The 132,937-nt window shown below is 39.4% G+C and overlaps 2 protein-coding genes across 3 annotated transcripts; both read left to right on the forward strand.

Annotated features, from left to right (window-relative positions):
• The first annotated feature begins 29,221 nt into the window (after positions 1–29,221).
• Positions 29,222–114,716, forward strand: LOC115432219 (Down syndrome cell adhesion molecule-like protein 1 homolog). Its single transcript, XM_030153096.1, is given in 35 exon segments — positions 29,222–29,365; positions 71,294–71,440; positions 73,058–73,336; positions 74,454–74,729; positions 75,300–75,599; positions 80,053–80,195; positions 80,851–80,980; positions 83,288–83,566; positions 84,637–84,765; positions 84,960–85,139; positions 86,508–86,645; positions 86,648–86,712; positions 89,257–89,353; positions 89,472–89,600; positions 89,969–90,136; positions 90,366–90,436; positions 90,595–90,835; positions 93,661–93,807; positions 93,901–94,029; positions 94,032–94,055; positions 95,955–96,094; positions 99,502–99,655; positions 100,962–101,079; positions 103,023–103,186; positions 103,373–103,471; positions 105,989–106,177; positions 106,481–106,609; positions 106,775–106,933; positions 107,053–107,208; positions 107,390–107,420; positions 107,558–107,676; positions 107,843–107,995; positions 108,985–109,179; positions 109,296–109,604; positions 109,900–114,716. Coding segments are annotated over 35 exon segments (5,883 nt in total). The 5' UTR covers positions 29,222–29,262; the 3' UTR covers positions 110,493–114,716.
• An 8,485-nt stretch (positions 114,717–123,201) lies between these two features.
• Positions 123,202–131,686, forward strand: gvin1l2 (GTPase, very large interferon inducible 1-like 2). Of its 2 annotated transcripts, XM_030153098.1 has the most exons (5): positions 123,202–123,386; positions 124,718–124,799; positions 125,261–125,363; positions 126,550–131,269; positions 131,381–131,686. In XM_030153098.1, the coding sequence occupies exons 3-5, from the start codon at positions 125,321–125,323 to the stop codon at positions 131,520–131,522; spliced, it is 4,905 nt and encodes a 1,634-aa protein (XP_030008958.1). In that variant the 5' UTR covers positions 123,202–123,386; positions 124,718–124,799; positions 125,261–125,320; the 3' UTR covers positions 131,523–131,686. The 2 variants fall into 2 exon arrangements, with proteins under 2 accessions (XP_030008958.1, XP_030008957.1); XM_030153097.1 differs by lacking the exon at positions 124,718–124,799.
• The last annotated feature ends 1,251 nt before the right edge of the window (positions 131,687–132,937 follow it).

Below are 132,937 nucleotides of genomic sequence, written 5' to 3' on the forward strand. Positions count from 1 at the left end.
AGTAGAAAAAAAATTCTTAAAATAAGCATTTGATTCAGGTGTTAGTTTGTTAGTTAATTTATCATGGGTTATGTTAAACTGTGTCATCATTTTTGTCATGTTTTAAGCCTGTAAATATTAATAAATGGTTAAAAAAGTTAGTTGCTGTCATTTCTTAAGTTTAATTTTTGCAGTGCATGCTTGAAGTCAGAGCAACATAAAGTCTGTTTCTTTCAGATGCTTTTTGTGTGACTTGAATCTAAAAACTTGACTTTGTTAACAATATTTATTTTGATGAGACTTTCAGGGAGAGATGTAATATATCTTATTTTAACATTTATTGACCTCATTTTAATATGTCCTGCCTATTTGAGACAAAATAGATAAGGTTGTTCTTGATTTAAGATTACAGTGTAAAGCTGAACACTTAAAATAAGAAATTAACTCTTAAAACAAGATAAATTAACTAACACTTCTTAATCTAAGTATTTTTTTATTTTTATTTTTTTTTATCTTGGTAAGAACCAAATAATTTGCAGTGTAGCCATGTGTATGAGTAACATTTGCAAAGCCAGGGCTATGCTAGCTGTCTGGTTTGCCGTCATAATTGTTTAAAATAATATACGTATATCATGCTGTACTACCGTAGAAAATCAGCCCTTCGTTTTTATTACAGATAATCACAGTGTATATTCACAGGTCAGACAGCACCAGACTAAACAAACAAAGATCTACACATTACACGCCCTTCAAATCTCTGCACTGGTTTCTCTTTATCAAAGGGATAGACATTAAAATCCCATTACTAGTTTATAAAGCCCCAAAAGGTCTCAGTTGAAACACATCTCTGATCTACTTGTACATTTGGAGGCGAGCAGACCTCTCAGATTTATCTGGGCAGGTTTTGTCCACATTCCAGGATCAAAGCCAAGTGCAGTGAAGCAGCTTTTAGTTTCTATGCTCCTCACATGTGGAACTAGCCTCCTGGGTGTGTTAGTATAGGCCTTTAACAACTCTTAAATCAGGGATAAAACATACTTTACTTGATCCATAATATCGTTTTAAACTGTACCCGCTGATTTATTTGCAATTGTTTTAAACAGTTATTTACATGTTTCATTGTGCTTTTGTTTTAATTACTTGTAAAATACGATTCTATACTTAATATTTAGGTTTAATGTTTTCCGATACACTGTGGATTGCCCAGCATCTGATTTTTGCTCTATAATGAATTTGCTGTTAGCCTTGAAATGAACATCATATCTACCCTGGGTTGTACAGTGTCTTATATGTGCAACAATCACACAGCACAATGAATCATATGGCTTCTCACATTTCTGCATCCTTATAAAACAAATCATGTTCTCTACGTGTAATCTACAAGTGGCAAATGCTGCTGTTAAGAATGTGATAGTCCTCTATGTTATGTTATGGACAAACATGCTGAAAATCAGTCCATGTGTAACTGTAGTTTTGTCAAAAACCAAGTGAGAAACCAAGCCATAATATTGGGGCATGATAATGTATTATGTTTCAGTCTATGTAGTTTATTTTAGTTTTTCGGAACAGTTGTGGTTATAATCTATTTCCAAACCATCCCTAACTACCCACAAAATAGCACACAGGCTGTGTTAACAACACTTGGGAAATGGACCAGTGCTCGCTATGACCTATTTTCATTACACTCACATTTAGACTAGTCTAGTCATTACAGACAAATCTGAAAAAAAAATACATAGGCAAGAGGAATAGACTTAAATCAGTGCACTGTCCAAAATTGAGTATAACCATTTTGGTTAAAGTCAAATTTGTAAAATAAATTGTTAAAATACTATATATCATTTATGTTTTTTATTTCCTGTGCTTCTACAGGTGCAGAGATTGACCTTGATGCAGACTTTGTATATGGTAAGTGATGGCTGAGAACTAACGCCCATTGAAAAATAGAAAAAGGACAAAAATTCGGCACTCACTTGGTTGGAAAAATTGTAAAAAGAAGCCTTTATTTCATGATGGCCTGTAGATTAATTCTTTGGGCTGGAGCTAAAAACAAACCAACGTGTGTCCAGCATGTCACTTCAGGGTGAATTTTTTATTTTTTGTCTTTTTGGATTCTTTGAGCCCTTAAAGCATATTGAAATGATAAACTTGCCAGTGGTCAGAAAAAACAGGGACATGACTGTTCTGACGAGCAAAAAGAGATGCTGGACTACTGAAGACAAGGGGTGAAAAAGTGTGAAGAAAAGTAAAAGGAAAATAATGGAAAATTGTTCAAACCAGTCAGGATATTAATAAAGCAGGAATAGTCCTTAATGCTGTGTATCCACTGTTGTGTGTTCTGTATTTTTAGACTACTACACACTACGGGTTGGAGGTCTAGTATTTGCTGGGGTCATTGTTTTTCTCTCCTTCATCCTGTTGGCAGGTAAGTCAGCCAATACATCTTGTGTGTTTTGTGTGTTGGTAGTGGACAGGCTTGCAAGCAAACGTGGGGGAAAACAAAAACAGGAACAAAAAGAAGTAATACAAACAGAAAGCATTGTATAAGAGGGCTTAACACCCATGACTATCATTCCATAGTGTTATAAGAACATGTTTATTGAAAGAATAGACAACAGGTTCAACTATTAAGTCACTAATAACTCAATTCCATTTTCTTGTAAAGGAAACCAGCTCGCCAACTGTGGTAAATCCAAGGTAAGAACACTAGTGGCATACATTTGCAGTTAAATATGGCTTTATACTGACATCTGCTGGTCCTATGGAGACAATGCCAATGATGCAAAAATAAACAGACTGAAGTCATAGCTGTAATCTCTGTTTATTAAATATTAAATGTAACTTGTGAATTACTTTAAAAAATCAGATACATTAGAACTTTCATAAATTCTTTTTTTTTTTTTTTTTTTTTACAGCCAAGAACGTGGAGGAGGACTAAAATGAGCTGAACCAGTGCAGAAAGGAGTGGTACATTCACCACATTGCTTTGGAATGTAAAGTGTGTAAGAAATATAAGGCTTTGTATTAATAAAGTTGTGGAACCATATTGTGTGTGTGCTTATTTAATACCACTTTGCATTTAAAACATAGTTTAACTGAGGTTCAAAGTATTCATACACCTCAGCTACATGTTTGTTCAGTCAGTCCAACCCCTATATTGTGATGATGTGACATTTCAAAATAATAGAATGATTGGACTAAATAAAATCATCTTTACATTCTTAGTGTCAATTTGGTACTCTTTATCATTATTTTTGGGCATATTTGTTGTAATTTCAGTTAGAGCTGGTGATATGGCCAAAAAATGTAATCTTGAATTTTTCAGTGTCATGGACGATATTAGGGTTTAATTGACTGTTTTTTGTAATAAAAATGGAAATAAACCATGATGTTATAATACTCAAGATGCACATTCACAGATAAGATAAGGTTGCATTTTGAATTTTGTTTAACAAGAAGCATCTCCAGAGAAATAATCTACATTTTGCAATTTTCAGGATTTCAGAAAGCAAAACCTTGATTAATCAAATTAATGCAAAACATTGTCCAGCCCTAATTTCAGTCACATATTTGGGGTAGCATGGCACTCTGCTGGATTTTTGGCCCATTCTTCCTGGAAGGACACATGTAACTGAGACTGAGTCAAAGATTTACTTTGTTGGCCTTAAGCCATGTTGTTACCCTTTTGGAGGTATGTTTAGGATCACTGTCCTACACTCAAGATCTCTTTGTGTCAAAGCTTTAGCTTCCTGGCTGCTGTTTCAGTAGAAGTTTCAAATTATCTACAGAACTCTCCTTTCTACAGAAGTTTCTACTGTTTGAGAAATTCTAACGTAAGTCATGGTTTATCTTGTTCTAAGGTCACGGTTTACTGCTATCTGCCACTTCACCTTGTATTCTGTCCTCCTACTGGATCTGCAGACAAGATGTTCACAGACATACTTTGCCCTAAACTATCTGCTTACGTCTCTTTCTTTAGGAATGTGCATATGTGTGACAGCTGCTATGTTGTTCTTCAGGTTTGGGTGTATTTACACTATGCAACCAGTAACAGTGACACATTGTCTTCATCTGCTATTTGTACTATGTAACTTGTACAATGGCAAACCCAAACTGGAAACTAGCTTCTTCAATCTTTTTTACTGAGCTCGTTCTATAATATATTCCTATGAAATGCATCCCAGAGTCTTCTAAGTATTCCTAGGCCTTCACTGCCTTTCTACTCTTGCTCACACAGAAAACTTCACTCACCTGAATCCAATAGTTCAGATCCTTCCATTGGATATTCCTGAAATGATTCAGATGTTTCAGCTGCAACTAGTTGTTAACCATAACTGATGCATTGAGTAGCTTCTCATTTCAGGAAAAAAAAAAACATCATGTAAGAGGGTCAATATTTAGCTGAGGGACTTTTGAGTTACTTTTACAGGGTAACATAGTTGACAGGTATAGTTGACATTCTTGCTGTTTTCAGGCCTAAAATCAACATAACCATAACACCACATGGGATTTTTACAGAAAGATTCTTCTAAATATCACATATACAATTGAGTAACATTCAAATTGAAAGTTATTTTAAACATATTATAGTAACACTGTTGACATAAGAGTGTGATAAACGCACACTTGACTCACACACTTTATGTTAAATAACTAAGAAAGAAGAGAAAGAACATATCTTAGAGTCTTGCCAGTGTTTTCTTCAGGAGGAAATGACATCATGTGGAGCAGGTCATGTGATTTTGAATTAACACTTCCTTCAGAGGTGTTTTTGTAATGGGTAACTTAGTTGAAAGTGATTTCTCAGACAAAGATACAATTTGTTATTTTCCATACAGTGTAAAATGTGATATATATTGCCAAAAAAGAGATATCTGTCATGACTATCTCAGCTTATTAAAAAGAACACAATTAAAACAATTTTTGAATAAGCTAATGTTTTATTGTTTAGCTAATTAGAAGGTGGTTGTTATTAAATTTGTACGGTTATTTAGTTGACATTTTGGTATAGCTAGTCATTTATTAATTATTTATTAATAATTTTTCAAGAAGTGATTGTTTCCATAATTAAATAATTATGGAATTTTTAAAGGCATGATCATAATGAACATAAATAACTTTTTTTTTTGTTTGTTTGTTTTTTTTTTTTTTTTTTTTTTTACTTTTAATAAAGATGTATGCAAGATACTTCCCATGGACTTCAAAAGTTACTCAATTATATATTGACCCAAGAGAACATAAATATTGGACAATGCCAGGACTCATCTGGCTCAAATTGTGAAAGAGTGGTTCAGGGAGTATGGGACCTCATTTCTACAGATGGATTGGATACCACAGAGTCCAGGCTTGAACCCCAGAAGGCTTTACACAGTGGTCTGACTCATCAAAACAAGATCATGGTAAAAAATGTTAATGCAACTCTAGATGAAAATAAATGCTGGGACATTGTATAAGTATGTGTGGCATAACTGATGCCAAAGCTCATGTGTCCTGCAATCAAAGCTAAAAGCAGTCCAACAAAATATTACCTAAAGGACTTTCTTTGGCCAGGCTGTGTATTTTGTGAGGCTCACTGACCCACACTGGAGTAAAGTAACTGATTACATGCCTCCCCCTTCTTCCTCCACACACAACATTGATTTTTGTCTATTATTGACTCGTGACCAAAGAAAATTCCTTCAAAAGATAATATCTGGGTCACAGCGCTCATTTGCAACCTTTGAAAATTACATTTATGGAACTTACACTAACAATTTTAAAGTAGTGCTTTTGTTGGATAATGTGGAACAGAGGTGGTGTAGCTACTTCAGAGAGATGTTTTTTGCAACTTTCTTACCTTTGATGGAACACAGTGATCTGCTCTTTATCAATGCACCTGAAAAACACAGGAGAGAATTTGGATATTATCTATTATTATCCTGTATGTTTTATTGCTGGCTGTGGAAATCATGTTCACCACTTTACTCTGTGTGTTGTTCTGTCTTGAAGGACTAGGAAAAAAAAGATAAATATACAGTATGTGTAAATATGTGACATGTAATTTTACTTTTTTGCCTTCATCTCGTCAGCCACATCAGTTTCACCTGTTGCTCACAGGTGTTTCAAATCAGCTGGTCAGATATAAGCAGCTCTGGTTCAGTTGCTCATTCCCAGGTTGTTCCTGTTTCATGCCTGACTTTCTAGTATTTGTCTTTGGTCTGGTTTCCTGGTTTGGACTTGCCTGCTCCTGACAACATCTCCTCATCTCTGTCCTGGTAAACCCACCAGTCTTCTGTCCCTGATTCAGAAGTCTGCCTGATTGCTCCTTTTTTTTTCTGCCTTTGTTTGTGTGTGGTCTTTACCACTCTTGGCTTCTGAGAACCAGCTCTGAATCATCTGCTGCTGTCTAAGTCTCCTGTTATTTTGTCATCCCCTCAAGGCCTCTATCCAGCCTGCCCTGTATGTTCCAGATACTGCGTTTCCTCCAACTGCTCAACTGAAGCTTCAAACCAGCCTGCCCTGTGGCCTAGCAGCAGTGATCGAATAAAGACTATTGGAACTGTTACTCATCTGTGTGTCTGCACTTGGGTCCACTCTACACAACCTGGTACAGGTCTGCCCTGCTGGAGATCAAATTTGGCTGCATGTGGCCCCTGAACTAAAAGAGTTTGACACCCATGTAATAAATTTGTAAACCCCCCACTTGGAAGAACCTGAAAGTTGATGTATTCTAATGTGCAGACAGTGTTTTGAAGTAGAACTGGTCGCTCTAACACACGTGCCAAACATGTGGCCTGGGGGCCGAATCCGGCCCGTGGAATGAATTTGTGAAATGCAAAAATTACACTGAAGATATTAACAATCAGTGATGTCAAATCATTTTAATTCAGGTTCCACATACAGACACATACAGTTCAATTAGATTTCAAGTGCATCAGAACCAGTAAAATATTATAATAACTTATAAATAATGACAACCCCAAATTTTCTTTGTTTTTGGTGTAAAAAAAAAGGAAAATTACATGAAAATGTTTACATTACCAAACTATACTTTTATAAAAAATGTGAATAACCTGAACAAATATGAACAAACGGAAATGTCTTAAGAAAAGTAAACACAGTTTTACCAATATTCTGCCTGTTACTAAATGTTTAATGCGATTGTAAAGCACATGTGTAAATGATAAACTGATAAACCGAGGCAGAATATTGTTAAAATTGCACTTGTTTTTCTTAAGACAATTCAAGTTGTTCATGTTATTCAGATTTTTGAGGAAACATTTGTAGATGTAAACCTGATCATAATATATTTCTTTTGTCACTGTTCTTTTACTGGTCCGGCCCACTTGAGATCAAATTGGGCTGAATGTGGCCCCTGAACTAAAATGAGTTGACACCCCTGCTCTAACATTCCTTTTGATTAAAATTCATTCTTAGAATTTCACTTTTTTTTTTTTTTTTTTTTTTTTTTTTTTACCAAAGACGGTCTATAAACTAAAGCCAAACAGCATTTTTGACTACGTTTCTCAAACTTGGTTCAGTTTCACTTTCATTTTATTTGTAGGTCAGTGATGTCTTACAGCAGGGGTCACCTGGTCCTTGAGATCTACTATCCTGCATATTTTAGATGTTTCCCTCTTCCAGCACACCTGACTGTTATCAGGCTTCTGCAGAGCTTGATGATAGGATTATCATTTGAATCAGGTGTGTTGGAAGAGGGATGCGTCTAAAACATGCAGAATAGTAGCTCTTGCAGAGGAGGGTTGGTGACCCCTGTCTCAGTCATCTTACCTTGTGCTTCATTGGACTGCAGTAACATAAATGACCACGAGGTGGCGGTATAAGACCATCATCACATCAGGAAGAAGTTGGCTCGTCACCATTTGACAACTTCCCTCAACCAGCGAAGAGGACAAACCTGCTGATTGAAGAAGAATCAAATGACCCCAGTACTGAAGGAAAGAACAAGTAGGTTATTAAGATCACACTGTGAGAGGTAGAGCAGCTGTAAAAAGAGTCATTGTAGGTAACTGGAGATCAAATAAAAACCTGGATGGGAGAACTGTAAATCCACAGTGCAGGAAGAGAGCAATAAAAACCGGATTTAGCTTTAAACTCAGATGTAATGGGCTGTAAAATGTGGATAAATACTGTGTGGTTTTGGCGCAACTCAGATGAGTAGTCTTCTTGGGTGTTTGCTGCAGACACAGGCCTGTACCATGCATCACTAAGTTACTTTCAGTCCTCATCAGTAGGCAGCTCGTCCTGTTTTGCGTTACATCAGAGCCAACCAAAGCCGAGCAGAGGCATCATAGACTACTGTATTTTCACCGTTGCAGCAGAATGACAAAGCGCATTAATCATACCGGCAGAAAACTGCGCCTGATTAATTATCCCTGAATAAATAAGTCGTTACAGGGAGAGACAGGAGCTGTCAACTGGCGGAGTCCCAAGGACCCCTGCTCTCTGCTTTCTCTTCCATTCAGCCTCCAGAATTTGTGGGAAGAAAAATTAAGTCCAAAGCTGTAAAAGTTAGCACAGTCTAGAGCTAAAGAGTGAAGCAGGCGGTTTGAGCGGTTGGATCCCCCAGGGCTCAGATCAGCCACTTTCCATAAGGGCTTCAGTTGAGGTAAGCATGAGAAGCCATTTCTATCACAGTTCACTAGAGCTGATAACATCAGCACCAGGAGGAGGTTGAGAAAGTCACACACACACACACACTGGACAGGTGTGAGAGGACTGAGTTGTTCCTGTTCCCATAAGCCTTTAGGATGGAAGGACACTGATAACTGCTGAAACAAACAACTTCACAGTGGCTGAATGAGTTTACCTTTGGTGAATCCTGTTGACACAACATTTTTAAGGGCAAGTTTGGGACAAGGGGCCACATGACTAAGAAACAACAGCAGTCAGTGTGTTGTAACTGAAAAGATTTAGTCGATTAATCAATGAAAAGCAATGAAGTTTGATGGTTAATTGACATATTTTTTTATTATAAGCTATTTTCATTTTGGATTCAGTGTACTTGGTGTGTTATGTTAATACTTAGAGTGGTGGAGAAAAAAAAGTTGTTGGACACTCCATGCATTTGTGATATATTGCATTAAGACTCACTCTTAAGTCAGTGAACTCTGTCAAGTATTGTTCCATTTTCCAAACACACATGCTCCCTTCTGCACATGCTCTGTTCTGTTATGGTCAAAACTGGATGTTAAAGCAAAATAATGGCCCTTGAAACACATCCAGGGCATGACATGTTGGAACTTTCAAGAATTTAATTTTGGTATTGTTTTAAAAACCAAACCAAACAAAAAAAGCATTGGTGTTTGTGTCTGTCTGATGCAGTCACACCTTTTGAAACTCAAAAAAAAAAAAAAAGTTTTTTCTGCTATTTCATAATATTTGAGATTGTGTACAATTTTAAGGGTGTCCAAAAACTTTTGGCCCCTACTATACATTAAATGTCTGTGGATGTAGGATGTAAAACAATCACTTTACCAACAAAGCTGATAGTTTACTGTAATATGCAGAACATGTAGTCTTAAAAGCAGTAGGACATGCATGTGCTTATCTTTAAAGCAGTGGTTTCCAACCTTTTTTGGCTCGTGACCCCATTTTAACATCACAAATTTCTGGTGACCCCAGACATTCAAACGGATTTTTTTTTTTTTTTGCTAAAATTAACTTATTTTTGATCATGTAATAGTTTGCTATACTATGTTGCAAATTAATGTTAATTTTAGACGACACTTAGTCTATATAATGATATTATTATGGACAGAGGCAGAAAAGCCAGGTGTAGATTACTGCACAAAGTGAAAATTTTATTTCCTTGGTCAGGATATGTACAGTCAGTCCAGCTTGGATTTACAAGGCTGACAATTAATACTGAACAAACAAGAACTCAAACTATGAATTATGAAAGAGCTGCAGCATCTTAAACCGACCACAATGAACATTTGAAAGATAAACAGTACCACAGTGCTTCAGTTTCAGCTTCAGAGTTTGTCATGTCTTTTATTAACTGCGATTGTCTCTGTCAACTCACCATATATTTTATTAGTAAGGTTTTTTTTTTTTTTTTTAATTTTTATCAATTATTACAAATTTTAGGCGACCCCATTTGAATTGCAGGCAACCCCACATGGGGTCCCGATCCCAAGGTTGAAAAACACTGCTTTAAGGTGAACATTTTCCCCTTCGTCATCATCTGTAGTCTTTTTGTTGTTAGTAGTATTTTTGCATGTGTGGAACAGGATAACCTAGAAAAGGGAGAAAATCATACAACCAGGGTCAAGAGTGAAAGACTGCCATCAGGTTACAGTGTCCTCTCATCATGCTTTCTGTTTCTCTGCTTTCTTTCCTGTTTTTTTCATCAGTTTGTTAACTTCATGTAAGGTAACAGACCAGAACAATGTTGTTATTAATCCCTTATTTACACTCAGGTTTGCAGTCACAGGAGTTACAGGTGTGCATAAACTGAGAATGTTTTTCTAAAGAAGCAGTTTGAGTTCATGTCCTTAATCAAAAGTTACCTCTGAAGTCACTAATCTGAGTAACTAAATATATATGCTGTAGGAGAAGGAAGCTCTGCACCAATGGCATAGACTTTGTCCATTACTGATCTACAGGTATGAACTAAGGCCTTGTCATGGTAGAGTCAAACTTAAGCATAGTCTTAATATGAAACACCTTCTTCTACACTCATACATTATGGTCTTTACCTAATGATAACATCTTTAATTGTGACCACTGGGTGTCACTAGACATCTCTGATCATTATCTCTGTACAATTCACAACCATGTTCCTCTGTCTATATTCAAATCCAGATAAACATAATTCTGTTACCGAGCTCCCAAAATTTCCCTCTTCTTGTTATTCTTCAGAGACAGCGTTGAAGGCAGAAAGTGTGTTTGTGTGTCACCCACTATTAAGGAAGAGGATCTGGTCTCTAGGTTGGTCCCACAGAGGACGCCTCCAGCGGCAGCCATCTTGGAAGTGGTGGTATTGCCCTGGCATGGTATGTTTTTGTCTGCGGGCATTCTGTCTGCCTCAGATTCGCATCATTCCCCATCTCTCTTCTTTTCTGTTTTAGTCTCATCGTCTTTCTCCTCATCTCCCTCACCTCCCTCTTCCCAGCCATGCAAATGGGCTCATTTACAAATGTGAAAAAAACAAATGAGGGGAAAAAAGAGAAATGGAAAGATGAACCTCCAGTCGAAGAAGGTGCCTCCCTACATGCACCTACTCCGCCCCTCACCCCATCCTCTCGTTATCCTCCCCAGCTCATTTGAATAAATTAACACCCTGGATGTCTCTGGTGCACGTGTATGTGCACTCATGAAAACACACACATACACATATGTAAGCATGTACGCACATAAACAAACATACCCCTCGCAACCCCCCTGACTGTAGGGTAGAAGAGCAGCCAGAAATGTACGTCCTGTGCTTTGCTAAACACATGCGCACATATCCTCTGATGTGACGATACACTCTCACACATCTGCCACAACAATCACGCATGCTTGGTTAAAGGCAAACACACATTGGTTTCTGCTTTCCTGTTAATGTACTGCAGCACAGTGGTATGTGATTCGTTTTAGCCTAATGCAGAGGCTCGTACACAGCGTCAGGCAAAACCGCTCTACGAAGAGAGATGAGGTTCTGTAGATTAGCACGTTTAGGACGGACACTTAACACAAACTGTAGCTGTGCTCTTGTAAAGATTCCTAAAGTCAATTGTGAGTGCACTGCTGCTTTTTGAAGGATAATAACTCCCCCTTTTGACTCATCATAGTTTCATTTGCTTCAAACGCACGAACCATCATCATCTCCAAACCCCAAGTCCACCTCCATTACCTGTATCCCTACAATTCACTCCCCTTTCTTTTCAGTTTCTGTGACCTTGAGCAGAGATAAGCTATAGTACCATGTGCCCTCCCCACTCCTAATTCTGACCTTGCTTGGGTTTGGGTGAGTAAGCTGCAGGCTGTGCATTAATACTGGATACATTAGCTCTAATATGATCCTAGCATGTAGTCAGGGCCTGAGGGGAACTCTGATTGTCTGAGCATTAACATTAACATCCACATTAACTTATCCGCCTCATCACTCTCTCTGTCTGCTCCTCACCCCTCCCTCCACTCTCTCCGTTTCTCAGCTTCCCTGCTCAAGCGTTTTCTTCCACAGTCAACAAACTCTTCCTCTCACTCGCCTCCTCCTCCTCCTCCTTCACTTTCTATCATCTTCCCTATCTCCAGGCAACGATGGAGCAGAGTGATGGGGAGAGTGATGGAGATGAGTCACATGGTGCTATGGTTTTTAGTGGTGTGGTGGCAGCCTGTCCTGGGTCCTGTCCTCGGTGACAGTCACTGGAGCTGTCTGGGAGCTGCTTGCCTTTTCTCTGGCCTGGCTGGCCCAGCTCAGCCTGTCAGCCCCCATGATGATCACTGGCTGACATACAGTACAACCTGCTTGGTGCTGTCAGGCCAACTCACATCAGCCCCTTAACCAGCTCACTGCGCTGTCTTTTGAAGTCCTGACAGAGACTTTATGGTTACTGTAAAGGGGTTGCTGGGTGGAGCCTGTGTGTATGAAGAACTTGGATTGAATGTCAAGGTGTTGTCCTGTTACATGGCCAGTTTGTCACCTGCAGAGGAGAGGGAGTGTTAAAATTCAGAATGCATAATGTTGAGACAGATCGCCATCCCCTGGAGCTGTCTGATTTCTAACAAGAGTGCCCATCTCACTCACAATGCACTGCAGACTGCACTTCTAAACTTGTTTTAGAATTCCAGAACTGGTGACCATGAGTTGTGGCTAGAAAGTGAAAACCTACATGTGTCCTTGTCGTAGTGTTGTGTGTCTGTACGTTTTGTGGAGTGAGAGAGACGCAGTGAGGGTGCGTGGGTGTGTGTGTTTCCACCTGTTACATAATAGAGAATGGAGGCAGAGTGTGCTGCCATGCCTGCCACACTACAGCGGCTCTTCAGTGGGAGTGAGAGATGCCATAGCTTGCCTCAGGTCTATTCCACAACCAGAAATACTTTTGGTTACTACTCCACATTATACTAGTGAGAGGGACAGAGACAGACTAATAACTGAAGTTACAAGGGGGTTTGTGTCAAGTATAAAGTATGGCAGATAGTGTGACTGAGTGGACACAAGTAGAGTTCTTATGCCTCTGACAGTCATTGTCTGGTATTAAAGTTGCTGAGTTTACTGTGTAGATAATGGGTTGAATTGCAGGGAAAGGAGATTGAATGCGACATTTTGAAGTTTTTCAGTGTTGAAGTCTCACAGGCCACATCAGGTGTTGAGCTGGAGTGTAAATACATGTAAATAAGATCGCAGAATTTGCAAGTGCTTTGGAAAAATCCCATCCCCTGCTTCTCTGTTGGAGTTTCTTTTTAACCCATAGTTGGCTTAGAAATTTGAATGCACTATGTAAGGCTATATGTAGTTTTACATAGTCTGGACAGATAAATACGAGTCGATTCAGAAATTGTTGCACATCTGAGTTTCCTTCTCAAAGAAAAACGATTTGAGCGCTACGAGTGTTGATAGTGACTCTCAGGTGCAGCGCAGAGCAGAGCGCAGAGCACCCTTCACTGAAACCGAGGCTAAAGCTGCTCTGCGCGCCGTCTCCTCCTCCTCCACCTCACCTGGAACTCACACCGCAAAATTACCATGGTAATCTCTAATAAGGCAATGGCTCATTCTGTTGGTATGGACAATTTTGCTTTCACTTTCTGTTCGCTCCACTGCCAAGAAAATGACAACTGATTTATGGAAATGCTTCAGGGTGATTTGCATGTGAAATACGCGCATGCATGTTCTTCCAGCGGCTGTTTTGAGAACTTCCTTGCGTAAAAACAAGATTTACATGACATGTGACAGGACATGTTTAACTTGACCACCGGGACTCCCGTCAGTATCCCGGAGAATGCGTCTATCCAGTGCGCGTAATACAGAGGTGCCATCTATCCCTGTTGGTATCCGTTAGTGCGTATTGCTCACCTCTCCATCACGGCGCATCATTAGGATACCGGGGGTGGGGCGACAGCAGCCTGTCCCGGTAAGGGGAGGAGAGAACAGGGAGCAGAGGCGGTACTTTCTCCGCTGCTCGTTTCTCGGCGCTGGAGATTGTGGGACCAGGGCTGGAGAGACCGCCGGGGAGCATCACAGATCCAGTCCAGCACGGAGCCTCGCCTGGCCGACCCCTGCGCCGTGCACTCTCTTGGGGACTGCACAACATTCCTGTGAAATATAACTGCTTTTAATGGCATGTGGCTTGTAACTTTACTTCTGCTGTATTCTTTGCAAGAAGGTAGGTAGACATGTCTGTCTGTCCTGAAGTGATGCTTATCTGCATGTTGCCTCCTATCTGCTGAACTGCTGAAGTTGGTTGTCTGTTTATTAGCTCATCAGATTGATCAATGTTGGACTGAACAGATGTGATTCACTTCAACAGGGATACATGCATAGATTTTAAGATGTGTAAATATAACTCTAAAATATCTTTAGAACAAGATATCTAACTTTTCTCTGGTGTCGTAAGAGGCTGATTTTCTGATGTGCTTTCATTTTGCTCCTGAATGGATTTTCAGATTCCTGTTGCGTTTCCAGTGTCCTAATAATAACTAGCTGATAATGTGATTAAAAATGATCCCAAACGCCTGTGATCATGAAATCAATATGCATTTAATCTGACCGACTACTGAAAGAACCACCAAGATTGTTTAAAGTGCACACTGGGTTCGTTAAGATGGAAAAGACAGCAGCATTTGCATTTTGCATGATGAATATGTGGAGGTTGTCCGTGAATATGGAGGCTGTTGAATAGGAGGAGAGGCTGATAAGGATCTGCAGGGCGCGCGCACGGATAGACTGGCGACCTCGAGCACTGACGCTGGCCACAGCTGTAGGGTGGTTTACGCGCAGAAAAGTTCAAAGTGGCAGAAAACTCTAATGCGTTTGTTGACTTTACTGTCCTGTGACTGTCCCAAAAGAAATCAAATGGTGTTTGTGGGTCTGTGAGTGAGAAAGAGGCAGGATGGGGGTCATTCCCTAGAGGATGAAAGGTCCCTTTTTTTTTTTTTTTTTTTTATTTTATTTTATCAGTTATTGTATTTTTTGGAATGAACACTAAAATAGTGCATAAATGCCTGAATGTGTACATGTTCGCTGAGGTGTGTGTGTGTGTGTGTGTTTTGTGTGGCAACAAGGGTCAATACATTTTATGAGAGGACGTGTGAACCTGATGCTGGGGTTATTGATCGCTGGCCTTTAATTTGTAGATAATGTGCCCCAGGTTGGATATTTAAAAGATGAGGCCATATATTACACTTTATTTTCTTTATGAAAGCGTTAAGGGTGGTCAGTGTGTGCATACCCAGTTGTTATCTACCTGGTCTAATTATTCATCCACCATTTTCTGTGGCACCAGATTCTACTGATTGGCTTCGCTCTAAATACTGCGGATGGAGAGAGGGATTCATTTTGCTCTGTAAATATAAATGTCTGCTCATCTGATATATAATGAAGTCCTATACTTCATATTAAGGAAATCGTGCTACAAATAAGAGGCATTTTTTTTTTTTTAATTTTCACACATTTTCATCCGTTCCCTTAACGCCACAGCTCAGAACACCAAATATCTATTATCAACCTATAAGATAAGAAATTGGAAATTTTCTTCACAGTTTTATTCAAAGTGAGCAGAAGGTGTGGACGCCCTGGTCGTGTCTGACTGCTTGGCAGTGCCCTCTGCAAACTGCAGCTGCGGCGACTGTTTTTGTTGTATGTAATTGGATTACAGGGGTCTATTTCGATCATACACACTGTACATTGCCCTGTCCCGTGACTGAACGAGATGTACTGTGTGTTGTGTGTGTGTGTTTGTGTGGTGTGTGGTGTGTGTGTGTGTGGTGTGTTGTGTTGTGTGGTGCGTGCTTGTCGGTGGTGTGTGTGTGTGGGTGAGGGGAGGAGGGTTGGGGGCTGCAACAAGCCACTGGAGCGGAAAGAGTGCTTGAGATGGGAGAGATGTAGATAACGCAGTGGAAAACAAAACTTCCATTTTCCGTTGTTTTTCAACGCCATGTTCCGCTCACTTGGCACGAATCAACTGTGTTTTATCGTGTCATGTGGCTGTTGTGTATTTCAGTCAAGTATAATTTTAAATAAACTTTATTTTAAGAGGGAAAGGTAGGTCTATTATCATACATGCATATGCATTAGTACTGCGTATTTCCTGGCTCGGCCGCGCCTCCTAGAATGGCACACAATTCAGGGCTTATCATTTTTTTGCATCAGTATGGACATGTTTTAGGTCCACACACTGTATTTTAGAGCAAATATTCTAAGTTCTTATCTCCTTTTCTGACATAAATTCATCATTCATTTCAGTCATTACTGACCGTTTGTTGCTTTGGCTGTACAGCCGCACACCTGCAACCATGAGTGCGGAAAGGAGGGGAGAGGAGAGAGATGGGATAGATAGAGAGAGTTGTGGAGGGGGGAAGAAAACACTCATTCCTTCTTTGTCATGATTTGGGAGGGTGCTTGTCATGTTTGTGGAAATAAAAATTGTGACATACCTCATCTAAGGACTGTAGGAAAATCCTGTAGGCCTATAAGGCCAAGCAGCCCCGGAGAATCAGAAAAGGTTTTAATAACTATAACAATTAATAATTTTAAATCCACTGAAAAGGGACACTCGTTTTAATGTGGAATTTGAGGAGATGGCAATCCGTATTTTACAGATTTCTGAGAAGACGCCACGGAGTGATGGAGATGGAGTGGGAGCTCTTCCTATAATTATTTCATCAATTAATGTGATTACGGTTTTGATCCAGTTCGGTCGACAGCCTCCAGCAACACATACTCGACACCTGTGTATTAACACAGTAAGTGGTTGATCCTACATAGATGACAGAAACTTGTATTTGTGTCTACATGTGATTGTTTTTAGTTGGGGGTGTGATGCACTAATAAATGCCTTTTAGGCATATTTCATTCATGCACATTCCTGCTGTGTGTGCAGGGCGGGCTGTCTCCTGTATGTCTATGAGCTGTCTATAAAAATAACATGAAATGTTCGTACTCATTTATTTTCTTGATGCTGTATTAACAGTATTTCATATCTTTATATTACATTTGAGTATGTGAAAGGACAGCTACTGTAAGATTATCTGTGGGGTGTAGTTATGTCTTGTGTTTTACTAATTTCTTTACGAGGGGCTTCGTACGTTCTCTAGACCGGCCTGAGCTGCTGATTTGCGGCGTAGCAGACGGACTGTGTGTAAATTTGGAATCAAAAAAAAAAAAAAAAAGCAAAAGCGACTGAAGGAGAAAGTGCTCGGAGGGGGAGCCCAGTAATTGCGGTATGAGTCAGACATGGTGGCTAAGCTACACCCGAACGGTGCACTCAGAGGTGTTGCGTCTGAATTGGACAACTGAGGCTTTCTAGTGTCTGATATCAAAACATCTCCGTAGTTTTTATCTCTCTCTCTGTCTCTCTCTCTCTTTCTCTTGAAACGGTGTGGGAGTATTTGTGGGAGATGTACTCTGAGGCCTAGTTCAAGATCATTGTCTATTTGATGGGAGGTTAAAGTGATTTACGCAGATGAATGAATGAATGAATGGGTGTGCTGGATTGGGAATCAGAGGGTTTGCATCGACAGTATCACATGACTAACAGTTGTTTCTACCAGTGACGCATGTGTGTAATAACTTAGGACCATCTGTAAAAGTCCCACATGAAAACATAAAGGCCACTCTATGTCTTTTCCCCCCCTCTGCTGTGAGTTCTGTCTTGCTTGCACAACCTGTCAGTTCTTGAAGAGAGTCAGCTCCACAGTATAATAGCTACATGTCACTCTCAGGTTAACTCGCCTCACTCGTTGGGCTCCAGCAAGCAAAGCCTGTTTTCATTGTCAAGTGTTGGCGCTCTGCATTTGGCAGTTGAATAGCGCAGCACAAACACGTCCATCTGAAAGAAGTCATACGAGCTCCCATTCAGTCTGAACAAACGGACACGTCGGTTTGTGCTCCGGCATTATCTTGAAGAGGCATTAGCAGATACCAGAGTTGAACATTTTCCCTTTCAAAGCAGGAAATGCTTTGTGATTAATTTGGAGAGGGTGCACAAATATACCTGTCGAGACGAATCAAGTCAATACCAGTGTCTTTAAAAACAGTCCCAGAGTCCCCTTTAGCTCAAATATCTGTGTGTTTATTATTTCACACCTGTAGGTCCTACAGTCCGGAACATCCACATCATTTACTGCGCTGAGCCACACACTCACTCAACAGGTTTTACGCACAACATTAGTGTCCGGCAGCCTGTTGTCCTCTCCATTACGCACGGAGACAGAGAGGACGAGCGACGGACGTGACCAAATTCAGCGTTGCAAACAAAAGAATCACACTTGAGTATCTCATATCCAAATCTCTCTTTCACTTCTCTTTTTCTCTCCCCTGTTCTGCTTACTATATCAAACAATTTATGGCCTGTCTCTGAGGGAACGTAGGAAAAAAAAAAAAACAAAACATCTCTACAAATCTGACACTCACTTCAACAACGGAAATCATCCTTTTGAAGTGGGAGATGTGAATTTTCAAATGCTGAAATGACTGCATAATATTTTACTGACACTGCATAAAGTGTGTATAGGGGCTGTTTACACCCTTTCCCTCTTGTGTGTGTGTGTCAATAGTATATTCATATTCCTAATATCATGTCATTCAGTTTTTTTAAACAGTGTTGTGCCCAGTGAGATGACACCAGAAATTATTTCATCACTGACAAAATAGGACACACATTGTCATGCAACCCCATTGCATATCTCAATCTGGAGTCATTGTATAGTAAATGAACAGCAGCCTCATCACAGCTTTTGCCTTTTATATCCTGTCTGTTTTTGTAGCATCACTGCAAAGACTGTATTGCCACTTACTTTCAGTGCTTCCAGCTGTTATTTGTTGTGAATGTGTTTTGTGTGCTGTTATCTGCAGTGCTACATGGTTCACCACATAGAAAATCTACTTGCTATTATGAACGTATATGTGCAATCTGAAATGTATTTATGTGACTTTGTGTGTGTCTTGAAGGAGAGATCGGTGAGAGTGAGAGCGAAGGAGAGGGATTTATAGCCCTGTTTTTCTATGCACGTGACGGTATGAAGTGTGTGTGTGTGTGTCTGAATGAATGTAGATGAGACAGAAAAAAAAGCTGGCATTATGCATAGCCGTTCACCATAGGCAATATCCTTGCTTCTCCAGCATACATATTCATACTCCATTTTCATATCCACTGCAAAAACAGGAAAAAAGTGCAAGTGTATTTGAATGTACAGCAAAGAAAGTTTGACTCAAAGAGGAAAACAGAAAAGGAAACAGACGAAATAAGAAGAGTGAAGGTTGAAGGGTGGGGGTGAAGAAATATAAAGAAAAGATTGTGAAGGTTCCATCTAGCAGGAATGCTTTTTGTTGGTATTTCACTCAAAATCACTTTGACCTTCTTCATTGTAATCAGTGCATCCAGGCTTGAAAAGGAATCAAAATACAGTTCATGAATGGATGAGTGCTGCTCATTTGCGTCTTCTTTCTTTTCTGGGGAGAGGCTGGGAATGTGAGCCCAAGGCTATTGAAAGGACTTCCGTTAACCATCTGAGGTCAGATGTTGCCCAAATAAAGGAGAAAATCTAGGTTATTGTCTTTCGTCATGCTTTGCAGAAAGTGTTACAGTGGCTTAAGATATTTGACCGTTTCCTTCTATACATTATGGTAATTTACTGATTCTAGTTGATTTTCTGTTCAAGAGTTTTTTTTTCCTTCCCTCTGGCAACTTAATGTAGCCTACCATGTTTTAAGAACAAACAGATTGCTGTCATATTTCCATACATCAAATATGTGATACCCTGAGGTCGTCAAGTTCAAAGACGAAATACTGTATATTATGCTAATATCTAACAACAAATATCACAATGTATGATATCAAAATGGTCACTAGTTGTAGCCATTTTTTTTTTTTTTTAACTTCTGAAGCTATTATTTTCCTGTTTGTCAAACTCTGGACAATAGTACACATGGTTGGAGGCTGTAATGTGTGCAGTATAGAACAGGGCTTGCTTTGGTGTTTGTACACATGTGTGTTGCGTGCATGAGTGTGTGTATACACAAACTCAGTGACCTGGATTCATACCATAGAACCAAATGATTAGCCACTGCATCATAAACCAGAGGGAACCCTGACTAAAACTTGTTGTTTCTGAGCTGTTTGGATGCCCTTTTTAGTTTGAAGGTTTGAGTATATATGAAGTAAATATCCAGGTTTAAACATCTAATGAAAGGAATAAGAAATCTGACTGTTCTCAAGATATTTAACATGATGGCAAAGCAACAAGGACATTTCTGCTAAAGATGACTGGTACTGTATATTCCTTTAACTGTACCTGCTTGTCTTCTTAAAATAGTGAAATTCTTTATGCTGTAATTTTGTTTAAAACTTTTCAAATTATTCACATTGAAGAAGAGAAAAAAATGTCGTGTATAAACTCAGTTACCATTTATTCTATTCTAAGGTGGCAAATGTAAGGAGATTGAGAACCTTTTCTGATAAAGTAACAGGAACAAGAGTGAGCTCAGATTTTATACTATGATGCCTAACCTTTCAATGCATTAGGGCATTTATGGCTTGAACAAGTGTTTCTTGTCATGAGGTATTGATGGTTAAAAATAACATTTCTCATCAGAGATAAGCAGGTCATCATCAGTGGTGTCATGTGATATTAGCCATCCTTTTTATTGGCTTTGTGCTGTTTTGTGTTCTTCACTCAGCAGTACAATATGGTGCTCTCCATGGTGCTGAAAGTGCAGATCAGTCAGTCTAGCAGCCTGTGAGAGTGATTGACATGGATTCGAATGATAGGATGGATTGAACTTGACCTGAATTCAGATTTTTGAACACAGAGGATCTGCTCCAATTTTAGCTGGTAGGCAGGAGAACAATGACTCTTTACCTCCTCAGCATCTCGTTGGCGCCATGCTCATAAACACTTGCATTTACAGTCTCATGCTCTGCACATGCACCAGAGCTGCAGTCAAAGGTTTTTCTTGAACACCTCAGCCTTTGCTGTTGGCTGAGTTTGACATCAAGAGCTGAAGCTGTCATTTAACATTAACCTTTCTATCCCTTTGACCTTACTACACACAGACAACACACATACGCAGTCAGTTGCATCCAACACACCTTTGCACCTGAGCACCTTACCCCAACCAGCCACCCGTGTCTTGTCTACAATATTGCACTCCTGCTTGGCTCCCTGATCATTCCTTCTGCTCTACACCCACACAGGCAGGAGAACCAGGGAAGTCGGACATCGGCCTCCCACAGCAATGTGATTTACGGAGTGGATAGACTGTGTGTTAAATGTGGAAGGAGATTATGTGGGTTTAACTCTCTGCGTCTGGCATAACAGATTCCAATCACATAACATTACCTGTCTCTAGTGTGGCAGGAAAAGAGAAAGCAGATTTATGTGTGAGAGAATTGTATCTCGCAGGGTTGAAAGAGAGACAGCTGATAAAAAAACAAAAAGAAAAGGATGCGTTATTTACAGAGATAAATACAGACAGGGCCATGAAGGTGCAGACATCAGGCATTGGTAACTAGAGTTATCTCACCTTATGTCAGTTTGGCTTTTATCTGTAATCCCTGCGTTTCACTTTTGGACCTTTTGTCATGTCATTCATCCTATTCATTAATTTTATTTATGTCATTGTATCATTGCATGTTACTATTTATACTGGACAGAAGCGATATGACAATCTTTAACCATTCATCCATGTCCTTTCTACGTATCGGGAGCTTAGAAAGACAGACACTCGGCTTCTTTTTTTCTTTATAGCTGGCAACTGCTAAAGACATTCATTGATATAGAGGATCTGTAGAATTAGAGCTTAAATGACATTTGATAGTGTCTTTATATCTCCATTGATTTGTCTTAGTCTGTACCCCCATTTTCCCCCCAACACAGTGAGAATTAAAGAGATAGAGCTAATCCAGGCATTGTTGACACAATCCAGGAAAAGGGATAATTAAGTATCATTGTCTGAGAAGAAATTTCTCTGGCTCGGGGCACAGTGTCTTCCCTTGGCCTCAGCCAAGCTGAGCCAGCACTTCTTTACACTCCTCTAACCCCACACCCTTCTTAACCCCAGCAAACACACACAGAAGCGCACAGATCTGAAGACACCTCAATGGCTGCCCCACTCTAAAGTGGAAGAGATGTGGTGGTCCACCTCCCCAAAGACATTTTATCTGACAGCAGCACTTCATCTGAAACCACAGCATTGTTTTATAGCTATCATCTGCAGTGCTAAGTCTAGTTCCTCAACTTCTGAGGCTGGAGATAGAAGCCCTCTTTGATGACAGTTAGCTATCATGTCCATGATTTGCTTTTTTGCATGACTGAGGATATCAACAGAAATTATAAAGGTGGTGGGGGGTGGAGTCATGTGACCCATTCTCCCTCCTACTGAGGCATATTTCCAAAGGGCTCCCTGGGCACATATATTAGATTAGAGATATTAGGATATGCATATGGGATGAGATAGATGGCTGCAGTTTGGCACACAGGGAGAAAGTTGTTTGGGTGGAGGTGACCTGGATGCCAGTACATCCAGTTGTTGTGGGTGTGGAAGTTTTCGTTAGATCAGATAGTCATTTTCTCAAACTCATGTAAGGTATTGTACTATTGTAAAATCATCTTATACATTACACTATTGTATCCATAACAAAAACAATGCATTTTGATTGTTTATGTCTTTACACCTGTCTGATCTGAGAGCATCACCTATATGCCAGTCATATGTCAGCTAAATTCTCTTTCCCTTTCACTTTTACCAACAGTCAACAGTGAGGATGTTTGTCTCTACGCGGCTGTACTTTGTGAACGCCTCCCTGCAGCGGTGTGACCTTCTCCAGCTCGGTGGGGGTGTCCCTGCCCTGCCTGCGGGCGGCGCCCCCCATAGCCGTCCTGCGCTGGTACCTGGCCGCCAGAACGACATTTACGCGTGCCCCATATCCGCCACGTGCATGCCAACGGCACCCTCCAGCTCTACCCCTTCTCTCCCTCTGCCTATAACAGCATTATCCATGACAATGAGTACTTCTGCACTGCTGAGAACCAGGCAGGCAAGATTCGAAGCCCCAGCATTCACATCAAAGCAGTGAGAGTGACATAACAGAACTTCTGATTTTCCCCACCCAGTACATTTACAGTTAACTTTAAGGTCTCTGCCTTTTCTCGTAAGGGAAAGTGAATCCAAAGTCCAAGTCGGAGACATGACCTGTGAAGTATTCATTGAAAGTATTAGGATACACTTCATAACTTGTCAGTACCGAAAACACATATTTGAAAATATTAAGTGCTGAAAATAAGGAGATATGGATTTGTCAAAGATAAACATAGCACCACCGTATCACTATGTGCAGGCAGAGGTCTTTATTTTTTTTAAACATTCCAACATTTTGTTCCAACTGCACACACTGTATAAATCACATTTTGCACCATTTTACCAGAATTTAGATGAACTGTTTGCTAGATGGCTGTTACCTTTAGTTTAATTGGTGTCAAATTGATGGTGACTGTACAATTAGTTTGTTTATTTTTTGCAAGTCATGTTATCATTGTTGCAGGTTCTCATATTGTGTAAGACCTCTGTGCACAGATTATTTCTGCTCCTACACTGTTGTTTTACCTCTTCATGTTCAAGTATTATCTGAATACCTATGATACATTGGAAAAAGTCAAATGTGTCTAGCAGCATTAGCTGCCTTTAACCTAGAATTTTAAATATTGTCTCCCAAAGGGTGATCAAATTGGCATCCTCTACTGACAACATGTGAGGCTGAAGTGTCTCACAGTGCCACGTCTTGACTCAGTGTGTTTGAAATCTTAGAGGACAGACACACATCTACACACACAGTTCAGGTGACCTGTCCGTAGTTTCTGCCAAGGTCAAGCTGGAAGGTGGCGATAAACACACCAACGGAAAGGTGTTATTGTGCTTTTACACACAAAACACCATACATGTGTATACAACAGAAATGCACACATGTGTGTTCAAATACATATGCACACCCACATAGACACACAGCCGTAGATACACACACACATACTTCTATGCACACCAGCCTGGGCACAGCTCATGCCAGCAAGCCTCCTGTCTCCCAGTCTCTCCATCTGTCCATGGACTGGAAAGTCCCCTAACTACACACTCACACAAACACACAAATACACACATGCACACACACACACGGATGCACACACACTCAGCCATTTTCGTCAAGCTGGCTCTTGGTGTTTAGTTGCCAGCTCTTTGTCAGGGTGTTTGGCAGGAAAGATTTTGGAGAGTCAGCTACAGACAATGGAAAGATGTGAACAGAATGATGAAAAAAGTAGATTTTCAGGTCATGGTAATCGCCAGGCAGACATTTTGACTGTGCTGATCAGTTTGGTGTAAGAAACAGTCAGCAATTCCCTTCTCCACTCATGTATGAACAAAATAATTCTCCAAAATGCTGCCTGTCTCTTCCTTACCACCATACACACACATATAAACACACCCATATGGCCTGTGTGGTCCCCAGAGGAGGATAGTCCCTGCAGCGTGAGAGTGACCTTCTAGCCAGCCTCAGTGCTGGGATGACCTTCTCTCCCAAATAATTACAACAATTAATCAATTAAATGCTGAGGCAACCACAACTCCACAGCTCCATAACCAGGGCTCACGTGCATGTGTGTGCACCTCATTACCTCCAGAGTCCTATACAACACACACACATACTCACTTACCAGCTCACACACACATGCACAACCCTGTAGTTGCCATGGGCGACAAAGGCGTGAGCGCTAGGGTGTGGCACGCCCTGTCTCAGGTGGCGCAGGAGAATGATGACAGCTGACAGCACGCAGTGTGACACCCCCCAAAAATAAGCCCCACCCCCACCCCCCTGCCATCCGTCTTTTTCTCTCTCTCCCTTTTCTTCACATCTTCACATCTCTCTCGATTCCTCCCCCTCTTTCTCACCCTTTCCCATGCATGCTGATTATGGTCCAGTAATAGCACCAGCACCTGTCTGGATAGCTCTACATTTATGAAAATCACTATGTGGGCTGCTTGTTTCCTGTATATTTTTATTTGGCTCTTGTATTCCTACTAATGAAGTATCTACTAAACTTATCACTTTCTAATGCTCACATTATGTATATTTTTTTAATGGAAAAATTGACATGAAACCCTTATCAGAACAATGTTTTTAGGAAAGGTATACAGGGAAAAAAAATCATGTACACTGTAGTGATTTTTGCACTTTAAAGCTACAACAGGTGCATTTTCATTTTATCTTGCATTATGCTCCAGTGTCTGTGTGACATATTTACTTAATAGCATAAAAATTTCAGGAGGCCACTAGTTTCCATCCATACACATACAGTAAACCTTTAGCTAACACATGAAATCTGCTTAAATTGTGTGTTTCTTCAAACATGTTTTTAGAATTTCATATAAACAGTTTACACATGTCCAGACTAAACATTTGCAGTGCATTTCCTTTTCCTTTTGATTTGATGATTATCTGAAATAAGTACATGCAAATGAGTGGTTGCACTATGAAAAAATACTGCACATTCACAAATGAGACCTCACCTTGCATGCTTTGCTAATACAGTCATCATTAATGTAAAGTATTCACAAGTTAAATAGGCTTACACTGTGGCTGTCATTGTCCTTACACCATATTCTTCACTGCAGTTCCAAGTTATATTGGCACTGATGTCAGATGGATTCTTTTCCATTTATTCATGTTTCTGTAGTAAAGCAGATGAAACAAATGTTTTTCAATTCTCATAACTAATTAAAAGACCTGCAGACAGATGTGTGACTTGAATAATAACAATGATAACACACATTAAGTCCCTCTTTGTGCTGAAGACTCAAGGTTCATGTTTGGTGCACTCAATACCCTCTTACATCTACTTAATACAATTGACTGGAGGACACCTGTTCAATAAGCTCACCTCTTTTCCTTTTGTGCAAACCTAAATAAACAAACCTATGCCATCCTGGGCCAAGACAACAGGTGTTTTGATCCCTTTCTTCAATCTGCCCTCCTCATCTTTTGGCTGACTATTCTTTACTAATACAGAAAGTAGGGCCCTGGTCCCACCTGAGAAGGATAGCATTAGTGTCCTTGCATTGCTGTCCATTCAAAAATACAACCTACATCCATTCATTTACCCAGCATTTTAATATTTTTTCCCTGTCTCTATCTTTTTCCTTCTCTGTGTTTTTGCAGCTCGCTTTATGAATAAGTAAATGCAGTATTTGGTTTCCCCGTCGTTAATTATTGAAGCGACAGTGATACAGGACTTGCCTCCCAGTGCGCCCAGTGCACCAGACCCATGTTTTAGCTCGTTCCTAGGCAACCAGGCTGCATATAGTCAGGCATCAGTAACATCCTAATGATTCTGCTGCGCATGCGATGAGGGGGAGTGCAATTTGCACACAAATCAGTTGGGCTACCATTTGCATCCTGTCACAAAGCTTAAGAGAATGAATATATAATTTTTTTTTTCCTCCGTGTCTTTTATATCTTGGAATAGAAACGTGTGCCAAATGACAATGCTATAACAACACTTACTACTTACTGGAGGTGGCTACATACATGTTAAACATTTATACAAGGACAGGTTGATATCTAGGGCTTATTTGACTGATTTTAATGGGGACAAGAGAGATTTTTCCAACTCTGTATTCAACCTAAGTAAGATTACACAGTCTAGTGGGGTCAGATCACATGGAGCACAAATTTGAGGTGACCTTGACTGGAACTGAACCTCTGCTGAATTGATATGTTGTGACTGTCATCATTGCACCAAACATTTACAAGCTGTCAAACAGGTTTTAAACACTCTATGAGAGGATCAGTGGGCACTGGGGATTTTCCTAGGTATTGACAAGAGGCAGTGGGGTCAGTCAGAGAGTAAATAAATGATTGAAAGAATTGGCTTGGCCACAACAGCCGAGGCTACTCAATCGATTCAGACTATTGATCTGCAGGTAGATGGCATCAATGAGAGGCAGTGGCTGTTTAAATGAAAAATTAAAATGAAGACTTGAGTGGAATTATTTGTCCTTTAGCTTTGATTTACTTACAAATGAGGCTTCACCTCTCATTAGTGGCATGTGTGTCAGGTGACCATAGTGAGAAGTGTGCTCTCCAGAGGATATCGTAATGATACTGTTAATTTTGCCGCAGTTCAAAGTTGTATAGTGTCCAATGGGCTGCTTTTTTCAAGGCCCAAATGCCAATTCATCTGTGTTTAGTGTGGTTACAAATGTGATGCAAGGTTAAATAGTCTCTTTTCTACTCTAGAAGAAAGGAAAGACCCAAGGTTCAGTGATTATATAGAAAAAATAAGTGGAGCAGTGTAAAAGCAATGGACAGAATCAGACAAAGACTTCAGAGATGAAATCTCTGACTTTAAGGTGAAAGACTCCCCACCATTGGACAAGGACATTGGCTTTGGTTCCACTGGGTTCCAGTGACAGTGGCGGCTGGCATAAAGCATTATTAATGACCAAGGAAACTGGCCTTCAGGCTAGGCGTTAATTATATCACTGAAGAGCTGGGGGAGAGAGTGAACACAAGGGAGGGTGGGGCCATTCCCTGTATTGTGTGTGTATGTGTGTTTTTTACATTGTTAAGCAATTACTGTCCCCATTTCTAAAGGAAACCTGGTTGAATAGCATTGATAGATTGTGTTGTGTAATGCCAGAAACTCTCCACAGCATCAGTGCTTCATCTATCTGTTTTCCTTATGTTACCCATGTTACATAGTATCGCTTTTGTCAATGTCAAAGTTACAAGAGAAAAATTTGGCAGTGCCCTGCTGTGAGATCAAGACAGAGGATAAGCTCACACCGTTCAGCCCAGTTCAGATCAGAAAGCACAGCTCAGTTTTCATTCAGTCAAGCCTGCATGCCCTTGAACTACCTGTCTCTCCTCCTCACCAAAATAATCCATTAATTTAATTTCACTTTACTTAATGTTATTCAATGAAAATTTATGCTGTTGAATCAGCTTTTCACATTCCTCACTAATCTAAATGTGACAGAGTTAACTGGAGAGATAATTTGGTTAGCTACAGGCTACTGTTTCCATCATTAAGCCTGTCTTAATCACCACCATCCTTTCTGTACACTGGCACAGATTCACAGTCTAGTGCTCTGCATGCCATGTGCAGGGGGTGTGTTTTTGATGCCTGGCGCCTGCTTGTGACAGTTTCATCGGCCATGAGCAGCCTTCCACTCCTCGCCGTCTCATAGCATCTGCAGTGTTGTTCTTTAAAAGGCCAATGGCCACTCACTGTGTATCTCCTTCAGCACAGCTCCAAGTCAACCCTCCTTACCATCACAGTGACTTAAATTTTAATGCTAAAGAGAGAAACCCTGGCCTGCCTGATACTGTTGAACAGATCACCAGATATATTTGTCCTCTAGACCTGACCCTGCTTCTTCTACGGGTTAAACATCCCAGAATGATGTTAACTGTGAGGAGTCAGCATATGTAGTGATGGCCTCTATTTTAAATGCTGGAACAAACAATCACTCAAATCACTCAAATTTCAACATGCAAAATTAGGGTGAAAATAATGGTTGTGATAAATTATAGGTTAATTAAAGGTTCAATATGTTATGTTTAGTTATATCTAATGGTGAAGTTCCAGATTTCAGCCAGTTGAAGCCTCTCTTGCCCTCACCTACAGTGCCAAGGGGACAAAGAAAGGCCCTGCAGGGCTTTTTTTTGTCCACTCTTTAGTTAAAGGGTTCAAACATAGCTAGTAATAGTAATGCATCTTAATGCTAGATGCAAAAGAAGTCCATCCAGTCCTGCTGCAGAAAGATAGCAACATGGTGGATTCTGTCGATCTAAAGCCTCATTCTAAAGAGCTTCTTATTTTCTTGTGGAATGAAAACATAATAATAAATATTATAATCTATTTCTGCAATTGAATCTTCCAAATCTTCCTTGCAATCTTGCATGCTGGACCTTCAATAAAAAATGAATGAATTTGGAATCATAACTGTTTTAGATTCAGCCTTGTCACCTTGTCATTGGTCAGAGCTGAGGATTAGGGCTTGTTAATGCATAGGCTAACTTAATTTTTCTTTCTAACTCTTCAGTGTTCAGGGAGCCCTACACAGTCCGTGTGGCCGACCAGCGCTCCATGCGAGGTAATGTTGCTGTGTTCAAGTGCCTCATCCCCTCAGCTGTCCAGGAGTACGTCAGTGTCGTGTCCTGGGAGAAAGACACAGTCTCAATTGTCCCAGGTAGGAAATGAAAGTTGCTCATGATATATGCTGTAACAAAAACAAAGTCAGTTCCTGTGTAACTTTACATTTTGTACTTTGGCCTCCCTTGTTGAAATACTCTGTTGATGCATATCCCATTGCAATGTCCATGCGAATTATATTTGGCTGAGTGCATGGCAGCTGTGTTTGATTAGTGGTAGATAATAATAGAAAGCAAATGATCTAATGTCATCCCACTGTGTCAATGGACTCATGAACAGATGCAGTCAGTGATGAGAAATCTCCTCTGGGTTTTTCTGGAAATGTGCAGAATAGAAATATGTTTCAGTGTATGAAGAATGTGAATTATTTCAACTCGATTTATTGTAATGAAGATTTTCCTTTTGTTTGGCATGTGTGCTGTTGTTGTCAGTGCTTAATCGAAGCTAATCACATTATTGGTGTCACTGCCATGTCCTTTTTTGTTTGGGAGAGAAGATGGAAGGAGGCTTAAAAAATTGCGTAATGTTTCAAAAATAAGTCTGATGAAATGGCCTTTGTTTGCCACATCCCTGGCTCTTCACTCACTAGCTGACACCGTTGTAGTTAATAGCAGTGTTACAGGGATAAATCAGGCATTAGTAGACATGTGCTGTGTGTGTGCGTGCGAGCATGTGTGTGTGTGTGTGTGTGAGAGAGAGAGAGGCAGAGGGATGGTGGTGGTGTGTGTGTGTGTGTGTGTGTGTGTGTGTGTGTGTGTGTGTGTGTGTGTGTGTGTGTGTGTGGGCTGTAGGATCTAATTTGATGAGTGATAGATTTGTTTAGCTGCTCGTCACAGTCACCCAAAAGAGAGCAGCCACACCTCTAGGGCTCGGCTGTGTCTGGAGCTCTTCTGTCTGCTGTATCGCAGGATTTCATCTGATCCTCTATTCAAATCGTTCGATGTTTAATGGAGGAATAATAGTATTAGCTTGAAAGTGAGCCTCCTACATGCTGCTTTATGTCCGTGTATTGGTGTTTATGCACTCTGTGTGTGTTCAGGCTTGTGCGGCACAGTGTTAACATTTGCTCCGTGGAGCAATGGCAAATTGCAGGGTGTCAGATGAGACTGTTTAGGTCAGATGATACGTACTGCTCCCTCTGCCCCTTACCTCGCACTCTGATACCAAGCACCATTTTCATCTCTGTCAATAGTGTGTGTGAGAGCGTGTGTAGAGGTGTGTGTATGTGTTTGTGTGCCTCTTTGTATGGCTCTGTCCTTCACATGGGAGCACTCATTGATCCAGCACAGCTGTAGTGTATGTGTGTGTGTCCGTGTGTGTGTGTGGCCTGAGGGGGGTTTCCAGTCTGGATCGATAAAGCTTGCTGTTGGATTCCCCTCTCTCTTGTCACGGATCCCTCAGTGTGAGAGTGGTGAGACCAGGCCAGTCTGTTTGACTGATGGCTCTGTGTGTGTGTGTGTGTGTGTGTGTGTGTGTGTGTGTGTGTAATGTGTGTGTGTGTTTATAAAAGCCACTGTATCATGACTGTGTGGTAAGAGCTCAGTGGGAGTATGTTATTGATTAACTGATGGACATATTCATTAAAACATGCACATATGAACAAGTACGTGTGCATCAGCTCGCACGCAGGCACACACGCTCACACGTACACACAGAAACATATATATTCATGGGATCTGCTTTATTAGGCTCATGACTCATTTATCAAGTTATCCATATAGTTGAATCTAGTGAGATGCAGTGTAATGTGTTGATATTTTTGGATTAAAAGGATTTTCTATTTACTATCTGCAGTCTGATGCCTAAATAAGTTTATACAGATCAGTTTTATGTGATTTCCAAATGGTGAAGAATTTGAAAAAATACAAAGGGTGATATATATTTTTTTTATTATTAATCTACAATAATCTAGTGCGAAATATACAGTTCCTCTTTGGAGTCGTAAAGAACATTAGGCTACATTTGGACTTGCATTTGAAAAGGCTTGAGAGCTTTTTTGTTTTCCATCTTTTTCTCTGTCTCCTTGTCTCTCCAGGCTGATGAATAGCTCTTATTAGTAACACAGTGCTCCTCTTCTTCTTTCCGTCCATCTTTGGCTCTAAGCCTCCTCTCATCTCTTTCGCTCCCTGGTACGGGCTGGTGGCCTCTGTCAGCATCGCAGCCCCACACACACACACACACACACACTCAAACGTGCACATACTGTGCATATGTGTGCTCCTCCCACCCCACTGCACTCCACCACACACCTCATCCATCCATCTATCCATCCACTCCATCTATCAGCTCCTGGCGGCATGTACAGCTTTCTCTCTTTCCATAGCACTTGAGATGCTCTAGTGGTTTGCCATTTATTAGGAACAGTTTATGCCAAGGTATTGGCTTGACAGGATGACACATGTCACACAGACGGCCATGTTGGTCAATAAAGCTGAGTTTGAATGGGCTTTGATGAAGAGGCAGGAGGGTGTTTGCTGACAGCTGGCCTCACTGTGAGACGACCCTGCCTGGGTGTCGTGTCACTATTTGACAGCCAAATCTGTTTGCATTGAGCCCCGTTCATGGAGGGAGGTTGGGGTGGGGGGATACACACATAGATAGACAGGCAGACAGTCAAACAGAGGGGGGGGCTTTGTGTGTTGACTGGCTATCTTGGTTTTTACTCCCTTGTCATATCTCCCCTTCTCCTGCTATCTCTCTGTCTAGCCATGTCTCTTCCTCTAATTGATGGTTTGCTGGTGTTGCCGTCGGTTAGAAAATTAGCATTTGTTTGCTTGTCAGTTAGGGAACTGAAAGAGGGTGCTCTGTTGACAGATGTGTATGAAGAGACTTCTTCTCCCTGTGTATGTGTGTGTCACTTAGTTAGTATCCATCTCCTCCTCCAGTTGGAGCTTAAAACAGTGTGAGTTTTATCTGGTCACCATGGTAACGGGTGCGAACCGGCGGGCGGAATGAGGAAGGTGTGAGGAAGCATTGCTGCCTGATTTTTATTAGTGCATCACCATGGCTCATCTCTGCCACACACATGTGCACACAAATTCACACACACACACACACACACACACACACACACACACACACACACACACACACACACACAAAACAACACAGATGCTTACGTGGGATACATAGCCACATATTTATGTTCACTTTAACAACAGAAAGTGCAGATATGTCAGGGGAATAAATCACATCTTCATATTTGGTGGTTTAAAGTTAAATAAAATCTTTAAACATCTGTTATGGCATTTCTCCAGCCCTCCAAACCTTTTTCAACACCTTGTTTTCCTTCTCCCCTGACTGCAGTTTTATTATTGAGTTGTAAATTTTGTGGCACCTTGTCTCGAATTGAATGACGATTCTGTGTTTGATTTGTAGTTGACTTTGAGTGTGTGTGGCAGACATTAGTACTACACCGATAAATCAAGCATGTATCACTTTGGGTGTTATCTTATTGTTGTTGTATTGAAATTTACAGTAAGTGTGTCAACTGATAAGTCAGAGAAGTTACAGTAACAAATATTGGATGACACATTCTTAATTCTTTAACAAAAACAGAATTATTTGCACGACTATATTAGTTTATAAATATTGGTTGTTCACTGATAATGTTCTTCTTATAATACTGCTGTTCCCAAACTGTTAAAATAACAATATAGTATTGTGTCTCCAAGTACCATACAATACATTCTGTTTATTTGTCTTTTAGAGCTTATTAGTATAGTCACCTTGGAGTCTAGAGAGAACATGGTGAAATGAAAAAGAAAATTAGTGGACTAAGGACAACTTTAGGTTTTATTATGTCTGTCTGTCTGTCTGACTGTTTGGCTGTCAGCAGTTTCACACAAAATCAGCTCTACTGATTTCCTTGAAACTTAGTGAACAGGTAGGGCAGGTTTAGGGTTTAATGTTTAAAGGACAAAGCCATAAAAGTTTGGGAGGATCCTTGACTTTTTTGTTGGACTTTTTTAACACTGAGATGGGCAGGTTGGTTGTATTATCGACCTGTGGGGCCTTGGCTGAGGTATGCTCTTAGATTGCCCTTATAACCAAGGTGCTATGTATTTATATTTCATTTTTAGTATTATTTTGTGAAGTCAATTATGTCTAAAACAATTGTATACAGTGTTATTATGAGATGCAAACTTGTTAAAAGTGTTATTTGGATGTGTTTTATAATAGGCTTACCCTTTTGCTGTAATGCAGATGGTGGCATATGTAGGCAGATAGATTGTTTTATTGATATACTATTGAAGGTATTGACCGATTTGTCGGAAAGGGAGTGAGATGAGGTTGTGGTAAAGTGTGATGTCTGTGTTTTTGCATTCATTGATTGAGGTTGTTTAATCCCATTTCTCTTTCACACACAGTGCTTCTCTCTCTCCCTGTGTGTGTGAAGTGTAGCATCACCACAGCTGCTGCTGCTCCTGCCCCAGTCTCCATTTTGTGGCCACTCTGCAGAGGCCCAACACTCTCTCTACCCTCTGTATACCCACTCTTCTTATTTTATCCTGTCCTCTCTGGAAGCACTTATTAAAAGATGGTGAAGTGACAAAGCGTCGTCTTTTGCTTCCACTCCATCAAACCTGAAACAACAGATAGGCACAAAAACGGCAGAATAGGCAGAAAAAGAAAGACAAAGTGGCACAAAAGTATGACATGCTGAATTATGCAGATGGCAAAGTGGGTATAGGATGGAGGGATGATGGAATGAGCTGGGTAGGTATATGAGGATGAAAGGATGGGCAGATGGACAAACAGAAAGGTGTGTGTCGTGTTTTCTTGCTGTCCCCAGCACCAAGGGAGGAAGAGGAGGCCAGGGACTCTAATGCTGCTGTGTCCTCCCATTAAAGATGCATCTCACAAGTGCTTTATGCCCCCCCCCCCCGCTTTATCATCCATCTCTGTTTCTCCTTTAGATTTGTTTTTTCATTTATCCCCAGTTAGTGTCTGACCATTAACCATCACACACATCCTGCGTGTTTATGTACACGCTTTAGGATGGTAGCAGTTTGTGCCTCGTGTGGGGCCGAGGGGAAGAGGGTGTGCAGGGGCTGTGAAGGGGAAATGGGTGGTGTTTACTTATTGATGTGTGTTTATGGGCTGTGGTCTGTGTGTGTGTGTGTGTGTGTGTGTGTTTTTTGTGTGAACCTGGCAGTGATGCGTGTTAGGTTGGGTTATTTATTCAGCACTCGTGTTTGGATGTTTTACAGAGAAAACAGGTGCAGAGCGACTCTGAACGCGCTCTGTTTGAGTGGACTGGGTGTGTGTGTTAGTGAGATAGACAGACAGAGAGAGACTGAGACACAGGGGCATTCACTGCTGTCCCCTGCACCCAAGGGCTGCACTGATAGGGCTGCAGTGTGTGTATGCAGATGACATGATAGATAGATAGATAGATAGATAGATAGATAGATAGATAGATAGATAGATAGATAGATAGATAGATAGATAGATAGATAGATAGATAGATAGATAGATAGATAGATAGATAGATAGCTGCATATGAACACAGTAGAACATGGGTGTTCTGTGTAGAGATTGAAATGGCGGGAGAGATGGAGGGAGATTGAAGGAGGGAGGGAGGTAGGAAGTGAGAGAGAGCGGTGCACGAGGAGAATTTCAATGGCTCTCCAATCATGCAGGCAGTCTCGTTAGCCCAGGGAACATTTGCATAGCGCTTCGGCGAATTCATTTGGCCTTACTCAGAGAAGATGGCTCCCTTTCCTCTCTGCTAGTTAGTTATTCATTAACCGCACACAGCTAAGGTGTGTGAGAGTGCACGCATGTGAATTTGTTGTGAATTTGTTTGCGTGTTGCGACCCACCAGCAGACACGCTTTTATTTTTATGCTGTGTAGTCCTTGTTGTTTTTGCATGAGACCATTGTTTGTTGTGTTTGCAGTGCGGCAAAACGTCTGCTTCTTTTCTGACTCAATGGATACGTGCCTTCTTGTATCCCCCTGCATATATACTTACAATAGTAGTGAAAGCACATGCCAGCAGACGGAATTGCTGTCAGATATTTTGGCAAATGTAGAACCAACGTCACAGCGTTACTCATCACCCACCATGATCTTCTCGCCAACACCCTTTTCCTCAAACAGTGATGCTGCACCTCAACTTTGTGTGTCACTGCTGCATTCCTCCTCCAATAGCTTAAAGAGCTAATTAGGGAAAATACATGATGGGGGTTCACACAATCAGATCTATACTTGAGGCAATCACTAATGGAGATCATGACTTGCCTAAAAAAAGCATGTTACTAGTAGGGTTGGGTGCATGACTGTGTGTGTGTGTATGTGTGTGTGTGTGTGTGGGGGTGAGGGGTAGTGGTGATATGAAGGAAGCACAGCCAGTAAGTGAAGATGACACACATAATGAAGAATATAGTGGATGTGTTTTTCTAATTATCCCACTGACACCTCATTGAAATCTAATGTAGTTTGACTATACATAGCATCCACGGTGGAGAAATGTGTGTGCACGGACGTACGTATATACATATGTGCTCATAGCATGGATTTTTCTATGCATTTGCAAGATGGTATGTTTGAATGAAAGTTTTGCAGTATTTGTCTGTATGGACAAGGGGGGGTATTGATCTGTTGGTCACTTTAATGAAATGTAGACAATGCAGGATGAATATAATTTTTGTTGGCAATCTATCTAATAGTATAAGTAAGTCAATTTAACCACATCTATTTTATTGTATTTGTTCATCTTGCTTTGTTTCTGTGGTTGATTTGCAAACTGGAATGGGAAAACATTATAGCTGAAACAAAGTTATGAACAAACTTTATTAACTTGACTTTTTTTCTTTACCTAGAAATAGCTAGTAACACACTGAACACACTGTAATTTTTTTTTGGTCATGTATAGCCAGTGACTCAAATTATCAGATGAATCACCATCAGTGTGGCATTATTTTGGGTTATGTTTTCAGCAGCATCTGAGGAAGGAGGGAGTGTTTAGTTGATTAACTGATTAGTTGCTGAACAGAAGATCAAATGATGGAAAAAGGTGATTTGGAAAACATTTAAGCATTCCCAGTGCCAAAATGTGTCAGTGTTATGAATTTTTTGGTCTTAAATTTCAATGAATTGCATATTTTTGCAGTTTACACTGTTGTTTTGGTAAGACAGATGTTTGTTGTCACCTCTTGGGCCTCGATGGTATTTTTTATTGTTTTATAATGATTTATAGACTGATTGAGACATCCCTACTTGCATCTCAGTGTTGACATATTGGTGGATGTCAGTACATATAGATATCTGTAAATATAATTGCGAAATACTCTTAACATCTCCTAAACTTTGTTAACTGACAAAGAGTATATTGAAGTATTTTAGGATAAAATGGTGAAGGATATGGTGAATTTAAACACTCTTATCACATGATAGGTGAACTTGAAAGGCACATATTTACTTCCTTTTTCACAGTTTTTGTATTAATGAACATGTAGGCTGATAAGACAAGAGAGACAGAGTATGTATGTATGTATGTATGCATATGCAGCTATACTTGTGCATATGTTTGGGCTTTAGTAGTGTAGTGTTTTTATAGTGAGGTGGGGGCAGGGCAATATGAGAAATATCCTGTTCCAACACATCCCCTCTGGAGCTGACTTAATGACCCGTGATCTGAAGATGTACATGCTGGGGAAGGAGAGAGTGATAAGGAAGAGAAGGGTGCAGGGGATACAGGAGGAGGAGGAGGAGGATGAAGTAGGAACAAATGGAAGAAAACAGCACCAATAAAAGCAGAAGGAGAGATGCAAATGTGTTCTTCAGTGACATTAGTCTTGTTCTGCGTCCTCACCTAAGTACAGTCATATCCTCTAGTTAGAGGAGCGCCTCCTCTCTTCTACGTCTCTGCAGCCTTTACTCGGTTTTCCTCATTCATGTCTTTCTGCAGCCTCATTGATCAAAGCTAATCAAAGAAAGGAGAGAGGAGACAGCTAACAGAGCTCTGACACGTGACTTACAATGGACATGGAGGTAGAGACAGAGATAGAGAACCTCCAAGTGAAAGGAGGGGACAGGGAACGATATGGACCAAATACCTGTGAAATATATCAGTTGTTTCCCCTTTTTTCATTGGTCTCACTCCTTTTATCTTCTTCATTTTCAACTGTATTTCAACTCTCATTTTTTTATATTTTGTTTTAGAGATGACTGTTTAATCTGTATCGTTAGAGCAGGAGAGCTTCAATAATTGCCAATGGCTAATATGAGGTTTATCATGTGGAATTGCTGACTTTTACAAAAATAATAGCTAAAAAAATAAAAGTTCCCACTTTTATTTTTACAGTTTTATGTTCAGCTCCAGATTGTATGTATGTATCTATTAAGATATGTTTTAACGTAATTAGCGGCATTGTACCCGTGGTGCCATTACAAATGCCCTCCTGTGCTGCAACATCGATCGGACGGGAATGGACACGGGGACGGACACCGGACACAGAACGTGCATTATATAGTAGGATTTGACTTTCCACTCACCAGTCTTCTAGTTTGTAATAAAGTCAAATCATTTCCAATGTTGTCCAATCTGACTATATTTTTCAGGTGAGAATATGTTTTTTCACTCCTCCAACTGTTAGTATATCAGCCATTTGAAAACCCACTCTGCATTGAAATCTACATTATGTTTTTATGGTTATAAAAAATGTTTTCCTCCACCTAACCACTGTTATATCTGTTAATTTTAAGCGTGTCTGGGATTGAATGCAGTTCTGTGTGTGTGTGTGTGTGTGTGTATGTGTGTCTGAGTGTGCCTCACTTGCCTCCCCTATGAGCGATGGTATCTCTATGCTTTATTAATAGCTAATCAATGGGCTCTCTGGGATGTATGGGATACCCTGAGGACTCCCACAAGACATTTGCTGAGGTATCAGTGCACACATGGACATTTCTCCACACATGCGTCAATAGTTCATATAGGAGTCAGTGGGGTATAACACATGTAAGGACCATTTTGCCAACAGTATTTTTGCCAACGGAATTTTCATTAAGGATATTTAAACAGATTCACTTTAGCTTTAACCACTGCAACAAAACAAAGCTACTGGGATTTTCATTTTGCAACACTTAAAGGTTGGTCTTTAACTCCATATTTGGCTTGTTTGCATCATAAATGAACTCTGTTTTGCACATTCTCCTTTGCGTCTCCCTCCTAGGGCTCTCTTACTGCTTGACTTGACATTTATTCCTCTCAAGCACTTATCTGGCCCACCTGACCGCCTCTTGTTTTGCATCATTATTTTCCTTCCCTTTCTGCTATTTTCAGCGTGCCTGCCCTCTTCCTATTCTTCCCTCACCTACTTATTTTATTCGCTCTGCTCTTACTTTCTGTACCTCAGCTCTTGGTATTTGAAAGTGCAGTCTGTTTTTTTTTTTTTTTTTTTTTGCTGTGAGTGTGTCTGTTTTGTTCATGTGCATAGCCATTGTTTTACAATGCCCAGGGCAATGCAAGTTTTCTGTTCCTCTCACTCTGTCTCACTAGAGAAATTGTTTGAAAACAGCAATGTGAGTTTCAAACATGTCTTGGGAGGAATCCTCTATGTTTTTTCTTTTTACCTTTGTCCTCTCCATCTTTTTTCAACCCTCACTGAGCTAATGATTCACTCCCTACTGGTTCTTTGGGCTTTACTACTCTGGCATGTTGTATGGATTGCACTCCGTGTCACATGTACAGTACAATACAATTGTTTACTGCTCTGTCAGGATTTCAGAAATGTAATGAAACTATAAGCCATAAGGAGATAATGCATTTTGTTTTAATTGGTTGTATTTTATTTTAAGTGCTAACTTATCTCTTTAATATTTTCTGACTGCAAATGTGAGTATAGCCTGAATGCTTTTGTTCCAAATAAAAATATAGTACTGTGCAAAAGTCATAGGCCAGCATTAGGTTTGTTGTTTAGTACAGTTCTACTGACCACACATATGGATTTCTCAGTCTCTGTATTGAGATTCAGTGTGGATATATGTGAAGTACACACAGCATTAAAACTAAAGTTTCAAGGAAAAAAATAACTTCCATAAACCAAAGTAGTAGTATTTAGTGTGACCTCCCTTTGCACTTAGCATATCTTTAACTGTTTTATTCAGACAAAATGAGATATATTGCATTCATTTTCTGATGTTTTATACATGGTGTCATCCCTCATATCGAAGATGTTTCTAACTGGAGTCAGGGGTCACACTAAATAGTAACTTAATCCTTTATAGGTCACTCATAGAAATCCTATGAAATTCAAAATTTCAACCTCAGTGTGTGATTGGAGGACATGACAAGACTTTATTATTTTTGTAACATTTTTCAATTTTTCAATTTTTTTATGTAGAAAATTGAGGTTAATGAAGTTACCATATTTGGTTCTGTACCCATAAGTAAATCCAAGAAGTAAATATAAAAAAAATACAAGAAAAACACATGTAATGTGAAAGGAGCATGTATTTTAGAACATTAGAACATCACTTTTGGAACATTACAACCACATAAGTGCTGATCTAGACACCTGTCCACATCCACATTATTCCTTTGAACATCTTTCCTTACATTGGTACCATTACTTCATGGTACCTAACAAAGCAGGTACACTCACTGTTCATGCAGAGGTGGACCTTACAGACCCTGTAGACCACATTTGACCTGAGATTTTTGACTCCATGTAACTGTTGCTGTCACTGTCTTGTAATGCATGTGGAAATTACCAAAAATAGTCACTTGCCTGATAAAAGGGTTAACCTTTTGACTAAGACGTTTGCACAATATTGTTTATCAAATATGTCATGAAATAACTGGCTTTAGTGTTTCCCAAAAGTCACTAAAGAAGTATTGTGGATGAACTTATATTTATCTTTATGAAAGAACACATCACTCCCAGAATGTGTAGTCGTGTTTCTATCATCAGTCATTTTGAAATTGATCATGGTTGAGTGGATGTGATTTCAGTGTGGGTACTGTCAGTTTTATTAACAGAATGACTGTGAACAGGTCTATTGTGAAAAAGGACTGAATAAACAATGAGTGTGAAAACTAAATCTGAAGTTTCTAAGTTCAAACCTGAGATCAGGAACGACCATCAGAAACCCCAAAATGCTGAATTTGGAAATTAAATGAAAATTTGCCCTCAGTTCTGGATCTTCTTGATCAGCAAGAAATCAATCATACTGATAGATACTGTCATTCACCCAGCAGGTCTGCTCTTTTTTTCAGAGCAATCATTGCCTTCATATCAGAGAAAATGACACAAATGTCAAAATGTTCCCTATTAACATTCAAAGACCTAAATAGGCACTGAAGCATCTACTGATGTTCAGTAACTTTTGTACCACTAATCCTATCAATGCATGTAAAAAAAAAAGTGTAGGTAAAATTCAGTTTTTCGGTAACATCTGATGTGATTTATTGGGACGTTCCGAGGCTCTGTCGTGAACGTGGCAACACTGTCATATTCTGCAACATTGATTCACCAATAAAATGTAGTTTGACATATGACAGTGGTTGTAGACACTAGTTTTAATGTACAGTTAAAAACATATTTTGCAGGAAAATTAACTTTTTTTTTAGTTTTATCTGTTTTGATTTACATTGAACATCTCCATGGTCAGTAAATTAGATAGAGGAAATCCAGATTTTCACTGAAAATTGCAAAATGCAGAAAATAATACTATAATAAACAATGATAAATCACTAAAGAAAGGTTAATTGTAGAGAAAAGATCTTATGGAAGTTACTACAAAAATGGCCCTACATCTATAACCAATAGTGAAAAATTCTTTAAAGACTTTGAATGCACGCGCGTATGTGTATGTTTTTGTGTGCGAAAAAGAGGAAGAGAGACGGAGAGAGAAGAAAATCTTTTTACATCTGAGCTTAGCTGACTAAGGCTCCCAGAAGACAAAGGAAGGGAGAGAGGAGAGCGGGAACGGAGAGTATAGAGGAAAAAGCGAATGTAATTTGAATCTCATATACATTTCAGTTGAAAGTCATTCTAGCCTTGATACATTCTCTCTGGAGTCGAACACACACACACACACACACACACACACACCCTCACACACATACAGAAACACACACACACACCCCCACCCACTCTCATGGACAAAGCTCTTGTGTATGAGCACAGATTGACAGTTGAGTGCTCGCACTACAGCTCATTCATCCTTGTTGACTACATCCCTGCTGCCAAGTTGAAAATACAATGTATGTCAGATGCAGCCACTCTAGAAAATAAATTATGCTGTGATAGCTACAGTCACTTGCACACTTAAATACCCCAAGTACAACATTAGATACTGTAAAATACAAAAAACTGAAAGAAAAAAAACCCCAAAACTGCAGGGATTAATGGGATGTGCCTTCATGCCATTATCTCAACTTAACAATGGTAAGAATCTCATGATAATGGTTTAATTATTTAGTTATCTTAAGATAACATAAGATAAGCTGGTTTTCTCATGATAATGGGTTCATTTATCTTGTTTTATAGAGAAAACGAAAGGACAAAATAGTTTACCATGATAAATGCTTGAACTGATCCGTTTTCTTTACCACAAACACAGAAAACATGTTGTACCTGTTACATTTAGACTGAACAACTGTTTTTGATGTATTGATCAGTTATTGGTGGTTCTTGATCTGACGTTCTTCTCTTAATTGGAGTGTTACGGTTCTCAAGGTACTTCTGTGATCGTCAGGACTGTTTTTAAAAGTCTCGGTTGAAGCCAGTGTATGAGTTAAATAGCCACATATTCAATAAAAGGATAGAATAGTCTTCATTTTTAAAGTTCATATGATGTATTTATGTATTTTTATTGTTGTCATGGTCATAATGTTTGGCAGATTGTACATACTGTAATTTAAGCCCACAGGCAGACAAAGCACAAGCTACATATCAGGGGGCTGTGACAGTGTAGAAAATTCTGACTTGTCTCTCTTTAAGCTTCTCTGTGTATGTGTGTGTGTCTTTTCCTCTGCATAAACACTGTGCCCTTCTCTTGCGGGCTGACAAGTGGATGCCTTGTTTATTTCTGTTGAGGGGAAAACAGACAGGTATTTATTCCGTTGCTCCCCTACCTCCATTTCTTTCTCTTACTTTCATCCCTTCTTCTTTCTGGCATCAACAGACAAACACAGAGCTATAGCACAACATCATACAGTAATGGGCTAATATGTCATCCAGGTAAAGATGGATGAGGATAAATGACCTTCATAGAGTTTATTGCTGATTTTAATGGGTTTGTAGCGAACTTAATGCAACGACACCTTATAGAGATTATATACTGGCATGTGGCATTATAAGGAATGAAAAACTTGTGTGTATTTCTCAGATACACTGAATTTAGTGCTCTCTGTGTCTAGATATTTCTCCTCTCCTTACTAGTGCATATATCTCCTCATTCTCTCTTTATTTTTTATTTCGTAGGTTAGCTTCAGGCTAGCCAATAAGTGATTATTCTAAGACAGGGCAGCAGTCCTGTGCTAGGACACTCACACTGCCGCGCTAACTCAACAGTGGTACAAAACACACAAAAAAGCTCATTTTGCTACATGAAAGCATCAGAAATCCAAAGTAAAGTGTATAAATGAAATGTTCAGCATCTAATGACATGATTTTTTTGTTTGTCTGGGGCCAGTTGACAAAAACAGAGTAAGAAACAAGTTAAGATTGCACTTACAGATGACTGAAAACATGCTTTGAATGGGATATGTTCATATTAATTTTTTTCTTTTTCTGCCTGCCTTTCTCTTGCACTGGTAGGTTGTATGTTGCTGCTGTAAAGGGTGGGGAAGCAAAATTTACAATATTTTGAGGCAGGGATTGAAAGACAGTGTATGACCAATTAGTTTATTGAAAGTCATGAGAATTTATTTGCCACAAGAAAACTGACATAATAGAAAATGTTTTTATTCTATGTGTCCTCCTTCTTTCTCAATAACTGCCTTCACACGCTTCCTGAAACTTGCGCAAGTGTTCCTCAAATATTGGGGTGACAACCTCTCCCATTCTTCTTTAATAGTATCTTCCAGACTTTCTCGTAATAGTTTTGCTCATAGTCATTCTCTTCTTTACATTATAAACAGTCTTTATGGACACTCCAACTATTTTTGAAATCTCCTTTGGTGTGACGAGTGCATTCAGCAAATCACACACTCTTTGACGTTTGCTTTCCTGATTACTCATATGGGCAAAAGTTTCTGAAAAGGTATGGATAATAGTGTTAGGTATGATTATGACATCAATATATGTTTGGTTTCAAAACAATTGACGTAGTGCCTGCTGAGAAAAAACAACTAAATGTTCATTGTAAATTTTGCTTCCCCACCCTGTAAACTATGAAATTTCCCCATGGTGGAATCAGTAAAGTCTTATCTTATCTTATCTTATCTTATCTTATCTTATCTTATCTTATCTTATCTTATCTTATCTTATCTTATCTTATCTTATCTTATCTTATCTTGTCTTGTCTTGTCTTGTCTTGTCTTGTCTTGTCTTGTCTTGTCTTGTCTTGTCTTGTCAATGTGCATGAAAGATTGATTTGCTAGAGTCAAATCTATAAGCATATTCAACTACTTTTCATGTGAAGAGTCAACACATTTTTATTTGAGGTGGAATAGTATTATGTTTTCCTTTACAGAGATGTGGAACAAATGTACTGAATATGACACTGTTTTTGCCTCACATTTCTGCTGTATATTTTATGTAAAGTCCGAAAAAGCTGTATACTTACTACTACTACTACCACTGTGGTCAAAATGCCCATCCCTTGTTCATATCGGTCTGTTTGCTTGCTTTTTTTTATTTTTTGAAGTTAGTGTGTGTTATTTTTCTTTTTTTTTTTTTCTTTTTCCTGTTTCCACTCATCTCTGCATTACCGGCATCTACTGTGGTTGTTTTTTTTTAAATTGCTCCTTAAATTTGCTTTCAGCTGCTATTACCTTGTGGTATATTCACTTTGCTTCACTTAAGCAGAGCTGTGACGTCACAGTCGCTGCATGATTAACCACCGTTTAAGAAAATAGGTGAGCTTTTATACAGGTTATGACTATACAAAGACTGAAAGTAGCAATTTTGTGGCACACTTTCTGAGTGAACATTTTACTCCCTACCAACACTTCTTCCTACACTTCTTCTCAGCCTTATGTTCATACATTTTTTGAATATTTCACAATTTTTTGAAGGTTTGTCTTACCAGATTGTGTTCCTGAACTGAATTGTATGAAGCAGTCTGTCAGGGGATCACATTCACTTGTGTGCAATTAAGTTTCAGGAGTTTAAGCTTTTTTGAGGCAGTGGGTTGTCATACACAGCACTTTTAGTAGATAAATCACTTTTTCTGGATGTGACTTGACATTGTCAGCTTTGTGATCTGTCATAACTGCTGTGTATGGAGGGTTCCTTCTCAGTCTAATGATAATGCTAAATGATAAAGTGATGGGGTAATATGGATGAATTCATTTGCAAAAGTTGTATTTACAAAAAAATTGGAGTTGAAGGGAGTTAATTTAGTCAAAGGTAAATTAGAACAAATGTGGGAAATCATATATTCAATGTACAGCAACAAAAAAAAAATCAGAAATGTTTCTCCTGAACTTTAATTTTTATCTTTGAAGACATAAAAGTCACTGGGGCTATGGAAGAAGTGACCCATTTTCACACAAAAACAGTTATCTGAAGTTTAATTCAGATGATCATATTTTCCTATATGGCTGTCACATGCCTATTACACAAACATTGTACACACACTGTGACGTGCCAAGTGGCAGGTGGAGGGGTGGGTAATTGTGGCATCATTTGATAACCAGTGGACATGACTGTATGTTTTTCTCTCCAGAAGTCAACAGTGCGTAGCAGCGTTCCACTAATAGGAAGAGTGGCTCTGCATATACGCAATGTGTTGCTGTGCAGGAGAGAACCATTCTGCTGCTGTCAGTGTCTGTGTATGTCCTCATATTCTGTGTGTGTGTGTTTGTGTGTGTGTGCATGAGTTTGAACATTTATGAACGCTGTGTGTTAATTCACGTGTGCTTGGATTTCTAGTGTGCACAAATTCGTACATATTGGAATACAAGGCACTGCTGCCAGGTAGAGGAGGGGAATGATTTTAAGAGAGATTTTAGGGAGATGGGAGGAGGGAGAATAAGGTAAAGTGATAAGAGGGAAATACAGTGTAAAGAAAGAGATGCAGAAGAGGGAGTGATAGAAAGAGTGAACGACAGAGGGGTAATCTCCAGAGAGATGCACATGGGGACCAAAGACACATTCTGCCACCATAAGCATGTTTAAATTTTGAACAGGCACTTAAGAGGGACAGCACAGAAATGCATATTTCTCAAAGAGGTTCAGAGAAGGCACTTGTGGGTAAAGCAGTGATTTTTGTGCGTATGAGAAGGAAAGAGGTGTTTAAAAGAATGAGGAGAGCAGAAAAGAGGAAAGAAGAGCCCGAGTGGAGGAGGGGAGAGAGAGAGAGAGAAAGAGAGAGAGGGAGATGCGAGCTTTCTTAATGGAGGTGTTTTTGCTTCACTAATTTTAGGGCCCATTTAACAGAGTGTGCGTCTTTCTCCTCTCCCACTGTCTCTGCCTCCCTCACTCCCCATCCTTCCATCTCACCCTCTCCTCTCTTTCCCTACATCTCCAGTTAATTTAATGAAGGGTTGCCCGATTGCTTTTAGCATTAATATTCCAATACCAAGTGATGTAAATAATGAATGCAACCTCCCTCTATTCTCTCTCTCTTCCTCTCTCTCCCACTCTCTCACTCTCTGGATGATGTTGAGCCCCATCTGTCGTCTCTGCGGTGGCACAGAGCACTCCCCAAGGATGAGAGGGAAAAGTGGGATAAGAGGGCAGGGAGAGAAGGGAGAGAGTGTGAGGGTGAGGAAAGGTGGGTCTTTTTTTTATAATCAAAGTTTTTATTGATTTTTGTTTTTGACAAAGAAACGCACAACATACATATAATTTTAACAGGTAACACTTTGCACTATACACACCCACTACACAGCCAGGGCAATAAAACAGAAAACCAGTAATAGCATCACAATAACAATAAAATAAAATAAAATAAAAAGAGAGAAAATTACATATCTTGAATAAAATAACATAAGATAAGATACAGAATTTAAAAATAAATTGGTGTGTGTGTGTGTGTGTGTGTGTGTGTGGGGGGGATATGCATGATAATACTTGTATTATGGGGCATTAGTCAGTTGAAATTGATTAAAATGTAGGAAGTGGGACCAGACCTGGTTGAATTTGCCTCTACCATCTTTCAGTCTTGCAATGAAGTCCTCAAAGGAGGCTGTCTGTCATCAGCTTTAGCTAGTCTGTAAAACCAGGCCTTACTTGGCTTTTCCAGTGTCTTAAGATGATTCTTCCAGTTGAGATAAACCCAGCTAGTGCCAGGGCAGACTTTGCTTTAGACAACCCTGGAGGTGAAAGAGACCGGTCTCCCAAGCTGGGGAGACTCTGGTAATGTCATATCTAACCATTCTCCAATAGTTTTAATAATTTGTTTCCAAAAAGGAAAGACCATACAGCATTCCCACAGTAGTAGGAGGTAGGAGCCTGTGTCATTCAGACATTTCCAGCACAAATTGTCCTTCAGAAAGGTGGGTCTTGATGGATAACACCATCTTATGTTCCTTTTTTGCATAAACACAGATTTTACAGGTGTGAATGTGGTGTCACAATACCAACATAATAATCCCCCCTCCTTACAAAAAGCTAATAACCAATGACCAATAGGAGCATTGAACACTCCACCAACGACAACTTCAAGTACGCCAAAGAAATCATTTTTACCACAAGTTCTTTTTCACATGAACCCATACCATATCCCGTTGTGTGACCTGGAGAATGGGTTCATAGTTCTTTTTCCTTTTTACTGTTGTTTGGTTGTATTTTTACAGTCAGTTCATGGCATCTACTTCCTGTTAAAATTGTTCATGCTATGAGGGACAGACTCTTTTTATATATATTTTTTTATTTTGCTTTTATGTCAGTCTTAGCAAATATCAGTGTGATTACCTGTCCATATCGTGTAGATAATAGCTGTGTTTCAATAAAATGTCAAGCAAATTTGAAGCAAATCTTTAAAAAGTCACAAACAAAAATATAAATCGTGTTTCCACAAACTAGATTGGAGTGAATGGTTTAGGCTGGGTTGTGTTATCAGCAGGTGGTGCTTTAGTCTACATCACACATAGCTCTAATAGTAGAAGAAGTGGAGCAGTATGATGTTTTCTATCTAAAATGGCTGTAATACCTTTTTTCATGGATGAGACAGAGGAATAATTTGGTGTCCTCATCAGTCCACACTTCCCATTGTACTACCAGACATGTTATCACACATTATCAAAATGTGTTGGAAGACGCAGGAATCAGTTCGTCAGTCACGTGAGTTAACTGTTTGCTACAGAATTGATTTGAAAAAGATCTTTTGATTTCCCCAATACACATTTGTCTAAAATGATGATAGCCATCTTAAGTATACGAAAACACTCCATAAACATTTTCAATACAAACTTGGGCATTAAACACTTTTATAGAAAAATACCTTTTGAGATAATCTGCAGTTGTTTGAATTCAGTGTACTGTCCACCTTCAGGTTCTAAAGCTTTGCTAGAAAGGATTTTTGGTGCCAATTGAAGGAAAGAAAACAAGATTTGTAATAAACAGGAGTTAAAGAGCTGGTGTCTGGTTTAGACTGCAGGCCTCTTGCAAACTAGTAATGAGTGGAGCTAATTAATTTAGACTCTGCCAACAGATGGCTAAAGCCACATGCCAGCCGCTAAGGGAGGTACTCCTCTTTACTCTCACTCTCTCTTTCTCTTTTGCTTTAACTGTCACTGTCCATCTCTCCGGCACCACTCACCATTAGCCCCTTTGCATGTGTGTGTCTTCGAAGTTGTCACTGGCAGCCAGCATTTGATCGATCTTCAGCAAGCAAAGGCCTCTGGGGTAGACATGGGAGCTCTCAGGCTATTAAACAATTACACACTCTCAAGGTGGTCACCTCAAGCTTCAACTCAGTTGAGTGCGTGAGAGAGAGGTTGTGTGTGTGTGTGTTTCAGGTTTTTTGTTGTTTGTCCCTGCAGGTAGAAGAGGCTGGATGGATGAGAAAAGGCAGATGGAGTAATGGTGGAAGAGGGTTTTGGTATTAATGGTTACATTTGTCTGCGGCTTTGCACTGTCGTGTAAACACCACTCCAACATCATATTGCGAGCCAAACCTCACCTTACACACTTACACACACACACATATATGCACACACACACATACACACTGCCACTTACCACTTAAATCTCTTTCTCTTACAGTACTCACACACACACTGAAGCCACACTCTAGCCACTCTGGTGTTTCTGCAACCAAAGCCATTTCTGAGGAGTTTCCCTGAGTACTTGAGTGGGAAAACACATTAAAGTTTAACAGAAGGAGAGAAAGAAAGGGGACATCGGAGTACTGTCGCACATGAGAGTCTCTCCTAATACTCTCTCAACCCCAAAACTGTCCTTTTTTTTGTTTCCTGTTTGGTTAAATGGAAAGGTGGAAGGATCTGAGGGACATGTGAGGCTGATTAGAGGACAGGAGAAGGAGGAGAAAGTGGATTAGAGGAAATAATCAGGTATTGGAAAAAATATTGATATTCTGTAATAAGTCCGTCACACTACTGATGCCTCATTGTAGAACAAATTTCACACCACTGAGTACAATGACCAATTCACAACAACTACATCAGTGTGTTTGGTTGCTAAAACAAAAAAACAGACTGCATGGTAAAACACTCAGTAAATATAAGTAGTAAAAACGTCTTCAAAAAGTGTTTATTTCATCAATATTTCGTACTCTGTGGTGGTTTTCCCTGTTCCTGCCAAAGAGTGAATGTCAAAGGGTGTAGAAACAAAAACATAGAAATGGGGAGACAGAATAGAGAGAGAAAAAAGGGGGAGCGAGAAGGAGCAGATGGGGGAGCTGGCAAGCACGTGGCACACTTTGCATGCATGTGTGTATGTGTGTTTGTGGCACACAATAGTGGTAATTATCTTAGCCATTGAGTGCACAGAGGGCTTGGCAGTATAGGGTATGATGGGGGGATGGAGGGAGGGAGGGAGGGACAGGCAGTCAAACAGTAATATAATCATAGTCCTTTGTGTGAGCAAGAGCAGAGGGCAGCTCAGTGTCAGCTGTTATTGAGTGCTTATCCCCTAACGGCCTCCCCTACACACAAAAACGTATAAACACACACACAATGTATAGCCATGTCCATAAAATTGCGCTATTCGTACATTCATGCTCAACCACTTTCACACATCAGTTCCTTGCAAATCCATCAGTCACAGAAGTACAATGTACATTATTTAAACTAAACATTATTACTAATCTGACATGCAGTGTAGGGTACCTAGTTGTTGCGACAGGTGACAATTTGATCTGCTAAGCTTAGATTATCACTATGGTAACTAGTATGAATGCTAGGGTTGTCTTAACTACAAGGAATACAAGCTTTGTTTATTCATCAGTTCTTCAGTTACCCACTGTGTACGCAACTGAAGCATGCAGTGCCTCTGAAATTACATACAGTATGTCAGTGGGTATTTAAGGAAAATGTCTTCCAAACACCGATTTCCTTTAACTATTGAACACACACCCCTGAACCGGTGAGCTTGGTCAGAAAGCTGAAGATGAAAAGTGAAATTGAGTGAAATGTAACATGAGATGTACACTGTAGCCTAGTGATGTAAGAACACTTTCACAGTTGTGACATTGTACATGTACAGAAGTTGCTAAGTAAAAGTAATTCTATCAAATTAAAATGTTGGACTCTATCTTGTTTTCCCACTCTGCACATCAGTCATGTCTGAATTGAGTATAAATTGTAATAGTAATGTGTCTGGAATAGTAGGTGTAGCTTAAATAATGCAGAACCATCAAAACAATATTTTTTTCACCACCAGGGGTCTGTACCTTGAAGGAAGTTCAACAAATATAGGATCACTTCTGTAATATAGTCTAAAAAAAAACGCCAATATTCACAGCTGTATCACTTTGACTGTAGTTATGAGCATGTCCTAATAAAAGGGGCAGAACATGAGTAGGATTACAGTTACAGTCTGAGAGCTGCATATGTCTCATTAGAAAAACAAACTGATATGAGCAATTTAAAAAGGAAATATTGCAGAGGATAAAAGCAACCCATTTAGAGCAACCATAGCTAGGAAGGAAAGTTAAAAACAAACTGCCAGTTGCATTAATTTATACGTTAAGATTCTTATCAATATCACATCATGAAGGTATTAAGCTTTAAAGGTAGGGTAGGATATGTTTTCCTGGAGCATTTTATAGTATATTGCTTAAAATCCCCTTCACATCCCGATTGCAACCAATTAATTAAATGCTCTAACACAAAAATAAAAAATTTTAGTCACCTGTGGAATGGACAGGACTGGAAAAAACACCATCCAATCATTTTAACCAACCCACTGAAATGACTGAATGGCGATATGTCTATCAAATTCAACTGCCATTTGTCCCTCCCCCTCCCTGCTCTGTGGGTACAATCTGGTACTCTGGAGGTGTGGCTTCGGGGGGAAGTCTGAATAAAGGGGTTTGGACTTCTGAATTGTGTATTTTCAAACTGTAGCTTGCTCGAACCATTTTTCCAGGATCTCCTACCCAACCTTTAATTGTGATTGTGCTTTCCATTGAATCATTTTGTTCTTGTTTGCCAATTTCAAGCTTGTTTCCAGTCAAAAGAATCCAAACTGGTTACATGGACCTACTCCTCTAATCGTATAAAATATCAAGTTCAATGTTTTTAGCGCTCAAATAACTCTCTGTTTGTTATAAGATGTCTAAAGCTAAAGGAGATTGTCTGTAGAACCCTTGTCTTCTCCCGTTTTTCCCATCCATATAACAAGGACCACGGGATCTTCTTGAACAATTGATTGGTCAGTAGTTAATGCTTTTATAATCTTTGATCCACAATCATAGTTATATTTGTGGATATGTTACCAAGATCAATAACCTTGGTACAAAGTAAACCACCGTGATACTCAAAAGGCAGGATTGAACCTGAAGATATCTTGGTAACCTTTTAATCTTACTTCATGATACAGGCCTGTGGTGTACACAAACACAATGATTTGCTATGAATCATCATCAAAGGTGCTAGATATTACTGTGGATAAATGTCAAATTCATTTAGACAAGTTAGATGCAGAGATTTTATTGTCTCCCTTTTTTCATGCAAACTCTGTTTACACTGAATACTGAAGCTCTCACCTTTTGTAGCCACATTCATGTACATCTGCATTTAAGTATTCTAAGATCTTATATTTTTGTTTTTTTTTTTACTCTCAATAACTCTTGTGGTATTTCATCCTGAATGAACAACTGGTTTGCTGTGTACATGTAGGAGGTCATGGTATTTGTTGATAGGTAGTTTGAGGAGTCTTTTTTTATTGTTACTCTGAGACAAAGGAACCACAAACCAAAAATGTACTTCATTACAGTAGGAGAGTAGTTGTAATTTGTCACTTCTGTCCCTTGTGAAATCCAGAGGAAGAAAAAACATGGGGTCCAAGCACACCGTGTACTACTGAGGCCTGTTAAAGACTCATAAATAATTCTATGGCCTGGTCTTGATCCTTCAGCCCTAAGGAAATCCCACAGCTGACCAGAGAAAACACACAGGACACATCTTAGACTTGACCTTCTACTGTAAACTCACTCACTGCCTCTACTCTCTCTCTCTCTCTCTCTCTCTCTCTCTCTCTCTGTCTCAGCTCTGTAGGGATCGGCTTAGCTTCCACACATCCTCAATGATAAATAAATGTTTCGCTTTGTCTCCTCATCAATAATGCAGACTTACTTTAAGTGCTGCTGTGGGGGCTTACATTCTTTGTCTTTTCCCCTCTGTTGTTCACTCTCTCAATTCTTCCCCCACCTCTATCCCTCCATCTGATAGAGGAGTAGAGGGGAAACAGAGAAAAGCACTCTGAATCTCCTCGGTCTATCAGAGCCTACCTGTGGCTTCGTGAGAGAGTAACAAAGGTTTACCTGAGCAACAGGAGAAAAAGAAAAGGAAAATACAGGACTGCAAGGTTTTTATCCTACTTGTTAACTTACTAAAGAAATAAGTTACTCATGTAAATGACAAGACTGGTAATATCTTTAGCTTAACAATGTCCTCTATAGCAACCTCAGTGACTTGATTGTGTTTCTGTTGTTCTGTTTTGTATTCATTTTGTGGATGTAGGGATGGGCATTATAAAATATGTTTTTTTCCCTAACTATACCCAGCATTAAACTCTTTCATTTGTTGTAGTTACTGGAAGTCATTCACTGTAAAAGCATCAGGGACTGCACATGTGATTGCACTTTAAGAAACTGTTTCAATAAAAGCAGAAAAATAAAAAAAAGAAGCAAAGAAAGTGAATGCTTTCACGACACAAAGGAATCACCTTGATTCTGCAGTAATACTGTAGTGACACATCTATATAATGTGCCTCACTGAATGTGTGTGTATATGTACACGTTATGCATATGTAAATCTGGTACAGTATATGCTTGTGTGTGAGCCTCCTGTACTTTCAGTGGAAAATAGAGAATTGTATATTGGACTGAAAAACTGTTGCTAGTCGAGAATTGTAAGAGCATGTTTTTCTCCTAAAAAGGAATTCTAAAACTGTAACTGTAAGATGAACTGCCAAATTTCTTCAAGACATTTATAAAGCAGGTATCAAAAGGTTGATAGCAGTTTGTCAAATGCAGTCCAGTAAAGTCTAATAATGGGGAAAAGATGTGAAATATTTGATGCAGAGGTGTAACAGATTAGATTTTACATGAAGTAAATCTATGCAAAATGCAAACAAATTCACAATGGAAACTCATATGAGCACAGCTCTCCTTTGAAGGGGAAGGAGTGGATGCATGGGAGAAATATGCATAAAGATATTAGTTTTTTAATAACAGTATACAGTGATGATTCCTGGAATAACCTGATGAAATTCCTCTAAATGATCAGTGAATCAGTTGATGTACGTATATAGTCAGGTTGATGCAAAATATTAACAAATTGCCTTTAAACAAACTATAAAATTAACAACAGTATGGTGCAGATAAGCCTTTTCCTTCTTTTCACCCTGTACATTTTGATAATGATTATCTGTACGCCAACCTGACTTTGGAGTTTTTAGAAGGTGCATCCATTTGACTGCATAGTATTATATTAGTACCGTCTTGTCAGAGTATGGCAGGACACTATACGTACCCATTTGTGTGAGTGTGCTTCTGTTAAATGTAACTTGACAGTAAAATGCCTAGAAGAGTGTGTCAGCATTTGATAGAACAGGCGACTGTATCTGTGTGTCATTGTGGTCCATGAGTTCCTGGGGAAGGAGGTGCTGTATATCTGATGTGATGTGCAGTGTATGCTGTGTGTCACAGCAAAACAGCTGTTCTTGTATTGAGCCGATGGGCACCTGTGTGTGTGTCTGTGTTTGTGTCCTTGTATGTGTAAGGGGCAGACTGCCTTGTATCACTGTCACTCACAGAGACAGAGAAAGACACTGATGTTGTTGCACACTGACATTTATCTGACTCCACTGTCCTTAACTCTTACCCTGCTCCAGGCAGATATATGCGTTCTTGTATGTCGTACAGTCATATCATATCATTCCATGGCACCTAAACTCTGGCCTAAAGCCCATTCCTCTCCTTACTGATCATTTTACAGCTTTCTGGCTATTGCTTCCATCTCTCCTTTTCATAACCCCCCAATAGTCTGGAATTAAGGTACTTCTGAAAATGAGTACCTTCATTCTTTGTGATTTTGTTTTGTTTCAGTATGCAGCTACAGGTTTTGTTTTTTGTCTTTTAGGTCAAGTCAACCTTCCGTCTATAACTATTTTGTTTTTCTTCAGTTTTTCTTTATTCAGTATTTCTACAAATCAACCTCAAATCAAATTGTGGCCATTAAAGAAGAAGCACTTCAGTTTTAGAAGACAGATTACTTTTATTTTATTTGGTTAAAATGGCTTGGAACCAACCTCAGCTTTCATTAAGGATGTCCCGATCCAGTCTACAGATCGGTATTGGCTGCCGATCTGGCATTTTTTTTTTAGAAGATCGGATCAGATCGGATTTAGTCACGAGATTGGGCCGATCCAGGCCCGGTTGAGGAAGGAAGGAGGGAGGGGGGGACATCCTGCCCCCTCAAATTAAGGTTTCCAGAGGTAGGGAAAACCTGCACAACAGAGGGAGGCTTAGAGGAACTAGTAAAGCTTCTATAAGTTTCACTTTCACTCTGCACTTGTACTCATTCTGAGGTCTGGTTGTGATGTGCGAGTTGGGCTTTTTTTTCAACCCACGGGGTTTTTGTGGAATTATTTGACCTGACCCAACCCACCCCGCAGATAAACTGACATTCTTTTGACCCGCCCCAACCTGACCTGTGAGGAACCCGCTTCACATCACTGACGCATGGCAGCGAATGCACCCCCATATAATACCTGGACGGACCTGTCCATAGACGCCCTACAGTAGTGGCAAATATAAAGTTCTAATTTGTCCCACCGTATGAATTTGGAAAATGCAAAAATTATACTAAAGTTATTAAGAGTCAAAGGTGTCATACTTGTTCAGGTTCCACATTCAGCCCAATTGTGATCTCCAGTTATAATAACATTATAACCTATAAATAATGACTCCAAATGTAAATCAGAGTTTCATTGTAAAAACTCCATATTGGATTGGTATTGGATTGGTATCAGTAAAACTAATCCCCCAAAAAATCGTATCGGATTGGAAGCAAAAAAATCCAGATCGGGAAATCACTACCTTTCATATTGTATATATTTATTTAAACACAAGCTTGATATTAACCCAGGAATGACAGCTGCTGGATTGTTGCCTTTATCATCATGTTCCTGGCCTTTTGGCAACACAAATCTGTTCTCCTAGGCAAGGGTTTGTTGGTCACAACATAGCTTTAACTGTAGCTGATGTGATGTGAATGTGTAATTATGTTTTTATTGTGCCACCAATGTCATTAAAAGCAGGCCACAAAAACATTGGTTTATTTTGATAGAGACTATTCTAAGTAATAATGACTTTAGGCTAAACAGCTAAACAGGGCCAGTCATCTGCCCTCAAAGTCAACCCCCTGGCCATTATTATGGTCACACAAAGGGCTTGATGTTTACCTGAAATGAGTGGAACTGTAGAGGAATATTCTGTAGTTTGTGCTCTACTTCTGTTACAAAAACTGTCTCTGATGTTGTTATGCTCTGAATTCATGGGGTTAGGCCATGGTATGCATACACACATGGCTGTGCACACATGCAGTCAGCAGTCATGTTCTGCCAGCGCTCCTTGTAATCCCTCAGACAAATTACAACGTCTTCTCCTCCTCTTTTCTCCTCCTCCTCCTCCTCCACCTCCCTCGCTCTACTCTCTCCTTCCAGCTGCAATTGGATTTGGATAAAGATGGCTTTTCCTTTTCTTCTCTATTCTTCCCTGCTTTGGCTAAAGAGGGATTTGCCCGGGGAGATTACACACAAACACACACACGCGCACACACATATATACACACACACACACACACACACACACACACACACATGCACACTCGCTGACTGCGGCGCGGAGACATTGCATTTGAGGAAAAACATCTTCACTAACAAACAGCCCCCCCCCCTACACCCCTCCCCTCCCTGCACTAAAGCAGCGAGCTCCATAGCCAGAGGTCAACAACCTCTCTTGCCACTGCCGTCTTTCACTGCTTTGCTTCCTCATCTCTCCCACACACTTGGGCTCTATGACAATTTAACTCTTCTGTGCTACTTTTTCTCCCATACCCCTTCTTTCTTCTGTGCGTTTCCGTTTCATCTTCCTCTCCACCTTCTTTATTCATTCGTCTTTTCCTCCTCCTTCATCTCATTATTGCCCTCAGTGCTCCTGTTTAAGTCAGAGGAGATGGCCTTAGCGCACTGTGATGTTAACTCCGCGCCCCCCATAGAGCACTGCTCTGAGAGAGCAAGTTTGACCTCCTGTGAGGCCAGTGTGAGCAGCTACACTTATTTAATGGACAGTGTGGGTTTGTACTTTATTTGTATGTGCATGTGCTTAAGTTGTGTTGAAGAATCTTAACGAAGGGAACTCCAACAGAATGACTGTGGGAGCAGAGCCATTTTCCATAGTGCAATGTAGTATGAATAGTATGGAGCTATTACCAAACGCTGCGCCCTTAAGGACTAATTTGTGCATGTGTGTATATGGGGAGAGGGGGTTGGTGGTGTGACTGAATAATTGAAGGGTGGAGACAGCAGATGGTCTTTAACCCTGAACCTCAGACAAGACAACAATCAATATTTAAGCATAAAAAGCATGATACACTACACACACACACACACACACACACACAGACACGTGCACTGTATTTAAACTCAGTTACACATTTTTATGAGAGACAGTACATGGCTGTCAGTGTTTATGATATATGGAGTGTGTTTTTCTGCACACCAAGGGAATTCGTACTTCTGTGTGCAGTGCAGTAGCAGGAGTCTATACTGAAGACATTGTATGTGTGTGTTTTTTGCAAGTAATTTTTGTTAGTTTAGATTCCCTGGGTTGTTTTGGCATGCTTATGACCAGAATGCAAAAATGTATGAGAATTGTTTTGTACAGGCAATTGTTTCTATGGAAATATGTTGCGTTAGTGTGTGTGTGTGCAGGGGTGCACTTCATGTGTTTTGAATTGCACAGACAGTTGGTAAGACCAACAGTGTCTTCCATTTCTCTCCCCTCTCTCTTTCTCTCTCTCTTCCTCCCTGGGCCACCAGTAGTGGTAATGGGGAGGGACCTGTCAGCTCACTTAATGCAGCTAATGTTTGCCTGCGCCTGGGGACACGAGCACAGAGACACACACAGTCCTGACACACACAGCGCTCCGCTCTCTCCCTCTGTCACCACTCTGTCACATTCCTTCTCTTCTGCCTCCCTCCTCCTCCTCGCCTCCCTGCATCCCTCATTCTCTTCCAGCTTCTTCTCCTACACTGTACTGCACCCAATCTCTTTATATTTTTTCAGCTTTGTTTTCCTCACAGCATGAAGCATTTTAGACTATAGCTATTATAATCACCTTTGACTACAGTGTGTGCCTTTGTCATTCTAAATGTCTACTTCTTTGAAAAAAAATCCTGCTGTAATGCTTTAATGAAAATTATAGCTCACTAATTTTACTCAGTATAAGTTGCTTACATGAAAACACTGTGATTTTTGTTTGTTGTAAAGAAGAATCAGAGGCTGGTTAGAACAAAAGTGTGAATGACTGATGATGTTTTTTGTACTTGCTTTCTTTTCTTTATGAGGGATTTGAGAGAAAAGAAAGAAAGATAAATAAAACATTGTAAGCTTTATCCTTTAAACCTTTTTAATAATAGTGGAATTTTGCAAAAATTCATTTTGGTTGTGTGCTCTGACCTCTTTTGTGTCTTATAGGCAGAATACAAGTAAAAAAGAAAAAAAAAGCCAGACATTTTGAATGCAACACTTTGCTTCACGCTTGTAAATACCACTACATCCAGGTTTCCTCCCGTAACTGAACATAACCAAATACAAGCCAATGGAGAGCGCAGGAAACAGCTCCAAGGACAAGCAGGGAAGCCTAATAAGAACAAATAGCTTATAGAAACAAAAAATACTTGTGCTTTCTTCCTCTGTTTTCCCTCCACCCTTGCTACTGCCTCCCTCCATCTATTCCTCCCCTACGCTCTGTCGCTCTGATGAATATCACCCAAGCAAATCAGAGATGCAGAGGAATCTCTTCCTCATTTCTCACCCCTCTTTTGCGTCTCCTTATCCCTTCCTTTTTCTTCATCCTCCCTCTGTTTCTTTGGCTTCCTCCTCTTTTTCTCCCTACCCGATTTCCTTATCTACTTTCCCTTCCTCCCTCTTGCGTATGTGGATCTCATTCTCTCTCATTATGATGATTTGAGGTTCAGCTTCAGTTGCTGGCCCATTAAAACCAAGCAGCAGTAGCAGCAGGAGCAAGCCTTGCTTTTCTTTATACTGCAGGCAGACAGCCAGGCAGCCTCATAAGATGGCCTCTACTCTGCATACCGCATTATAAACTGAAATACAAAAATGGCCCATGTCTGTTCTGTTCTTGTATCCAAATAGAATATTTTGGAGCGTTCTTGTGAAGCAGACATAGTTGTACAAACAGGCTTGCTGAATGACCTTGGCAAGTGCCACCTATAGCCAAACTGCTATAACTCAGTGCCAGCCCTTGATGAGACCTCCCATTCTTTCAGGAGGGATGTACAAGGATTGGACAGCAGACACAATGAGAGAAAGAGAGTTTCTGATGTAAAACCTAGATTTTGATAAGAGGTGGGATACAGCCAGGGGCCAAGAGATTGACAAGGCTCTTTTATGCTCTCCTGCTCTGTTTTCCATTCTTGGATCCTTATGTATCTGTACCCTGAGAGTTCTTTAGTGTTATCATTAGGAGAGATCTGCAGCTATTGTAAACCTGTGATACAGTAACCACAGTCATTCAAATAAACTCAGACCGACAGAAAAAATGCAAATATAATGTGTATGACATTAAATGTAAGGTCAATGCCAACACCATAAGTGACTGTTTTCATTATTATGCCCATTATTCATTGAAGAACAGAAGAAAAAAAAAATCCATTGTGGTACATAAATGCAAATGTTTTGTAAGGTCTATAGAAAGTGCATAGACAAGTGGCCTTGGTGGGACCTAATAAGAAAGATGTGAGATGAGAAAAACAAGGTAAAGTGGTTGAATTGCAGTACTTTAAAGATGTAATATGTGAAATTTCTCACTTGTTTTTCTCATTTTTCCCCTCCTAGAGAGTAAATGAAGAGGGAGCAGTGTTGGCAAGAACAAACAAATGAATGATGCATAAATATTACCAGACCTTTGCACAACATTGCAGGAAGATTCTGAGTGAATGCTTTCTCCCGTCTGCAGTGGCCAAGAACTCTGTGTAGCTCTGTGTGTATCTATATAGTCCACCCTTGTGTTGTGTCTCGAAGGCACACACCTTCACTAAGTCAAGTGGAAAGCATAGAGAACAGCCATGTAAGCAGGGCCACTACTTTAAAAAAAAAAAAAATAGAGTTGCAGTCTGCATATCCTGCACAGCATCAAAGTAAAAAATACAGACTGAGGGCAGTGTATTTGCAGGTTAATCCACTGCTCCTACTTCTAGTGTAGGAGTCTGTACTTTGATTTTTTAACTAAAATCTTGCATAACTTGCCTTTAAACTAAAAGAGAATAAGAATTAAGGATTAGACACAATAAGCATAGAATGATATGTCATGAAAGACACAAATATACTGTCTCCTTCATGATGTATAAATGTAGCCTTCAGACTGTGGTAATCCTAGTAGTTTTATTTTGTAATATTAAACAGCAATTTTGTTGACCGATAAATTAGACAGATTCAATTTACTAACAGGGTCAAAACCTTTTAAATTAATTTCATTGAATAGGATTTGATGTGTAATTTAAAGCCAGGAGAGCTGTAGTTGGGTCAGTAACATCACTGGCAGAGAGGAGGTGCAGGGGTACAGCATTTTCCGCAAGGAAACCAGAAAGGTGTAGCAGATAAGGTGGTTTTTAATCTATGCCCTTCAGCCAGAATTATCATTGGCTGACAGAACAGCTGGGAAACTGAGTGAGTTGATCAGATAACAACTGTGAGGCGAAGACCTGGTGGGATAAGGAAATTAGAACAATAATGGTCTTCCTGCTTCAACTTATGTTTCAAGTTTTATTAGGCTGGTGAGTTTTCTGGTGACAGGGAGGTCTTTGAACTTTGGTTAAGTAAGAAATATTTGGGTAATGAGGCTGTAATTGGGATTCATTCTTAAAGAGTTATTCTCTTTCAGCGTATTTTTACTAATACTTATTTGCTTCATAGATTGCTTTCTTGTCATTTGTTGAACATAGACTACATTTATATTGTTATATATCTGAAATACTATCTAAAAAAGTTCAAAATTTTGGCTCAAGCATAAATAAAGCCAAACTGTTTTCAGTGACTTATATAAATATATTAATGGCTGTGTGTTTTTCATCTATTTGTGTCATAAAGTTTCCTTTAATTTTAGATTTTAGACCTAGACGTAAATTATTTTACTTGGCACATCCACTCAGTGTCATTTTTCTTCTTAGCCTAACATTATATATTTTCTTGCACATTTTGGTACCGACTTTATTTGTGAACATCTCCATTGGCTTGTTAACAGATGTAGCAAAAGCCTTATAACAAATTGTAAGGTCATCTTTTCTAATACCTTGATTCTAACACTGCCAGTGCCTAACTGATTTTTTTTCGTTCTGCAATATTTTCTACTTATTTTTTCCCACTACTCTCACTCCCAACATAGTGTCTTTATTATGAATACTTGCTATAGTGTAAAGGCCAGTGGTAAATTGTGTGTGTCTAGTGGGCTGCAGCTATCTGTAATGGTAAATGGGATGTAGGACAGTCAATAAATTTAGCAGTATCAAAGCCCAGCAAAGTGAAAGAAACATGGTGTTTATTGAACCGTTTGCCAACAGTGGCTGTGGATTGTTGTACTGTGGTGCTGTTAAGCATGCTTATCTCTGAGAATCACCCATCACTTTGCCATGGGACACTGGATCAGCTGACAAGACCACAAGGCACGCCTGACTAGCCACTCTCTTTGCATGCAGGCTGGTGCATGTGTGTGCCTACACATACATGGACTTGCAATGGGAACTTTGTGCTTGACTGCTCGTGTAAGTCTACATATGCTGAGAGTTGTATGTTTGTGTGACAAGGAGACAAAAGAATTCCCAGGCAAGGGATTGTGAGATGAGATGAGATAGAAAATCTGTACATGACTGAACTGTACCTTTGCTGATCAGTATCCTCTTCATCATCCCTGAGATCTTTCCCCTCTCTTTTCCTTCCAGCCCTCAATCTGTCTTCTCTCTCCTTTCACTTTCCTCCCTTTTCTCTCTCTTTCTCTCTCCTCTTCGTCTCTTTTTTATGTTCCCTCCCCCTTGCTCTGGCAGTGACATTGGGCTAAAGTGGGACAGAGTGTAGGGGGGCAGTGAGGCAGAAGAGACATAGAGACAGTCGGGCAGGGAGGGAGGGAAAGCTGCTGTGCCCCCCCAAGCATGTACCTCTGGCACTCCTGGCCCCTCAGGCCTCCTCGCAACGTCTGGGGGACCCGCTTTTAGCATGTCACCACTACTCCACTCCAATTTGCAACATCTGTCTCTGCAGCTCTTTTGCTTCCCATCATCCCTCATTTCGTTTTCTTATGTTGGCTCCTCCTCCTTCTCCTCCTCTTCATCCACTTTTGGGTCTCTGTCGCCAAGATGCCCAGCAACAGCGGTGAGGGTGCATCATCACGGTGGCGCAGGCGAACAAGGGAAGCCAGGGAAGGAATGCGTAGGAGAATGGCAGGCCTTCTCCCTCCCTACCTCCCTTGTCCCCCTCCCTCCTTTTCTTGCTCCTCACATCCGCCTGCCATGCAAGGTGCACTCATCCGCACACAGGCCTTGCTCCCTGGTGACCTGCTGCTCCCTGAGATTCAGTATGTGTCACTGTGGCGCTGCTTACACGCTGTGGCACTGTAGTACTCCCACTGAGGACAACATGGCTTTACAAAGGGCAAGACATTATTGATTTGTGTGAGAGTTTATCACACGTGTACTGATCCTCTCTTTGCCTCTCTTCTCATACAGACTGACATTTGTGCATAGATGCTGCAGCATTGTACGTCTGTATTTACCCTATATATTTACAACAAATTCACACCAATATTTAAAAAAAAAATCTGTTCAAAAGCTTGTCAGACAATGCTTCTGCTTTCAGAAGATTGGTGATCAGTGTTTTCCCTGTTTGCCTTGTCTTCCTCTTCATAATAGATGACAGTCGCACAAAGCAGACCTGTGTGACTGTTCACACAACAATGTTTCTATGTTTTTGACATTAAAAATAAGGTCACAATTCACTGGAGCTGGTGCAATGTGTGCAATGTGGAGTGCGTGTTTATAATGCATTAGGTATGTCCTGTTAGCCTTCTCATGACTGGTGAGCATGTCTTTATCTATTATCTATGGGACTAAATAATTAAAGACAAAAGCGACACAATGCACCACATGTTGACAAGTCAGGAGTATGTGTTTGTGTTTTGTTGCCAGTGACCAAATGGAGGCCCAAATCAGTGTTGCAGGAGGCATTTTCTGTGTCTGCATGCTGTAATATAAAGAACAGAATTCTAACATTAAGGAGAAGCATGCAAACAATCTGAAAAGAGACAGTGGAAAACAGAAAGGGACATTTGTTTCACTCCTGCTGCTTTTATTTCAGTGTGGTCTTCTGTCTCTTCCGGCTTTCTAAAACGCTTCATCTCTCCATCCAGAAATCCATCCCTGCCTCCATCTTGGTGCTTGAATATTTATGGACAGTCAAATTAAGGTTGCCTTAAGTGTGGTAGTACCCGTAATAGAGCAAAAGAGACTGAGATGAAGTATAAGAAGGTGGGCTGATGATGAAAACCAACAGATTATAAGATTTCTCCTTCATTCTATTTCTTTTGGTTTGGATGAGTGCATTTTTCCATTTCCTTTTATTTGTTTTTCTTTTTCCTCTCTCTCTCTCGTCTCAAGCATGAGTTGTTCATAGAGGTTGAGGGGTGTGTGGGTGTACGGGGTGTCACCTTCTAACAACAGATATAGAAAGAAAAATAGAGAGACAGCAGCAGGAAGCAGAATAGAGGTAGAGAACAGAGAAACCAAGGAAACGGATAGATATCGAGAGGGAGAGAAAGGGAAAGACAAAGAAAACAGGAGACTTTAAATACAGCAAGTGGCATTTGATGGTGAAGCATACCTTTCTAATGAGTTTAATAGTCCTCTGCATACCTATTCTCAGATCACTGCATCACGCTGAACCTGAAAACAGCCGGAACAGGTAGGAGAGGAGGATGAGAAGGTCAAAGGTTGGGGCTGAAAAAAGCAAAACACTTGTATTGAGATAAGAATAGACTCAGTGTGTATCTGTATTTCCTCTACAATTATTCTCTGGTAACCACATGTGTCCCGCATTCACAGAGAGACAAATAGTCAAATCCTTTGAAAATTCACACAACTCTCCTTTATTAACCTTCTTCTGTTATTTTGACATAACCTCTCACCAGTCCTTATGCAAGCTTTTGTCTCTGATTGAGTCAAAGGAAGTGGCAGTAATATGCTGTCCTTGTGGCTCTTTCTATGTCTGGCTTGTTCTCACTAGCACTTAACTATTATAGACTACTTTGAATGTGAATAGAGAGGAGATAGGAGCAAGTGTCATTCAATTCATACGAGAGAGAGCGAGAGAAACTCAGATGGGGAGAGAGCCTATTGTCGCTAGGTGTAGATTTCCTTTTGTCAAACACATGCCAATTCGTCAGACCCAACAGAGGAGAGGAGAATAGGAAAATGATAGCAGCAGAGAAAAGGATGAAGAGAGAGAGGGCGGGTTGGAAGAAGGGAGAGTAACAGAGGAGGAGGGGATGGTATTGATTTGACACTCGGGGAATCACACCCCAGCTCTGTTCATTTTCATTCATCTGCCCTTGTAATAAGGGTGTTAATATGGCAGGTAGGAGAGGAGGGCAGGAGGGGGATTTAGAAGGATGAGAACATTTTATTAGAATCCAATCTTTATTATCCTTCACCCCTGCCCACCTTTGTGACCTTACACATATGCATGCACCGGTGCACATGCATGTGTTTAGACACACATAAATGCACACATGTACACACTAATGCTCTGGATGTGAGTGGAGGTGGGGGTTAGGGCGTTAATTATATGTTGGGGCTGAATGGACTCACAGTTGCGCAAGTCATATTTAATGTAGTATGTGTGTGTGAGTGCATATGTATGATGCAGGCAGGGTGCATAGATATGAACTGCTCAAATGAAATAGCTTTTAATAGGCCTTCCCATGTCCTCCTTGAAAATCAGTCATAATGGGCCCATGGTAATTATCAAATAAATTAGCCTGGGGAAGGAGTGGAATAGGAGGAGGGAGGGTTCAAGACCAATTCCTTTCATTTGGTTTCACTCTGAAAATCATCTCGTGCTAGTTTGTTGTAAAAATTGCAAAAAAACTCATAAGTGGAAGTCAATTTTTTCCTGTTATGATTACTGTAATACATTTGAGCTGTTAAAATATAAACTAGTAGCTTTTGTACATTACTATGCCATGTGTATTTTTGTCAGACTGTGTCAGACTATTGTACATTTTTGCCATCATATGTGTATGCAATCTCCTGTTTCATTACTTGTGTTTTATGGGTTAGTTGGGGTCAGTTTCACAAACATGCTGTGATTTCAGGCTCTTCCACAAAAAAGATGTCCAATGTGAATGAAATATTGCAGTATCTTTGGTTATGGCTCCACAATGATGCTCATAAATCCCTCAAGAGAGAAATGCTACATTCAGAGATAGTCTGGAATATACTTCTGACCATGTCAGGAGTGAAAATTGCTATCTACTAACAAACAAACAGGAATGCAACATGAAATGACACACTCATTAGTAATGCAAATGAAAAAAAAAAGACTTTTCACACCCTATCTTAGTAAAATCCACATCCCAGTGAACATCTATGATATTGCTAAAGCAGCCCACACCTCAGTAGATGTTATTATCATACTGTATAGACTTCAAATTTGATGTTAAAGTTTATTAGGTGAATTTCACATAGTGACCGCAATAAACCTATTAAATTGCTCAAATTTCAGAGTCATAGGTTTTATTTGAATATATGTATCACTTTGTTATTCATATAATCTTTTAAAGTATCCATTCTAACTAAAATAACTGTAATACACACACAATGTATTTACAAGACTTTCTGTTTTTAGCAGCTCCAGTAGCTGTCCGTGGTACTTATCTGGTGCAGTTCTCCCGTGTAGCCCATCTCTTGTACATCAGACACCAGCACATCTTCATAATGACATAACAGTAACATAAAATATGACCATTGATTATAAAAGGCTTTATATCTGTTGCTAAAGTTAAGTTAATGTAAAGAAATATAAAGTTATTGGAGATGCATGTTTAAACCTCAGTCTGATATAAAGCATACTCCACAAAGTTTGGTATTACTATTGATGTCAGGTCTAAATGTTTTGTACCTGTTTAACAGAATGGTTTGTGTCTGTAATAGTCATGTTTTACACCTAAATTAGAAACTGAGGCTCTCATTCTTGGCTGCTTTGTGTTACTTTCTTGTCTTCAACAGACCTATTTGTTAATTTTCTGCACCGAACCACTGGCATCTTACAAACATCACATTTTCTTTACCATCTTTTTAATATTTTACAGACAAACTTCACCACCTTCCCATAGACTTGTGTTTCATTTCTGGATAATGTAGGACAGGCTATGAGCGTCCATCTATGTGTCCTACTCATACAGATGGAGAAACACTGGAAGGAAAGAAAAAAGAATCTGAAATGAAAAGTTGAATCAGGAGCAGAAGAATAAATAAAGAATGTGTAGGTGTACTCTACTGTCTGCTCAGCATTGTACCATCCTGTAGTGAGGATGCTCTACACAGAAGCACACACACACACTCACAATTTGTTGAGTGCACTCTGCAAACATGGATTGTGAGACAGTGGGAGGAAGGATGTGTAGATTGTGAGACAGAATGTGAGTGATGCGAAAGTGTGTGAATATTTGTACACACATGCATTTTTGAAAAGCTCATTTGGGGAACTGCTGGCCTGTATTGTACCAAACCAGTGGTCCATTTACCCCCAAAATCTGAAAAGCAAATCTTGACAATAAGTCTTCAACATCTATTTTTTGTTAAAAGGCACTGAGTGAAAAATAAAGTGATATGACGCAGAGAGAGATATCCTGAGCTTCTCTGTGGCCTATAGCCCAGGCCTGTGAATCAATTACAAATCCATTCAGCAGTTTCTCTCCTGTCCTCTGATCTCCATCGGCTTCATTTAAATGGCTGATTCTGTTTTTACCTCTAATGAAGGGTACTCTGTCGCACACACACAGACACACACATTCAGAGTACACACATACATGCAAAACACACATGAAACGCACACTTGCACATGTCGCTGTGTGCCACCGCAGCGCCCCCTACCCAGCTGTTGTCACGTGAGTGCACAGGCCCCTAGCAACAGCGAGCGAGAGAGTGAACAAAAAAGAGAGATCCTGGCGAGAGCAGGGGAGAGGGGAATGGGTAAAGTGAGGGAGAGAGAAAGAGATAGGAGGGAGGGGAGCCATAGAGCATTAATAAGTGATGAGTCCAACAGTGTGAATTGCTGTTAGTTAGCATTGCTGCAGCGCCGCCTTCATTTGCATGGCAGCACCAAGAACAAACCCCTTTACTTACACCATTTCCTTTCCAGCTCTGTTACTTTCCAAATCAGCTGCTTTCTCGCTTTCACTCACGGTTTTATCTATTTTTGTCTTTTTTTTTAATCTCTATGGTCAGGCCAGCATCTCAAAATATGTATATCTTTTCTTAGTTGCTCTCTTTATCTATCTTTCCTGTCTGATCTGTTCCTCTTCTCCTCCCAACCTCCCTGGTGGCTACATCCTTCCTACATTATCATTATCATCTTCTTTCTCATTGTTTGTCTCTTTATGATCTCTCATAATGTTATTCCCTTCTCCTCTATTTGATGATAATTTGGCGAAAATGGCATCCATATACTACGCTGGGATATATTTAGCCATGCCTTTCCTGCATCCCTTCATCTCCTGTCTCCATCTTTACCTCCTCCTCCATTTCTTCTCCCCTTCCCCTGCATGTCCCCCACCTAGCTCAAAGATGAGGGGTGTCCTCTCTCTAGGGGAACTTTGGGGAAGACGAGTGATGCTCCAGGGCTCCCTAATCCTTGTTTCATTGTGTCTCTCTTCCCTTCCCTGTCTCTCTGTCTCGTTATTTGCATGTATGTGTCTGTCTGTGGAATTTCTGGCATGCATGTGCACACACATGCACTCATGCACACACACATCCAACAGCAGCTTCACTCTGCACTTGGCTTGACTCCCCGCCTCAGGCAGATCAGCTGAACTGATTCCATTACTTACAGACCCCCCTGAAAGAGAAGGAAGAGGAGCACAGACTGGAAGGAAAAAGACAGAGATAGAAAGAGGTGGAGGGCAGAGGGGAGATTGGAGAAAGAGAGACTCGGAGTGGAGAATAGATGTCATGCAGATAGAAAAAAATTTTAAAAAGAAGTGAAGGAAGGGGTCAGGAAATAGGGAGGAAGTAAGGATATTTTACGCCTCCCTTGGGTGTGGGATAGACCTCAAAAAATCTTTTCCTGCCTCCCACAGCAAGAATGAAAATCAGACATAAATGCACATATATACACACGCTCAACAACAACAACAAACTCCTGGAGGCGTAGGCAGACTAGACGAGAATTGATCTCTTCTCCCACAAGGAGATGCTTGCAAGGGGAGAAAGAGAGAGGGAGGGAAAGAGAGACAGAGAAAGATGTAGAGGAATTGTTTTTGCCCATGTGTGGTTCTCAGGCCTGCAGGCCCCTCATCCCTCTCACTCTCACTCCCTCCTCTGTCACTCCCAACGGCATGTTTCTCTTTATCTCCCTAGCTCTCCCTCCATCAATCTCCATCTGCCGTCCTACTCCCTGTAGGGTCAGTCCTTCCTCTCCTCCGCTGCTTCTTTCCATTGCTGCCTGCACCCTCTCTGCTGTTTTAGGTGTGTCACATCTCCTCAGACAGCAGGAGAGCAGGCAGTGACTAGAAATTAAATATCAGGTAGAAAGAGCAACAGTGAAAGAGAGCATGTAAGGAGCAAGTCGGAGCAGTCAGTGGCAGAGAGACCAGAGTGAGTTATAAATGAATATTGCACTTTATCGGCCATGATTAGGCTTTGGAGCAGTGTGATGATTAATTGATTGTTTATCTGAAAACGTATCAGCAACATATTTGTTCAGCAATTAATCTTTAACCATGTGCCATGGGCTGTTGTCTTATGCTTTCTGTTTTGGCACCATAGTTCATATTAAGTTTTGAGTAATCCAAAACATGCAAGAAAGTATAACTGTAAATACCAGGTTGGACTTTTTTATGGACAAATTTCATGGATTTAAAAATGAACAGATTTTCCAAAAAATCAGTTAAAAGGAAAGGTAAAAGAAAAAGACAAATAGTGAGGAACTGTGAAATGATTTTTTTCTTTTCATTCGGCAGTGACTGCTTCTCATTAATGTCCTCTACACCAGTTTCTTTCTCTCCATTCTTAACCATTTCTGAATTTCTTACTCTACCCCCCACCCTTGTTCCCCCTCCACCCCTCCTGGTCTGTCTTTCTCTTTCCAGGCATGTTGTGACAGGGTGTAGCAGTGTGTTATACAGGGTTCTACTCACCAAGTGCATATTATCCTGTAAGGCTTAATACCCAGGTTGGAACAAAAGGGCAGGCTTAGAAATTACAGCTTACGTCGCTTAGCACTCAGCACAACAGTCTGACTCGCATGAAAACACATGTGTGTAAACTTTCACATATGCATGGAGATCCACAGTGTAAAACTAGTGTATATATGTAAATTCAGATAGTAACCATTGATGTTCACAATGCACACACATTGTAATACACACTTACAGATGTGAAGTGCAGATGCCCTGTACCATTCACACAGAAATATGAAAGGAGATGTCTCATTGATTGAATATTGATGGCAGTTCTTTATCATAAACATATCTGAATTTGTGTAGTTTATTCAACCACTTTGAATCACCTCATGTATTGATAATGAAGCAAATGGGCATCGAATGTGAGGTAATAAACATTTATTTAGTATATAACGTTTTAGGTTTACCACAAAATGTAAAGCCTTCTATCTCTTTATCAACATTTCAGTCTCGTTAGAGTGATAAAGCCTGTGTGTGTGTGTGTGTGTGTGTGTGTGTGCGTGCATGTGTGTGTGTGTGTGTGCGTGTGTGTGCGTGCATACATGCGTGCGTGTGTGCGTGTGCGTGTGCGTGTGTGTGTGTGTGTGTGTGCGTGTGCATGTGTGGCAATGAGCCAGGCCAGTCCTCTCTGTTTTAATAAATCTCCTTTGGATGGAGCTGTGCAGCCATAAAACGCATCGATTGTCGTTGCTCGCACTGTGTCAGAAGGAGACACACGCACACTTACACACACATTAGCTCAGTTATTGATACCAATATACACATCCCCATCTACATATGTTCATTGATACTCACGCATACAGAAAATCATGTATTGACTTTTTTGTGCAGATATGAAGAATTATGTGCATTTTTTAAAAAAGCATATCAGTCACAACTGAAAAGTCAAAACAATATCAAAAACACAATAATGTATAATATATTACTACTAATATGGACATATGTATGAATGAAAAGCTACTACAATTGAAGCTTAAATGCTGAAGTTGTTACACAATATCAGCCCCTTCGTTAGCAATTAAACACATGAAATTAGCAATAGATATGATTTAATATTAATTTACTGTGGTGCAACCGACCTATTGCTTGGAGCTGTGTGTGTGTGTGTGTGTGTGTGTGTGTCAGAGTTTCAGTGAATCACATGTATTTCCAGAATTCAGCTTCAGTGCACCTATGTTCTACTTAAGCTCTCTCTTGTCAACATTGTGAAAAGACATTGAAACATCATGTACAGCAAACAACAGCCTCCATTTTCACACACACACACACACACACACATGCACACGCACACACACATACACATAAACACACAGCAATGGCGTTCGCATAACCAAACAGTCTGCAATCTACAAAAAACTCTGAAGTGCACACTGTCTAAAATAACCCTTTGGGGGAAGAGATAACAAAAAGATTCAGAGAAGCAGAAAAAATCAAACATTGAAATACACTCTCCTCGTCCCTTTTTTCTCCATCTCTTCCTCTTCTTTCTTTTCTCACATACACACATATGAACATACTTACTTTAGTGACATGTAGATAAATCAGAGGCAAACCAAGCAGTCACTGATGTGAATTGAAAATGACGCTAATCTGCTGTTACCATAACACACACAGACGCATCAATTATTAATACCTACAATAACTCGGCTCTCTCTTCTCTCTTTCTCTTTCTCCTCATCTGTCTTCTTCTATTGTGAATATGTGACTGGATGGATGGGACACAGTATGTTAAAAGCTCCCATGTGTTCACCTAAGTGCTGTGGTAGGGCCTTTTGAAAGATCTATATTCTAGTCCTCTCATTTTTTCCTCTTGGAATCAGTGATTTCTCTGTAAATGTTCTCGAGTTGTGTCAGGAGGGTCTTATGATGGAGAGGCTGGCATCCAGGAGATTCAGAAGTGGCTCATCTGGCACGACTTTTGCTTCACTCGACAGCAGTTTTTTTTGTTGCATGCAATATGTAGAGAAAGGAGAAATATGGTGGCCCTGACTGTCATGGATTCAGAGAGGTTATAAATATCTTAGAACATATAGAACTGTGAATAAAACTTTAAAAGAAATGCAGGCATCTACTACTGGATCACACTGGGCAGATGATTGTCTCCTGTTTCTGACATAAACAGCCAAATTTTGATCTGCATACACCATCGATGGGTATCCTTTAATGTGATGCATTTAGTTAATCTGTGTCTGTCTGAAGTGAAATGAATGAAAAATATAATGAAAATGTTTGTGTAAAGAAATGACAAATTCAAAATGACACTACTGGTGTTAATATAGACATTTTCAGATTTGTCATTGCACACATGAATAATGACACACCTCTAATAACCACAACACCTTTTAATGCAAATGGTATGCCTTTATATTCTGTTATTTGTTATTCAAATATGGCGACTAATGTCCGGTATCCTCACCTTCTACCTGTTCTCTTTCTGTTTCCGTTGACCTCCACAGGTAACCGTTTCTTCCTGACCTCATTTGGCGCTCTGTATATCTCAGAAGTGCAGAAGGAAGATGCTCTGTCCACCTACCGCTGCATCACAAAGCACAAGTACAGTGGAGAGACTCGTCAGAGCAACGGAGCTAGGCTCTCTGTTATGGGTAAGAAGCAAGTGACCGTATGTTTGCACAGGTAGTTACACATATAGGACGTCACAGAAGTAGTATTTAGAAAAATATTACTAAAGTAAGAAAAAGCAATGTAAAGCCCTGGAGTAAAAATCCAGGTTAAATAAAAGTATTAGTATCGGGTATCCAGGCCTGATCTAGTAACATATATGAGATTTTCAGATTTGTAATACTGAAACATGAGTAGGTACCATCTGGAGCTAGTTTGAAGTATTATGTAAAGTTTTATATACAGGAACACTAGACAAATCTACATAAGTGTTCAGGAGATGATTAATGGGGCAGGAAAGAATTTAAAAAAAAAAACACATCTATTTTAGTATTTGGACTTGGCTAATTATTGATTTTGGTAAGATATTGTGTGATGTGGATTTTATTAAACTGAATTTATTGTAATGAAATAATGTTAGAAGTGTAGAGGGAAGAATTCCTATTTGATGGAGCTGTTAACAGCTTTTAGACACCTGAAATGTAAGCAACCAAAGTGCAAGAAACGCTTATTGTATTATCCACTCACTCTATCATCTTAGAAGTACACTATGTAATAACTAAAGCTGTCAAATAAATTTAGAGGAGTCAAAAGCACAAGCAGAAGCTGAAGCAAAAAGTAGTAAACTAGTAACTCATTAACTAAAGTAAACAATCTAAGTAAGATAGTTTGAAGTAGTATATCCAGTTTTTTTTTGTTTTTTTTTTTACACAGACGCTAGATAAATTGAAATAGTAATAGAAAGTATAATACAACTGCCTCAAAATAATGCACGCTTACATTACTAGCCTAAATGCAATTATTGCTCTAATATATTTTATTATTATGTTATCACTAGCTGGGCTCCAGTATGGAAACAAATAGAGCAAGCTATTATCAGTAATTAATTATTGTCCTTAAACAAGAAATAAAATATCTTAATTTCCCGTCATGCAGTGTGGTACTGTGCTTCCTGTCAACCATCATGGGCAGAGCATTGTGTTTGTAAGGCTATTGTATTCCAAAATTGCTAATATCTTTCAAATATTGGTCCTATCAACTTGCCGAGAAAATTAATGTGGAGATGGACTGAACTGTAGATACCAAATTGGGTAGGCAGGTAGGTAGGTAGGTAGGTAGACAGACAGACAGACAGACAGACAGACAGACAGACAGACAGATACTTTATTAGGGAGGGAGGGAATTTCAAGGTCTGTAGGGACTGAAGGTAGTAGATGTGGCGTTCCTGTTTTAACTTTATTTCCCATCATGCAGCGTGGTTCTGCACTTATTGTATTCCAAAATGACTAATATCTCTGAAAATATGGGTCCTATCAACTTGCCGAGATATTTAATGTGGAGACGGGACTATTCCTCAACCGTGGGTACCAAATTGGCCAGGTACAATGTCTCAATTTGTCAGAATTGTGCCGATACACACACACACACACACACACACACACACACACACACACACATACACAGATGCTCTGAGCCCTTCTAGTATTATGATATAGATTACATTTTTTATTTTCTACCAACAATATGTTTCAGTGTGAACAACAGGTTATCTTTTGCATTGAGTGTTCCAACATAATAAATGATAACTGTCTCACCTGCAGACCCTACGGAGTCCACCCCATCAGTGCTTGACAGCTTCCAATCCGGTGAGGTGCAAATCGGGCACAGTGTAGAACTACCCTGCATCGCATCCGGATATCCAAACCCCACCATCCGATGGCTGAAGGATGGAAGGCCATTACCAGCAGATTCCCGCTGGACGCGGCGCATCACCGGCCTCACCATTTCTGACTTGAGGCTTGAGGACAGCGGCAACTACATCTGTGAGGTCACCAACAGCTTTGGCTCTAAAGAGGTGACGGGTCATCTCAATGTCATAGGTAGGTAAAGTGGAGAGGCAGCGCCAAAACCCACATCCTGCTCTGATCATAGATTACTGCTCACGGCTCTTTACATATCACTTTTGTACTTTGTCTTGCGCGCCGTGCTTCACTGACACCTGTGGATAGAGATGGACAGAAATAATGAATGACAGTACGGATGGAGACATCATTTAAGCTCTGCTGGCTCTGCCCTTGCCCTCCGTCACCTACACAAAACCCCGGCCCACTGTCAACTTGGTCACGCACGAGCTTGATCTCCAAGGACGGCTTGTTTCCCTACTGTACTCTCAAATCCCACTAAGGTGTCGCTACGGTGACAGTGCAGAACAGTGGTCCTGACGCTCTGTTTACTGAGGACACGAGAGCAAAGAGGGAAAGCCGTGAAGGGTGTTTCATAGTGGTGTGTGTGTATAATTGATTGAGATGTGAGGAAGTGATAGAAGAGCTGGGATCACTGCACTGCTCTGAGGATGAGGAAGGGATGAAAGCGGAGGAGGGGGGAGTCGGAAGTGGAGGGCGGAGGGATAAGGGTGAAGTCACTGGACAGTGGGCAGACTGGCCACAGGGCGCATCACTGCATAACCCACAAACCTGCTATGACAGGACATGGAAGGTGGGACACACACATTTAAGGACACACTTACAGTATGTGAACAGAGACGTACACATGCATCCACCGTCACACACACAGACGCACAGACACACACATTCAGCAGCCTCCAGCACTTAACACCAGCTGCTTTATTGCTCACTGACATTTTCTACCCTTTCTGTCTTGGTTTTCTCTGTGCTTACCACACATACACACACTCATACACACATAATCACACATAAAGGCAATAGCAGGTATCTTGACACACACGCAATAAATGTACATCTCATCCTACCATAATGTGATTTATGATTCTGGCCAGGACAGTGGAGCTTATTTGAGACCACTTTCTTTGAAAAATCCCCCAGTAAAGCCAGATATGGGTACATGTTCCAGTCTAATAACTTGTTTTATGAAAGTCTTTTTTATATTTGTGACTGCCTTTTTACAACTACATTACATCTCTGGAGTCAACAAGTCTCTTTGTGACTTTGTTGTACCTGTCTCTCCTTAAATCTCTAGAGCCACTGCGGGTCACCTTGTCTCCCAAGAACCTGAAGACAGGGATCAGCAGTACAGTCATCCTATCTTGTGCCGTCCAGGGTTCCCCCCACTTTACCGTGTCCTGGTACAGAAATACAGAACCCGTTCTGCCTGATCAGCACTTTTCCATTCAAGGCGCTCACAATGAGACCCTGTTCATTTCTGCTGCCCAAAAAAGACACTCTGGAGCTTACCAGTGTTTTGCCACACGTAAGGGCCAAACTGCCCAGGACTTCTCCATCATACTGCTGGAAGGTGAGGACAGAAAAATGTACAATCATGAATTCAACAATGCAGAGACATTTTAGAAGCATTACATTTGTGTTTAAAAACAATCCAATCAAACTGTAGATATACAGTACATGTTCAGCATATATCCCACTCATTTATCTGTATGTGTGTACATAGTGTTTAGTGTTAACAAGAGTTTATATCCGTGTTAGAAATTTCAGGGATATGTTTTTACCAATGAAAAGTGTTCACATAAAACACTCAATTAAATCGCATTTATGTAAAAAAAGAAGTTTAAATAGAAATAAATAGATTGACATGAAATGCAGTTTTATGATATGAAGTAGGGAAATGTCATATGTCTTAAATCCAGTGGGACATATTGTAGTGGATCATATAATATTACACATTAAAACAGTGAATAAAACAAGGTAAAATGAGCTATAACAGACAAACAGATGAAACAAAGTAAAAGAAACAACATAAGTATTAAAAAAGGTTCCCCATAATAAAATAATTTTGCACATACCAATCAATTTCCTATCAGATATATGTATTTACACCTCAGCTTTGTTTGTTTTGGTTGTTTTTCAGATGGTACGCCCCGTATCGTTGCCTCCTTCAGTGAGCGGGTGGTAGTCCCAGGTGAACCATTTTCCTTAATGTGCGCTGCCAAAGGCGCACCCCCACCCACCATAACCTGGACCCTGGACGATGAACCTGTGGCCAGGGACCTGATGCGAGTCCGTGCCAGCCAGTACACGCTCTCTGATGGCAGCACCGTGAGCCATGTCAATGTCAGCAACCCACAGATTCGTGATGGAGGAGTGTATCGGTGCGCCGCACGAAACTCGGCCGGTAGCGCCGAGTACCAAGCGCGCATAAACGTAAGAGGTGCCTGTCTACTTTTCAATATCAGTCATACAGAGGCTTGTCACAGCCTGACCCCTACCCTGACCCATATCCTATCCCGTACCCTTCTTTATCTATATCTCTATCTCTGTATATGCTTTACTTTCTCTTATGTATCATTTTTGTTTTCTCTAGTTTTACTGTTTATTATTTGCACTATGTATTCATCTTAAAGCCAGTATGTTAACTATCATGCCTTGCTGTCAGTGAAAGCCTTCAGAACATTATATTTTAGGATTACTATTTGTTGCATTTTCATAAGTGTCACATTGAACACCTTGATAAATCTTTCTCACGTTTATTTGAACTCAAAGGTGAACTCAGGTGAATTTAGGTGGTGAAAGGTTGAAGTGACTGTCACTGCACAAAACCCATTTTTATTCGTAACACAAGAGTTCATAGACACATTGTGACAAAATTTCACAAAACTGTGTTGTAAGGTAAGACATGATGACCTGATTTTTTATATCCAAAAGTTAAAAAGTCAGGTTAACTGTGACATTATCTTTTCAAGACATTATTCATTTACAGACTTGTGAAAAAACAGAGAGAGAAAACAGCAGGTTTCAACAAGGAATATTAATATAGTGATACATGCAATAAAAAAAAACCCCAAACACTTAATCTCTTTCATGAAATTCTTTCAATCTCTTCACTCTCACGTCTTGACTGGTTGGCCATGAAGCCATGATTGTGCTTTTCTTCAGGCGATTGCATGTGTTTCACTGTTTTTTTTTTCTTTGTGAAATCTTTCTTCTAAATATTGACCTATTTTCTCACTGTAGATCTGCACTCGTGCCTGAGTCTAAGCACGTCAACACATAACGAAACCCAATACGCCTACTCATCTACCTATTTAGCTGTACGCACACCTACATACTGTACATACACACACACACAAAGTGCATGTTTTGTCAGGCAGAACTTAGAGCAACAGAATATTAGCATCTAGAGAATAGAGTGACTAAAGTGAGATTGTGAGAACGTGAAACAAATGGAAGAAGAAACTCTAGAAGTGAAAGAAACAGATGGTCAAAGACTGGGTGAAGAGGGAGAATAGATGAAATGAGAGAAGAGGAATGAGACAGTATGGAAAAGGAGACAAGTGGAAGAGTGCCAGTGTCTGTCGGATGGGTGATAGTGAGCTCTGGTGACAGGACTGGTGATGTCACTGTCGTCGGAGATGACAAGGATGAGGAGTGACACCGGTGGACAGAGCTGTATCTCTGTCTCCGTGTTTATCGCTTTCTTTCTTTCTCTCTCTGTCTCTCTCTCTGTCTCTCTCTCTCTCTCTCACTCTCTCTTTCTCTTCTCTGTCCTTTGAAGAGACATGTAGTTGTGACATGTAAGTCCGCTCTGAGGAAATGTGCCAAAATGATCGTTGGAGTGAGAATGAGCCCATTGCCAGAGAGCAACAGCTTTACATGCAACACAAACTGACACAAATACAAGCAAATACGCACACCAATATTCATTGCCACATGTGATAAAGCAGTAATACGCTATAGTGTGCTTTTCTACTCACTGAAATATGATACACTTACCTTGTACAGTGGAACAGCAGAGGTGCTCAGCCACACATAGTTTAATACGCGCACGTGTATATACTATATCTGCGTTTGTGTGTGGGGGTGTCTGAGCGACGGTGCTTCTGAATAATACATCTTTGACTTGTCAGAGCTGTGACTTCAAAGCTCAGCACACACTGAGAAAAGGAAGAGAGAAAAAGAGAGAGAGAAGTGGGGGTAGGAGGGCTGAAAGGAGAGAAAAAAACAAAGATGCAAGACGAACAATGGTGAGAAGGTCAGAGAAGGAGTGACAGATGATTGAGTGGCAGCTCTCAGTGTCTTCCAACAATGCTAAACACATTTTCTGTCCATCTGACTGTCTGCCTGCATGTCTCACCATAGCCCTCTCTGTGTAGTCTCTGTTTTAGTGTCTTTTTGGCAATAATGCAGATCCAACATAGTCAGGAAGTTCACTTTATTCGTGTCAGATTTTAGAATTATTAAGGCATTTGCCATGTTTTAGGCTACGTTCAGACTGCAGGTAAATGTGGCCCAAGTCTGATTTTTTTCCCCATTTGTGGCCTGTATGTGATCTGTTAAAGATAGTTTTGAACAGCGCAAATCTGATTTTTTCAAATCTGACCCAGGCCACTTTCATATGTGGTACATATCTGATATTTTGCAATGTGACTTTACGTCATTGAAATGCGACAAACGTCATAATTCTGTGTCCCAGGAGGAGGAACGGTGGGAAAAACATATTTCCTTCCGTAAACACAGTATGTGCCTCTGTGTTCATGTATTACCTCTTGACCTCTTTTGCGCATGCGGGTCACTTCAGGGTCGCATTCTGTTCATACTCAAAACTGATAGAAGTCACTTTTAATGTGTAATATGAACAAGCACACAAAAAATTTGATTTTCACCAAAAAATCGGAACTGTGTATTAAGACCTGCTGTCTGAACATAGCTAATGTCTTTCACAGTGGTCTGTTTACCATCTATGGCTGTGTAACGTTCACTCAGATGTATCTTGACCTTTAAACAAATAGAGCACTGTGTCTGAGCTCCACACCAAATTACAAGAAAATTGCACACATATGTAAACTAATAATTGATGATCAGGTACATAAATATGATGAGAGCAAAACAGGACTGTAAACCTGCTGGTCTTGGAGCAACCACTATAAAGGTCACTGGCATTAATTTGCCTTATTCAAGCATCATAATGTAGACACACAGACAGACAGACAGACAGATATTAAGTTGAAGATCTGGTTTATTGATATCAGAGAAGCGCTTTCTTTGTCTGTGTTCCCACTACCCAAAGCTTCACATTTTTAACCTCAGTGCCATTTAATTTAGGCTATATTGTATGTAAAGGTAGCTCATTAAACAGATTTGTACATATATACTGTAAAAATATACAGGACCAAGGTCGATGTAATTGTTTTTTGGTTAAAGTATGGTTGGAGTATGATGAGATCTGGTGACAGAAACAGTGATGGCTGGTGGTATTGAAGGGTTATATTCCAATTTTTATTAGTTTGTTTTGATTAGTTTGTTCACTTGGTTGTTGTGCTGACATGCAAGTCTTCAGATTTGAATGGTTTACTAAAGCTTGACCCACATTTTAGTGTTTCCTACAAATAAAGACTGAAAGAAAAGTTATTCTGAGAGTCAAACTCCAACTCTCACACCTGAACAGATCCATTCATTCATAGTACAGTTACTTTGTACAGGCTTTGTATCACCTGTAAACAGAGGTGTATGGCACTAATGAGAGGAGTAATGGGCAGAAGGGGCTAAATGTTGGTGCCTGTTGTGTTTGGAGCCATTTAATCTAAGTGTCTGTCTCTCACTAGATGATACGATAACACAGCGAAAGTACTCATATCACACAAGAACTAAAAAAAATAATACTTGCCAATAGCAGCCTTAGATCACCTGCATGATTTTGGGCCATGCATGCATACTTATTAGACCATTAACAAGAAATGTCCGTATTCAGTATTCAGACAGAAATTAGTTAAATACAACCTAAACAGCGAACTACATTTCAAGGCACAGAATGAGTATTATATATGTATATATGTATGTATATGTGTATATATATATATATATATATATATATATATATATATATATATATATATATATATATATATATATATGTATATATATATATGTATGTATGTGTGTATATATATATATATATATATATATATATATATATATATATATATACATATATATGTATGTATGTGTGTATATGTATATATATATATATATATATATATATATATATATATATATATATATATATATATATATATATATATGTATGTGTATACATATATATATATATATATATATATATATATATGTATGTGTATACATATATATATATGTATGTGTATACATATATATATATATGTATGTGTATACATATATGTATATATATGTATGTATATATATATATATATATATATATATATATATATATATGTATATATGTATATATATATATATATATATATATATATGTATATGTTTTATTTCAGAGACATTTTTGCTGTAATCAGTATGTTAAATATCATTGTAAAATCAGTTTTCTTCTCTGACTAATGCTATGAAATTGTCCAGTACCAAACACATTTAGCTTCTTTTTTTGTCAATAAGGCAGGGTATTCTAGTCTCGTTCTCTCTCCTGACACCAAAACATGATTTTTCCTCTTTTCTCTAAACCTTCCCCTCTTCCCAACTCCCTCCCTGTGACCTCCCCTTTATTCCTAAAATTCCACGCCCTGCTGCTGACAACATCAACTAATGATATTCCTCTTGTTCCTTTTCTTTCCTTTCTTTGGTCAACCCACCTCTCTTTCCCTATCTGCCCATCTCTTTCTCTGTTTTTGTTTCTCCATCAGGTTCTCCAAGGATTCGGCCCATGAAGAACATTACTGCGGTAGCTGGAAGAAACACTTTTATAAACTGTCGTGTGATTGGGTACCCTTATTACTCAATCAACTGGTACAAGGAGGGGCTTCTGCTGCCTGACAACCATCGCCAGGTGGAGTTGGTTTAATATTTCTACTCAAAGACATTAAAAGCAGATCAAATCATTGCAATAGTAAGAAACTGATATTAATATAGTCAGAAACATCAGTCTAATGCAAGTTGTACATAGCCTATATACATACACTTCTTTATATTCATTTTTGTTGGTACATATAGTGTACCTTTTTTGTATTATTATTATTTTTTATTAGCTAGCATGTATGCACTCGAGGTATTAAATACTAAAACTCAAGCTGGAAGTTCCATGAAAAGAACTTCATCATCAGATAAATGGTGGTAATGCTCAGTGACTCTAAATTCTGTAGCCCTTCCTATAATTGTATTTACAACTATGCTGTTCCCTCTGTAGTCTGCCTTGGTGAGATTTATCAGTTCAGGATTTCTGCTGCTGACAGATATAAATAAATGTAAAAAAAAAAAAAAAAAAAAACTGTTAGAAGAAAAAGGGTTTTTCGCGTCTGTGTCAACTATGTTTTAATAATACAGTAGTATCATTTCATGTAAAGACATAGTTGTGGAATTTTGCATTGAACTTCCATAATACTTCATAATTCATTCATAATTCAGCTTGTAATTATGTAAAATCAGTGAACTTCCTCCTTTAGATTTACAGCTCTCTGAGTGTAACTCTGCTGCTGTCTGCTCAGGTGGTGTATGAAAATGGGACTCTGAAGTTGAGTGACGTTCAGAAGGGGATGGACGAGGGGGCATATGTCTGCAGCGTGCTCATACAACCACAGCTGTTCATCACACAGACTGTTTATGTTACTGTCAAAGGTCAGTCATGAGGTTAAAAAACATTTCGACATTTGTAAAGTGCATAGTATATTCACTTTCCCTCTGTGGACATCCACAAAGCTTTCTCTGTAGTGTACTGTAAAGCACATGAGCACACAAAATCTTGTGCATTGCCTGATGTAAATGGTTTATATATACTAGGGGTGGAACAAAATAGCAGTACAGGAGTATTTAATTGCTTTACTTTCTCATGTAATGCATTATCAATACACTGGTGCCAAATTATTAAAACATGCAAGAGCTCCGAGTGGGTCCCCCTTGGGCATACAAGGACATGGAAGTTGTACAGGTTTTGTTTGTGTGGATTGTTTCCTCTCTATCAAATTGTACAAAACTGACTCCACAATGCAGTGAACACATATACATATACATATATATAATCATGCAACTATGTTTTTATACAGACTACTCTAAAGCATCTCATCTGTGTTTCATGTAGTGTACTCACACTGGATAAGTAAAGTCTGTTTTTTTACTGAATTTTTCTGACATTATTCCCTGGTTCTCAGGGGCAGGTTCACTACTTTCAGAACTGTTAAAAAATAGAAAAGTGTTCCTCATTGTAGCTGCCATGTATGTCCATCTTCCCATCTTTTGAGATGTTGCACCTCTGATGAATTTAGGTTTGCTCTCTCAGTGAATATCTACATATCTGCATTGCAACATGAAACTCTGAATGTCCACCATTTTCTGCAATTATGACAAATCATCAGAAGTCCAAAGGCAGAACTAGTCCCCTGTGAACAGGCCACATGTCAAATAATACACAGTTCTTATTGTTCTCATGTGTCTAGATGTGATCCGCTTAGTCATAAGTTTTAAAGTGCAGTTGGAAAAATTATGAATGTCAAAGATTCTGATTGTCAGAAGTGTAGAGAGTGAATAAGATGTGTGGAGCAGGAGGGTGGTGATGGAATCAGAGGGAGAGGAAAGGAAAAGCTGTATGCATTGCCTCTAATAACCCCTGATTAAAGGGCGGAGTGGCCTACTGCGCTCTCTCAACCACTGACCAATTACATGGAGCAGGAGTGCTATTGTATAAGATTTGTGTTTATGTGTGTGTGTGTGTGTGTGTAGGTGCTTGTGTGTGAGTGTGTGCATTCCATGCACAAGCACATAGTGTGAATGACAGAGTGTGTACATGTGAGTGCATATGTTCATACTTCGTGTCACCTTTTACATTATTCTGCTCTTGGTAGCAATAGTGTGACATGTTTGTTTTAGGACATCTTGGAGTTTGGCTGTATGTTGTGTGTGTTTTAGCTTGACATTAGCAGATGTGTGAAATTCGTGGCGCTCGGTGGTCTTAGAGTTTCTGTGGGCATACATGCGTGTGCATCTCCATGCTAGTGTGTATGTAGGTATGAGCTTGTATGTGTGCTCGTCATGTCTCTGATTTAATTAGATGAATTTTAACGAGGCCCAGATTAAATCCCCCAGATGTCTCAGCTGTAACCCCACCACCACTATCCCCTCCTCCCCTACTCCAACCCACCGCCATCACCTCCACCGGTCTCCATGGCAACACTGCTCTTCCCCCTGCGGATGGGGCTCTAATTAGAGCAGCTATTATGGGCTGGCTTTAGCAGGGCAGGGCGGGATGGAGTGGAGGGGTTGGCAGGGGGCAGAGGCGGCTGCAGAGTGGGTAGTGGACACTTTGGGGGTGAAAGCTTAGATGACAGACTCAAGAAATCAGGTTTGATCACCTACGGGCAAACACCACTAGTTTGCCATTCAGGCTGTTAGGTGAAAATGACCTCTCATATAAATCTAACGCCTTTTTTGTCTCTCTCCTCTTCTCTGTGTGTCTTTCTCACCCCACCTTTTCTCTCTTTACTTCACTCACTCTCCCACTCAATGTCCTTTCGATGCCCCCTGAATCTTCAAATCCTTGTCTGCCCATATTCTCCCTGTGTCTTCACATCTGACTTTATCTCTTTGCTCTATCCTTCACTTATTCATATCTGCCTCAAATCTCTATCTTCACCTCTTCCTCACCCTGCTCATTTAAACAACCCTCTAACTGTTTTCATTCATCTTTTTTTTCTCTATTTCCATTCCCTCTTTGCTTTACTCTGTCTTCTTCTCATACCCTTTATTTCACCCTGTTGCCTGTCCTTGCCTTTTCTCTCCTCGCCTCCTCTTTTCATCATTATGTTTCCTCGACTTGATCTGCTTGGTGTATCCTCCTTTATCTTTTTTTCACTTTTTCCCATCTGTATTTTTCCTCACTACACATCTATTTACTCTCTATTCATTTTATCACTCTCCTTTTATCTCTCTCAGTTCCTCCATTGATCCAACCATTTGACTTTCCACCAACTTCCATTGGTAAATTGATGTACATCGCCTGTGTGGTGTCATCTGGAGACATGCCCATACGCATCACTTGGCGCAAGGATGGCCAGGAAATTGTGCCCTCCTCAGGCATCACCATCGACACAAAAGAGTTCATGAGCTCCCTCCAGATATCCAAAGTGTCACTCAAACACAATGGCAACTACACCTGCATTGCCAGCAACGATGCTGCTACTGTGAGTACAGAGAGGCAGCTCACAGTCACAGGTAAGAGAAAAGTAGGTGAGAAAAAAATATCAAAGTGATCGTTACAAAGAGTTAAGGAGGTGTCTTTTTCTTTCACAAAGTGAGTAGACTTGAGAGAGTTAGGTGATATAAGTTATAAGACATATAAAAATACTTTTCATTTTAATATTTCCCCCCAAAAAAGCTTCAGTGACCCTATTAAAAATGGCTGAATTAATATCTTGTCTTGGTCCCTTTATGGATAGTTTGAATAAATATGCAGATATTCTTAAATTTATCTCTGGGCCAGTATGTTTCCTGCCCCCTCAGACATTTTCTGTAACTCTTGGTGCATTGATGCATTTTTACTCAAAACCAAATAAAAAGTGTATACTCGATAACAGCGGGCCTCAAAGTATTTGTGATGTCCCATATACTGCTGCCTCCTCAATTCAGATGTTTGGTGAGCATAAAGGGACTTTCTCTCTTCAGCAAATGAATGTGAAAAAATGGTATATGTACTGACATCATCCTGCATTGTGAAAGTCAAAGATTACACTGAACAAACACTGAAAAATATCTGTTTTCCAGCATCAGGGGACTTTACACTTTGCCTTTAGTGTCTATAAATAACACTCAGACAGCTTTACTTCCTGCTATTACAATACAGTTGTTAGATTCTCCTGCTTGATAAATCTCTGCATCTTTCATAAAGCATACTGGCCAGTTGGAGCACAGCTTCGAGAGCACTTGTAGTCTGGAGAGCAACTTGATTGTATCTATACCAAGCAATTTTCTTGGCCTCAAAAAAGCTTCCCTTTCCAGCCACAGAATACATTGTACAATGATTTCCAAAGGCTTCCTAGTGCTTGTTGTTATCACTGATTTTACCTTAAGATGTTAAACTGTCTGTGGCTACATGTATTGGACTCGATCATAAACTAAGTAATATTAAAGGTTAGGTTCTAGTGTTTAGAATCTAGTCGTGCTGTTTGGACATTTTGACTGAAATATTATTCAGTTTTCATTAAAGAAGTATTTAATTTGGTTGCTGGACTGGAAATAATCTGTATTAGTTTGACTAACACACTTGACTAACTTCTTTTCTCCAGTGCCTCCTCGTTTTGTGGTGCAACCTAACAACCAGGATGGGATTTATGGGAAGGCAGGGATCCTAAACTGTTCAGTAGATGGATACCCTCCTCCTAAGGTCATGTGGAAGCATGCCAAAGGTACACTAGGTACATGACCCATCTTTCATTCTTTATCTATGTACTGTTATGTGTCTTTGAATGATTTCCTCTGTCCACTGTTACATTCACAGGTCCATGATTTCCCTGAAAATGTCATTAAATTACATGGATCGTCTGTTACACTGCAGTTAGTAAAAATCCTCTGTTCCTGCTGCTCACTCTCTCTCTTTGTGTCTGTCCAGCTGGTATCGGCAACCCACAGCAGTACCACCCTGTGCCTCTGACAGGGCGTATCCAGATCATGAGTAATGGCTCCCTGCTCATCAGACATGTCCTGGAAGAGGATCGTGGCTTCTACCTCTGTCAGGCCTCCAATGGTGTGGGCTCAGACATCAGCAAGAGCATGGTCCTCACTGTCAAGAGTAAGTATACAAACTCACACAGGCTAATGTAGCAGAGTATGAGTTATTACAGTATAGCAGTAAGGCCATCCAGGACGGTCCAGTGCCCCTGCTTTATTAGCTTTAATGCACAGTCTCACTTACTAACTGTGTCGAACCAATGGGCCAAATCGTAACACTCTCTCTGTTCACTGTGAGCATGAGCATTCACAAACACAGCACACACACACAGTTCTGATAAATTGATGGAGCAAAGGTGACCGTAGACTTTACAACAAAACAATATAGAACAAGGAGAGAATCAAGAGTGTGTGCATCTGATAGACAGCAAGAAGCCAAGCAGCTGAGCGATTGATCTTTTGACTCTTGGGATCTATGTACTGACAATCAAAAACACTTTGAGCTTAATCATTATCTGTAATCAATCTCTTCACCCTGCCCTTGCTGTCAGTAACTCCCTGTGTAATGCAATGTGAAAATGAAATAGAAACATACACACACCAATTGTCAGCATCAAGTAGGGCATTATGTAAAGCCTGTACACCTTCTATCTTGCAGTACACTGACCTTACAAAACAGCTGTAAGCACAAAGGCGATGTGAATGCTTTTCATCTGCCTTATTTTGACGCTTGCTTGCGCACACATATAACCGTACAAATAAATGCATCCTATAGATTTAACATGTTCTGCTGCCACAGGGTTGCTCCTGTCTCTCTCGTTCTCTTCCCCTCTCTCTCTCTCTCTCTCTCTCTCTCTCTCTTTCCGGTGTTAGTGTTATTGATTGAACTGTTCCTCTCCTCTGCCTCCCTCAATTCTGTCTGTTTCGCTCAGTGGAGAGGGAGGAAAAGAGGGAGGGTGAGATGAATAAGTGATGAAAACAAAACAGCAGAACCCTCCTCAGATCAATATTATGTGTGTATGTGTGTGTCTATGTGTGCGTTTGTGTGTCCAGAGAAGATTGAGTGTGCAAGTGATTTTGTCTATAGAGTGTACACGAAAGGTAGAGTCTATCGTTTTTGCCTCTTCATTCACCTAGACCCCAGTGTTAACTATTGGAGAATGAGAGAGGAGGTTTATTGACTTTACCTCATTGACCATAGCTCTTCATTACTCTACCGCAATGGAACTTGGCTACTCTGAACTCCACCTTTTTAACTACCAGCTGTCCTTCCCTTCTTCCTTTCCTTCTTTTCTTTAAATTCTTCCTCCCTTCCCACTTAAACCCTCCTTATTATCCACTTATTTCTTTCTCTCCTGCCCCTTCTCCCTCTTTTATTTGCCTCTACTATCTAATATCTCTCTCATCAATCTGTTTACTGTCACCATATCTCTCTCCATTTGTCCTCACCCTCTCATCATCTCACACTTCATTTCCCTTCTCCTTCTAGTCCCTGCAATGATCACCAGTCACCCCAACACTACAATGGCAAAGAAGGGTCATGTGAAGGAGCTGAACTGCACGGCCAGGGGAGAATGGCCCATCATCATCCGCTGGGAAAGAGGCGACACGGTCATTGACCCTGACCGCAACCCCGATACTCTATTACCACTAGTCCCAATGAGAAGACAGACGAGGTGTTGTCTACACTCAAGGTAAGAAACACTTATATATAGTAGAGCATTCCGTTAATGAAATCAGACAGCGTTGTCTTTATGACTCTCACTAAGATGACAAATAGATAGCTTTCGATTTTCTTCTTTTTTTCCTCTTCTCCCTGCTGTCTTTTTTGGCTCTGTTTCCCTGAGCCAATGTACAGAGAATTTGTACATTGGCTCATTGCATCATAGTGCACTGTGCACAACACAAAGTGTTACAGTTTTTCTCAAACCTCTAAGTACATTTATCAAAACAGCCTATATGGCACAGCACAATGCCATAACTCATGTAGAAATGGTTATATCTCACACAAAATATTTAACTCATGCCTTTGTGAGTTATCTCCTCATATAAAAAATTAATGTCCACAAAATGAAACTATATTTTGGCATTATGTAAACATCAGCAGTCAAAACGTTCAGATGTTTTGTCACTGTGACAGCGGGCCGTTTGTTTAGTGGTCTAGAACGTTATTTTTGTCCTGCTAACTGAGCTGAATTAAACTGAATTCTCTTCAGATGCAGAAGGTTTTAGACTACAAAGTTCCTTCTTGTGTTTATTAAAATTGTAGGTTGTTTCCAGTGTCATGACTTGTTACAGTAAATCTGTTCTACACTAAAGGCTGGATCTCCTGTAGCTTTCTGGCCATAGATAATAATCATTTACATCTAACAGAATATGACTACTGAATGGACTTCACATGTGATGGTTACCAGATCTGACACATGTTTGAGAAGTACAGGGTTCCTACGCAAGTATGGGAAGTATGGAAAAGTATGGAACTGGATTTTATACATTTCCAGGTCTGGAAAAGAATGGAACATGGAAATAAATGTATGGAAGAATATTCATGTTTCCAAGACTGTTACCACTGTTCTATTTTCTAAAAGATAAAATTCTGAATGTCTAAAAAAAGAAATGGATTGATCTGTTTTTTTAAGGTGATTGCTAGTGCAGCTAAAATGTTTGTGTGAGAGCTCATACAGTAGGCTACACGTCCTAGAAAGCTGAATGCCCAGCCTTCTGCTCTTATCCTCCTCCAACCCATTTTAAGGCCCGCTCAGGTGTCGTCAAGTTTCACTGCTGCTTTGACAGACAGGTGATGTCCGCACATTGTTTGTGAGTGACCTATTCAACATGCCTTGTATGATCGTTGGCAGAACTCATAATGGGTAGATGTAAATTCTCTGACGATTGGTTCATAAATGTCAAATATAAAGACTGGTTGGCTGGTTGGAATTTTTTTACCAAGATATCTGGAAATTAGGGTCTGGAAAAAGTATGGAATTTTGACATTTCAAATGCGTAAGAACCCTGGAAGTACTACTCAAGTGAGGCACAACATAGTTTTAATCAGCAGATATAATCCTACTGTATATATAGATATTGCATGGGTTCCATTGTAAAAAAAAAAAAAAAAATAGTTTGATAGTTAGTAGTTGAAAATAGTTTTTAAAGAAAGTGAGAAATTCTAATTAGTTGTGTACAAATATTTAGTGGTTCTGAGGTTTGCTCATGTTGTTTTGAAAACGTACTTTTGAGAGGCTGATGTGTCATGCTCCATCGAGCTGTACTAGTGTCTGCAAAATCCCAGATACATTCCATAGCACATGAACATTTTTCAGACATTAATGGAACACATTTTAGGCTTTTCACAACTGCAGACCTAATAGTTATAGCCTCATTTGATGAATATTTGAGTAAATTGTGTTATAGATGAGAAGTAACACAGGCGCAAAATAAGCTACATACATGATTGGTTGGTTTGTGAGTGTAAGCGCTCTGTGTGTGCATATCTCTACTAAAAATGCAATTTGAGTTTTTGTTTTTTTTTTCTCCAGTTTTCATTATGGATGCATCTGTGATAAAATGTGGACAAAAGCCTGAGTTACTAGGAGCTCTGGTGCAAAACAGGGGCAACAAGGCACTCAGGTGCAAAAACTTCATGGGTGTTTTCAGAAGCATATCAGCAGTGCCAAATCTTTTGTGAAATAGTCTTTTAAGTAATGCAGATTACAAGTGGAAATGTGTCCTAATTTACGGCGCTATTGTCTGGTGCATCCATTCTTTGTGGATTTGACCCCATGTACACATTCATGAATGACATTTTTAGATAAAATTAATTTCTTGGTGGTTTGATAGTGCCATAATCAAAACAAAACAATGTGTCTGCTTATGCATCCACATAGCATTTGTGAAATTAAAAGCAAAGCATAATTCATACTAAGAGTGTTCACTTTTACACATCACATAATAAGAGAGTTCACCCCCAAGAAGGTAAACTGACAAAAAGGCAACAAACAGCTGTAGTGTACTTTTGACACTTTCATCAGGTGGAAATAGCACAAAACAGTAAATTTTGCACCAGTTAATTTTAAATGACACCACCCATTGCACTTCTCCTTGCAATTCAGAACACAATGAGTCACCAAATTACCAAACAGACACAGAAGACATTCTCACTGGACCTCAGCAAAATGTCACTGCAAAAACTTGTCTTTTTCTGCCTCATACTTATTTCTCTATCCTTTTCTTTTCAGTTAAAGCCAGCAGAGCGTGAGGATTCAGTCTTTTTCTCCTGTCACGCCATCAACTCTTATGGAGAAGGACGAGGTCTAATTCAGCTTACAGTGCAAGGTAACTAGTCCAGTATTTCTTTCCATTTATAATTGTCTTCCTATTGATTTTTACATTTGTCGTTTAGCTCCACTCAGCCTCCCTTTCCTTCTTATGTCCCTGTTTTCTTTGTCCTCAGAACCCCCAGACCCTCCTGAGCTAGAGGTGCGAGAAGTGAAGGATCGTAGCATGAATCTTCGGTGGACACAGAGATTCGATGGAAACAGTGTCATTACCTCCTATGATATCGAGTATAAAAACAAGACAGGTACATTAAAAGAGCATGATTTTAATTTTAATGAAAACACAGATGGTAACATGAATCTTACAGCGGAGCTCGTAGCCACTTATTTCCTTTATTTTAAAGCTTTTTAGAATTGATTGAAAGTGACTAATGTCAAATTTGAATTATATTACATTTTTTTATAAATATACAAGTGTACATTTTATTCCCAGAAATAGGTTTAATTGTTTGAAGAGATATCATCTGAAAAGTAAGACAATAAAACTCAATAATGCAAAGTTCACTTTAAGGAACAAAGAAGACAGTAAATTGTGTATCTTACATGAAACAGTATCATCTGTTGAACTAACACTGTTCTTTTTCTTCATTTTCATCTCTTTTTCTTCTATCAGATTCCTGGGAGTTAAAACATGCCACTCGTAACATCTCTCCAACAAACAACCAGGCCAATATAGTAGACCTTCACCCCGCCTCTGTCTACAGCATACGCATGTACTCCTACAACGCAATAGGCAAGAGCGAGGCCAGTAAAGAGCTTACCATCAGCACAGAGGAAGCACGTAAGTAGCTTGATAAAAGGTTTATACGAATACAAATGTGAGACATGTTTGAGTTGAGTCACTTCTTAACCACCGTCCTTGAAAAACATTTTCACCGATGAAGTGTACTATAGTGAAAAGAAAAAACTTCTAAATGCTTATGTCTGGAAAGTTTTAAGTCATGATATGTAATGATGCGTAAACCCATGTGAGGTTAGTTTGACAGAGGTCAGTTATCTTCTGTTTTCAGAGCCAGATGGTCCTCCCATGGAAGTGATTCTTCAGCCAGTTACCTCTCAGAGTATCAGAGTCACCTGGAAGGTAAAGTCAAAACACCCAGACTTTTGTCCAGCTGTTTCCTCAAGATCAATTTGTAATTTAAGATGATCTTTCCTTGCACAATTACCTTTTACCTTTTACCATCCTGCTGGTATGTACAGATGTTTCAGATTTTAGTGTTCTCTCATGTTATCTCACAGGCTCCCAGGAAGGAGCTGCAGAACGGTGTGATCCGGGGTTACCAGATTGGTTACAGAGAGAATGGCCCTGGCAGTAATGGTCAGTACAGCATTGTGGAGATGAAAGCCACTGGAGATAATGAAGTTTGCACTTTGGACAACCTGAAGAAATTTGCCCAGTATGGCGTAGTTGTCCAGGCCTTCAACAGAGCCGGCACCGGTCCATCAAGCTCAGAGATCAATGCTACAACCCTGGAAGACGGTGAGGAGAAAATCAGCAGCATAAAAGCATGAAAATTGATTTAGGCAAATGTGAACAGGTTCTAGTTTAGTGACAAGCTTTAGTACAAAAAAGTGGCTAAGAGAACGGTCAGTTATAAACAGTATAAGTGGAAAAATAACCCTCGATCCTGATCTACCCCCCCACCCCCCACCATTGTCTGACTTGGCTTTGATTCACAGTCACTGCATTTTTTTCTGATACCATTGTTGCTGTCTGAGTGAAAGCATGCCACGCTTTGTAACCTAAAATTACATGTATTTTTTTTCTCTCACTAAGAATGAGTGTTGACTGTTGGAATCCAAATGCTTTTTACAAATAGCAAGGACACACATATTGTCATTGACACCACACACAGTTGAGCAGCACTGCAGAGAGCATCAAGTCATCCTTGTGCAGTGAGACTTAGACAGATACTGCTATGTATTCTGATGGCTAGGGGGCAGATAGGATAAATGTAAGTGAGTATATGGATAGATAAATAAATGAATGAACTACGAAAGCAGTGAAGGAAAACACTTTTTCTGAGGCTGTACAAAAAGTGATGACTTCAACTGAGGAAAAATGTCACAGAAATACCTAATACATGGCTTATATTTCTCCATTTTTATGTTTTCTCTTAAAAATGTAGTGGGTTTTGTGCCTTTTTCATTTTTCACTCTTTGGTATTCAACTGTAGCCCAATTACAATTATGTACCTTTCATGCGAACCGGCGATTTTTCAAGAATTTTCCCAATCTGTACAACATACCATCCACATTGCCTGACTTTTGTCCTCATACAAACAAATGCACACAACACATGCATACACACACATGTCACATACAGTACATACTTGTCCACCCAGTGAACAGTTGGCTGAGCCCCATTGGTCCAGAGCAGACAGAGCCCTCCAGTTCTTCCCTGTGGCTGTCACCGTGGCGACAGTGATATTGATGGCCATTATGATAATAGTGATAACAACAAGCATACTAAAAATAATTATAATTAGCTTGTCTCTGTGTCTGTCTCTCTTTCTCCCTCTGCTAGCTTCCTGCTGTAATTATCCACAGCTGAGTGCATTGTCTCTCTGCTCCCTCTTTTCATCTTTTTCTGCCCTTCCCTTGCTCCCCTTGCTTTTAACTCTCTTCCTCCCTGCCTCCCTTCTTCCTCTGCCCCTCACCCCATCTCCTCCTTCCTCTCGTCCCAGTCCAAAACTAGCTTTCATTATGCTCCTTTTTCTCCAGACTCATGCGCTTATTTATCTAAGACTTGTATGGATCAACATTAACACTGTTTTATTTTGTACTTCTTTTGCACCCCTTACATTTAACCCATTTCCTTCATGTGTTCATTCCTCCTTTCATAATTCCTGTTGTTTACAGTTTGTAGTCACTCGAAAGCTCACCTTTTCTCCTGTAAAGCCCTACACTATAATGCGCATGTACTCCTTCAAACATTACAGCCCTTGCCTTTGAGGTGTGACTGAAAATTGAGGAACTAGGCTATGTTTTATTTAATTACTTCGACTAAGAGCCCAAAGGTTTATTCATGCAAAACCCTGTTGCGTTTTTAATCCTCCTTTCTCCATCACTCCCTTCCTCCGTCCTCCACCCCACCTCCTCTGTCTTCACCAGCTGCAGAGAAATTCCCTGGTGGACTTGGCCCAATCTCTCTCTTTCATTGCTCGCTCTTTCAATCAACCCTCTTCCTCTCTTCCTGCCTCTCCATCTCTCACAAGTTGACTTCTGTTCACCCTCAACAGTGTGTGTTATTCAAAGCTTGAAAGACTAATGGTCAGCAGTAGCCAACAGAAGAGACACCTGTGCTGGGTGGGGACAGAGGGAGGCTTGTAAGGAGGCTAAGAGACGTGTAGTTTTGAGATAGTCCTATATACATCAGGCTGGACACACGTTGTGGGCCTTTTGTCAAAAGCCTGTTTAGTCACTTCATGTTTGATATGGAAATCGCATTCAGGGTTCCAAAGAAGGTTTATTTATTTATGTATTTAATCAACTGGTCAAGAAAGTCCTGTTTTTTAAAACACAAAACCCCAGCTGATTGACTTGTAAAGAAATGACATTTAAACGTTAAACGTTATTAACCTTGTGCATCTCACTGGCTCGACAGTTTTGTGCAAACCTACCTACAGAACTGTGCTCTTTTTATCGTTTTTCATTGACCTTTTGTTTTTATTGTCCTGTTTTTCCAAGGTTCCCATGAAAAAGAGAGTAACTACTCTCAGTGGGTTCCCCGTATAAATAAAGTTTGAGTGAATACAATATTGTAGGGTGTTCATCCTTAAACACAAGTATGTATATGAGCACATGTCAACAGAAACAGAAGTCTGGGAGTGGCACTTATGTTTGAGCAAAATGGTCTTATATAAGTACATGATAAGATGGTCATTTAGTTACATTTTCAACATGACATCTGTGTGAACCAGCTACTGGCATACTGGCTGCAGCATGTGACGCAGCAAGGAAGTTAAATATTCATGAATTGATCATTAGGCAATTGAAAGAAAGACACAGGGAGTAAATTAAAGTTTGACCATAAATCTTTCTAAGCACATACTTGCATTTATTTTGGTCATCAATAAATAAGGCTAAATAGGGGGGGGGCATTTTTAAAATAACTTGATAATGTTGGACTGTAGTGAAAAATGGATCTGTGTTTCAGTTATATACTCACTATCAAATTAGCGTTTGATTTTTAGATGGAAAAACACTTCCTATATTGAGTTAATGTATGAAATGCATATAGTAAGATAACCAGACACAAGTGGTGTATATAGCTTACATGACCCTTTCCTTCTCTGTCTCCAGTGCCCAGTCAGCCTCCTCAAAACGTGCGAGCCATTTCAGTAACATCAGATGAGGCAGTAATCACATGGGCCGAGCCTCCCAGAATGACACTGCATGGTGTACTGAAGGGATACCGTGTCGTGTTCTGGGCTGTCTTCCCAGATGGAGGTGTGTTAAGTTATTCTGTCATCTCTATACCAGTTAAAATTGTGAGCAGCTTGGTGCTTGGTATGAACCACTTTCTGTCCTTTTGTCTCTCAGAGTGGGGTGAAATGCAAAACATTACCACCACCAAGGAACAAGTGGAGCTCAGAGGCCTGGAAAAGTTCACCAACTACAGCATCCAGGTGCTGGCCTACACTCAGGCTGGGGATGGAGTCCGGAGCAATGTTCTTATATACAAACCCGCGAAGACTGTGAGTTCACATCAGTGTTCATCTTTCTGCATGGTCTAAATGTAGTGCATATGACATTTGATATGACCACATCTTTTGGGTTCTTTTAAACAATTTTGTTCATGTTTAGGCTGCACTGTGGGAGGCACGGGGCCAGGGGGTTGAGGGGGTCTTTGTACGGCTGAGGTTGCTGATTAAAACCTCTTTGTGCTCTGATGTGCCATTACCAGTGCTAATGAGAATTAAGAAGCCAAAAAGAGAGAGTGTGTGGTGTGTGTGTGTGTGTGTGTGTGTGTGTGTGTGTGTGTGTGTGGTTAAGAAGCCTAATGGTGTGGGTCTGTGCATGTAAATGTACAAGGCGTTAAGGTTAAGTGTGTGCTTGTATGTGCACATGTCTGTGCGTTGGTGTGCGTCAGTGTGTGCATGTGTGTGTACATACACTATTGTTTGTGTGCAAGTCTAGCTCAGCACCCAGCACAAGAAGAGGGATTAATTCTTTGTGGCTTAGAGAGAATTAATTTTGTGCTTACACTGGCGGGCTGTGGATTACATCCGTATCCGCCTCTCTTCTCCCTCCCTGGGGCCAGGCAGAGGAGGAGGCAAGCGTCTGGAGATGGAGAAAATAAGAGGAAGCGGGAGTGAAGGAGAGGGGGGAGCAGATATTCTAAGTGTCATTTCAGAAAAAGCCTTTATTCTCTCCACCTTGCTATATCTCCATTTCCTGAGCTGGCCTCTGTGATCTTCACATGTATTGTGTTAGTGTGAGTGTGTGCTTAGCTGAGTGTTTCTTTTTCCCTAATGCAGGTTGACACTGTGTCTAGGGGCAACCTCTTCACATATGTTCAATGTTCTCTATCTCACCCTTCCCTTTGCCCCCTGTCTGCAACATATGGAAAAGTGTTTGTAGTGAAATTGTGCAAGTAACCAGTTCTCCACCTGACTTTCCCTGCCGCTGTCTTGTAGAAAAACAAGGGAAAAAACAGTGACCAGGCCATCAATGAAGATTTATTTGTTCTTTTTATGCTTTTTCAGGGGCACAAACACTCTTAACAATACTAAAGTAAGAAGTAAACTCAAATGTTAAACTCCGGATGATGTCATAGTTGTAAACTTCCCCATAAGAATATAGACCTTCAAATAACCCACACATCCTTCATATTAACTCCAGTATACAATGTTAACATGCTAGTATGTACCATATAAGCTTTTCCTTATTCCTCTGTATTTCAGTTTTCATGGGCTATATTAAGTTAATCCTAGTCTGATGTCATTAATTTACTTCAGCTATTTAGAAAAAAGGATTTTTATGTAAATATCATAAAGGTCATACCATACAAGTGATAAGTAACTCTATTGCAAAATGGCACTTAGGAAAACAGTTCCTGTGCATATGCAACCCTAGACAGGTAAACAGCATAACACAAAAATATACTAGTGCCATAGGAAACTTGTTTATTTTTACCTAAATCGATTAATGATGAAAATGCAGCCCTCTTATCCATAGGATATTTTGGATATTCCACTATGAACTCATGGGCTTAACTACTTCTGTAACAAAGATCGAAACAAGCCCAAGTCTGTTCGCTTAAATAACTAAATAACTGAAGAACTTCAATTGATTACTTAATCTCACCTGGGATGCCTGATGACAAAAATTATAGCCACAAAGTGTTAAATCATGCTACTCTCCCATCATATATTTTTGGACCTTTTTAGTTTGACACTATTCTTTAAAAGTACTGTAATTGAGTCTGCTGTACAGGGGAATTGGGTTGGATTAGATATTTTGGCCAGAAGCAAAATGTTTACCAACCAGCAGAGCATGTACAATAAATCTGAGCCCAAAATCTCTCCATACATGGGAATCTAACATGTTTCTCTACCCTCTATTTCTCTCTTTTCCCCTCTTTTATGATTCAGACCCTGGACCCCCAGCTGGTATCAAAGCTGTGCCCTCATCTGCCAGTAGTGTTGTAGTGTCCTGGTTACCCCCTCACAAGCCAAATGGAATCATCCGCAAGTACACCATCTACTGCTCGAGCCCCGGGTCAGGCCAACCGGTGAGAAACAAGAGGGGTGCGAAGAGTTATTGGGAAAGTCAAAGAGGGAAGTGGGAAGAAGAGCATCCAAATATGGCTAGTAAAAAAAATGGGGGAGATAACCTCTTTTATATGCAGAAGACATTGTTGTACATTTTATATGAGGTTCAGAGAAAAACAAATGGAAATGCTCATGATGTTCTACATTGGTGTGTTTGTGGAAGTGTGTACGTCTGTGTGTGTGTGTGTGTGTGGTCTAGTGCTGCAGTCTCAGCAAGACGTGTGTGTAAAATGAGCCCTCCTCATACCGCAGTGTGCGTGCGTGCAAGCTCACCCTCCAGCCTCATTTGCATATCTGCGTCTCATCACGTTGCCAGGACAACCTCATCTGTTCATCAACGAGGGCAGAAAACAAGCCGACAGCAAATACACACTCGGGCTTACAAACACACACCCACACCCACACACACAGACTCGTACGCATATACACACTCATAAATGTATGACACTGTGCATACAGGGTTGAATGCATTTATCCAACTCATGTTTTTGTGACAGTGTGGATTCAAAGGCAGGATATGTGGACTGCTTGCATACTTGCATACACACTCACAAATGCACCATTTGAATGTTCCTCTAAAAATATCCATACATGTACTCTTCTCCTTACTCTCCATCATTGACACTTTATCTATCAGCCGATCTACCTATGTATCTATCCCTCCCTCTTTTTCAGCCTGTCTTTCTCTCTCTCTGAAGCCCCCATGCAGAGTTCGGGATGATTACTATGTAAATGAGTGTGACTGGAGAGAAGGAAGGAGGGATGGGGGGGGGTCACACACACCGCGCGGGGAGTACTTTTGTTCCTCTTTTCATTATCTCGCTCTATCGTTCCCCGGATCACCGCTATCTCCACGCAGGAGGAATATTTTAATATCCGTTACAGCAACACACACTCTGTCACTCCTCCCTCCCCTCCCAACATCTACTCACCCACCCACCCACCCATTCATCCATCCATCTCTCAGTCCATACCTCTGCCTGCAGTGGAGAGTGTAGAGACAAATGTACGGACAGAAAACAGAAAAAAGAAGAAGACATTAACATACGTGAGAATCGGGGAGAGAAGTGCAGACAGTGGATGCCAAACAGAGGGGGGTACTGGTGTATAGATGGAAGCGAAGAAAGGAGTGGGCCCACAGATGACAGGGGAATGTGGGGAGAGAGAGAGGAAAATGAAGAGAGGGATGAAGAGTGATGGCAGGAGGAGAAGGGAAGGATGGTGCAGTAGAGACTGAAGAGGAAAATAGAGAGAGGATGGAGACATGAGGAATGGATGATAAACAGGGAACACAGGGAAGTAATAAAAAGCCCGGTGGATTCCTCTATGACGGCCTGCTCATAAATGTGAAAAACAACATGAATACTGGAATCTATTTGCCCAGAATGAACTCTTCTGCACACACCAGCCCAGCAGGAGGACAGAGCTCAGTAACATTACGGTGTCTTCGCAGGTTTTACTGGTCTGTCACATTTACTCACTCTTCAACCATTTGACACTTGTATTGCAGTCTTCATTTCATGTGTGCATGAGTGTCTGTCAGTCAAACCAGTAGGCGTAGTGAAAGATGTGATTTAAAGGGCAACAGAGAATGTTAGGTGCCACCTTATTTTGTGTGTGTTATAGCTGTGATTTCTTCCCCTTTTCCCTCATATTTCTATTCTTAGTTCAGTCCAGCAGCAAAGTATCACCGAGAGCTGCTGAAGAGGGAATGTGTGTATTGGGATACCTGAGGAGTAGAATAGAATAGAGTAGGAGTTGAAGGAATAGGTATAATTGTTGGGTAGGTGAATAGTGACTGGCAGGCAGTAAAAAAAAAAAAAAAAAAAAAAAAAAAAGAGAGGTTCTGTGTCTGAGTGTGTGTATTGTTCAAGGGACAGTGATGCTTATATGTCTAGACAGCAGACACATGGTTGGGTTAAACACACTGCAATTACACATCCACCTCCAGGTCATGCACTGTATGACACTGCATGTGTGTCTGCACAAATGAGAGTGTGTGTATTGTTTGTTTTCAGTTGGTATACATGTGCATGTGGGTATTTGCATGCATTTCTATTTGCTTATGTGCTTCTCCTCTCCTCTTCTCTGTCATGCTGATGCCTGCAGTAGATAAGGCCTCATTAGTGCATGACTGTTCATGATATCTCTGACTGACTCATTTGTCTCTCACCCATTGTCTTCCTCTGTCTCATATCTCTGTTCGCCCTCCCAGAGGAAAACAGAGGAGGAGAGGGAGAAGGCTTTATTCCCCTCAGTACAACCCTCTTGACCGCCCCCCCCAATACAGTTACTTCCTTCCACACAGCTTTGCTTTATCGTGGAATGCTTCAGAGCTGCGGTACCTTCACCCAGCCCTCAGCTTTTTTTTTACACTGATTCAAGGGGACTTGGTTCATATTAGGAGGATGTTCACTCAGTCATTCACATTATGTCTGCCTCAGCAAATTGACCAGAGATGTTAAAAATATGGTTCTCTGAATATACACTGTTGCCAGGATAAAACTTAAATAACATTTAAGACTTAAAATGGATGATTGCAAAATGAGTGAGTGTGCTCCTGTGGTGGAGGAAGTCGTGGGTAAAGGATGAAGTTCACACTGTCACAATATTCTACCACAAGTAATAGTTCCGCATTCAAAATCTAGTGTGTATTCTCAGTAAAATGTACTAAAAGTATGAACAGTAAACATTACTTTTGTCAGTGTTCTGGTATTCTACAGTACACACCATTTTACAGCTGTACCCATAAGTATGTTGTCTTTTATTGCTGGAGATGTTGACGATTGAGCTCATTCAGACCAAGATCATTATGTTTATGGTGTCACGATCCTGAAAACTTGACCTTATGTGTTCTGAGAAGCATTGTGTATTTTATTTAGCTTTATCAGGAGTGGCTTGATCCCTTAGTATCACATCCAAAATCAACATATTTGAAGATACAGTCACAGAAAAAAATTATTAGACCACCCTTGTTTTCTTCAATTTCTTGTTCATTTTAATGCCTGGTACAACCACAGGTACATTTGTTTGGACAAAAATAATGATAAGAACAAAAATAGCTCATAAGGGTTTCAATAGCTACGGCATTGTACTGACAAGAACAGTGCTTTTAGGCATTCTATGTTTTCTTTTCTGTCCGTTTTGGTCACATGATATGCACAGGAGTTAGTACTTGATTGCATAACCATTGTTTTTGATGACTTTTGATGGTCTAATAATTTTTTCCACCGTTGTATGTGGTTTTCACTGGACATGAAGGCTATGAAAAGCCGTCATCAGAAAAGTAACCAAAACTGTCAGACAGACATAGGTTAGTAAAAAGTACAAAGTAACAGCCATCCTCATTCTTTTTGCCTTCCTGCAGCTGCCCAGTGAGTATGAAGCCAATCCCGAGCTGCTGTTCTACCGCATCACCCACCTTAACCACCGGCAGCAGTATTTAATCTGGGCTGCAGCCGTCACGACTGCAGGTCGGGGTAACTTCAGTGAGAAGGTCACAGTGGAGCCAGCTGCTAAAGGTGAGTACATGAACAGGAATTAAGGTTTTGTTTTGAGAGATGCAGGAAGGGTAGATGTTTAAAACGTATTTAGTTATGTGCAGCTAAAAACTGAAAAGAAAACTTGAATGAATTTGCTTTTTCTTAAAACTTCCTTCTTTTCTTCCTGATCCTTGTGGTTCCGTTATTTTTCTTATCAAAACACACTTCCAGATCTTCAAGGTTCTTAAAACCAATGCCAAAATAAAAATTTCAAAAGTACATGTTTCTCAACTGTGTTATCATTCTGCTTTCGTACTCCATCGCTTGCCCTGTATTTCGGTACTTTTCCACTTTAACTTGTTCTTCTGTTTCTGTGTTGGCTGCCTGTTTTGACTTCAAGCAACAAAGCAAAATGTTGTATTGATTTTGGAGTTCAGAGGGTACCAGATAAACTGCCCTGAACCAGTGAAATGATAGGAGGGCAAACATAAGGGAGGACAGCAGGTGGAAGGAGAGAAGAGGAGAGGAAAAAATGACTTCACAGGAGCAGACCTGACTAATACACAAGACAATAGAGAGGCAGAGCGTTTAAGAAAATGAAGAGGGCAGTTAAATCAATAGCTGTTGGATTAAAGGACAGGAGGAATAAGGGAGTTGAATAGAGTGCACTTTCTACTATGTTATCCTTTTCTTTGTCTGTTCGTTTCTTTGACTGCTGGGTGTGTGTATGTGTGTGTTCATAAGGGTGGGTGCATCAGCTGATCAACAGCTGTAAAAGGCAGTGTCCTCAAGGCTTGCCCACTCAATACTTCATTCAACCTTAACATAAGTGCACTAGAGCACTAGCATTAAGATGCCAAGCTTTAGAAAAAAAGAGTCAGAGAAAGTGGGTGGGGGATAGAGTGAGAATAAGAGGGTTATGTGCCTGAATGGATGGATATTTTTTATATCCTCTCTGCTCATTCTTTGTACTGTCTCCTTATTCTAATCTTTGCTGGACATTGTCACATTTCACACACATTTCTGTTCCACTAACTATGAATCACAGGAAATAAATTGCACTTTTCTCAATCAACTAAATCCTATTTACCAACAGAATTCCAAATGGAAAATAAATCAGTGTATGCATTGCAAATCAACCATCACATTGCTGTATTGATTCAAAACCCAGTGAAACCTCGGCAGCTTATTGGATTTGAAAACTGTTTATTTGACAATGGCAAGATTAAATGATTGGCAGTCTTTAATGAACCCTCGTCCTTTTTGTATTAATGACCATAGTTTAATCATTTTTCCCTCTTCCTTATAGTGTCTTTCTTACATTCTTCTTTGCTTTTTCCATCAGCTCCAGCTAAGATCCTTTCATTTGGAGGTACAGTGACCACTCCTTGGATGAAAGAGGTGCGACTGCCCTGTAGCTCAGTAGGAGAACCTACACCTACCATAAAATGGACCAAAGACAGGTGAGAACTTTAAGGAGAATTTAAAGGAGTGATATTTTACTTTTTTTAAATGGAATAATGCATTTTAAAACATTTCCCTGTGGTCTACATAAACTGTAAATGCTCTGCTTTGGTCTGAATTCTTCATTAATTCAACTCCCCAGGTCCATCTTCAACCCTATTTCTGAGTAATGACACCAGAAAGGTCGTTTTGAGCGCTGGCCCTTTAAATGCAAATGAGCCACTTCATGCCCCACCCCCTCCAGGTTGTTGACTGCGCTTTCTGTCCCGTTCAACCACTTGTGTTCGTTAATACAACCGACAACTGAACGTTTTAGGTAATAGGCTTGAAGTTGGACATATTTTCAGTTTTTACTACAACCGCTGCTGCTGACAAACAATTATGGCGTACTCTGAGAAATGTTTGTTGGAAGTCTTGACCTTATAAGTGCAAAAGTCATGATGTAACTAGTTGTAAAACGTAACAAATTAAGAAGGAATTGAAACAGGTTGTAGAAATCCACTCAATTTTTGCCGTAATGAATATAAAGATAGCTTGGAGGCACCTGGAGGGTTCAAATTCAAACTTTTTGAACTATTAGGGTCCAAATACACAAATAAATGTACCAAAGACTAATAAAAGTGGATTTTGCAAAATATGACCCCTTTAAGGTGTTTTTTTTTTCAGTTATCTGACCATATCGTGTGATTAGCAATAACATTTAAATTTGAGCACATGTCGTTTGTATCACGCACTGACAAAAACTCTATATAGTCATAACACTTTAGTAATGGTGTCCCTATAGGCAATAAAGGACTTTTATCAGAGTACCGTGGACTAGTTTCTGGCTGTTGTATTTTTGCACTACTTACTCTCTGAATGTTGACTATTGATTTTTTTGTGAGTCTTCTTGCTGTTTTGTCTGTCATTGAATTTGTGGCAGTTCCCAAATTCATGTTTCTCTATTTCTACCTTTCTTAACTGATTTATCACCAATTTTTTTAAAATAATATTATCCTCTGCATTTTGCATTTTTTTGGTGTAAAATCATGTATATTCCTATATTTAATTCACAGGTCGTGTAGATGTTCATAAAAACTCAGAGTAAATTCAATGTTAATTCTATGAAAACAGAGAAGAATGAGCAAAAAGTGTCTTTTTCACCACAATCTCTCATAAACTGAACATCAACCCAGTGTGTCCATCCACTGTCATTGATCCAACTCCATGGGTTTTACTGGTGAATCAATGTTGTAGAAGATGACGGTTGTTTCCATGATAACTACAGAGACTCTGAACTTCCACATATGTCACATCTGATGACCATGAAAAGATGAATAACTGTATTTTACACCAATTAATTACATGGATTGATAGGATTAGTGGATCGACAGGTATTAAACAGTTTGGACCTGTGGATGGTTGGTGTCACTGGTGACTGTTTGGGTTTTCATGGGTTACAGTTCTAGAGTTAAAAATGTTATTGGTTTTAATTTACAGAGTTAGATGTTGGATTTAATGAAGCTGGAACCAGCAGAAACCAGAATAAAAAAAATCTTCGACTGAAAGCATCAACTCTCCTTTTGATGCTCTCTCCTTTATGTCCTAAGTATTGATTAAATAAAAATACGAACATGTCACAATATCACTACTAGGGAACCTGTTGTGTTGCTTTGTTGGGGTGCGCCACTGAATCTTTGTTGTAGAGGCATGTCTGAGAAAGTATTGATAATGATTGGTCGTTACATCAACACCTGATAACAATACACTGAACTTTTGCCAAATGATGCAAAAAATACTTCCTACTGAAGATTTAATGTCATGTAAGGAAAGAACACAAATATATTCCAGAATATTAGCTTTAACTTATTGTAAAATTCACCAGTCTCCTATCAAGTAACACTGGTTCAATATTAGTGCTGTTTCAACTAAATAAAGTGTTTCCATGATTCTGTCTCTCCAGTGAGGACACAGCCATCCCCGTATCTCTAGATGGACAGCGTCTCATTCTAGCTAATGGAACTCTGGTTCTCCGCTCGGTCAAAGCCGAAGATTCTGGTTACTACACCTGCACAGCCACTAATACGCTCGGCTTTGACACAATCATAGTCAACCTCATGGTACAAGGTAGGAGGACACTAATAAAGTTCAGCCTGTGTCATTTAACCTACTCTGCAACTGCTTCTTATTGAACTTTTACAGCTTTTACTGAAAATTTGGTACAATGGATGTTATCTAGACTTGCAGAATTATTCTGCAAATCTTTCTGACATAAACGCAACACTGAGTTTTCATCTCATGTCTTCCCTTTAGTCCCTCCAGACCAGCCCCGACTGACTGTGTCCACCACTTCCACCTCCTCTATCACACTGACCTGGATACCAGGAGACAACGGAGGGAGCTCTATCAGAGGTATGTATCCCTGCACCCCCCCAGCTGTCCTTCTGTCTGCCTCTTTGTCCAAATCATGCCTTCTTAATCTGCAATATGTGTCTGCTTACTTGAAGGTTTAAAGGTTACACAATGTGATGTCTCCCCTGATGATGTATCGTCTTTGCAGATGTCAACATCTCACTGCTCTCTATTCTGTTTTCCTTTCGACCTCTGATCTCAGTTTACTCCCTGTCCGTCTCTTCTTTCACTGTTACTGTGCACACTGATCTCAGGTTTATCAATAGGCCTCCTGGTTTTGTGTTCCCCATTAATGAGGTGTCTGTTTGATTATCTGATTGACGGTGATGTCTTTGTGTAGATAGGCGTGATGTTCATACCTTAATGGACTTGCACGTAAAATTGATCCTTTTTTTTTTTTTTTTTATTGTACCTGTAAGAGAGAAAGTGTGTGCTCCATTGTGGTTGAGACAATATTGTGGACATCTTATACATTTGGAATCTCCAAATCCATGGCTCATGTCAGATCATGATTTTGAGTCATAATAGTTTTTTATTGAGAATTTGGGTCAATAGTTTGTTCATACTAAGCACACACAAAAAAATCTACATTTCTGGCCCTTATGAAGTCAGCTATAATTTGGAGTATGAAGAAAAATGTCAACACTGTGAAGAGAAATTCACTACTTAAAAGTTAGTAAATAAACTTTATTGAGGACCGTCTGTTTCAAGATCTAGTTTAACCCCTGGATTCTCAGTATCACAAAGGCGGTTCACTTTTTTCTGGGGTAAACCTTAAATATAACCTGCAAACTTAGCCTGTTTAAGAATATGTTATGTTTGAGAGAGCAGATTAAGAGTTAAACTGCCTCCTGACCACTACTGACCATTCAATTCTCTGAGAGGATAAAGGAAAAAGGGATGAAAACCTGATGAGTCTTTGAAGAAGAAAAGTGGAACAGTCACAGACTCTTTGTGTAGCAATCTATAATCTCATAACAAAGACTGATTAAATTACCAAAGCCTTGGACTACATAAGATTTGACAGTAAACCTATTTACTGTTTTGAGTTCTGATTTTGTACTTGCTCCCAAGCACTAGGTTGAGCAGAAAGAAAAAGTAAATAATGGTTTTACAGCCTGTGACACCATATAAAAACACATTGTTTAACAGAATGCACAGTTGTAACTATATGTCTTGGCAATCTGACATTGATAATTTATTGTTAGATTTTTTTATCTGGATTGGGTTACTTTTAGCCTTTGAAATATTTTTGCATTTCTCATATCTGTGTCAATTATAGTTTGTAATACTTGTAAGACATATTCATCTCTAGTTGTTTGGTTTGTCAAAATGGGTTAAAGAATGAGATCCTGGATAGAAATAATTGGATCAAACTATTCATGTGAGACAATTGGAAGAGAATAAATTACGTGTAAACCATAATATTTACAAAATATACAGCTTTCCTAATTAAACCGAGTTACTGTAAAAATATTTTTTTGTCATAATTTATGAGGTTAATATACTGTCACATCTAGTTTGAGTTGTGTTTTGGGTATGTGCCATGGTAAGCAGCTTTTACTGAAGGGCTACTACTCAGTGTTTGGATGCATCATCCAGTGTGTCAGTTCCATGAAGCCTATCTGTGTATCTTGTACTTTATGTATACCAGAGCACCGGCTTGTCTGTGAAGCCATCTGTACAGTGTCAGCAGTAGGCACTGCTTTCCCATCAAGCATCTATTTTGCATTAGTACTGCAGTGGCATCTGCAGCCTATTTCTTTTTCAAATAAAACACATTGCCTTATTTTAAAATAAATAAATAAATAATCAGCTAGTTTTTGTGGCTGGCTTTGTAGTGTGTGTAAAGTGAAAAATAAAATACTTTATAAGCTGGTAATGTACTTTTCTAATATGTTCTGATGTGTTTTGTTATTGGCTGTTCTGTACTCTTCTTTCCTAGGTTTTGTCATCTGTTTTCTGTCATAGACAGAGGGTGAATGTACCATATAAACAAACACTGCAGGATCTGTATGTTAACCCGTCTAATGTTTTGGACTTTATCACACCATCTGTTAGAGAGAGGGAAAAAGGAAATGGTACAAACAAGAGAGGGAAATTAATATATAAATCATTACTTACAGACAGACAGGCAAAAGGACTGACAGACAGAGACAAAGGATTAAATGGAAAATGTCTGAGAACAGGAGGGAGTTGGCTCTCCAAGGCAGCTGATACAGTCACCATATTGCAAAACCTCATTTGCATAGATGCTCAGTCAGCACCATCCCAGTCTTGGGGTTTGTAGGTAACTAATGGTGGCGTAGACTGAGTGCAGCTAGACCATCCTCTAATTGGGGCCTAGATAGGCAAGAGAAGCACAGTATAGTACTGCCATCTTCTGGACAACAGAGGTACTGACAAGTGATAGTGAAAGAATAATGATAGTGATTTTAATGGAGTAAAAGAGTCAGAATACTTTGGTAAAATAACAGAATACATATTTAATTTCCTGTGTCCTCTTTGCGTTTGCAGGATTTGTGTTGCAGTACTCCGTAGATAACACAGAGGAATGGAAAGATGTGTTCATCAGTTCTACAGAACGCTCTTTTAAACTAGACAACTTGCGCTGTGGTACCTGGTATAAAGTCAAGCTGGCAGCAAAAAACAGTGTGGGAGCAGGACGCATCAGTGAGATCATCGAGGCAAAGACCCATGGGAGAGGTAACACTCCAATTAGGGCAGAGAGAAAAAAGCTATATTTTTTAAGTCTATATCTCTGTAACGTCAGTAACCGGAGAGAAAAGATGAGTAGCAACAACGTAACAGATATATCTGTGCATTTTTTTATTAAGTGTAATGAAGAAGTTTTTAACATATTTAATATCATTATGAATCATCTTAACAGCCCCATGTCTTATTGCAATACTGTGCACTGTGTTGTATTAGACGGAATGGCTGCTTATGTTCCATTAAAAAGTCAGAATACATTATATTTTTCACATGATGACATATCTTCCTTTACAGAACCTCAGTTCAACAAAGATCAGCCTGTTTTCACCCACATTAACTCAAGTCATGCCCGCCTTAACCTCCAGGGTTGGGCCAGCGGGGGCTGTCCAATCAGTGCCGTCACATTAGAATTTCGGCCAAAAGGTGAATTTTTCAGTTTTGACTTGGTCTTAGAAGAGAATGGAATAAGAAAAACATATGTTAAATAAGAATATGAGACAGGAAAATTCTGGATGTTGTTCTCAGAAGTGCGGCTGCTTTGATGGAAAGTAATAAACAAACTAGACCCAGCATTATTATCTCTTGCAGGTACATGGACGTGGCAGAGTGTGCGAACCAATGCCACTACAGATGTGTTCCTGGCAGAGTTGCGTGAGGCCACCTGGTACGAACTGAAGATGAAAGCATGTAACAGCGCTGGCTGTGGCAATCAGAGCTCACAGTTTGCAACTCTGGATTATGATGGAAGTGAGTGACTCTCTTTGTTAGAAATTCTATTTACTGTGTTTAAAGGAAAGTTCAACAGTGACACTCAAATGGTAATTTCCAAATGATTAAGGTGCATTCTGATCTTCTCTTTTGTACAGGTACAATCCCACCAATCAAGTCTCCCCTGGAAAAAAATGATGATGTCAAAAAGCTGTTTTCTATTGGCTGTCCAGTGATCCTGGTCACTCTGGGTGTTGCACTCCTCTTCATTATTCGAAAGAAACGCAAAGAGAAGAGGCTAAAGAGACTACGAGGTAAGAAAAGAAGTCAGAAGCACTGAAGTAGAAGCATTGAATATAGAAATCAATCAAAGCTGTTGGTCAAAGCAGTCAGAAATACATTTCAGAGAAATTCTTAAATTAAGTCTACAAATAGGCAGTGTATCAATATATATTTTCTGTAAAAAAATATATATATAATTTTGTTGTTTTGTAGATGCCAAAAGTCTGGCAGAGATGCTGATCAGGTGAGTCTTTTTATTATTATTTCCATTTCACAAAATAATATCAGTTGAACTTAAAATTTATTCTACAAACCTACGTTTAGCATTTTCTCAACACCATGAATGTCTATCTGTGTGTGCATCTAATTTCCCTGGAGTAGTAAAAACAACCGCAGCTTTGACACCCCAGTGAAGGGACCTCCTCAGGGCCCACGATTACACATTGACATCCCCAGGGTGCAGCTGCTGATCGAGGACAAAGAAGGCATCAAGCAAATCGGTGAGAGGAAGAGAGAGACAGAGAGAGAGAGACAGAGAGAGTTACTGTGTTTGTGTCCATGTGATCCATGTTTATTCACAAGAGTTTTAAAACATTAGGCTTAAACTCCTCAATTTTTTGACTTGCAGTTTCTGCTTTTATTAAATGTACATTCTATCTGCGATAGGTGAGGACAAAGCCACTATCCCAGTGACAGATACAGAGTTCAACCAGACTGGAAACCCTCAGAGTTTCTGCACAGGTGTGTCTGTGCATCATCCTGCACTAATCCAGAATACTGGTCCCTTGATTGACATGTCAGACATCAGACCAGGAACTAGTAAGTGAACTCTGTTCATTGTCTATTGTACAAATAAAATATTTGATCATCTGACTTGATTAGTTGAGTATTTTCATCCACTCCTAAAGCAGAGTTGTTAACAGCAAAAGGATTGTTTTAAATAAGTGTATTAAATTGTCATGGGTCAAAGAATGAATTGCTGCCTTGAACTGTGCTGCAAAGTGTGCTGCATTTCTTCTGTCAGTCCTCACTGTTCAAAATCCCAGTCCACAAAAGATTTTGTGCTAACATAACAGTGCAAATCACTGTTTCTGGGTTTTTCCATTTTCCCAGTACACAAATGAATCCATAATAAAAACTAAATAAACTAAATAACTAAATAAAACTAACTAAATAAAAAAAACATTAAATGACTTCAGTTAGCAGAGATGCACACACACAATTTCATGCCAACTTTCATGTATTTTGATACGTTTGCTCTCAATATCACGTAACATTAAGTCAATATCATCCAAGCCTCATAAACGTGAAAATTATAGAGAAGAAGAGGATGGTGTTTGTGTACTTGACACCAGCTGCCTGCCGATGTTAACTGTATCAATCTAACTGCATGAGACAGTTTGTGCTGGCCTTTTGTGAATGAAATGGTTCTGCAACAAAGCTTATTTTCGTAGAAAGGGGCCGATTGTAGACCAAATGTATCAATAATCCCTAATTTACTTCCATGCAAATGAAACAGGTGCCCCATGATTCTGTTTTCTTGGTAGCACAGTTTGTGGTGAATTTCACCCTTTGTGTTTCCTTTGTGAATGATTGTTTTTTCTATCTTGTTTGCACTGGTTTTAGGAGCTTAATAGCTGCACAGTTCTTTTGTGGATGTAGAACTTGTTTCAATGACACTAAGCCTTTTGTGTAATCTGTTGAGATTCACTGGATCATTGTGTGAAAGGGATCCTGTTTTTTCTGAAATGTTTGTTCATGTACATAATGTGCACATCATAGCTATTTCTTTATCAATTTACCACCAGACCCAGTGTCAAGAAAGAGTGTTAAGTCAGCTCACAGCATTAGGAATCGTTACTCCAGTCAATGGACTCTGACCAAGTGCCAGGCATCAACGCCAGCCCGCACTCTCACCTCAGACTGGCGCACAGTTGGCTCACAGCATGGCATCACTGTCACAGAGAGTGACAGCTACAGTGCCAGCCTCTCGCAGGACACAGGTTGGCACACATGTGAAATGACACTTACAGCCATTAACATGGACATATAAATAAGGGTATTTTTGTTCAGCAGGAGAAATGTACTAAGCATTTTTTCTTTCTCTTCTCTTCAATAGATAAAGGTCGCAACAGCATGGTGTCAACTGAAAGCGCCTCCTCCACCTACGAAGAGTTGGCAAGAGCGTATGAGCATGCCAAGCTGGAGGAACACCTGCAGCATGCCAAATTTGAGATTACAGAATGCTTCATCTCTGACAGCTCATCTGACCAGATGACCACAGGTACCAATGACAATGCAGATAGCATGACGTCCATGAGTACACCGTCAGAGCCTGGTATTTGCCGTTTCACTGCCTCGCCCCCAAAACCCCAAGACTACGATCGTGGCAAGAATGTAGCCGTGCCCATTCCACACCGTGCCAAGAGTGAGTAGCAGCTAACAAACAAGACTTGTTGACTTTATTTGTCATTTGGCATGAACTTTAAAAGATGTTTTATACAGCTCTGGAAAAATAAATTAATAGACCATTGGTTTCATCATTCATACTTATGTGTTTGAGTAAAATGATAACCTCACTGAAGTTTTCAGAAAGGTTTAAGTCTGGGCATTTGGTCTCTGAATTGTTTCCAGAGGTGGTTAAAACAAGTCATGTGTGACAAAATATTATGACTATGACAAGTTACTTTTGACATTAATATAACACATTTCCTTCCCTCCAGGTGACTACTGCAACCTACCCCTGTACATGAAGTCAGATCCCTTCTTCAGAAAGCAGTCAGAGCATCATGACCCATGTCCAGTGGTTCCACCACGTGAAGCCTCAATCCGTGGCCTGGCCCAGAGGGCATACCACACCCAGGGCCGTCATGTGACAATGGACTCTACAAAGCAGCAGGCTCTAACCATGGGCCACTCTGGTCTGTCCAACCTCTCGTCCTCTGGGGTTTCCTCTGGAGGAGCAACGGGAGGTGGCGGTGGAGGTAGTGGAAGTGGAGGAGCATCTGCTAGCTCCAGTAGCTCCACACTTCCCCAGAGGACTCTCACCATGCCTGGTTCCTCTGCCTCAGTGGCCCAGAGTGCAGCAGCAGCCGCTGCTGCTACCGCTGCTGCTGCGGGGGCATCATCATCCTCTGGTGGAGGTGGTGCAGCAGGGGCCACAGGTGGGACCCCTGGAGGTGCTTCCTCATCCTCCTCCAAGATGGGAGGATCCAGAGACTCTCTGTTGGAGAGCAGCTCCTCGGGCTTAGGCAGACTACAGAAACAGAGAGATGGAGCGTCAGGGGCCTACTCCAAGTCCTACACACTAGTGTAGCCTGGCATCACTGCGGCCTGTCACTGTAACTCTTAATAGATTGCTGGTCAAGCCAGCGCTTGCCTGGAGCCTCTATGGAAAAGTGGGGTGAGGAACATACACATGCACAGCTGACCCGTCCGTGCCTGAGCTGTGCCAGACTGTAGGGAGCTGGTTGGGTTCCCATCGACACTACTGTAAGAAGGGGTCAGAATTGGGTCTCCACAGCACAGGGGTTTGCCTTTCTTTCTGCCTGATTGCTTTCTACTAAGTCGTCTTTCTCTATCTCTTATTTCTCCACCCTGGGAATCACTTGCCAAAACGTAAATGATTTATCTATTTACTTCATCTTTTCATCTTCTGGTAAAGACACAGTACTTATGCACAAAATGCTTTCCACATGCACTGTCTTGTTTTCTGCTATCAAGACAGTAGTAGAATAAACCAGGTTGTTTGAGTTGACATGTGTTTAAGGATTTTAGGTTTTTAAATAAGTTACTTTTCTGGTTTCTGATGGAAGAGGAGCTCATATCACAGCATTGTGCCATTGCAGGATGCTTTTACTGTATGCATTAACCACCAACGTTGGTGTTACACTGGCTCTTCGAGGTTATTCAATCATGGATTCATACAGTAGAGGCAGTGAAAGGACTGCTGTCTCAATATCAGTTTTGAGACGAGGGGAATTTTCTTATACATGCAATGAATGATGGTATAATGGTCTTAATTGATGCTTTTATAAATAGACTCAAAGCAGAGGAGTAAAAAAAATGTTAAGCATCATCAAGTGAAAGATGAATCCAAACCTTTTTTCATCAGTTTTCTGTTTATTTTCTGATGATGGAAATATAATCTCATGTGCACTAAGAAAAGGTTAGAATGGATCCAAGTAACAGAAACCTTCACAAGCCTGCGTGTGTGTGCGTGTGGGTGTATATGTGTAAATATATATATGTATACATGTGGCAGGCACACACCAACAGTGGACCTTTTTAAAATCAATCTGTATGCTGACCTCTTGGGCAGACGTCTGTGTCAAAACTGACTCCCTCCCCTCCCCTGAATCTTCATTTTGTACCTGTGAAAGGGGATACAGGGACCATGATGATGCTAGCGATTTTTTTTTGTTTTGTTTTTTTTAAGTGTGACTGACAGTGCTGACCAGGAAATGAGAAACACTGAAAAGGAAGTGGGTTCAAAAGAGAGCAAATACACATGATAAGAAAGAGGTTTCTTTCTTTTTCTCTCTTTCCCGCCCTCAGAACATAAACAAGGAGACCCTTGTATGTTTCATCATGGTGCCACATTGCCATTATTCATCATTTAAACCATTTTACCTGTACCCACTATCCTTTACTATTCATCCCCACCTTTTACTATTACCCACCCATCATATCCATACAGTGTCACTGTGACCTACAGCTAGCGTACTGGCTAGTTAAAAAGAAAACAGACTGAGAGATTAGGTCTAATATGCACAGACAGACAGAAATAGTATTTGATGCTCAATAAAAAGTTGCAAACATACAGTAAATTTATAGAGATGTATACAAGAAATCATATTTGTATAAAGTGATTTATGAACAGACAATGACTTTGATACTTGGAGACGTCAAGTGTAGAAATTGCAGTTGTTTAGGGAATAGGGAGGGGGTTACATAGGCGAGAGAAACCTTTTTCTTCAGAAAGAACTCGTCCCCAAAGCTAAAATATGTGTTTTCCAGTCCCCCCACCTCACCAAAATTGATTTAAGCTTTATGCATGGTACTGTATCTGTTAACATTATATTTATTTTTCCCCCCATTTCTTCTCCCAAAGCTTAATCCCATAACAAAGATCGTTCCAAAAAATAGAGTTGCTCCAAATGTTTTGCAATGGTAAAACGTAACATCAGGGCTCTCGCAATAGAAAAAATAAAAAGATATGATATATGTTTGTTTTCAAAAGTATGTACATATATATTTCTATTCAAATATATAGCAAATATATGAATATTGAAAAAAGCAGAGAAATATAAAAGCCGTTCTAATTGAAAATATATATAAAAGATCACAAGACAATCGCTTAGAGTAAAAAAACTGCAAGAAGGAAGGAAGGATGAAAAAGAAGAGGGAAGCTCATGATTTAAACGGGTAACACAACCATGGACGGTAGAGAAAGAAAATGGTGTGAAATAAAGTGAAGTGGTGAAACTGAGTTTTGAGGAATGGTACAATGATTCCTTGTGATTTTGTAAATGTTTCAGCTGCAGAGCCTGTGCAGCAGGAAGCAGCTGAACGGACAAGCACAGTGAAGTCAAATTATAGTGTGAGATTGTGTTGCTGGTTAACTGTGGTCTATGGCTCAGTACAGAAAGTGTGGTGTTGAAAAAGAAAACATAAAACAAGGACAGCCTATACAGTAAGTGAGCCTATTGTAATATGTTGTATTGTACCTTCCAAAGGTGTGTTCACAAGCTCAATGCCATTACCTGACTATAGATAATGAAGACAAACTTCTCTGTCATAGCAACTCCTCCCCAGACTCCGGGACTGCAGGTCAAAATACATACCACATAGTAAAACCTTTAGCTGCCCATTACTGCATTCACGCTACATTTTTATTTTTAATTAAACAGGAATTAGAGTACAAGAAGGGAGAAATTAATTTTTGCTTTACATTTTTTATGATTACGATGCCTTTCATGTTTCAAATTATGCAAATACTTATTTTCAGAAAAAAACAAAACACAAAGTTGGGAATGGGGCAGGTCTGTTTTAGCAACTAAAACAGAGGCTTCCTAACTCCAGTTGTATGGATATTGGATGGAGCGATGAAATAATCTCCTGCCCAATCAGCTTTCCCTAGCACTTGTTCTTGTGAAGTTGCTTTTACTGTGAAACACAGATTTCATGTCAGTTTGCTTAAAGTAAATGTCTGTTTTTAATGAAAAACTCCACCCTAAGACATTTTTACATATATATTTTTTTTTACTTCCTTTTTTTTTTTTTTTTTTTTTAATCTCTATTCACATGTAAATTTAGTTTGACACTACCTTTGCTCAAGTCATTCACTATTAATCAATATGACGCTTATTTTAGTCAGTTTTAATATGCTTTATCCAAATGTCAAGATACTGGCACTTTTCAGTCTAAAATACACAGGGACATAAATTAATTAGCCTGTACATTATTTAATACTAATTTTGACTCATTACTCTCACAGTTCTGATTACAGTACTGCTGTAATGTTGATACATGTTGGTGAGTCTCATTACTAATTGTACAATAAAGCAGATTATGTCACTGTTAAATAATGTACGATATTAAAATGTACAAAAATAGATGGTAAGTGAAATCTTAAGATGCCAGAATTTCTGCCCATATTAAAGTGCAAGATTTACTAAAATATCAGCAGTTACAGAACAGTGGTGATTTAGGTGGATTTTTTCTTAAAACACAAAGACATTCCTTCAAACTGACAAAATCTGTATCTGTAAGGCCAACATCACATGTGCTACATCCCTAACCTTTTCCACACCTGCTCAACCAATCAGACCCCCCCCCCCCCCCCACTTTACCCCTTGCCCACATTTACTACATAATTTCTACTCCATAGAAGACTTGTGTACATAGGAAAGTGTTTTGTATAAAATGAGTACTATTTTCGACATCTTCACTAGAAACCAGGGCACAATGTAAACTTTGAACTGAAGTTATTGTTATGAACCAGAAGAGGACTTAATGAAAAACTATAGAAATATACAGACACTGCTTTATCTTGATTTATCGACCAGTTGAAACATGTCGTCAGAGTGGACCATGCATACTTAACAATAACTCTTCTTTTACAGGACAGTTAATTACGTTTTATTCCTGTTTTGTTTTATTTTTTATTCTATTTTTTCTTTTTTTTTTTTTTTTGTTTATTTTTTTTGTTACTTTGTCACAGATTGCTTACTTTTTTTTTAGTTTGCTTTTTTATTATCCCACTTTTTTGGAGGAGGACAGCAGCATTGCATGTTCTGAAATTTTTGCTGGTTATTAAAGTAAAAGGGAAATGGTGATTTGAACTATATAAACGGGGATTAATTAAAACATTTTAAAAATGCAGAGGTTGTTCCTTAAACTTTTATGGGGAAATGTTGCTTCAAATTTGCAATTGCTTGTGTTTAACTCTACATTTTCTTTTCTATGAAAACAAACAAAAACAGAAAAAGAGTACTCAACACCTTGTGCAATAAAGATATCTTTTTATGAACTGTGATAATATTGCGCATTCTTTCACAAACATGAAGCTGTGCGTGTGTGTGTGTGTGTGTGTGTGTGTGTGTGTGTGTGTGTGTGTGTGTGTGTGTGATGATTCTGTGTTTTCCAGTTTTAAATCAGAATATAATTCAGGTTAATCTGATTTGTACAGGTTTTTAAATGGTGTCATTTTGGTACTCCTCCAATTTTATTCATTTAACTGCTAATCTGCTTTGTTTAAACTCAGTCTAGTTTTCACACAGTCAACAAAATCAAATATCCCTAAACTTTTCTCATTTATATTCTACCTTATTCTCGAAAACACTTATTTTTAACCTAACTAAACTTTACATTCTACCACATTTTTTCTGTTAAAAACACATTGGAAAAAGAATGAGGCCACATTTTGTGCAATTCTGCAGTAATCCCATTGAAGCATATATAAATACATATATAAAATCATAGACTGAAGCTAATTACAATTTCAAATGAAAAACTATCCATGTGTACTGTATTTAATCTTGTTATTGAGACAAAAAGACACAGCTTTAGAATTATTTTAGACCAGAGGTTACAGTTCTACATGTACCATAATAAGGTCACAGTTGTTTACTGTCTTGTAAATCGTGATGTGTGATGTAAAACAGTTTTCTGGTGACAATAGGAATCCTGTGGATCCTACAACAATTTGTGAACTATTGTTCTGGCATTTTCAAATACAGCCTGTTGATTGTTTTGTGTTTAAGGTTCCAAACTTTGCCTGCCACAGGTGCCAGAGATCCAAGAAACTATGACTGATGACATGGTAAGTGGGAGGAACACAGTGCTGGTAGACATTTCACTTTTGGGAATGTGAATATGGTCTCACACGGTATCCGTGAGTGTGTGAATCAAAATAAAATTAGCATGAAACTGTTGTTTTGAGAGCAAATCAAATGCATGGAACATGCCTGATATCAGTATACATAGTGTCAATCTATTAATTTACCCAGATTTAATAAAATATGCCTCAGAACGTACATGTGATTGGATACAGAGCAGTGGTGATGCCTAAAATGAGCTGATGTCACCATGTGTCCACTACAGGCCCCACACAATACAGAGCCTCATTCCTTTTCTGAACAACCTCTAAAATCAACAGACCTATTTTTGCTATACAAAATGAAATTCCCCTCCTTCCCAAAACCCACAAAGAAGTTTTTCTCAACCCAGAGGTGGAAAGTTTATCCCTGTCATGACCATATGTTTGCACCATCTGACATGAACCTGGGGTGTGCAGATGTTTCTCATGGAGACAGCCTGACCTGATTAAATTTTCCAGACGAAGATTTTTCAAGACAGAGAATCTGTGTGATTGTGATAATGCAGAAGACAAAGGAGGCCAGAACCTTCTTAATTCTTACAATAATTGTCTCAGGATTAGTGTTCTCTAGTGCTTAAATGTGTTATTTTTCACAGATAAATTATGTTCAGAGAAAAATGAAGGATACACAGACAAACTGCATTTAGTATTGGTTTACAGTGCATGAAAAATCTTTGCAACTTTCAACATACCATATATATATATATATATATATATATATATATATATATATATATACACACACACACACACACACACACACACACACACACACACACACAGGGTGGGGAAGCAAAATTTACAATATTTTGAGGCAGGGATTGAAAGACAATGTATGACCAATTAGTTTGTTGAAAGTCATGAGGATTTATTTGCCACAAGAAAACTGACATAATAGAAAATGTTTTTATTCTATGTGTCCTCCTTCTTTCTCAATAACTGCCTTCACACGCTTCCTGAAACTTGCGCAAGTGTTCCTCAAATATTCGGGTGACAACTTCTCCCATTCTTCTTTAATAGTATCTTCCAGACTTTCTCGTAATAGTTTTGCTCATAGTCATTCTCTTCTTTACATTATAAACAGTCTTTATGGACACTCCAACTATTTTTGAAATCTCCTTTGGTGTGACGAGTGCATTCAGCAAATCACACACTCTTTGACGTTTGCTTTCCTGATTACTCATATGGGCAAAAGTTTCTGAAAAGGTATGGATAATAGTGTTAGGTATGATTATGACATCAATATATGTTTGGTTTCAAAACAATTGACGTAGTGCCTGCTGAGAAAAAACAACAAAATGTTCATTGTAAATTTTGCTTCCCCACCCTGTATATGTGTGTGTATATATATATATATATATATATATATATATATATATATATATATATAGAGAGAGAGAGAGAGAGAGAGAGAGAGAGAGAGAGAGGGGGGGGGGGGGGGGGGGGGGGGGGGACGGACGGACGGACGGACGGACGGATAGATAGATAGATCTCATAATTCCTTATTTGTATGAATTTAAGAGATTGTTTATCATTTTTGTTATGGTTTTTACTCTATATGGATCCAAAGTGTTCAACACTATATGAACAAGAGTGAATAGGACATTGTATTGATGTAGTCTAACAAAGTAGATTTAGTTATTTGATTGTCGTTTTTCATTAGGTGTTTATGTCATACTGTCATTTTTTTAATAATTGTAGTGTCTATCCATCCTAATTAATAATAATTGTTAATTTAAAACTAAAATATTGCTTCTGCTCCAAATAAATACTGTGAACAGATGCTGATTCCAGCACTAGAGGGCAATATGCTCTAATAAAACACAACACAGGTTGGCAGATTTTTTATTCAAATAGGTTGGTCAACAGATCCACATCTCTGACAATTGGTTAATTTTGCCGTTTTTATGTAATGAAAACAATTGTAATTTACAAATTGTAGCACAGGAAAACACACTCCCACAGGCACTCTGTCGTCTCAGCACACCAAAACTAACTTTCATTCAACTGTACATTATATTATTATATATGATACATTCAGACTGATTTTTACATAAGGTATAAGCAGCTTTTCAAAATATATAGCTGTATATTATTGTTTATATGTCATTATTCCTTTAGCTCTACTGTTTCTCATACACTTAACATTTGTACATTTGCATATGGATGGGCATATGCACACTTGGTGAAGAATCCACGCTTCGTTAAAGTCCCACCTGCTCCCTGTTGTCCCTCCGCTTGTCGTCCATCTGTGTCCTGTTGTTCATTTTACTTGCCATTCTTGTGCTTCTTCTGTTGGAACTTCCTAAAATGGGTCTGGATGGTAGCAGCAGCCTTCTCTGCTTCGACTGGGCTGAGTGGGGGAACAGCTGGGGCAGTGCACGTCCCATTACAGGCATTGGAGTCTGAGCACGACAGGACACAGGGGATAGCCAGAGAGGTAGAGGCAATAGCCATGGAGATATAGTCTGTAGCAATGATTAAGTTCAAACACATTGTTTACACATTAGCCTTAACTCAAGCCGGCTTTTTTTCTGACGTATAGTCTGAATCTGAAGCTCAAATCAGCAATTATGAGATGAAACAGCAGAAAAATAGCCTTCACTTAAGCTACTTAACACTTCTACTGCGTTACTTACTCTTCCTGTACACGCCTATGCTGTTCCTCCTGAAGCCATCAAACTGTGAAAGACACACAATAGCTGTGTTACAAGATGGTCACACTGATTCACACTCACACAGAGAACAGAAAATATCATAGCTATGCGGATATGCATAAAATACATCAGATAATAGTTATGGTGGTGATGTAGAAGCGTAAGAGACACATTCTGCACATGCCACCAGATGGAGAAAATCACACACAATCAAAGAGATAATCACAGAAGGGATTTTGTTGAGCTCTTGTACAGATGTGTAAAAATGCCTAAACCATAAAGTTCCTAAAGCATCTACTGATCCAAAGTGTTTTTTTTTTTTACTTTCTGATCCACTGATCCTATCAATATGTGTAAAAAGTTCAGGTAAAATGTCATCTGTTCATGGTCATCAAATATGATTTATTTGGATGTTCTTAATGAATGTGGAAACGCCGTCATCTTCTACAACACTGATTCACCAGTAAAACACATGTAGTTTGATCAATGACAGTGAATGGAGATACTTGTCTTATGTTCAGTTAATGATATATCTTGTTGAAAAAGTCACTTTTTTTCTGATTTGATTTAATAACCTTTGGATTTACTTTAATAAACATCTACATGATCAGTAAACTGAATATAGGAAAATACAAAATACAGAGGATAATATAATAAATGTTAATAAATCATGTAGGAAAGACAAAAATAGATTTGTGTCTTTAAGGGTTAAGGGGTGAATGTTAAATGTTCAACAGTGAAATGCAGTTTTCTTGTACCTGTGTGTTCATGTGTGCATGCGTGTGTGTCCTTTCTACCTACAGTTAGAGTAATGACCTCAAACACAAATCCCCTTGATTGGGATTACAGCTCAAGCAGAGTAGTGGCAGGCGAACCAGAGACTGAAGTGCAGACCAGCTTAGTTTGGTTACTCATGAGTTTGACGATGTGCCTCAATCCAGTCCCACACACAAGCACTATGACCTCGTCAATAATGTCCACGCTTTCTTTTTCCCACACAAGTAAAGGGTAATTTGCACTGTGGAAAGTTTCTGACCAAAGTGTCTTTCTTCCTGTCTACCTCCTTTTATCATTTTTAGTTTGTGCTATTGATTTTTTTGTGGGCAGATGCATTTTCTCACCTTATCTTTGTAGTGTGACCTTCTCTTCCTTCCATAGTCAAGCTCTTTGTTTCTTTCTATAACTACATCAGTAAGTCAGAAATGAGGTGTACATACTGTAGATGCACTGGGGTTTTGAAAATGGTTATGTTGTGTACAGTTGAATTATTGATTCATTTTTTTTCAAAAAGCTGTTGATTCATTAATATTGATTAACCAAACACCAATTGGCTATTTTTTTTTTTTTGGCAATATGTATAATCTTATTAGATTTCTCTGCATAGACTCCGTGAGCTGCTCTTCAAATAAACACTGCCCGACCGTGTGAGCTTAGATGCTCACATGCTGAGTCAAGGTTGACCGTTGAACTTCTGACATGCTCTGTCTGACCATTAGATTAAAAAAGATTATATGCGACTGTTTACAAGGAAAAATCCCTCCGACGCAGCAGGAGAAAGTCAAAAGACTAAAAGACGGCTCCTTTACATAAGAAGTGGCCATAAATAATTCATTGTAAATCAACACATAAGCGGTGGTTTCAGTGGTTTGCAAGCTTTGTCTATGTGATGTAAATGCACTGTAATTTCAGTCATTATTTGTGTGCACCAGCATGTTTATTTGTGTGATATGAAACCTTATTGATACTAACTTCATCTGCTTTGCTGCTCTTCCGACTGTGTGACACTGAGTGAACCTGCCAAGGCAAAGGCTGGGACACCATGTAAGGCAAAGGGTCTTGCTGCGGTGCAAAGCGTACACTTATCTGAAGACAAAAAAAAAAAAACAGACAAAAGGAGTTAGACGTGACAACGCATGGGTGGAAACGTGAGGAATAAGCAAAGCACTGACCACAGGTTTTTAAAGTGTGAAGGTTCTCTTGTACTTCTACACCCTGTTGTGGCCATTGTTTTTTTGTGTGTGTGGTGTTGGGTTTTTTTTACTGATGAGCTGTGAAGCAAATCATTCATAATTTTGACAGATCTGGCAAATTGAATGCAAGGAGACAAGTTTTTATGGTTGGATTAGATTTAAATTAACACCATCTGCTTTGACATTTTCATTTTCATTTCATATATCCCATAAAGACCCAAACAGCCACTGGTGACCAAAATCATCTACTGATCTAAAACATTTAAGAACTTCTGAAAGACTAAAGCTATCAGTTCGTGTAAATACTTGGTGTAAAATTCAGGTTTTCATCTTTTTATGGTCATTAGATTTGACCCATTTGGACGTTCAGAGGCTCCGTAGTGAACATGGAAACATCATCATCTTCTACAACATTGATTCACCAGTAAAACCAGTGGAGTTGGATCAATGACAGTGGATGGAGATACTTGTTTTTACATTCAGTTATTGATATATTTGCTGAAAAAGTCATTTTTTCTTCAGTTTTCTCTGTTTTTGACATAACAACCCTCAACTTTAATCTGAGCTTTCATGAACATCTTCAAGATCAGTAAATTAAATGATGGAAAATGCATGATTTTCACTAACAAAACAAACAAACCACAAAATACAGAGGACAACATCATAATAAATGGAGATAAATCACTTAAAAAAGGTTAGAGAAAAATTAATTTGGGAACTGCCACAAAGTAGCACTGGGTCTTTATGGGATATTCATTGTGATCCTGTAAAACTGATTTCTATATTACAAACAAGCTGCCAGGTGAGAAATACATATACAATGCAAACACTAAGAGCATGACTTAGAGTGCCATCAACACATAACACTACAATATATAAGTACTTTAATAAATCTATTCTTCATTTCTACCATTTTGTATGATTTCTTACCGATTCTACGACTCTGACCATCATGTACATGGCTGTTAGCATGGTGATCAACATCTTGACCACTATTCCTTCAGTGTCTCTAATAATCCTTAAGGTGCTCTTCTGTTTTTCAGTCGCTTTCTTCAGTCCTGCTGAAGGAAAGTAAGTGCAAACAGATCCAGGCAATCAGGGATTCAATGAAGGGCTGTTCACAGGAAGGCCAAGTGTACACTGTATGCCGCCTCACACATGCACGCACGTACACATAAACACGCACACTTTATTCTTACAGTGTCTGACACATGAGGGTAAGACTGCTAAAGAGCTTTCCAGGACAGAAATAGAGGAGCTGTAATCTTTTCCTCGGCACAACACTTATCCCTCAGGTGTGCCTTCACCTCTCCAGCAGCAGAGATGCATCAGCTTTTTCAGAGGCATATAGGAAATAGTGATTTGACTGACTCTTCAATGATAATTTACTTTTTATAACTTTTTTTACTTTTTATAATTTTATAATTTATCATTTATGACCCAAACCATCACTGGCAACCAAAACCATCTACTGATCTAAACTGTTTTATACCTGTTGTTCCACTAACCCTACCAATCCATGTTAATAATTGGTGTAAAATACAGTTTGTCATCTTGTCATGGTCATCAGATATGACCCATTTGGATGTTCAGAGGCTCCGTAGTTACCATGGAAACACTGTCATCTTCTACAACATTGATTCACCAGTAAAACCAGCGGAGTTTGATAAAAAACAATGGATGGAGACACTTGTTTTATATTTAGTTATTGATATCTTTGAGGATGAAGTCACTTTTCCTTCACGTTTCTCTGTTTTTATATAACATATAATATAATAACATAATACAATATGTATAATATAATATATTATAACATAATATTTATAAATATAACCTTTAAATTTACTGTGAGTTTTCATGAATAGAATAAATATAGGAAAACAATGGCACCATATGAACCATCTTGGACTCTGAGAACCTCTGGGACAGGTCTTTTGCTGGTGCCCAGAGTCAGGACTAAACACAGTGAAGCTGTGTTTCAGTTCTATGCAGCTAAACTCTGGAACAGTCTTCCTGATGACGTGACACAGGCCTCTACTCTGATAATGTTTAAGTCCAGGCAGAAGACGGATCTGTTCAACTGTGCATAGAACACCTGAAAGTGTTCTATCTGCACTTTTCTCTTTTACTTCATTTTAATTGATTATTATTTATTGATTATGTTATAATTATAATTGTGTTTTTTTAACCTGTCTCTTTTCCATTTTTATAAAGCACTGTGAATTGCCCTGTGTATGAATTGTGCTATACAAATAAATTTACCTTGCCTACAGGAAAATACGTGATTCAAAGTGAAAAATGCAAAATACAGAGGATGATATTATAATAACTGGAAATAAATCAGTTAAGAAAGGTTAAATAGAGACAAAAATACATTTAGGAACTGCCAGAAAAGTAACACTGGGTCTTTATGGGTTAAATTGCAAATTAAGATTTCAGTTTACTCTGTTTATTCTTTATTGAGGATCCCCATTAGCCGACACACATACAACAGACTAGTCTTCCTGGGGCCCTCTTTAAAAAAAAGTTCAGCATACAAAATAATAATACACAGATCCAGTTACAGTCATTTCAGTACAGTTCTGTTAGTGATATGTACAAAGTATCACACTGACCTTTAAAAAAAAAAAAAGAAAAGCACCTAATTATAAGAAATGAAATTCACTGAGGTTTCTCTCTGTAATAGTTGACTCCAAGCCTGAACATTTTGTTTTTTATGGGTTACTTCTAGGAAAAGAAACAGTGCGAAGGCAGGACACTGGTTATCAGATCTACAGTATATCAGAGAGAACACTTGTGACTAATGGTATGTGTGCGTCATTGTCTGAAGCCTTGCCTCTGACCCTCACAAGCCAATGATAATCCAACAGTTGTCTGGATTTCAAAGCCGACTGACAGTGGATGATGATATCAAGATCTAGTATCGAGACAGTCATGTTAAGAATTTCTGCAGAATCACAAACGTCACTTATTTTACACTTGCTTACGTGTTCTTTGGTTTGTGTTGTAAGTATGTGTGCGTGTGACAGATGTCCATCTCATTGTTGCAGGATTAGATATGCATAGATGTATGCCTGTGTCTTATCACCAAAAACACAGGTATAAGAACTCTACAGGCAGACAGAAAGACACAGTCACCCAGTTGAAAACCTTAAGGATGTTCATTTTCTTTTGTCAGGCAGTTGCATGTGGAGTATTAGGTAAGAACTCTTTTAATTTTTGCTCAATTTCTAAGAGATTACACATAAATAAGCAGGCATTTGGCTATAGGATGAAATACTTATTTTTAATCATTGTTTCAAGCAATATCTGAAATAAATTTATCAAAGAATCACCTGATTAAAGATAACTGAACAGTTGCTCAGTGACTTAAAGCAGACTTATGACACAAATTAGTGCTAAAAATAGTCCAATTTTTTCCAGTGGTCTTAAAAAAAAAAAAAAAAAGACAGAACAAAACTAAATTATTACCTGCTGTCTCTTAATTTGGCCTCTTAACAGGGTCATTGGGAAATAAATATAAAAAATAACACATTCAAAAAGGGGAGAAAAATAATTATCATTATCATCAATCATTTAGGTCCCATACAGACCCCTCTGGTAGTTTTTTTTGTCACCTTTCTTTTTTGATTTGATCATTATTGACCATTTTGTCTGTGTTACATCTTTTTTTTTTTTTTTTTTTTTTTAATTTTTTTATTTTATTTTATTGGTGATAGTTAACAGTAACAATAGTTAGCTGTGTTACATCTCACGCCTTTGATTTCTGTAAGAACATTTCTTTTTTTGATTTTTTTTCTTTTTTTATCTAACATAAGTTACTCTTACAGGTCTATTATACACAAAAAGTACATGAGAAAAGTGCTATAAAAGGATCTTATATAAAAAAAAATTCCACTTTTTTCACATGAATCTTTTAAATCACTAAAACTCTGCTCAAAACTCTTAAATTTTAAATCCTTTTTAGGATTTAACCCTTTAAATGCCCTTCTGAATACATGATGGCTCTTGCTTTATTTTGTTTTTTAAAAACACACTTTTTTTTCATATAATACATGGTGGAGGGATTTGGCAGAGTCTTGGACTTGTCAAACATTAACAATAACACTGATTTCATTGTGTTAGTATTTTTTGTGCAGTGCAGGATCCTCATGGGAAAAAAATACCTCATTGACTTACACTGACACCACATTTTTTAATCTCAAATAAGACATAGTAATGCATTGAAATGAGGGCTGTTGCTACTTTTCAACATATTGAAGACTCTAATCACCAGCAATGGCCCATCCTCCATTGTCATTTTATAAAAAATATTTCATATTTTATGTTTTTTTAAAAGAAAACAAGTGGCATCACATATTCGAACTGGCATTTAAAGGGTTACTCAATTTCTAAAAGTAAGAAACTACCCAGAAGTCCCTGAGAGGTACATAATAACTCTAGTAGTATCAACGGAGAGGACATAAAAAATGGTCTGTTCCTTAAAGCATCTATTCTAAAGGGTTTCTGTGTCTAAATTTCTCTTGTATAGGGGACTTAAGCTTTGCCAACGCAATAGACATCTTCTAACATTTCAACAAGAAGGAAAAGGACATTAAGCTGCAACTAAAGAGGTAGTCGCTTTGATATTGAGCTATCATTAGTGTACTTTATCTTTCTGCTACTCGTCTGTTCTGAGGAGAGGCCATTATAATAGCATAGCATTCTCAGCATGTTATGGATTTGGTCGTATTGTAATGGAAACCAAAATGAAAAGGGGAGGAGATGCTTGTTCACTGAAGCATTCATAAAAGATAAAGGTCAGGACTAACCAGTCTTCTGTGTACTTTCCACGGTGAGTACTCCCCTGAGTCAACAGCTTTGAACAAATTCTCATGTAGTGTAAGTATCTCAACAGCTGTTTCATATTAGAAATTATACAGTACAACATGTCATTTTAGACCAAACACCATTTTTTTACTATGTAGCTGCTAGTTTTATGTGGTAACATTTATATGTCATGTACCCATAATAATGTCTATGATTTCCAGCCTATTATGTTTAATTACTGGTTTCCACACTCCACTCTTTTCAGAATATGTTTGACCAGAGGAAATAAACACATCCAGAAGTGAGACCCGTGACTGGTGACATCATGTCGGTCAAGCTCTCCAGGAAGCTGAGCAGCAAGAAAAAACGTATGTTTCTCTTATTGTTGAAAAATATTCTAATATTTAAATCCATGTGATTATTCTACCACTTGCCAAGAACATTTTATAGTTGTAAACATGATAAAATATTATGTTTTAAAGTGATTTTTAGTTTTGTGCTCAATCTGTCAACTCGAGGCTGTACAGCATATTAAATTGTTCTTGTAAATGAAACTCAATTCAATGATACATTTAAGTGTCATGTCTATTTACAGAAACAGTGCAAAAGTTCTAGGTTAACATTAAAATTGCTGGTTTAGTTATAATGCGTTATAAGTTATAATGACCACAGATGTGCATTTCTCAGTTTCTGAAGTAAGATACAATTAAGATTTATGGGAAGTATAAAGTTTCAGGGAAGTATTTAGTGTGACTTCCCTTTGCACCCTTTTGTTCAGACAATATGAGATTCCTTGCATTCATTTTCTGATGTTTCTGTCGGTTCTTGCTCTTGTCATGGGGTCAGGGGTCACACTACATAGTGATTTTAACCTTTGGAACCCATTTAGTTCAATTTTTTTGTGTCTTTTAAAGCTAGGTCTAGGGTCCCTGTATTTTCTTTTGCATCTGAAGAAAAGAGAGTGAGAAATACATGTGTATGTTTATTTCACCTCTACAAAAACAACAGATCTAGAGGTGGCCTAAGATTTATTTTCACAGTACTATTTGTCTATACTTTTTAAAAATGTGTTAACTCATCAATGACAGTCGAGTTTGTGGCTGAAACCATATATTTATGATGACAATGTCACAGGATAGTGAGGACAAAGAAATCAATCCTTTTACATGGGTCTAAGTGAAATTCTGTACTCCAAGAACCTCAGATATGAAGTGCATTCTCTTTTATTAAATATTATAGGTAACAGTTTTCTCACAATTCTCTGTTTAATGCTGTATGTTTTACCAGTTTACATTTTAAAGTTATTTCTACCAGCAGTTATCCCCATACAAAATATATAATGTTATGATGTGTGACCCAAGCTTTAATACAAGATAATGTTATATAATGGCATTTTCCAAAAAGTTAAAATGATTTGTTGAGCTTAAATTGAGAATTTTTGATTTTTTTTTTTTTTTTCAGTCAAGATCATAAACCTAAAATAGCTAACTCCCAGCCTGAAATGTCTGTTGTTTTTTTTTTTTGTGTTTGTTTGTTTGTTTTTTTTTAAATCAGAGAATCCAAAGGCCAGTCCTCAGGCTGATGTTCTATCTAGCCTGGGTTTGGAGGCCTTCGGGACTACACAACTGGATCCAGCTTCTATGCTGGACATCAACACCTGGACTTTGGAGAACCCAGCTCCTAAAGAGCCCAAGAATCTACCCAATGCTTTTCTCCATCGGCTCTGGCTACTCAGCTCAGATGCTCGGAGCCCTTGCTGCACATCTCCACCTGTTGATGTAGGAAATGAAAAAAACTCAGCTGAAGAGACAATCAATGGTTTTGGTGGAGATAAAGAGTGTGCCATAAACCCTCTTGACCTAGTTACTGCTGTCTTTATGTCTTCAAACACCTTCCTCCAGCAGGAGATTACAGAACACATGGTTCAGTGTCAGTTTGCTGTGCCCCTAGTTCTTCCAAATGTAGATCCAGAAGAACCTAGTAGCTTCCTTCTTTGGCCTCTGAGAGGTGTCATGAACAAATGGAAGAGCCACTTTCTTGACCAAATCAGTAAAGTTCAAGAAGGTAATTTAGCCACCACATGCATGCCATTAATTTCCTGTGTGAAGCTTGGTCACTGCAGTGTCTCCAAGTCACAAGTTCTAAACCATTTAATGAGTGGGCTCAAACTGCCTGGTGAAACCTTTCTCCACAGGGGAATGGCTGGAGGACAGCTGCCCCGCAGACTCTCTAACGGCCTCGTAGAGATTGGATGGTATCTACCAACTGGAGAAACTGACAGAGATATTTTCCCTGTACCTGTGGTGATATCTAATCTCCGTGGTGATGCAGGTGCACATGAAAAATGTCTAAATCTACTGTGTCAAGCATCATCGGCTGTAGTTGTTTTCTGTGGCAATCTTAGAGAGAAAGACAAACAACTTCTTGCCCTTTGCAGAAACACAGCAAGAGATCTTATATTGATTGATGTTTCAGACAATATAAAAAATGAGAACAGTGTTGTAGGGTTTATTGATCAGAATCTTGAAGAGCATCTGGGGCTCCCCCAAGGATCAGTGGTTCAAGGGCAAAATCTGAGTGAGGAGGAACTGGCTAATAGGCTGTGTGACGTTCTAAAAGTTGTGTTGCCTGACAAATTGAGACATGTTACACTCGAAGCGGCGGCACAAATCGCTCTGAAGCTAGACCTCATTGTAGATGAAGGTCCAATCTGTAAAAAAGCAATGGCCACAGTGGATGAAATGTTGAAAGGTTTAGATGAGGGGTCTGAGCAATTTAGGGAGAAAGAGCTGCCTTTGCAGGGGCCGCTATGGATCAAATTGGCAGAAATAGAAAAAAATGAGAGAAAACTGAGAAAAGAAGGAAAAGAAAATGACTTAGAGAGGCACAATAAAAAGAAAGATGTCTTACTTGAATTGAGTAGCTACAAAATGACCAAGGCAATGAAGATCTTCACAGATGCTCTTTTCACAACAGATAAAGTAGAGAGAACTTACTTTCTCAGATGGATGAAGCTGAAGCTTCATTTAATGCAAACTAGAAAACAAAATACGTCTGAAAATCTGCACACAAACATGCAGGCAGAAAAGACAAACGGCCTCCTTGAAAAAACTGCTGAGGAAGAAGATGTTGCCAATGATGACCTGGAGGACAGTGATAGTTTCTGTACAGATTCAACATTTGAAGAAGGGGAAAATGAAGAGCCACTTGTGAATACTGATCAAGATTTAGAGGAGTTAAATGAGCCAGAGCTGTCACCAGATAAATTAGATTCAACTCCTCAAGAAACCAAAACCTCATCTGAAAATCATGTAGAAACATGTCCACTCCCTTATGAACCTGAACGTTTTGTTTTGGGCCTTGAGCACTTTTTGCGTGAAATGGGTCTTATTTTTGAGCTAACACACATCAGCCCTGGAAGCGGAAGCCAGAATGTCCTACGTCTTCCAAGTTTAGCTGCAGACCTTCTTCTATATGGGATTCCACTGGAAATAATGGATGGTGATGCCTCAAATATACCATTGTGCTGGTTAGGATGCGTCTTTGCAGAGCTAAAACGGCGCCTACCTCAAGATAAGCTTAAAACCAGAGTAATGACAATGCTTGGAGTCCATGATGCAAAGAATGCCAAGGTTCTTTCAGTGTTGTTTGGCATTCACTTTGCAGGGGAGTGGAAAGGATCTGCTAGAGGGGTGTATGTGGTTGCCCTTTGTGTCCCCATTGACCTCAGAGAAGAAATGGAATGTGACTTCCTATTGTTAATTGATGTTGAAGGTTTCTGTTCCATGTCTCTAGACCACAAAAGTTGTATCAAGGACAATGAGATGGCCACTGTAGCAACAGGATTAAGTGACATTTTAATGCTAAACATCACATCAAATGCAAGTTCAGAGTTTGAAAGTAACTTTGCTGTAATAGTCAGTGCTCTCCTGCGTATCAGAGAGTGTGGCTCAATGCCCATTTGCCAATTCCTGGTCCAAGAAGAAGGAATAAACACCATATTACAAGCCTCACAATTGAAGCGTGTATCTCAGATTCTTCAAACAGAAACCGGAGACACCAAAATGCACAGTCATGCAATCTCCACTGTCCATCTGCCTTGGTGTATTACATCTCCATGTGAACCAGTCAATTCACACTATAGTAACATGGTGATGACGCTTAAACAGAAACTGTTTAGAACATTGAAAAAATGTTCAACTAAGTCTGAAGCTTCGGGCCTTGCTGAATTTACGGGACATCTGTGTGCTGTTTGGGATGCAGTGAAAGCAGAATCGTTCTCTGTAAGTCTGCAAGACACTAGAACAGCTTTGGCATTCTCCATGTTGTGCACAGAACTTTCCCAGTGGGAGAGTTGCTTCTTGGAGCATGTCGAAAGTTGGCTTAAGGAGGCAAAAAAGAGAATCCTCACCACTAAGGCAAAGACTTTAGAAACCGCTGTCCAAAATGATCTTCTGAATGAACTGAGGAATGAAGCCACAGAGACAGTGGACACAGGGGTTAAGGAACTCAAGTCAAAGATAGAAGACTATCTGATGAAAGATGACCATCTCAAAACCTACAGTGACACATTCAGACCAATACTAATGGGAAAATTGGACAACCTCCAAGACCAAACACAAAAGGAGGTAATCCAAAAATTAGAGACACTCAAGGAGAATCATTGTTCTTCCACTCAGCTGAAAAATTTTGAGACCTTGCTGGAAAAAGAACAGGAGTCCAAGCTGCATGAATTGCTTGAAAACAGCAAAACTAGCAAAGCTCTCCTTCAAGATTCAGAACTGGAGGAAGAATTTGAAGGTGTGTGGAGTAAAATATTATCTGACTTTGACTTCAGGCCCTCAGAAACAGATGATATTACTGCGAGAGTAACAGGTATTCTGAAAGAGAATCTTATCAGCCGTGGACTCCAGAAACATATAAAGAAACTTGAAGTGATGGGCCAGAACCAGCCATCTGGCTTTCAAGTTTATGATGAGCATTTTGGGTACCGCAGCAGATTAAAACACATGTTTGAAGACAACAACAGGTACCAGAGGATAGAAGCTCAACAACTTGCATGTAACATCATAGATGGATACAATCAGTTTGTAGCAGATAAATCTAGCATACCATCAGATTTCTCGGACAGTTACATCACTGAGCTGCTAGAAAATGTTGAGAAAATGTTAAAGGAAAAATCCATGGAAATTAGGTCTGCATTTGAAGTGGATCTTAAAGTTTATCTCTGCAATGCTGCATGCAAAGATTTCCAAAAGCTGCATGACCGTTATGCCAAGGACACAGAGCTTTTGACATGCATCAATACATCCAAGACAGCATACTTGGCAGAGTTTATCTACCAATTCAGGAAGAGAGATCAGTGTCGGCGGGTGGCCCAAGAATTCATCTCAATGGTTGTCAAGCCTATAGTCTTTGACTACATCTATAGACCTTTAGGGATGTATATTGTTGAGCAGATTCAAGGCAAAGCCCAGGAGTATCGGTCCCCTCTTGCCTTTTATCAAAGCTTGCTGGAAGAGCTGATGAAAGAAGACCACTTTGAAAGCTTTCTCAGATTTGTGCTCAACTCCGATGACTTCAGGCAGAAGAAAATCAAACAGACAGTAGTGGCTCATGTTTCTGAATCAAACAGCTTGAACAAATGGAGACAACAGAGACTTGGTGAAATTGTTGGAAAGGTTGCCTCAGCAGTGAGCCAAACAGAAGAAAGCAATAATGGCCTGTTGAGTGATGTAAAGCCACTGCTTGAGAGAGTTTACCTCACTCTGGAGAAAGACATAGATGTGGATATTAGCAGGGCTTCTCTTGATGGACCTCTCTTCAATATCACCACAGAATGGGATCGCTTTGTCACATGTCTGATGGAGTTATTGGCAGCAATGCGGTTGGACCTTTCCCAGGAGTTCTCCCAAACTGTGGATGCCACCCACCTTCTCCAGAGCCTTCCTGTTCAACCCCAAGACTACCTCTTTGACAAATTAAGAGGCTGTGAAAAGCATTGTCCTGCCTGCAAAGCTCCGTGTGAAGTGGAGGATAGAATGCATGATGTCCATAAGGCTTTGCTTCATTGGCCCAAAGGTGTGTTACCCCATGATCCCTGCTCTCTCTCATCTAATTCTCCTGAAAACATGACCCATGACAACAACCATGAGAATATGGACAACCAGGATTCATCTTCAGCATCCCCGGACCCCCACTCCCTCCCCCCCAATGGCAGTTTCTCGCACGAGGACTCATGGGAATCTTGCATGATGCCCATTGCTTACTGGAGGTAAAGTATTTTGTTCCAGCCTATTATATTTCTAAGTAATTTCCTTGTATAATTTTACACTGTAGTTGTATGAATATTTCTCTATTAAACTGTATTTTTTTTATTTTATAGGTATGTGTTGGTGAGGTTCAATGACAGTTTTGCCCGTGAATACAAGCAGAACCCAACAGAGATTCCTGAAGAGTGGAGTAAGATTACACAAGAGGATGCCATGGGCAGTCTGAAGGAGGTCTTCATTTCTGAGCAGTGCTGATAAAGAGACTTTTCTGTATATTATCTTTATGACTCAATTTATGACTCACTTAATGATGAAAATTTAATGAAATAAATTACAGCCATTGTATTTGTCATGAAATTAATACTGAACTTTTTTTATTTGAGGAAGACAATGGATTGAATAAAACTTCTTTAAGTTTATTTTATTTTTCTCATCTCCACATCTTTTCTGTAATAACTTACGTCAACCCAACAAATGGTGTTTTGTGAGTAATTCTTAGGCTTTGGTAGTATTTGCAGTCAGGCACAACAAAGTATGATGTCGTTCAATATATTGCAAAGAAGAGAGAAAAATCAATTACAAAATTTTTAGTGACAGCATGTATTTAATCAAAGACAATTGCTGTGCTCTGTTTATTCTTTTGCCTTCAGTAATAACAATGAATGAATTAATTTTTATTATTGTGTCCTGCATACAAATATGCCTAGCCCTTACATGGGCTTATAAGACAGCAGAAATATAAACCAAAGTCCAAATACTAGATAATATAGATATAAACAAGACAATGTACTGACCTATTTAAACAAACACATCTGCCACTTTTTCCAGGCTTTACAAACAAATAATGCAAATTTTTATACATTTGAACTAAACAACCATTTCACCTTGTCATCATCAGTGCTCCAGAACATATCAGGATTTCAGATAATCATCTCATTAAACAAAGAGGCTCTCAGTTCATTATCTAGAACAGCAAAAATGTGTGGTGGATTTCATTTGCTATGAGGTTTTGATTATTTACAGCAAGAATCTTTGAAGACCTTGCTTTAAAATACCATCTATGTGAACCCTTTAAAGATAATATTAGGTTGGATAATTGCATTTCAAATAAAGTGTATGCCATGTGATGACAGGCAGCAAACAGATTAACCAATAAATTAGTATGCAAAATGTTAAAAACATGACCAGTTTTTGTGTCACTTTATCACATCATATTACACCAAAAGCAAGTAAACTAAAATTAAGGACATGTCTGAATAGAAACAAGACTTTGATAATACTAGTGACAGTGACACTGACTTACAATGACTGGACATATCTGTTTGGAAAGGTTAATGTCTGACAGCAAAGGTCATGTCTGGTGTTTAGGTTAGATTCTGTGCAGAAAGTAATTCAGCTTTAAGGATTTAAAGGTGCAGCACTATTGTGAATGCAAAGAGCCAGGCCCAGAATCAATATCAGTGGTCCGTATGCATTTATTGGATTTCATCAAAGTGCAGCAGGTCATCTTCTAATTTCCCTAAAGTGAGTCTAATGGTCTGTGTTATTAATAACTAAACATGGGCTCTAACTCATCTCAGTACTTTAATAAGGGACATCAATGTCAGACAGTCACTCAGTCCAAACAACACACTTGCATCCCAATTAGATAAGAATCATGCTGCTACACA

This window comes from Sphaeramia orbicularis, chromosome 13 (assembly GCF_902148855.1).
Source record: "Sphaeramia orbicularis chromosome 13, fSphaOr1.1, whole genome shotgun sequence".
NCBI classification, from domain to species: Eukaryota; Metazoa; Chordata; class Actinopteri; order Kurtiformes; family Apogonidae; genus Sphaeramia; species Sphaeramia orbicularis.

Coding starts and splice junctions, on each gene's coding strand:
- gvin1l2 (XM_030153098.1), top strand. CDS start 125,321: ATGTCGGTCAAGCTCTCCAGGAAGCTGAGCAGCAAGAAAAAAC. Junction 125,364..126,549: donor GCTGAGCAGCAAGAAAAAAC/GTATGTTTCTCT, acceptor TTTTTAAATCAG/AGAATCCAAAGGCCAGTCCT. Junction 131,270..131,380: donor ATGCCCATTGCTTACTGGAG/GTAAAGTATTTT, acceptor TTTATTTTATAG/GTATGTGTTGGTGAGGTTCA.